The 144179-nt window shown below is 32.1% G+C and overlaps 1 protein-coding gene and 1 non-coding gene across 2 annotated transcripts; one reads left to right on the top strand and one right to left on the bottom strand.

Annotated features, from left to right (window-relative positions):
• Positions 1 to 29218: 29218 nt before the first annotated feature.
• Positions 29219 to 29290, top strand: Trnah-gug (transfer RNA histidin (anticodon GUG)). The gene has a single exon. It is a non-coding gene; the product is annotated as a tRNA-His (tRNA).
• A 12175-nt stretch (positions 29291 to 41465) lies between these two features.
• Positions 41466 to 133500, bottom strand: LOC129231252 (zinc transporter ZIP10-like). Its single transcript, XM_054865530.1, has 13 exons — positions 133220 to 133500; positions 105844 to 106185; positions 84560 to 84671; positions 84024 to 84119; positions 83266 to 83729; positions 79967 to 80171; positions 59845 to 60014; positions 56739 to 56882; positions 54563 to 54640; positions 53204 to 53297; positions 51920 to 52072; positions 46931 to 47115; positions 41466 to 44656 (listed from the first exon to the last, which is right to left on the bottom strand). The coding sequence occupies exons 1-13, from the start codon at positions 133433 to 133435 to the stop codon at positions 44537 to 44539; spliced, it is 2379 nt and encodes a 792-aa protein (XP_054721505.1). The 5' UTR covers positions 133436 to 133500; the 3' UTR covers positions 41466 to 44536.
• Positions 133501 to 144179: the final 10679 nt, after the last annotated feature.

Genomic DNA, 144179 nt, shown 5'->3' with positions numbered 1-144179 from the left:
AATGGAATCTGTCCTGAGTGGTAGTCTTCACTTTCGAAAACGAACAGTATTTGTAAATATATATATATATATATATATATATATATATATATATATATATATATAATAATAATAATAATAATAAATAAAATAAAAATCCGAAAGAAAAACGGTTTAGTCCTGGTGGAGAATCGTCATCTTATATATAAGTAGATACTTAATTCATGAATTCTTTCTTCTTCGTTTCAGATGGCACCATCATTTCTGACTAATCCCTATGGAGTGTTGCCTCATCATTTGAGGGGTGCTGGCCACCTCGGTAGTTTAGTTGCTCATCCAGCTGCTCTTTCAGTGGGTAAGTATATTTTCTTATGTGAAATTAGCATCAATCGTTCACTTGAACGATCGCAGATTTTTTTTTTTTTTTTAAATACCACAAGTAAAGAAATATTACATTAAAATCATCATAATACAAAGAAAACTATTTAAGTTTGATGTGAGATATTGATGATATTTATTGAAGAAATAAAAAAAATTGTATGCGCCACCCCAATTAAATTTTCAAAAGTGGGTTACTGGCGAAATTTGAAGGCCCAAAAGATACGATAGGGAAGTTTCTTCACAGCGAATGAACGAAAGTTAACTTGAATCAAGCATAACGCTGTTAAATGACAAAAGAAAATTAAAAGAAATTAAGCTTTCTTTAAAAATGATGTGTTCCAATAAGTATAAATAACATGATTTAATACGATACAGCTTTAATATTTCTCAGAGAAAATGTTTCAATACCTTTTGAGATAAAGTCCGAAATTCAGACTTTGTAAATCAGACAACTCCAGACATTGCAGGAATTTCAGGCAATTCCAAACAACGTCCATAAAGATAAATTGTTCCAAGAGAAAAAATAACTTCTTTGAATTTTGATGAACAGTTTACATACCCGGTAATTCCTCCAAAATAGGTTTTTTGTAACACTTTACCAAAAAGTAAGAAAAATAATTACAGAACAAAATATGCTTCGACTAACAAGACATTTTCTACTTGGTCCATAGGATCATTGATGACGGGAGGCATGAATGTCAAGGATGGTCTTCATGGCCCCATTGGTCCAGGACCCCCTACCTCAATGGCTCCAGAGAAGCAGTTTCCTCTTCACATGTACCTTCCTCAAGCTGCTGCCGGAAGTAGCCTTTCCAGTCACCCACCTATGCCAAGCCGGAAGGACAGCAGTGATTCAGCCCTCAGTGATACAGACAAGAAAGGTGAAACCATCATCACCTGTCAGAGTACGTGATGAAACGTCTCTAACTGGTTACTATGACTACCAAAAAACAAAAACCTCATTTTTAAAAACACCGACAACCATGAAGGTGATATTACGTTTTTCAAAACTATTTCAACTGGTATTGAACATTACGTTAACGTAATATCACGTTCATTGGTTTTAAAATAAAATATTGAAAAATAAAAAACGTCGCTATCTATGAAAATAGTGGACGAGTTATCGTTTGCAAAAAGCGAGGAATTGCATTTGTTTTAGAAATTTTGTAGAAAAATGCACAGAAATTTATGGATTGTAAAAAAAAAAAAAGCTTAAATGTGGAAGATATTTAAATTTCTGGCGAACAGTCATTAATGACAAATGAATCTAATTACTAATTTTATTTTGGCTACGTACTTTACAATAATGTACTTAGCTAAAAAAGTTGTTCTTATGGCTGTAACTAGTCACAGTTTTAATCATTTTACCTGCTGCTTTATCAGGCTAAAATCTCTGTGTTTGAACAGTATTACACATCTATAAATGTGTTTACTTCCCTTTGAGAAGCTGTGAACTTATTTATTTTATCATTTAATTTGATTTCAATATTTCGGGCAATAATGATCGAAAAAAAAGAGGGGGATGGGGGGTGAGGTCTGCTAGAGAAATTTACCATCAATGCTTGAACTATCAGTACTGCTGTACCGCAGCTGTTTTGCTCAAAATTTCTTCCCTTCTCAATTACACAAATGAGTAAATGGTTGATTTTCGATAACTGCCTGAATTCTTTCTAAATGTAAATTTAACGATAAACATTCAAATGGGATAACTCCTATCATCGTAGTTGCTTTATTTCTCGCTGAACAACCAGGTACTACAAAGCTTCTGCGACAGGCGTTGATGGTTTTCTAATTTGGCCCAGTTATCGAAAGTCTCCCAGAAAATTGAAACTATTTATCTAACATCTGAATTTTAATTTTTTCTTTAGGTAAACTTCTTGGTGCCAAAATTATTCGTCAAGCCAAAAAGGAAAGCGACGGAAAACCCCATATCAAGCGACCGATGAATGCTTTCATGGTTTGGGCAAAAGATGAGCGTCGGAAAATACTCAAAGCTTGTCCAGATATGCACAACTCTAATATTTCAAAGATATTAGGTAAGTGCTGTCTCTCAATCTATTATACTTAGTACTTTCTGTGGTTTTTCTGCGTGTAAAAACATTAAAAATCTTGTAATATGTTTTGAAGTACGCGAAAACGCTTAACATTAAAAATAGGTTTGCGTGAAATGATAAGCGGTCTGGAGGGTATATCGTGCAGTTTAGCAGTGGCGTAGGAAAGGGGGTAGACCTCGGATCCGAACTCCTGTCCTGAAGCTCAAAATTAAGCTGCAATAATTAAATTTTGTCCATTCTACTTAGAATTTGTTTTTCGTCATCTAATCAATTTAACGTTTGTAATACTGCGTAAGTAAAATTAAAATCACATTAGCTCTGCTTTAATTGAAGGGCAAGAATTTTGGGTAAGAATGTGATGTGCGTTTTTCAATAGGCCAATTTCCAACTTATAAAAAATATTTGCAGAAATAAAAAATATTTGTAGAATTTTTCAAAAGTATTATGCATTCTATGTTCTGTTATACTAAAACCAGATATGTTTTTCTCCAAATGACATAATCCATTGTCACCGTTGATTTCAATTTTAGTTATGAGATGCAAACGTTTTGATCGAAAAGTCACTCCTTGTGGCTTGTCACATTTGCCCCGAGCTCTTCAATTAACGTTTCCAAGGACACCCACCTTGAGGAATTTCTAACTACGCCACTGCAGTTTAGTACACATCTTTTAACGCAAAATTCTTGCGCCAGGACGAAAAACTTCGGTTCCTTCAGTTTCGTGTTAACGTTTTTCACTGTATATGGTTGCAAATGCAATGCTGATCGATAATATACGACACTCAATCGGAGACTGAAAGGCAGGTAACAAATACAAATATTCCGCAATGACGATATTACGATTACGCAATCTTTTAGATTTTAAGAATAGCTCAAAGCAGTTGTTGAAAACTTGCTACCTGAAGCTATAATACAACGAACCTTTTACAGTAAACTCCCGATTATCGGCAGTCGGATTATCCGCGGTTCTTTTCACATTTTTTTTTCTTTAACTGTCATTAAATGTTTTTTAAATTGTATGCTTTTTTACCTTTGTTTTTACCTTTTACATATATTTTTTTACATTCAATGTTAGTAGATGCAATGTAGCAATGTTTTTAGTTATGCAATGTAGTAATGTTTTTAGCTATAATTTAAATGTATGTGTGAGTGTTTTTCATATTTTTTAGCTATTGTATACAATAGTATCTTGTTTTACCTATTACTCGCATTATCCGCGGTTTTTGATTATCCGCGGCTATGTGCCACCCTATTCCGCGGATAATCGGGAGTTTACTGTATGTAAAATCGTCTTTGTGTAACAAATTTGTGACCTGATTCGCATGCGTAAGTTTCTATCTTTGTGTGCATGTAGCGCGTCAGCATTGAGTTTTCAGCTATGTTCCTGCATGATTCTTCATGTTCCTGATCTACAATAATTGAACAATAGTTCAGGAATCACTATGTATATTTCTGTTAGCGGTACCACGAGTTGCGGTCAGTTTTGGCGATGCATCTTTGTACTTCTGAGTTATATTTCACAAATATACTGTTTCTTGCAGGAGCAAGGTGGAAAGCAATGACAAACTCTGAAAAGCAGCCTTATTATGAAGAACAGTCTCGTCTTAGTCGATTGCACATGGAGAAACATCCAGATTACAGGTATAGGCCGCGTCCGAAGCGGACCTGCATTGTAGATGGAAAGAAACTAAGAATTTCCGAATACAAACAGCTGATGAGAGCTAGACGACAGGAAATGAGAAATATGTGGTAAGATGCTATTTTTTGCACTCTTCCATAAATATAATTAGCGTAAATATGCGTACATAGCTGTTAATTCTGAAATACGTCTTGCCAGTTTTGCGATTTTTCTGAAATGAAATAGGTCTAAAAAATATTGCTGTACATAAAATAAAGCACGTTTCCTGTACGATTAAAGGCAAACTGATTTCTCACCGAAGGGCTACTTTGTTTACATTTTCTACATCAGTAATTCTCTAGTGAGAATACTTTCGTGAGTATCATAAATAATTTAATAAAATACACTAATTTTTCCAGGTTGAACTTAAAAAAAGTCGTTACGGGAGACTGAATTTTTTACTGGCGAAGTTTTTACAGCGGGCAACGTCGCAACGGGAAAGCAGTTTTTAAAATTGTCAATTAATAAACTCAATCATACGCGACGGTGCAAAATACGAGGGATATTCGGAAAGTAAGGAACGTTTTGAAATTAAAAAAAAAAGCTTAAGCAGATTTTTTTTTTTTAAATATACATCTGAAAGAGTGACTAAAAGTACTTTTCTACATAGTCATCATACAAATTGAGGCACTCATCATAGCGGCGAACAAGCTTTGAAATTTTTCCGTCATAGAGTTCGGTCGCCAGCGATCTCAGTTGCTCAGTGACGCGCTCCTTAAGTTCCTCGTCGTCGTCAAAGCACTGTGTTACTAGCCACTTTTTCATTCCTAGAAACAAGTGAAAACCACTAGGTGCAAGATCGCGACTATAGGGCGGATGAGTGAAAATCACTCATCATCAACCTCCCTTCGTCGTGAACGTTAGTTCGACCATATGTAAACTGAATGCACCATTTTCGGACGGAACTTTCATTCATAACGTTGTTTCCGCACACTCCATTCACTTGCCGATAAATTTCTACAAGTGTTAGGTTTTTGCCAACAAAAAGAGAATCATAGACCGCACCTCACAACTCGCCTATTTTTCGATTGCAGCGCACATTTTAAATTTGAATATCGAAAAAATGGGCAACGCACAGATGTTCTCGCTGTGTTGGATGGATGCAGACTGGAATGCCGAGCACGCAGACACAAAAATATACGTGATCAGCGCGCTCCTGGTGGCGTGAGATGGAAACGTTCTTCGCTTTCTGAACACCCCTCGCAGTTATGGGCACCTTATTAACATCAGAACGAATTTTGTTATTTGACGTTTTGAAAAATGAAGTATAGAAGTAAAATTACACCTCTGCTGCTATAAGAAGGGAGGAAAATGCTGGATGCTGAAATCACCATGATATTTAAAAAAAAAAGGAACTATGAAAAACGTTATAAACATTAATAGGCTAATTAAAAACACAATCTAGTATTTACCTACTACCTACGCAAGAAAAATATTATATTACATTTTGTGTCTTTGATCATTATTTATTCGAACTTTAATTTTTTCAGGTACAGAGAAGGTGGTCTTGGTTTACTGGAATCTCCAACATTAGTAAACCCTACAAGTATGGCTCCCTTGCTGTCAGCCAGCGGTAATAATTCCGTAACAACAGCAACTCTCTTAAATTCTCTGTCAACAAAACTCACCGCATCCACAGCCAATGGGCTTTCAGATATGGGGCCATCCGGCTCCGGTCACTCATCGTCATCAACGATGAATCCTACACCGCTGACGTCATTGTCATCGGTGTCCGTGGACAATAACTTGTCACCTGTTTCGGAAGTATCATCGGCAATGGAAACTTAGAAATTGAAAATAGACATTTACTTAAGAAATGCCCAATGCAATGCTTGTATGCTTCATATCTGTACTGAATTTCGTTTGGTTGGACAAATTGAGAAAAGGACCATTTTTAATCGCTGAACGAGTGTTTAGATAACAAGTAAAGTGATTTTTAACGGCAAACGATGAATCTCAACGTTTCGTGCAGTTCTCATCATAGTTCCTTTACGATTGAAAAATGCTGCAGAACAGAGACTCAAACAGAAAGCAGCACCATCTTTCCGTAAAGAGCTATTGTTACACGGTTTTCAGCTCTATGAACATGTGAAAAGAAATTATTCTTGCTGAAAGACTTATGGCTGGACTTAATTCGTTATTCCGTTGAAGAAATAATGAGCAAGAATCTTTCAAACAGAACGAAATAATTATTTTTTATCACATGCTCAATATAGTTGTCATTTACTTCTAGTCTGTGATGTCGAAATGGGGCGAGTAAATATTTTTTTTTTTTTTTTTTTTTGCTTCAAAATGACAAAACTTAGGTGGCTTATTATTATTTTTTTGGCGTAAAGAAATCTTTTGTGTATATTATTGGTTACTCAATTTTTGAAGTGAACATTACCAGTTGCTGTTAGTTTTAGTGTTTTAGCAGCATTTCTTTTTTGATGCAATTATTGATAAATAATTCAATATTTTAAAACTCGAATGGTAAATTTTCATTATTTTGAGATTTGCAGTTTTAATCAGCATTTTTAGTTTCATCCACCATCATCAACTCAGAATATTAAAATTCGACAGATTTTTTTTTTATGTTTAACATTTTTACTATTCATTTTATTTAACATTTTTAAGGGTAGTAATTTTTGCTTTTCCATCATTGTCGTCTTTCGGAATAAAAAGAAGCTTAACCTTCATTCGAGTACAATTTTAGAATCCAATTATATGTTTGAGTTGGTAGAGTTCTTATTTGATTATTTGTTTTTAGAATTAAGTTTTCATCAAAATGAAGTCAAAATTATTATTTTTGATTTTTTTTCCTAACGTTAATTATACATATTTCCTCTTAATTTCATCCTCATTCTTTATCCACATCTTTTGCTCACATTGTTTATAGCAGCGTTTTCGTTATTTATGAAAGCAACTAGTCGCTCTGAACCATTAATCATATATTTTTTATTTTCAATCACATTTAATGAAACTGCATTTTACATAACATTTTTGCTGTAGCACATAATGATGTGACGTGAAACTGTTCTTAAATTCAATTTTCAAAAGCATTTAGGCTATTCTTCTTACGTTTTGTCTAATTTTTGCCTATCTACTTCACATATATTGCTTCAAATGAGTTTTACTGCATTTTATAAATTTCATACGGATATGTTGTTTTATATAACATATTACATAGTTCTTGTTTATCTTCCAATAATTAATTGCTACCGGATTTCTTAATCGAGAATTTAGTCACACAATGATAAGAATTTACTCACCACGTTCACTGAGAAAGCCATTAACGCAAACCCTACGTAAAAACCTGAACTAATATAAACAATTGACTTGAAAACTAAACATTATTAGCAAAAAATATGTATAATAAATATTTTTACGCTATGAAAATAATGTTTTTTTTTTTAATTTTATTGTAAGATATTTAATAATTATTTAAGTTATGAATAAGGAAAGTTATTAGCAGTCAAAAATGCCAAACAATCTCTTATTTTGTATTAACAGAACAATTTTTTCCTTATTTTATACTAATTAATGGGTAACTCAACTGCAAAACATTTTTAATGATATGACATCAGTTGTTAAAGCTGCAAAATTCAACGAACTAATGAAAATAAAAAAAATGCTTTTATTTTAAAATATTTCATGTGCAATGTTTTACAATTCCTGAGGCTGAACTTTCAGTCTGGTAGATACTGTGTTGTATATTAGATGTCTGTATTTGTTTCATAAGATCTTCAATGCTTTCCTGCCACCTGAGCAACACATCTGCTTCCAGAAGATAGGTGGGTGACCACATTTTATACGAAATGAAACAAATATGTATTCCTTGTTTGAAGACGACCTTTCTTGAATAAGAAGGTGCACCAATTATAATCCACGTTTCCAACTGTGTGATCGAACGACGTTTCGAAACTTTGCTCGAGGTATTTTATATTACAGTTTGTTTGAAGACGGCCTTTCTTTAATAAGAAAGTACACCGAATATAATACACATTTCCAACTGTGTGATCGAACGACGTTTCGAAACTTTGCTCGAGGTATTTTATATTACAGCTCCTTCTATAAGGGCTACGTTGTTAGATTTTGATTTGGGACTCGATAATTTTGTTGATTCGCAGTAAATATGATCTAAAGTAAACAAATTTTTGAAATTAAATGGAGAAATTCAATTTCTTGAATGTCGTAAAGCTATTCTGACGACAAATAATAATAAAAATAATTAATTAAAACTGGAAAAGCTAACTATTATTTTCATTCTTATTTGAGGTTAGACTTTGGGTTTAGTAATACACTTATTCCGCATTTATAAAAAGTATGTATACTTTATAATTTCAGAAAAGGTATGTAAAAGATATTTTTATTTATTTTATTTTATTATTATTATTATTTTTTTTTTTTTTGCAATATGAGGGAAAAAACCCCAAGCCCTGAAACAAATAAAGAAATAAATAAAATAAAAATAAACAAAATACTAATAATAATCTCAAATTGGTTTTTGAAAGTATTGTATGTGTTATGAAAGTAGTGATGAATATATTTCAGACAATAAGCTCAAGTGCATCAAGTAAGGTTCGGTTTTCTCTCAAGAAGTCTTATGACTTCAATAGTCAAATAAGATTTTTTTTAAAATTCAAACGTTCGGTCAGCATTCAACATAAAAATAATTAAAAGTTCCCTTAAATGAATGTTTCTAAATATTAACTTTTCCCCAAGCAATAAATAATTCATGAAAGAAATAACATTATTAAACCAGCAATAAAACTCTCGTTTTATATATATATATATATATATATATATATATATATATATATATATATATATATATATATATATATACAAAGTAAAAACTCGGATGTGATCTGACGTTGAGAAAATAATTTAAACGATTCAAAATATTAATTTTAAATGTACGTGGAATTAATTTAATCGTATTAAAAGTTTAAGGATTAGTATTTAATTTGATTAATTTCAAAATTTAAATATTTGAAGTTTATAAATTTATTATAATTACGTTGTGGCCTTCAAAAGTATTTTACTCCTTTATTTAAGAAAGTTATTTTAATAATTTTTTATTGAACTTTACGATAAATCTGAAGAGGATTAGGTGTCATATTGTCACGCTTTTAGTAATTTGTATTTGCACTTAATAGTCATTGAAATTATTTTTTTCAAGAGAAAACTAAAATGAAACGTATAGAATAAAGTGGACTGCAAGTTTCATAATTCAAATTTCGAAATTTCGGTGATAGAAACGCGTAGTCATTACTTTTCAAGCCAGTTATAAATACCGTCAACTTTTTAAACTAATCGATACTTAGAGACCGCAAATCATGAAGTTGATTTGGAAAATATACTTTCATCTCCTTTTCAAAATAAAAATTAAAAAAAAAAAGTTTAATCTACAAGCTATGTTTACTTAATAAAAAAGTATTTGACGTAAACAGTTTTATGAAACACCCACTTGCAAAGTATTTGTAAGAATATTGTTTTGTTAATAAACAAAACCGAAATTTTCGAGTCCCAATACTGCTATGGTTAACTTAAACATGAGTACAAAATTAAATGCAACCAAAGATAACTGCACTTGTTTCTGTTTCAACTATAAATTCAATGTTTGATTATGTTTTCGCAAACTGACCATCTTTATATATATGGGATACAATGTGTTAAGTGTACCTGGATTTTATTCGTTTGAAATCGAATCTATTATTTCTGAAAGAGCGTAAGTCCTACGAGAATCTATTGGACGTACACCCTTTCTGAAATAATCGATTCAATTATGTAAGGAATTTAATATTAAAAAAATTGTAAGAATCGCGACACCTAATTCTTTTTGTGATTCATCCAATTTATAGGCATACATTTTCATGAATTTTTCAGTATGTATGTAACTATTATGTATGTATACTATTGACGTATTTAGCGAAATTTGTTTCTCATGAGCAAAAAATTTGTTTGCTGCACATCAATTATTGATGGACATATTTAGAGTTCCGAATCTTAGTTTCTTTTCTATCTCTTATTGAGGGGGTCATTTAAAAGATACATTCGATATAATTCCAGATATTGATGTTCTTTTAATATTAATATTTTTAAGTTTTCTTTGATTTATAATTTTCTTACAGAACCGTTATATTTTAGCTATGTGCAAATTCAAGTTGTCTGCAGGTAAAATAAGTTGTTCTTTTCAGTTTTTACACATGATTTTAAGCTTTGAAATTTTTTTAGGCGTACTTGAGTAATTTTTAGTTATGAAGTAAGAGATCGTTTTGTGTCGTATTCGTGAGACTGTGGTCATGGCTCAGAATGCGCAGTTGAAATTTTAAGGGGTGTTTTTTCTTTTTTGGGGAGGAGAGGGAGCTCTCAATTTAAGCGTGGTCTTTAGAGGGGTGCGCCCTTGCTCTTCGGGGGTTTTAACATATGTCTACAACTGAGTCAAAAATAAAGGTCAGGTACCGATAACACGTTGTGCTATACATATATGCAACTGAAACATATACTTAATTTTGTGCAATAAATGTAAAATATTTAATGATTATGTAAAAAGATTATTGTATTCAAATACGAATTTATCAAAAGATGTTGTCTCTCTAATTTCTCCTGTTTAACTTGAACCATAGGTTTTGGAGAATCCAATGTGCGGAATTTTCCATGCTAAGGCATTTATTATAAAAATACACTTTCTGTTACTCTATTGTTAATGTGTATAGTTTGTTGTGTATAGTATGTGATAAGTGTGAACAAAACGTCTGCGCCTGCGATTAGCATTTTGGATTGATTCTTTGAACTCAGTGAGAAAAATCATAAACTGCAGTTAAATGTGTTTGCTTAGAAAACGCGATATTTAGCTAGTATCCAGATGAAATCCGAAGCAAAATCTATGTAAAGCACAATATGGAAATATTGACCATTGTAATAAAAAGATCCCAACACTATTTTTTGTGTTATTATTATTTGTGTTTTGAAGTAATTTTTTTTTTCTTTTCTGAACTGTTTTACAGTTTTGTGTCATATATGCGTCGTTCTCCAGAAAGAGTAACTTTTAAACGCAAATATTTTTCAATTTCGATTTTTTTTTTTTTCATTCTTACATGAAAGTGTTACGTACTAGAAGTCACCATAAACAATGGCCCAGCTAAGTTCCAATTATTTTACTTATAAATAAAAAAATTAAAAAAAAATGCCTTGTTCACGGAAATAAAAAAACTTTCAATGTTTAAAAATCCGAGGCCAATTTAATATGGAAGTAGTAATTTTGTTAATTGTGCAAAAAATGAGCTATTTTAATGATTAGGGGGAATATAATACTAAACTCTCTTAATTAAAGTACGGCTTAATTGGTAGCTATCCTTTTAGCTCAAAGTATGTTAAAAATAGCATTTAGTAAATTTGCGAATACACTGGCAATTTATAATTTTGGTAGAATGCCTAATATTGATGTATTTCCTCTCCATAACTTATTTTCACCTCAGAAATAATTACATTGATAAGATTTGTCTCGGAGGTGAGATTCACGGAGGTGATGAATTTTCCATTAATATAGGCCTAATGGATACATTTTTCAAGGAAATATTTTTTATTCTTCGTCGCTACAATCTGCACATGTTAAACATATGAAAACGTGCTCACTTTTTTTTTTACATTAATTTACATCCCTGAAATTCAAGTTCACGGTGGTGAGAGTTCACAATAACCACACTTACTTTTCAAACAAAATCTATCTTCTTGTTTTTCGACAAAAATCTCATAACTTCTTAATGGCTGAAAATAAAAAAAAAGGGGGCTCTCTTGTATCATGGAAAATAAAATGTGATGTCATCACTGCCACGTGTTAATGAGAAATAGCGTTTTGTGTTTAGCTAACGGAGGTGAGAATTTAGTGAGTGACCTGATAACTTATCCTACTAAAACGAAACTTATCCTACTTAAACTACTTAAAACACAGCATTAAACAATTTAATATATTTTAACAATTAGTATTTGAGACACTTGTGAAAGGAATAATAAATAAATAGGTATATACTTTTAATCAAACAAGTTATTAAGCAACATAAATAGCCACACCAGGTGTGTGACATGTCACGGAGGTGAGAATTCACATGTTGTGAACCAAAGATATATTAAAGCAAAAATTATTATTAAAAAATTGTTGCCAGGTTTAAATAGATATATTTTTGATGAAATTAAAAAGCATTGTTAAATGAATTGTTCCTTTAAAGTTCTACAGTAAAAGGCGTGTGACAGAAAAGTTACACTTTTTGAAGAATGACCCATATAGTTGGCAAAGAGTTTGTAAAAAGGGCTACCACGGCTTGGATTCCCCCCCCCCCCCCAAGATCTTAGGTTTTCAATAGATACCTTTGATTATTGGGATTTTGTCCGAAATTTTTAGGTTTTGGTTTTATTCGTGAAAAAGATTACATTAAATCTTAAACAGATGAAATTTTAAATTTCAACTAAAATCTAGTTTTTTTGACTAATTGTAAAAAGTTCCGATGCTGAAAATTTTTAAAAGGTTGCATGGTACAAAAAAAAATATTTTAGAGTCTGGCTGAATATATTTCAGATTGCTCAGCTAATTCACCTATAATATAATTTTCAAGATACCACCAACATTTAAAACATCATTTATAACATAAGCTTTACGCTAGGTTAGAGAGCATAAATAATGTCAGGTATTTCACTGTTTCATTCTTTGGAGAAATATATTGTGCACTTTTAGTAAGTTAAAGGTTTTGGTTGCATTACAGAAGCGTTCCTGCATTGCATTCAAGCTACTCCAGCGAATTTTGCAATCTGTAATACACTTCCTCATTTTTTTTCTACAGCATAATTTTCTGGGATAAAAATTTTAGTGATGATTTTGGAAAACGTTTATAATTTGTATGCATTTTCTCAATTGCAGAACGTATGAAAACTGAAACCTCGGATGAGAATATTGATTAATTGAAGACTAAAAATGGAAAACGCAGTAAGTGTTTACAGGGCATCAAAAATAAGAATCCAGGCGGATTGTGGCACTTACTGCGTTTTTCATTTTTTTTTTTTTTTTTTTTTTTTTTGCATTAGGGACTTGGACCTTTCAAGATAGTGACCTTCAAAAACCTTCAATGGCACTTACTGCGTTCTCCATCGCACGGGCGCTAACACTGGCTCCACCGGCGGACCCTAACAACGTTATTTTAACTACTTTTAGGGGGATAGACACATAAATAGTTTACCACAGTGAAATGCTTTGCATTTACTTCACTTTGACGAAAAAAAACCCCAAATTTCTTTTTTTTTTTGGAACCCAATGCGTTTGGCACTTTAATGCGTTCAGCCTTCAATTCGCAGAACAATATACTATATTTTTTTGTTATTATATTAAATCCACAGTTATCATATGAGAAAAGAAGTTTTTCTTGGCTCTTTTTGAATATATGTGCGGAAAGGAATTCAAACCTCAGATGATGCTTCTGAAACTATTCGATTTATTGGCTACAGAATTTGGAGAAAGTTTTTGTGGAAAACATTTGAGGGATTTTGTTCTCAATCCCGCTGAAAATCGGAAAGGGCGATAAAAAGACGTTCACCGTAGCATGCGGCATGTAAATTCACGTAATTAAACTCATGAAAACGCATGCAGCGAAAGCACATGCAAAAGCTCCTCTTTCCCTACGTTGAAGACGAAATGGAAAATGAAAACGAATGAGTATAAACTTAGCAATAGCGTTAGCCAGTATAATGTTTTTCAACATTATGCTCTATAATTCCGTAAAAATCATTTGAAAGACTCTTAGGGGATTTGCTTTTCTAGTTTCCTTAGAGGCGCACGTAACGGAAATGAAATTTGGAATCGATGAAAATTTCACTACTGACGTAAAAATGAGTTACAGTGAACTCCCGATTAATCAGCGGAATTGGGTGGCAGAAGTGTCGCGGATTAAAAAAAAATCGCGGATGATTCACACAAAAGGCTAAAATGAAGGACTAATAAAGTAGAAATTGTTCTTCCTCAAAAACTTGGCTGCATTGTTGCATAGCTTTTTCTACAAACGGTGAAAATCTGCACAGAACAGTAAAAATGTTTTGCATTTTTGCACAACAGAACTAACATTAAAAAGGAAGAAGAGTATGTACCGATGGAAGAAAACGCAATAAATAAATAACTAGTCGACCCGTGCGGGACTCCGCACTGTGCTTCGAATCGTTTCATAAGGCATTTCGCTCTTTAAAAATGTTAAAGGAAGAACATTATGAAGAAGAACCGAAAAAAAGCGAGCGCAGAAGAGAAGGCATGTAATTTAAAGACATCAGTAACAAAACCTCGTTAAATGCAACGTTGTGATAATTTGATCATCGCTCACCTTTTGGTTGTACGTATTTTCAATGCAAACATAAATATCATTAAAAGTGTGGCTGAGTAGTGACTCGTGAAAAAGCAATAATTGTGCATGTGAAAAAACATGTTGTGGCAAATACAGTCCTGCCCATGTGAGCATCTGACGGGAAAAAAAGAAATGTTAAAGAGATATTTATTGGCACGGATTCGAATTGGCGCCATTCTGATTAACAGCCCGACACCCCAACAAACCTAGCAATTGCGCCTTCCTTTTCGAAAGCTATTCATTGAAGGAATGCGTAGTAAAAAACAGCCAAAAAGCATTTTGCCAAAAAAATAATAATAATAATAATAAGATCATGCTTCTATGTTTTGTCATTAACCAGCATGATACGATTTAAAATTATTCCTTAAAGCATGGAATTTGATTAAAGAATGACGAAGATCTCACGTAGCTATTGAAACAAACATTCTAGAGAAGTAATAAATTAGATTGAAAATAAGTGTTTTTATCTTTGAATATTGAACTATTTCACAAAAAGGTTGCTCTAACCGTTACGGCTTAAATGCCCGCACATGTTTCTCTTTTAATCGAACACTTAAAATTAAAACGAAAACCAGTTGAACTGAGTCCGTTTTTTAAGTGTAATTTTTCGAACGTAGACAAAATGTATTTTTTTTCAGCAGAAAGCAGAGGAGCAGAAAATGATTTCTTGCTAATGAAGTTGATAATAATTTTAATGTTTTATATCGTATTCGCGCGAATAAAAAATTAAAGGTTTAATGGGTGAAACTCGTTTCAATTTGGCGTAGTATTTTTTCATTTGTACAAAAGGTCGAACACTACTATTAGAAAAGTCTACATTTCAGCATACAATGAAAATGTTTTTCTCCACAAAAAGGATTCCCTTGAGGTTAATCTAATTTTCTTTTATTGCTTACATTATGCTTAGAGGTCTGGACAGAGTCAAAGCTTTAAAAAGAGGAAGAACACCCTTCGATTAACAGTAAACTTATCTGAATGATAACTGTAGCCTGCATAAAGGAGTCGAAACACCAAGTAGCATTCCCACTGCATTTATTTTATTACGTGTGTATGTTATGAGTACATGTAATGCGTAATACTAATGTAAATTTGATATTATGTCGGGCAGCCCAAGCTTGCCCGAAGTTCAGATAGTTCATAGTCGAACGCTCCACCGAAAAAAACTTATCAATTTAACTGAACAACTAAGTCCAGTGCTTTTAAGCTTTATTAAAATATGAACACACACACACACACACAGGCTATTTTTTTCCGAAAGCGAAGTAAAAAATTGGAAAACTGTATTAGAACTTTGCTTAAAAAAATGCATAAGAACTACAGGCTGCATCAAGGTTTTGAAACAGCAAGGGGCGTTTCCGAAAACTTGAGTTTTCGACCGTAAGTCTATTTTTCGTCATTAGCCAGCGTGATAAGTTTTGAAATGAGAGAGGAATAATATATAAGATAAGATATTGAAGAGAAATGTTTTTATTTTTGAAATTGTTTACAATTTGTTACCGCAGGTTGCTTGAACCGTTATAACTTAGATGGCAGCACGTGTTCATCATTTAACAGCACAGTTAAAATACAAAATAAATTGAACTATGCTCTTTTTTAAGCGTAGCTTTTCGAATGTAGTAAAAATGTGATAAGCTATTTGTGTTTTTGCAAAAAGAAGAAAAAAATTATATTTTACCCTTCAAATTGAGGTAGTAATTTTTTTATTTGTGCAAAGAGTCACAAACTCATTAGAAGAATATATATTTCAATATACGATTTATTATTTTTTTCTGAACAAAAAAACAATTCTATTGTAGTCTGAAATCTTAAACCTGTTACTTATATTTTCGCTTACATTATGCTTTAATTTTCTCACCAGAGCCAAAGCATAAAAAAAAAAAACTTACAATTCAGAAGTAATTTAGCACAAGGTCACATTAAGTTTCCATAACAGCAAGTAGCGTTTTTCTCTCATTTATTCTATTCCGTCATATTTGTTATTCACTTAATTAAGTGTTCATGTATTGCGCGATATTTCTCTAATTTTTTTGATGCGGATTGCCCGGACGTGGGCCCGAACACTCATTCTCCTGGTTACGAGATGAACGCTCTGCCGATCAAGCTATTCAGCTCTGTCGGTCATAGCGCAAATTGAAGTTATAAGTTGAACCGAAAACCTCATTCTGGTTCTTTAAAAACAGGTTTTTTGGCTGAAAAAAACAATTTTTAGACCGTGGGTCTATTTTTCGTCAGTAGCCAGCACGATAAGCTTTAAAATAAGGTGTAAATCAAAGAAATCGATCAAGACTTGAGAAAAATCTGGCGTAGAAACCAAAAACAGGCTATAGAAATAATATATAAGGATGTAATGCGTGATATTAATGTAAATTTGCTATTATGTCGGACAGCCCGAGCTTGCTCGAAGTACAGATAGTTTATAGGCGAACGCGCTACCGGAAAAAAACGTATCAATTTAACAGAGCAAGTAAGTCAAGTGCTTTTGAGCTTTATTTAAAAAAAAAAAAAACCGTTATGACGTACCGTTATGACTTAGATGGCAGCACGTGTCCATCATTTAACAGCACGGTTAAAATACAAAATAAATTGAACTATGCACTTTTTTAAGCGTGGCTTTTCGAATGTAGTAAAAATGTGATAAGCTGTTTTTTTTTTTTTTTTGCAAGAAGAAGAAAAAATATACATTTTACCCTTCAAATTGAGGTAGTAATTTTTTTATTAGTACAATGAGTCAAAAACTCATTAGAAGAATATATATTTCAATATACGATTTATTATTTTTTCTGAACAAAAAACAATTCTATTGTAGTCTGAAATCTTAAACCTGTTACTTATATTTTCGCTTACATTATGCTTTAATTTACTTACCAGAGCCAAAGCTTAAAAAAAAAAAAAAAAAAGAGAGAAGTAATTTAGCACAAAGTCACATCAAGTTTTCATAACAGCAAGGAGCGTTTCCTTCTCATTTATTGTATTTCCTCATATTTGTTATCCACTTTATTAAGTGTTCGTGTAATGCGCGATATTTCTCTAATTTTTTGATGCAGATTGTCCGGACGTTGGCCCGAACACGCATTCTCCTGGTTACGAGGAGAACGCGCTGCCGATCAAGCTATTCAGCTCTGACGGTCATAGTGCAAGTTAAAGTTATAAGTTTAACCGAAAACCTCATTCTGGTTCTTTAAAACACGTTTTTCGGCTGAAAAAAACAATTTTAAAAACGTGGGTCTATTTTTCGTCAGTAGCCAGCACCATAAGCTTTAAAATAAGGTGTAAATCAAAGAAATCGATCAAGAATTGAGGAAAATCTGGCGTAGAAACCAAAAACAGGCTACAGAAATAATATATAAGGATTGAAAATAAGTGCTTTTATCTTTGAATATTGAACTATTTCACATAGAAGGTTGCTTTATGAGTTACGGCTCAAATGCCCGCACATGTTTCTCTTTTAATCGAACACTTAAAATTCAAAACCAAAACCAGTTGAGCTGAGTCCGTTTTTTAAGTGTAATTTTTCGAACGCAGACAAAATGTTTTTTTTTTTCAGCAGAAAGCAGAGGAGTAGAAAATGATTTCTTGCTAATGAAGTTTATAATAATTTTAAAGCTTTATATCATATTCGCGCGAATAAAAAATTAAAGGTTTACTGGGTGAAACTCGTAGTTTTAATTTGGCGTAGTATTTTTTCATTTGTACAAAATTTCGAACACTGCTATTAGAAACATCTACATTTCAGCACACAATGAATATGTTTTTCTGCACAAAAAGGATTCCCTTTAGGTAAATTTAATACTTTTTTATGCTTACATTATGCTGAGTGGTCTGGATTTAGTCAAAGCTTAAAAAAAAGGAAGAACACTCTTCGGTTAACAGTCAACTTATCCGAATGATAACTGTAGCCTGCGTAAAGGAGTCGAAACACCAAGTAGCATTCCCACTGCATTTATTTTATTACGTTTGTATGTTATGAGTACATGTAATGCGTAATACTAATATAAATTTGATATTCTTTCTGACAGCCCAAACTTGTCCGGAGTTCAGATAGCTTATAGCCGAACGCTCTACCGAAAAAAACTTATCAATTTAACCGAACAACTAAGTCCAGTGCTTTTAAGCTTTATTAAAATATGAGCATACACACAGGCTATTTTTTTTTTTTTTTTTGGCCGAAAGCGACGTACAAAATGGAAAACTACATTAGAACTTTGCTTTTAAAAAATGCATAAGAACTACAGGCAGCATCAAGGTTTTGAAACAGCAAGGGGCGTTTTCAAAAACTTGATTTTTCGACCGTAAGTCTATTTTTCTTCATTAGCCAGCCTCATAAGTTTTAAAATGAGAAGGGAATAACATATAAGATAAGATATTGAAGAAACATTTTTTTATTCTTGAAAATTTTTACAATTTGTTACCGCAGGCTGCTTGAACCGTTATGACTTAGATGGCAGCACGTGTTCATCATTTAACAACACGGTTAAAATAAAAAATAAATTGAACTATGCTCTTTTTTAAGCGTAGCTTTTCGATTGTAGTAAAAATGTGATAAGCTATTTGTTTTTTTTTTTTCGCAAAAAGAAGAAAAAATATATTTTTTACCCTTCAAATTGAGGTAGTAATTTTTTTATTTGTACAAAGAGTCAAAAACTCATTAGAAGAATATATATTTTAATATACGATTTATTTTTTTTTCTGAACAAAAAACAATTCTATTGTAGTCTGAAATCTTAAACCTGTTACTTATAGTTTCGCTTACATTATGCTTTAATTTTCTTACCAGAGTCAAAGCTTAAAAAAAAAAAAAAAAACGTACAATTCCGAAGTAATTTAGCACAAAGTCACTTCAAGTTCTCATATCAGCAAGGAGCGTTTCCTTCTCATTTATTCTATTCCTTCATAGTCGTTATTCACTTAATTAAGTGTTCATGTAATACGCGATATTGCTCTAATTTTTTGTTGCAGATTGTCCGGACGCGGGCCCGAACGCGCATTCTCCTGGTTACGAAGAGAACGCTCTGCCGATCAAGCTATTCAGCTCTGTCGGTCGTAGCGCAAATTAAAGTTATAAGTTTAACCGAAAATCTCATTCTGGTTCTTGAAAACAGGGTTTTCGGCTGAAAAAAACAATTTTTAGACCGTGGGTCTATTTTTCGTCAGTAGCCAGCATCATTAGCTTTAAAATAAGGCGTAAATCAAAGAAATCGATCGAGAATTGAGGAAAATCTGGCGTAGAAACCAAAAACAGGCTACAGAAATAATATATAAGGATTGCTTTTTGCTGCGAAAATACATGTTCCTGATTGTTAATTGACTCGCGGAAAATCCGCTTGCAGATAATCAGAAGTTGACTCTAGTTTTGAACATCGGTTCAAATTAAATCAACATTTTGACTCCAGGTGGGAATTTAATTTTAATCAAAGGACGTCTCTCTTCCAGACGTTACGCCTGAAAGGTTTGCCTTACTCGAGAATTTTCCTACAATTCAACAACCAACAGTTCATTTAATCGAGAAATGTATCGCTACTGAAGTAAAAATCCCATAACCTGTAACCAGATTATTATTCACCGAGCTCAGAACAAGACACTTCTTATTACTAATCATATGAACTGAATTTCGAATGGTCCATTTGACATTCTTCATTACGAAACATGTGAATTATTAACGTGTGAGTGCGAAACATGTGAATGTGACACAATTGAACACTTAAAAAAAAAAAAAAAATACGATAAAGTAATGAAATATTTGGAACTGATGTGATATACCCCACCCTTGGCGACTTTTTCCTGTTGGCGCCAAGAAAGCGTCGCCAAGAAAACGATGTATGACGACATATGTCATACATCGTTCTTAGCGATGCTTTTTTAGCGCCAACAGGAAAAAATCAGATAAAAAAACATGATCAAAGCACTTCAGAACACAATATATATAAAAACAACATAAAAGCACAACAAAAAACATCACGAATATATGCTTCAAAAATGTACAGGGCCGGGGTTTTTTGTAAACATATTAAAATACAATGAAATAAATTATTGTATTAATTACAAGTCGAAATTAATGCATTAATTGTTTTTTCATCATTTCTCAGGGATACGAGCCCTCGGTCTCATAGTACTTTCGTAATGAGTCCTCGGCTCGCCGGCCCTGCCTCGGTCTCATTACGAAAGTACTATGAGACCTCTGGCTCGCCAGGACCTCGCTCCGCTCGGTCCGTTATCCCTCCGACTGTTAATATACATTACAAATGGAGTATGGTCACAATTATGTATATTTATGTATATTATGCATATTCATGTGTATGTACACCCAAGGGTGGCTCCTTCCGTTCAATGTACAATAATGACACAGTTTTAAGTGTGAAATATGCACCATTATTGTGCAGATTTATTAATAAAATTCAGCATTTTTAAGAGTACAACCGAAAGAACTTTTAATTGTTAACATAAAATTCAGTACCTAAAGGAGGCACGTTAATGTCTAAATAATTCGTGGCATCGATAAGAATTAACTTTTAGAACAAAATAACCGAACTATTTTTGTAAAATTAATTAACATACAGTAAAAATAAAGTTAAAAGCTACAAGAACCCCTCAAGGATTTGTAAAAAACAAAGAATTTCCGAAGTGAGAATTTTTATGTGAATTCTAAAATAAAGAACTTACCTTTTTATGGTATAAATCCTCACACTCAGTCCAAAACAAAACATCATCTGACAATGGCGCGTTACAGATACACACCACGTTGGAGTTAACTTTTAATTAACCTTCAAGTTTGAAGAAACTGGCATTTTCTAATGTTTTTCCTTCAAAACACAACTACTGAATCTAAACTAACACAAAATAAGCATTCCTGTAAGGTATATTGCACAAAACAACACGTATCTCTCCTGCGTAAAACCAAGAACCCAAGTAAACAAGTTCGAACAAGTTTGCCTTCGCGTTGCCAACCGCAGGTTAGTTTCACCAGGGATGCCATGCTTAAAAATTTATCGCCTCATTGGCGAGAAAAATATTTCAATTTTGTGCAAAAAATCGGATGTCGCCAAATGGGGGGGGGGGTATATCACATCTGGGTACCAAATATTTTTTTATAAACTCTAAAAAAATTCCATGACACAAAGAAAAGATTATTCAATCAAGAAGACATTTTTAAGCTGAAAAAATTATAATTTTTGAAAATAAAGAAACAAAAAAGAATTTTTTTACGTGTTCCCCCTTTCCCCTACCTGTAGACAGTTTAAGTTAACTTTAAAAGGTTTGATTTCATGGAAAACTAGCGATTAAATAGGGACAAGATTTATCAATTCGAAAAATTGGTATTTATCACATAACTGATGAAAAACCAGATGAAACTTTAGTTCAGTAATGAAAAACAGCGCAAATTGTATTCAGTGAGTTAGAAAAAACTAATGAGGTTAAGAAGTGGAGAGAGAAAATGCTAAAGAAAGGCATTTGTTAACCAGAAGTTTTATTAAACATTTAAACTGTGTAGAACTATAGTAAATGAGATAAACCACCAGCAGCTGAAGCTACCATAGTTGTTGACGCATATGAAGAAAAAATTAATAAGAGAAACATATTCGACTTGGACATTTTTAATTATTCAATAATATCACTTAGATTCATTAAAATAAATGGTAATTGATAGAAAATTAAAAAGGAAGAAATTTTTTAACTGTACTTAAAACCTTAATTTCAGTCATTTTTCAAGAAAGTGGGCTAGTTGGAAAAAAAAAATCCAAGTTTAAGTTTAACAATATTAATCATAGCCGTCATGATAAAGCTTAATCACATATCTAATTAAAATATATATTTTAAGTTATATTAAAAACTATTTTAAATCAAAATTGAGCTTACAGATTTCGAATATAAAATTCTTCTCTAAAAGGAAAAGAACAATATTAAAAAAAGCGCTTAAGATAGACAGAAAAATGGTTTTTATATATTTTCTTGCACGACTTCAATGAACAGCTCTTCCACAAAGAACATACAAATTCGGTGCATCACTATCGTAAAGAAATCCTGTAAAAAACATGTTTTATAGAAGTGATATACAAAGTCGTTCTAACGCAATACTGTGAAGGAGATGAACAGAAGGAATCTCATAGACTTAAGAGTAACTTTCTATGAGATTCCTTCCGTCTCGTCAAAATCAAATTAAGCTATCCTGACAATTTTTGTAGAAATTTAGGCTGAAGAAATTCCACGGAAAGGGGCAGTTAAGAAATACTGTACACAAATGTTCTACAGCAACCCTCAAGGCTGCCACTGACGAGCAAAAAAGCGAGTATTGTGACTATTTTTAGAGTTGCAGACTATGACGACAAAACGACTAATTTGTAAAAACTGCAACTATTTCAGCCTAAAACCGACGAAAGTGAAAAAAGTACGACAAATGTTTTTAAAAAAAAAGGGGGGGGGGAGGCGTAATAAAAAAGCTTCAGCTTAAAGTATCAGCGGCCGAGCTTTCCTAAATTCGAACTCACTCAGGTATGGCAAATTACGCGCAAAAGTCACCAAATGAGGTACTACGGACTTATTTATAGTGCAAGAATAACAGCTCATTTTTTTTTCTTTTTGCGAAGCCAAAAGCTCTATAAAACTACCTTAACGAGAAATTTGGTCGTTCAGTTACAGAAATTACTTGTTACATGTATTACGATCGCTTTACAAAGCGGAGGCAAAGGTTTTTTCACCTCTCTCCACCCTTCCAACATTTTGCAACTGAACACTCCCTCAGATATTTATAATTCAACACCACTGTCTTTAACAGTATAACAAAGGAATATCCTGAAATATTTTGATTTCGAGGAAAAGCCAAGGAAGTTAAGTTTTCTATGACACCATTTAAAATAACATTTTCAGCTTTATTGGAAACATCATTCAATTATTTCTTGAATTTTCTTTCCCATAACATAAAATGATACTGCCTAGTGTAAGCGTTTTTTAGTATAAAACGAGCATAATTTATCATTTTCAAGGAAGCCTCATTCTACGAAATGATTGCAAAAAAAATCGTTTGATCGTTTAAAACATTTCCTATATGTTTGTTTACAATTGAAGATACAGTGAAACCTGTGTAAGTTGACCATTTGCCGTGCACTACTTTAGTGGTCAACTTAAACAGATGGTCAACTTATAGAGGTTGAATCATATGATATAGATCTAATTCTGTGCCTGAAAATAGTGGTCAACTTACAAGGGTGGTCAACTTTACAGGTTTTACTACTATCATTTTAGCTTCAGAAGTATTTGTTCTACTATTAATTTTGTTAAATTGCATTCCAGAAAAAAATCTTCGATTTATGAGAAATATTTTTTATCATTTTCAAAATATATTTATCATGGGGAAAAGGATTTCTACTTAATGTACAGCATAAACTATTTATATGGTCTCAAATGCTATTCTAGTAAATTACATTTAATCTTGAACGCTTCAGTTTTCACTCTGAGATTGTTCTCTCGTAAATCTGAATCGGAAGAACTTTTAAAATCAAGGAACAAAATAATGTGCTATGCACGTGAAAAGGAACATTAAGTCAGGGGTGCCCACCTAGGGGGGGGGGTCATTGCGCAGACTGCGCCATTCACATTTTAGGAGGGTTGTTTTAAGGGGTATTTTCCCTTTTTTGGGAGGAGGGGCTCTTGCCTTTTGGGGGGGGGGGTCTTCGCGATATTTAAGGGGGCGCGCTCTTGCTCTTAAGGGAGGGGCTCCCCTAAATAATCATTAAGCCACTCTAGACTCCTAATTTCAACAACACATTTATCATAAAGAGCTTATTAATCTCTAGAACTGTAAAATGAACTTTTAAGAATTTTTAAAAACAAATTCAAATAGCAAACTAGTCACAACATTTGCTACGAAACCACCCAGATTTGAAACACGAAAATCGGTCAGCGCCCGTTAAAGAAAGATTTTTAGGAATTGTTGTTTTAAATGGATTCCAAAAATTTGAATATATATTTCTATGGTCATAATGTGTTCAATGAAATATGAAATTTAGATAAGAATGTATTGCACACTAATGATTACATTTGAACTCTTAAACATCGCAGTTAATTAGGTTATTGGAAAAGGCATCGTTGCTATTTTTTTCGCATTTAAAAATTCACGTCTTTTCTTCCGTTAAAGACTTAAAAAAAGCAAAACTTGTAGCTTTTTCATCTAACTGAATTTTTAAGTGCTCAAGGGACCATTGATATTGGGGTGATCTTATACATTTTTCTGTTTTAGCCTCTATTATAGAAAAAAAATGTGGGAACTGACGTGATATACCCCACCCTTGGCGACTTTTTCCTGTTGGCGCCAAGAAAGCGTCGCCAAGAAAACGATGTATGACGACATATGTCATACATCGCTCTTAGCGATGCTTTTTTAGCGCCGACAGGAAAAAATCAGATAAAAAAACATGATCAAAGCACTTCAGAACACAATATATATAAAAACAACATAAAAGCACAACAAAAAACATCACGAATATATGCTTCAAAAATGTACAGGGCCTTGGTTTTTTGTAAACATATTAAAATACAATGAAATAAATTATTGTATTAATTACAAGTCGAAATTAATGCATTAATTGTTTTTTCATCATTTCTCCGGGATACGAGCCCTCGGTCTCATAGTACTTTCGTAATGAGACCTCGGCTCGCCGGCCCTGCCTCGGTCTCATTACGAAAGTACTATGAGACCTCTGGCTCGCCAGGACCTCGCTCCCTCCGACTGTTAATATACATTACAGTCGGAGTATGGTCACAATTATGTATATTTATGTATATTATGCATATTCATGTGTATGTACACCCAAGGGTGGCTCCTTCCGTTCAGTGTACAATAATGACACAGTTTTAAGTGTGAAATATGCACCATTATTGTGCAGATTTATTAATAAAATTCAGCATTTTTAAGAGTACAACCGAAAGAACTTTCAATTGTTAACATAAAATTCAGTACCTAAAGGAGACACGTTAATGTCTAAATAATTCGTGGCATCGATAAGAATTAACTTTTAGAACAAAATAACCGAACTATTTTTGTAAAATTAATTAACATACAGTAAAAATAAAGTTAAAAGCTACAAGAACCCCTCAAGGATTTGTAAAAAACAAAGAATTTCCGAAGTGAGAATTTTTATGTGAATTCTAAAATAAAGAACTTACCTTTTTATGGTATAAATCCTCACACTCAGTCCAAAACAAAACATCATCTGACAATGGCGCGTTACAGATACACACCACGTTGGAGTTAACTTTTAATTAACCTTCAAGTTTGAAGAAAATGGCATTTTCTAATGTTTTTACTTCAAAACACAACTACTGAATCTAAACTAACACAAAATAAGCATTCCTGTAAGGTATATTGCACAAAACAACACGTATCTCTCCTGCGTAAAACCAAGAACCCAAGTAAACAAGTTCGAACAAGTTTGCCTTCGCGTTGCCAACCGCAGGTTAGTTTCACCAGGGATGCCATGCTTAAAAATTTATCGCCTCATTGGCGAGAAAAATATTTCAATTTTGTGCAAAAAATCGGATGTCGCCAAATGGGGGGGGGGGGGTATATCACATCTGTACCAAAATGTGTAGCAAAGCGTACGATACGGCGTTCTTAGTTTTGTCAATGTTTTCAAATCTATAATGAATTGCAGTAAGTATAATATCAAATACCAAAAATGAAAATGAAAGGGATTTACTTACTCCTTTCTGCCAGGCTTCAAAAGGTCCCGAAGTAGAGACACCAACATTATCATTACAATTTTGAACACACACAAAAAAAAAAAAAAAAAACACACAGCACAACAATTCAATACAAATACAACATACGTTCCCTTATCGTCAACACACACCCACAGACAAACTTTTTTAGTCTGTTGCCAATGAAAAATTTAAATTTCAATGAGTAGTCAGTCGCAGGTGTATACTGCACTATTTTTTTAATATAAAAATTGAATATTTATTGCGAATTTTTTCTTTAGAACATATTTTACCCACATAAAGAGTTTTATAATTGTTTGTGCATGGGAAATATTAAAAAAAAAAAAAAATCATGGAATCAAATAAATGGAGACTTAAAACTTTAAAAAGCAGTTTATCATTTTGAGGACAGATACGACATTTGTGCCTCACACAACAGCAAACCTTTACACGGCAGTACAGCGAATCAAGGAAAAAAAAATATTATAAGAAAATATAGGGACTCCAGGGCCGAGCGGAGAAAAGCGCTTGCTCCGACAGCTGCCTGTAAAAGGAGGTCGTGAGTTCGAATCCAACCGGCACCGCGAGTGCTAGTTCCTTAATTAATGATATTTCTTGCGTATTGATCCGGAATCAAGGCGCTTTGTTTGCAGTTCTCGAATGTATGTCAAGTTGTTCATCTTCTTGAAGTGAAAAGAATAGTTCTTTTAGTAAAAGAAAATATAAATCGGCTGTAATGCCCCGACATATCTGACAAAACACTCTAAGTTATGATTTAGAAAAGGTTTTTTCTAGTAATAATAAAACCAAGGTCCAACAAAAATTGTAAAATATTAAGCACCAGAGAAAATATTTTGGCGCCCGACAAATTATTTCTCAGAGTTCGCAGGAAAATTCAGTATAACATGGTGATGGTGCAGATTGAGTCATTTAAATTTTTTGGAGCATTAGGGGGAATTTTGAAGGTGAGTTTTTTCCGTAACTTTTGAGGGTGTGTGCCATCGTTCTACGGGAATGAGCACCCCTGTTTTCTGAAATCCAATGCATACATTTCATACATACAAACATAAAATTATCATGCAAATAGATTTCTATGATTTTATATAAAAAATTGAAGTATGTATTAACAGCGTTCCATTCGTTATTTGTTTATTGAAAAAAAAAAACCTTTTTAAGCTTCTTATACAAAGGAATGGCTCCACACTGATTTCTTTCCTTTTTACAGTAGTAAAACATCTGAAACAGTGTGAGACGTTGATGAATAACTTTTTAAAACTTTTCTATTTAACTAACAACAAATATTTAATACTGTGAACGTGTGAGCACTTCGTCGCCCCCCTTACTTCAACCTTCGGCATCCAGAGCGGCACCCGCTTTTGGAATCCCTGGATTAGAGCCAAGTTCTTCAATCTGGGTACGGCGGGAGAAGTCAAATCATTTGCTTGGCAAAAGCTGAGGCAAAGAATCCAAGTCACGTGACTCAACAACGACGAATGGTTGACACGTTTTGCGTGAAACTAGCGAAAGAAACCTAATTTCGTCCAATGATTTGCTTTAAAATCTATCACGTGGCATGGGATCTTTACTTTACGAATGAAAGTCTTCATTCTATCTCTTCTCGTGTCCTGGAACTTTGTGATAGCGGTTCCTTAATAAGCATTATTTGCCAAATCAAAGACTCAAAATTTTAGTGAAATTTGAATTTTTATTAGAGATTGAATTTTTCAAGGTTTGAAAAATTAGGTATAGATGAATATTTTATGGATAGAATAAAAATTTTCCAGATGCAAAAACACTGCAGTGAAAAATAATCTCAGTATTAAAAAAAAATATTCTTATTAATTTGTTACAATTTAAAATATTGCTGCATTTGTTTATTGACCACAGAATATATTTTAAAGAAAAAAACCCACCACCTACTTTTCCATTCATTATCTTTCTAAGACGTTTGTATTATGACAAAATAAAAATGCAACAATAGCAAATTTTGTTTCCTTCAGTAGGGATACAGTTTTAAAATCCTATCTTTTTTTCTTCGCTTTGATTAAGAAGTTCCTCAAAGATAACGGCACAGATTGAGCCGTTGAATTTTATAAGAGGAGAGGGGGGAGGTATTTTTCTCGCTTTTAGGGGATTCAAGTTCTTGGGAGGGTTTAGTAATGTTGGGGGGGGGGGGGGGGGTCGCTATCACTATTGAGGGAAAGACACTCTCGCTCGAATCTATATCAGTAATTCTACTAATGCGAGCATTCCTCATTATGAACACTTTTTAGATTGGTGCTAAAGTACCGCTACCAGCTTAATATCCGTATTCTAGCTACTAGTAGAAGCAGCTTAACGTGAACCATTTGAAGAATATGTTAATCACCAATACTAATTTCGAATAAAATTGCTCTGATTTTATAAGATCAAAAATGAAAAGATGCTCAAAGAACAATTAATGCTATAGATAAATATAAAATTATTTTATCAAATGAATATAGAAGGGTTACAAATTCATTATATTGTTTAAAAGGAAACCTCGTCTCGATTTATTTTTTATTTATTTCAAGACATATTAGATCACAAGCAAAAAGTAAACTAAAATAATTTATTTCGATTCATGTACGGATTTTGATGTACATACCACTTCTGCCTCAGTAAGAATAATATAACAAGGAATTTTTTTTAGAAAAAATAAATATTTAAAAATAACATCGTTCTGATTTTTGAACTTCGATATGGAGATCACTTTTGTCTGCTGTTCTAAAAGAAGGAGAGAAATATCGTTTTGTATCTTTCTTTTTCAGGCGTACCCAAATAATTTAAGATTTGTTCATTCAAATTATTGGATTAGTCATCTGTTATAATAAAACGGCATTTCCCTTTCCCTCCCTTTCGGTTAACTTAATTATATGAACTCTCAATTTAACAGCTTGATAAATTTTATAATAAAAAAATATTTAGTGCTGCCATCTGGGAACAAACATGTGAAACTGACGAAAAGAACTGAATTTCACGGTTGAGTGACACACCCTTTCTTAAGGAAAGTAGAGCAACAATTGATTTCTCAAGATAAGTAACAGACAATAAATCATCGCCGTGATCGTATAGTGGTTAGTACATTGCGTTGTGGCCGCAATAACCCAGGTTCGAATCCTGGTCACGGCACATTATGTTTTTAACTGCTGCAAATCGGAACAGCCAAATTAATTGCTTCATAGTTTAAGTGATATCATTATAATAAATATTTACAGTCCAGATTGTACGATGAAATACACACTAATGTATGCGTTTTGCTAAAGTTTAATAAATTTATGAAATATACCTAATTTAGTAAGACGCAGTTTTCAATTTAGAAATATTTTTAACGTTTTCTCAGCAACATAGGCATTTGAAAAAGCTTTAAGTTGATCATTAATTGTGGCGAAACAAAATAAAAAGGATTTATACTTCCAAAGTATTTCTAAAGAAATTCTCTTTTACTTTATTGTATTTTGTGTGTCTCCAAAACATCTACATGACACTGACTGACTATGAGATACCATTACACGTTTTAGCGAAGTCCGTTACAGCGAAATCATATCTTTCGCCAAGACTGATGCTTCCCAACTGAAACTATACAGTAGGGTGGTTCAAAAAAAAAACTTTTTTTCAGCTAGAGTCCAGGACACCCAATATTTTTTTAGACTTACTAACAGTATTATGCTGTAAAAGTTTTAGCTTCTTACTCAAATTTTAAGACGGTGTCAATGACCCCTCAATTTAAAATTAGCCGTAGTATAGAAAATCACAAATTTAGAAACATTTAATTTTCCCAGCTGTTTTTCTGCAAATGATTATTTTATTGCAATGTATATGCATAATACTCGTGTAATATAATATGTAGCGTTGCTTTTTCCTTTCAATGTAGTTTTTTACCCCCCCCCCTCCTCCCCATACTGATGAAGTTTGGGGGAGGGGGTTGAGCGCCCTCTTTCAGTTGAAATAGGAAGCTAAAATTCTTCCAGTAAATTGCTATCCGCAAGTCAGAAAACATTGAGGGGTGTCCTGGTATCTAGGAGAAAGTTTTTTTTACATGTAGTTTTGAACCACCCTACTATACTGGAAAAATGCCAACAATCGTAGTATTGATAAAACAAAATTTCGTTGCAGTTACTTATATTCTGGATAAAACTACCGAAGTCATTTGGACTTGAAAGGGAACTATTGTGAGAAACTGGGGCTTATTTCCAACAGGGTTGTCCAAGAGGAGAGGGGGGGGGGCAGAATATGCAAATGAAATATTAAGCGAGAAGAGTGATTTCAGAGTTTTTTGAGCTCATTTTAGGGGGTTCTCGTTCTTGTAGGGTTGCGTTTGTAGCATTTGAGAGGGGTGCACCATTGCCTTTCGGGGGATGGGCAAAGTTTCTTTGTAAATGTAACAGGGTGCGTCAAAGAAGCAACAGGATTCTGTGCTGTTACAAAGAAGACTGCAGTCCAGTAGCGTACATTGACTTCAATGCGCCCCCCCTAACAATTTTTTAAAAAATAACTTTAATATAGTGTTTTTTTTTTTTTTTTTTTTTGAGCGTGCGCCACCTCACCTCTTGCACAACGCAACCCCCCGTGCCGCCACTGCTGCAGTCATCTTGAAGAACAAAAGTGATGCAAATTTTCCTTTTTATTTTATTTTTATAACTAACGGTTTTTGATTGTTTCTTTAGCAAACATTTGCTATTTACTAAGTCATTAATTCTGAAGTCTGAATAGCATACATCGCTATTTGTAACACCTATATTTTGACTTTTTTATCTCAGCATGGTGAAACTTGCGTACATGAACAATATTGAAATCACTGTCTTTTAAAATTGAATTCATATAAATACAAAGAGAATCCTGCATCTCCTAGACCTAGAGTTTGACACTTTCAAATAGGGAAGTATTCGATTTTCTAATTTTATTTTTATATGATAGAGTAACATACATGAACATCATCTGCGAAAAAAATTTTACGATACGACTAATACTTTTTTTTTAAATAATTTTTTTAAGTTCACGCGCGAGTGACGTCATTTGCTTGTTCACGAAATCAGTCCTTTGACTGACGTCGCTGCCGCGCTGCGAGGCGGCGGGGTTGGACAAAGAAGTGCTTGGCGATCTTTGGGGGAAGGCGCGGGAAAACAAGAGCCTTCTAACAGCGCGCATAAAAGGGTAGTGAAAATCCTTTGCTGGTCTGTAGGGTTTAATGCAGCGATTGTTTTTAATCTGATTTTCTTTGTCATGGCTAGTAGAATCAATTACAAGTATTGCTTCTTTCCTGGATGCGTATCTAAATCTAAAAAAACTCCTTACAAGCGATTTGTTATTGTTCCGTCCCAGCAGGATATTCGAAAGAAGTGTTTTCACGTGTGTTTATTAATTAAAATTTGAAAATATTTCACTGCATTTTAATTAAAAACTATGTCAAGTGAGAAATACAGTTTGAAATATATGTTCACAACCGTTCATAAATAAATATTTAATAAGCATATGAGATATTTTAAAAAAAATGCAAGTAAAACAAAGGAATTTAAACCCTGCACAATAAACATAAATAGAAAGTAATAGATGCATTACTATTAGCATTTTAATAACAATGCAAAAACTATTGATACTTTCTTTTTAATATTCAAACTATCTTCAAATTTTAACTAATACAAATTGATAATTTAAAAATACATTTCCAGTTTATCACCTAGTAGCGTCTCTATATTTACAAGACCTTTCTCACATGCGAAAAGGTACTTATTTTATGAAATTAACACCATTTTCAAATTTATTATTTTTATCAAAAGTGAAAAAAAAAATTTTTCCTTTTTTTGCTAAGTTGCACAAAAACTCAAATATAATAAACATGTATTAATGGATTTAAAACAATTTTCCACAAAAAAAAAAAAAAAAAAAAAAAAAAAAAAAAAAGCAGATCAACTTTTATTGCCAACAAAGCGAAAAATTTTCATGTGAAAACTGCTCTAAAACTTAGTACTGGAATCACTTGCAGTAGGGTTGTTACAAAATGCGGGCCTCATTAAAAGCCGCCAAGTAAGAACTGGGATAGCGCTCTTACATTGTAATTTATATATTCAGATAAAAAAAACCATCGACATACAAATGGAAATGATCAATCTTGATAAGGGAAACTAATGCGAATAATATGAACTGCAAACATAGACGGATATGTACGTACAATTTTAAAGAATAACAATGGTGAAACTTTGTTGTTTCACTCCCGTACTTCTAGGATATTAAATCTCTCGTCCTTTCGAAAAATGTCAAACACCATGAATGACGTTACTTGAGGAAGGTTATTAGATTGACCTTTCGTGAATCCTAACTCCATGATCAAAAAAATGCTGATTAAATGCTTTTAGAAAGCGGAAAAAGACAGTGCTGTTCACCTCCTGGTAGGCGCAACACGGCATGGAAATGGAGCTCCGATCGGAACAGGGAAATGACGTCAGCTGCTGACGTTTTAAGCCACACCTCTTTTTTGCGCATCGCTCTTTAAAAAATTCATAAAAAATCAATCGTTGGTTTTAAAAATCCGGCCATGGTGAATTTTTGTGTTTTGTAAGCCTGTCAACAATGTGCAATAGTTAATATAGGAATATTTGATAGGTTGATACTTCCCTATTCAAAGGATTTTGATGTTTTTGTTGGCATCAAGTATTCAAGGAACGCTATATTGTTTTATACGAAATAAGTACAATAAAAATTAATTCTGCAAGTATCACAGAGTTTCTACAATTCTTCAATAATACTAATTTTATTCTTCAAATGAAATTGAAAAATGAATAAATAAAATACAAGAGTTACACATTTTTTCAACAAAACAACAACAATTTTTTGGTGGAAAAGTTGTAAAACATTTCGGACGGGTTTTGAATCCTAAAAACTCACCCCTTTTATACCGCCCTAACACAAGGTTCTTAAAATATTGGCGTATTGTTTTCAATTGATAAATTTTTTTTTAACTTTCAAAATTAATTCCTTCATTGCTGTTAAGTGCATTGTATGACATCATGCAATTTTCTGCCATCAATTGCAGAGGAAGAATTCGGGACTGCGATTTCGCGATTTCCTCAGCTTCCATGACCGATTCCTCCCCTTTTTGGTACGCCATAACTTTGAAATTAATTATACCCGTAACAATTTTTATATGCTCTCCATAAGCAAGATTTTATAAAAACGGCGAAAATCATTATATTAAAGGATGATTTATACGTACTTTTATATTGTAATGATTCGATTCCTTCAGCTTTGATATTAAAAAGCGGTTGATTTTATAATCCAGTGATTTTGTAAGAGTCGTTTACTGTACCGATGGACGATAAACTAAAGCATAAAAGATTTTTTCTTTACTTTTGCTTAATAGATGGCAGCACATAACAAATTACTGTTCTCGGACGAAAGGATGTCATCAACAATGACTTACTTTTATAAGAGTGAAGTAGTTTCGAAATCGAGTTTCAAAATAAAACCTTTTCAAAAATTTCGGATCAAGTCGTATGGTTCTCAATATATCCGTAGAGTTTTGAAAGTTCATTTTTGTCGAAAACAGGGCACCAAGAAGGATACAACGAATGGAAATGAAATTTAGTAAACACTAGTGTGCGAAATTAAGAGAATTTTCAGATTTGATCAGTTATCTCCTGAAGTATGGAACCAATTTTAATGAAATTTGGCATGTACATATATTGATACAATACAAAACAAATAACTATCCAACATTCAAAATACACATGCATGATCATGAACAACGAAACAGTGGTTTCAAAATTGAATAAGAAAATGGGTTAGTAGGGGGAATGGTCCTTTCTAACAGATACTATACAGACCTTGGAGCATGATTCCACACTTTAAATGAAGCAGCTTTATGAGTTTCTGGGGGCAATTGGTGTTACTCTCTCAACAACGCTGCTCTCAGGCCATAAATTGTCCTCGGAGGAGGGTAGCGAGTGCACATTACTTTTCCAAGAACGTCCCAGACATGCTCTATAGGGTTGAAATCTGGAGATCTATTTGGCCAATCCATTCGGCGAATACCCTATTATTCCATAAATTCATCGACGAAAACAGCTCTATGTGGTCTCGCGTTATCGTTCACTAAAATGAACTCGGAGCACACAGCACCGTCTGAAGAGCAATTTTAATCTGAATATTTTAAAAGCAAAAAAAAGTTTACCCTCGCAAAATTTTAAGTCATCAACATTTTCTGACTTTCATCTGAAAACGTATAATTAACGACGACGTATGTATTAATTAGTGTGAAAAATCTCAAATTTTGAACTTGAATTTAGACCTTAAGAATTTAGTCATTCAGACACCGATTAAACTTAGAAAGTTGTCGACTAAAAGAAAAAAAAATGGTGTAGTCACGGGGAAAAAAGAAGAAACTCTTAATTATTCGGCTATTATACGTTCTAGGAAGGAAAGAGATATGTCTGAAGTCATGTATTAAAGTCTTATTTAAAACTACCAAATGAAATTTTTACAAGGGACCAATCCAAAAGACGGCAAGGCTTCTCATTTTCGCATTGACTCCAAAATATCAATACACTTCCATTAAATTATTTACAATACATTCCTTGTGTTAGCTTTGAGAGCTATCGCGAATTAATTACATGTGCTTAATGTTTCTATTAACTCTGAAGTAATAAATGGAAATATTGTAAGTACGTTATATGAATCACGGGAAATCAAACTCTAAAAAGGAAAAGATATAAATTCTCCCCTACCTCATGAAAATTTAGCGCATACGAGGCAAGCAAATTGTCAAATGGGGGAAAATTTCTTTGGCGCCTTTAAGTAAAATGGCATTTAAAACTATATTTTGACACTTTTTTTACTTCCTTTTACAAAAAAGGAAGTATTGTATTCGCGAAAAAATTTTCACTCAAAAATCGCCCTTCATTTCCATTTTGCTCACCCCCAAATGAATGTTGAGTTTTTTTTTCGATTCGACCCCATGCGGAAAAGTGCCTAAGAATGTATAGACACGCGAAATATCCATTTTGACCATCACCGAGGTAATTACAACGACTTTTCTCGTGACGTCTGTATGTATGTGCGTATGTGCGTATGTGCGTATGTATCTCGCATAACTCAAAAATGGTATGTCCTAGAAAGTTGAAATTTGGTACATAGACTCGTAGTGGGGTCTAGTTGTGCACCTCCCCTTTTGGTTGCTTTCGGATGTTCCTAAGGGGGTCTTTTGCACCTTTTTGGGGGGGAAATCATTGTTAATTTCGATGTAAACTCAAGTGGCGTTATAATTTGTCGGACACTTGGCGATATATCGCCAGTCTTTTGGTCGCCAAGTTTTGTCGCCAACTTGGCGACAAATTTGGCGGAGTTTTTTTTTTTTTTTTGGTTTCAATTTGGCCATTGTTGGTGATATTTAGAGAATAAATATTGAATCACATTAAAATAGCGAATAATGGGGAAATGACATTAAATTGGAGTAAAAGGAAGTCATGTGATGCACACATCAGCTCGTTTTCTGTATATAGTGTGAAATCTCACAACAAACATGCTTAATTTGAGAGCAAAATTTTACTTTATTTTACCTTAAAAAATTTTAGAAATGGACATTAAGAATTCAGTAAAATGACCAATAGAAAATACCAGACATGGACACGATGTCGCTGAATGCTAGATAAATAAATTATTTGACACAAGAAGGTTTCCTCTAGTTATTTCAGTACCCAAATTTGAATATTTCAAATTGAATATCGACACGTTCAATCCTGCGTGTAAAAAATGTCCGGTATAAACCATATTTACGCCCTGTTTCCTATGCGTCGTAATATTTCTATATCCTGTTCTGAATTTTTTTGCTCGAAATTCAAATGCGTTTTCATTCAAAAAGTGTTTTCTTAATATTTTTTGCGAAAAAAAAGGGAAGTGAAAATATTAACCGTTGTTTATCGATATCGGGAAGGGAAACTTTGCGGTCTTGTTTCTGGGTCAGTCTGTCTGGGTCAAAATTTTCTCGGAGTAACTTTCAACAGAACACTTTTCTGGTAAGGGGCACAATCAAAGAAGGGTTTTACTAAGACCGGGCATTTAGGGAAGTCAGAGGGGGTCAACTGCCCCACTGGCTTTAGAAAATTAATGTATTTAGATGTAAGCGGGAGTGGTTTTTGCTGTTTTTGGTATATTTACATTAAGTTATACACTTTGTCCATCCTCCCCATTCCCTTGAAAAGTTCGAAATGATGGACCTGAGCTAACCCCCTGAGAATTCTTGATTTAAGGCGAAATTGGCAACTATATCGCGATATATGAAGAACAGACGTTCCAAAAGAGCTTTATCACAAGCCTGACATTTTTCAATGTAGTAAATATAATATTGATTCTCTAAAATGGTACACGAATACGTAGCAAATGAATTTTTTAAACTCATTTTAATTAAAATAACAGGATTTTTCTGCAATTTCAGCAGAAATATTCATAATAATTTTGCTATCGATCTTAAAATATTAGAATAAGCAGCTTTTGGTCAACTAGTTTAGGATTAAATTTTATTAGATTGGGCTGACAATGGATTAAATCCTTCTTGTGCGGTAATACTACTAAAGATAATTTAAAAATATTAAACTACTCTAATAAACGAAAATGAAAAAGAAAACTACTCATTCTTACAGTAAACAAGCTATAAACACACTGTTTTACATCAAAAACGAACATATCCAAAATAAAATTGGCAATTTAGGTCTGATAAAATTGATGAAAAATTCCTAGATTTATGCCAATAATCACTTGTTATCCTACCAAAACATCGTGAAAAATTCTAACAGCTAGTGTTTGCTCGCAAAACGTTTTTCTCGTTTTGCCAAAAAAATATACAACTGGATATAATCGGTTTTGAAAGTAAATTCTCATTTAGTCTCCCCCCCCCCTTTCGTGTTTCAGAAAGGGTTTCGTTTCAGGCAATCAGGAGGGGGGGGGGGGTCGTGCTCTTGAGTTAAAATATTGAAATGTGAGGTTAAATTAGCGTAAAATATAAAAAGGTAGGGGATAGAGCCCCCTCACCATTACACTACTGATTTTAATCGGCTCATAAAGATTAAAATTACTTTCTACGGAACACATTTAGAACTTTTTATCCAGAAAACCAAAAGTTCGCAAAATCATTTTTTGCTTTGAACTTGGGGAAAGAAACTACACGTGCTCTGACTAGTATATTCTTTATTTTACTTCCATAATACTTAACAAAAGCTATGAACACAAACAGTATTGAAATCTTTCAAATTTAACGTTTGGGCCAAACTGTTAACTAAGCCTATGAAACCCAAAGTATTTCACCAGATAAAAAGGATTTGAAACAGATGATATCGTTTATGATCAGGAAATTTTTTTGTAATGTACGAACATTATTTTGAGTTTACACTTTAGCTTTTATTATTTTCCCTTAGTTTTATTTTTATCAGTAATGTTGTTTTAATACTAGCTACAGAAATTTGATTTTGAATTAATACCGGAGTTTTACAAAGACGGTTCCTTCAATCATTCAGTTAAAATGAGGATGAGAAATGATGAAAAAATAACGAATGAATAAATTTGCAACCAAAAGCATGTGGTAATGCACGTAATGAAGTCAATATTGTTTTATCATTAAAGGTGTTAAATATATTTGTTTTCATACAGTTCAAACTGCAAACAATTCTAAAAAAGCGAATATTTTACTAAGAATTGGAAATGTGTACTCTTTTATTCGAACAGCGAGTATAAGTTGGATACTAAAAAGATTTATTGCAAAGATTTGTTACTGTTTTGTCACTAAAATGAACGGGAAACGTCAGATGAGCGCCATGCTTTGTGTTTAACTTATAATGCATACAATATTCAGATCAAAGCTTTTAAATTCAGGTTTATTCAGCCAGTTTCCGAGTTCCCGAGTTTTCAAAGCAACATGATTTCCGTTACTATTGCAACAGAAGGTGCGCAGTATCTTTGTTTAAACAAAGGTGGCTTAAATTAATTAACTCGTATTGTACAGTTGCGATTTTATGAGATGCATCATAAAACTCATGAAACATCTGTATCTTTATAAACGATAGAACACAGTGTTATACAAATAAGTTTTATATGTTTCTGTAATTCTTTATCACTCTTTGAAATGAATTATTACAAAGTAATGTTTAGAGCAAGCGTTCAGTTTGAAATTTGAAACGAATCCTTTTTTAAAAGTAAATCGTTCAATTAATATGGCAATTATATATCACTAGTAGACCCGTGCGGAACTCCGCACTATGCTTCGAATCGTTTCATTAGGCATTTCGCTTTTTAAAAATTTCAAAGGAAGAACATTATGAAGAAGAAACGAAAAAAAAGTAAGCGCAGTTGAACTGAGTCCGTTTTTTAAGTGTAATTTTTCGAACGTAGACAAAATGTTTTTTTTTTTCAGCAGAAAGCAGAGGAGTAGAAAATGATTTCTTGCTAATGAAGTTGATAATAATTTTCATGCTTTATATCGTATTTGCGCGAATAAAAAATTAAAGGTTTACTGGGTGAAACTCGTAGTTTTAATTTGGCGCAGTATTTTTTCATTTGTACAAAAGGTTGAACACTGCTATTAGAAACATCTACATTTCAGCATACAATGAAAATGTTTTTCTGCACAAAAAGGATTTCCTATAGGTAAATCTAATATTTTTTATGCTTATATTATGCTGAGTGATCTGGATGTAGTCAGAGCTTAAAAAAAGGGAAGATCACCCTTCGATTAACAGTCAACTTATCTGAATAATAACTGTAACTTGCATAAAGGTGTAGAAACACCAAGTAGCATTCCCACTGCATTTATTTTATTACGTTTGCATGTTATGAGTACATGTAATGCGTAATACTAATATACATTTGATATTATTTCGGACAGCCCAAGCTTGCCCGAAGTTCAGATAGTTTATAGTCGAACGCTCTACCGAAAAAAACTTATCAATTTACCCAAACAACTAATTCCAGTGCTTTTAAGCTTTATTAAAATATGAACACACACACACACACAGGCTTTTTTTTTGCCGAAAGCGACGTAAAAAATTGGAAAACTGCATTAGAACTTTGCAAAAAAAAAAAAAAAAAAATTCATAAGAACCACAGGCTGCATCAAGGTTTTCAAACAGCAAGGTGCGTTTCCGAAAACTTGATTTTTCGACCGTAAGTCTATTTTTCGTCATTAGTCAGCCTGATAAGTTTTAAAATGAGAAGGGAATAATTTATAAGATAAGATATTGAAGAGAAATGTTTTTATTTTTGAAAATTTTTACAATTCCTTACCGCAGGCTGCTTGAACCGTTATAACTTAGATGGCAGCACGCGTTCATCATTTAACAGCACGGTTAAAATACAAAATAAATTGAAGTATGCTCTATTTTAAGCGTAGCTTTTCGAATGTAGTAAAAATGTGATAAGCTTTTTTTTTTTTTTTTGCAAAAAGAAGAAAAAATATATATTTTACCCTTCAAATTGAGGTAGTAATTTTTTTATTTGTACAAAGAGTCAAAAACTCATTAGAAGAATATATATTTCAATATACGATTTATTATTTTTTTCTGAACAAAAAATAATTCTATATTGTAGTCTGAAATCTTAAACCTGTTACTTATATTTTCGCTTACATTATGCTTTAATTTTCTTACCAGAGCCAAAGCTTTAAAAAAGAAAAAAAAACGTACAATTCCGAAGTAATTTAGCACAAACCACTGAATGTTTTCATATCAGCAAGGAGCATTTCCTTCTCATTTATTCCATTCCCTCATAGTTGTTATTCATTTAATTCAGTGTTTATGTAATGCGCGATATTTCTCTAATTTTTTTGTTGCAGATTGTCCGGACGTGGGCCCGAACACGTAATCTCCTGGTTACGAAGAGAACGCTCTGCCGATCAAGCTATCAGCTCTGTCGGTCCTAGCGCAAATTAAAGTTATAAGTTTGACGAAAACCTTATTCTGGTTCTTTAAAACAGGTTTTTCGGCTAAAAGAAACAATTTTTAGACCTTGGGTCTATTTTTCGTCAGTAGCCAGCACCATAAGCTATAAAATTAGCCGTAAATCAATGAAATCGATCAAGAATTGAGGGAAATTTGGCGTAGAAACCAAAAACAGGCTACAGAAATAATATATAAGGATTATTTCGATACCCACTACTATATTTTATGCTTTTTTTATAAATCATTTATTTTAAAAGTGAAGATAGCACTCCTTTTCAGGTAACTTTATAGTTTACTATGAAAATTTAGTTTTCAATTTCAAAACTTTATTTCTGACAAATTTTGATTTCAGATTTATTGATACGTGATATTTTTATATAGGTTGGTAGAAACCACGGCTTCTTCAAGGCTGTATGATAACTTTTGCTGCTTATGATAGCAAAAGCTTTAAAATAATTATTTTTGAAAAACTTTGGCACTTAAAAGCGTATCCGGCAAACTGGATACCGTTTGGTGCCAGTATTAGTAATGATTACATTAGAAACATTTCTCTGTTCCCCCTAAAAATATAAAATTGTGAGTTTCTGATAGCAAGCTGTACCACTGAGTTAAGGAAAGTAAAAAAAAAAATTAAACAAGATCGTTAACTGCAGTCTCTGTTATTTATGCTCAACAAAGTGTCATATGTCCGAAAAAAAAATCCAGGCCTAAGCCAGGGGTGCTCACGGGGGGGGGGGGTTGAGTCATGGCGCAGACTGCACCATTGAAAATTTTAGGGAGGGTGTTTTGAGGGATATTTTTCCCTCTTGGTTTTTTTTGAAGGGGAGTCGTCGCGTTTTTTAGGGGTAGGGGTGCGCCCTTGCTCTTAGAGCGGGTGGGCACCCTTGCCTAAGCATCCAGCTCCTGGCATCAATTTGTATTTTTATATCTTGAATTCAAATTATGTTTTTTGCAACCACGAATTGCGAACCCAACTAATTGGGTTTCTTGTTTCCACAAATGGCTCCTACCGCAATTATAATTGCGAAAAACATAATTTGAATACAAGATGTCAAAATTCAAATTAATGACAGGGGCTAGATGCTAAATGTTGTGTGGTGGATGATGGATGCTTTTTTTGTTTGAAAAGGTTTGTGTCAAGTCGAGAGGGTCGGGAAGAAATAAAATCGATTATGGGAGACATGGACATCACCTCCCAGGAGGAGCTCGGAGGCCGGCGGAGCTCAAAAGTGACTCGAAAGGTACTTCAATTAAGCGAGGACAAGTAGCAATGCGTAATTGCTCACAAAAAAACTGCTTTGCGAGCTAAATGCAAGTCGTTTTAATTACTCTATTTAAAACTTCAAATGCTTGAAAAATAAGGATGTAATGAATGCAACAACAAGCACACAACTCAAACCTTTATTGTTTCAAAAATACATATATAAGTTCTTATATATTGGAATGTAAAGAAAGAGATCAGGTTTAAAATACACTTTTAAAACCTTTTTTCACAGCTGCTTATAAAGAAGAACCAGTAATTTGAGGATAATTTTGAGCTCTTTTTCATTGTTGATTAATTTTGTGTTCTAGTGATTTTAAGCTGTTTTAATACCTCTTCAGAGCTAAAAATCACATTTTAGCCATAAAAAGTCAGGGTTTTGATAATAATTTCATTGAAATTACTCTTGATGCTCCTACTTTTTAAAAATATTTTATTCAAAATATAAGCTATGACAGTAAAAACAGAAGGTGGCTACAACACGTTTCTAGTAAGAAGCAAATGAGGGAGAGGCAGGGGAGGTGAGCATTTTCTTTGTTAGCGTTTCGAAGGTGATATGAGTGTTTTTATGGTAGCTTCGGTATCCTAAAGATACATAATTAATGTTTAGGTCATGCTTATGAATCTTAAGCCATCAGAATCTGGTTTTCTCTTATGAACAGCTGAAGTCTATATTTCAAAATAAGCCATGATAAAAGTTTTATTCAAAAATACATTTTTTGACATTTAAAATGTTGCGGTGGTAAAAGAACCACAACCAATTCAACTAATGTAATACTTTCAAACATAACTGCAGATCCAAGAAGAAACAACCCAAAAGTATGTAAAAAAAGAAAGAAAAACATGAAAGAATAAATCTACATAGTCTAAATTTGATACTAGTAGTTAATAACAAAAACGTAATGTAATTATGTGTGGGTAAGAATAAGCTTTTATCTCAGACAATGCACTTCAAAGATAATTTTCTTGGCATGATAGCGTGCCATATGAAAAATAATTAGTTATTTGGGGTAGAAAAAATTAAAAAAAGTATGAGCGCACATGCTTAATAGTAACAAATTAAGAAGAGTTTACAAATTGATCTAGTAATTAAAAAAATAGTTTTAAGTATACAGGAATAAGTTACACAGATTAAAGTTAAACAGGAGAAAAAAGAATATTTAAGAATGTGTTTAGAAGTAATTTAAAGGTTTTAAAAAGGGAAAAATTCTTTTGTAGGGTGTATGAAACTAATTTTGCTTCTTATGCTCATGCAAAATTCATGGCCTCAAAAATTAGTAAATAAAAAATGTATGCATAATAACGTATAGGGGTTAGTGACAATTGTTTGCTACACTAACTGAGACAAATTAATTGACGGACTTTGTGCGCAAGTAGATCAAAATTATTTTGCGCTTTCAGAGTCTTTTTTAAACGTACATTAGTAAAAGAAATTGCAAGAATAAAAAAAGATACAAAACAATTTATTATACTACACACTAACGAAATAAGAAATATATCAAGAAGCTCAAAGTAAAATCTTGGAGCAAATAAAATTAACTTTTAAAAAATATTAACGGCACTGAACGTTTGAACGTAATATTTAGATTTTGAACTTTAATTCAGCATGAACGAAATAAGATGATATTAAGAACACAATGCACAAATGGGCTACAGGAAAGAAACATAAAAGTAAATTATTGGATCAAAAACTCATATTTTTAGGAACTGCACATAAAAATCATTAACAATTCACAAAGTCAAATATTATCACAGATGTTTAATGAAATTTGATTCCAAAAATCAATTTTAAGTACATGATTTTAAATAAATATACTTGAATACATTTAAAAATATTGGACGGATTCATTCAGAAATATAAAGTAAAAAGTAAAACATAAATAAATAAGAAATAAAAAAACAATGGGAAAATAAAGAGTTGCACGCATAGCATTCTAGTTATAACCAAACGGAGATTTTCATTTTGCTTCGAAAACCTTAAAAGAATTTTAAAACATTGTGAAAAAGAGACCATTAGCTTTATTTCTGCCATTTATTTATTTAGAGAAATAAAAATGTTTAAAGCATGATTTTGAAAAAATAATCCGTGCCAAATGACACTATTAAATGACAAATTTAAGCAGTTGCAATTAAATCAATACAACTGCAATACATTCCAAAAAAGATAACTTATATTTTATTGTAAATTTTTATGAAATATATTCCTTTGTTTGAAAACTGCATCATAATAGTCGCACATGTAGCACCAAGCGAAAAAAAGTCATGTCTAATATTAACGCTTTGATTCTAAATGAAAAAAATGCAAATGAAATTTTGGAATGTACAGTGTGGACATACAGGCAAAAATGTACTTGTATAAGCTACTAGCAGATGCGGAAATGTTGGCATTATTATGTGCTATGACGGCAGGGTGGCTGAATTGAAATATTTTTAAAAATATTTTTCTTGTGCATATGGCGCTAACAATCCGGGAAGCAAAATTAAAATGGCAACTTGGTTCGATTAATTTGGACACGATAGCAAAAATGTACTTATAAATATTACTATCTGATGCTAAAATGATACCATTTTCATATTCTTGGAATATTTGAAAGCGCCACTTCTGACCTAATTTTCTTTTTCTTTGACGCAAACAACTAAGACAAATAATTCTAGAGGTGAGGTTACTTTGAAAAAGTCCGAAAAATGTGTAGTATATTAAGATTAATCTCATATAGTTAATATTTTTACTTTTATTTTTATGTACTTTCAATATTTCTGGAGGTCTCACAACATATGGTTTATAAAATAATTTTATAGCTATTGTTCTCAAAACGGAAAAAGAAGCCATCTGGAAAGAAACGCAAAATAAAATAAATAAATTGAAAAAAAATAAATAAAAATAAAACAATAATGCTTTTAAGATTAAAAAATGTCCAAATGTCTTTACAAATTAGTAAAAATAACTAGATTTGTGTATGAAAACACATGGTCTCACGAGAATACTATACATTCGTATTAAAGTTAATATATATATATATATATATGTAAATGCTGCCGTTACAAAGGAAACCTTCAGAGTCGCAAAAATCGCTATAAAATTCAATAATTATATAAAGGTGAATATATTATTAAGTAAAAAGATAAAAGATATACATGTTCAGAATACTGTCAAAGAAATATCAAGAATAGTGTATATGGACATCTTTAAGGATTCCTCATCTATATTGAATTTTCAAAAATAGTGATGCAGACCATCAGAACAATACCGACGACGATTCCGATCTGTTTTAAAATAAACTTTAACCACTTCTTATTAATTGGAGCTTTCAATTCGGGAAGCTGTGTAAAAAGAATGCACATATTTTACCCATGAAATCATTAAAAATAAATAAATAGTAATAATAAAAATAGTAAGGATTAGCTATATGAGATAGTGAAAAGTAAAGGGATGAAAGTGGCAAAATTAAAAATTTGGAGATAACCAGTACAAATGGTAGGTCAACTCCTCCTCTGTCTTGGGGCAAGATATAGTACTAGTAGTCTTGGTAGGTGCTGCTATATAGCATGATTTAGAAAAAAAAATCAATGAAAGCCTACCTAAGATCTTATCTTTAAATGCGTTTTTATCAAAACTTGAAAATGTGTCCATTTACATCCCTTTGCTTCTCACTACCTCGTATGATTTCTAAAAATAGCAGTAAAATTTTTCGCAATCGAAACTGAAATAGGAAACTTCCAAAGAAGCAAAAATGGAACCTTTCAAGAGATGGTAAAAATACTTGCATATGATTTCAATTCTACTCCAGCTCTACATATTTTTTTTTTTTTTTTTAACGAAAGAACGTTCATAACATTTCCAAAATAAAGGAAATAAATTAAAATAACATTGGAATGAGGAGATCAACCTTCCAAATATAATTTAAAAATATAGTTTTCAAAACAGATTTCAGTTTTCTACACTCACCATTCAACAACGCTCGCGAAAAAAAGTCAATAATAAGATGCGAAAGGATTTATCCAAAGGATTTGCAAAATAAAATAAACAAGTATATAAAAATAAAAAAAAACATTAACACGACAAAAATAAATAAATAAATAAATAAAATAAAAAATAAAACAAAATAAAATAAAAATCAATAAGAGAAGAAAAAATTTATCATCTGCAAAAAAAAAAAAAAAAAAGTACAGAAAGCAAAAATAAACACACTTTTTGTGTGCGAACAAGGCCGACTGTAATACTGTTGGCTGTCTGTTTAACAACGCTCTATTTAACGATTTCCTCTATTTAAAACGCCTTTTCACGGCCCTGATGCTTCACTGTAATTTTAAAAAGCATTCTATTTAAAGACGTTTTTTTTTTGTGGTCTCTTGAAAGTCGTTAAACAGAGAGTCTACTGTATTTGTTTCCAGTGTTTCTTTCGATCAATAGTTTAGCTTTCATAAACTTTATTGGTTACACCGTAATAGGTCACGTGACTTGCGATCTACTAATCTCGAAGTCAAGAGAGTAAGAAACTTCAATGCATGACAAAGTGAAATCAATAAGCCTTCTTAATTACTCAGTAAAAATAACAAAATTAAAATTTCAAAAAATAGTTCGGAATTAAACTTTGAATTATTTACATTAACCAGTTGATCTGAGGGAAGCATTCGCGCTCCACAGATGGAATTTAAAAACCTGGTTTTTAACTATTATTATTATTTTAATTCCAGAAATGTGACTAGTTCGTTTATTTAAATCTGACAGAGGTGAAAAATCTTTAAAAATGTTTTACGTTTGATATGGTGTGAGCAAGTTATGATAGAAGACAGTCAGAAAATGGAGGGAGGGGGTTGTCCCATCTTGTTAAAACCCGAACGAACACTAAGTGTCACTCTCCGGACCTAACCCCAAGCGGTTTTTGTATGTGGTAACATCAAAGATCGTGTGTTCACACCCTTAGGAAAACTTGGTTTACATTTGCGCCGAAGGCTCACAACTGCATTTGCTAATATTGATCGAAAATGTTACAGCGAGGGAAACAAGACTTAGACTACTTGCCATCTGCCGCATCACAAAAGGTTCATATTTGAGGCAGTGATTGAATTGATGTTTCAATGCCAGAGGCAATTGAGGCAGTGAGAAGCAAAGGGATGTAAGTGGCAAAATTAAAAACTTGGAGATAGCCAGTACACATGGTAGGTGAACCTCTCCTCTGTCCTGGGGCAAGAGATGGTACTAGTAGCCCAGGTAGTTGCTGCTATACGGCATGATTTGGAAAAATATTTTAATGAAAGCCTACCTAGGATGTTATTTTTAAACGCGTTTTACTCAAAACATGAAAGTGTCCACTTACGTCCCTTTGCTTCTCACTGCCTCATATAGAAAATTTTCGAAACAAAACTTGTAATGTTTCTTTCAATAAGTCTTCCAAATCGCGGAGGAGTTGGTGGCGCACCATGTACAACAATAGAGAAAATACTAAACACATACACATTTAAGGATAATACAAAAAAGATTGCGAGCAATTTTCTTCATAAAACTGCTATAATTAAGAGGAATAATTAAAGCGAAGAATCCCTAAACTAATGACAAACTGAGAAGAAATGAGAAAAGAAGGTGTTTTGGCTTACCATCTCACCCATTGAGACATACAAGAAAAGTGCACCAGTGACAAGTTGCAACCAAACACGCCAAGCTTCATCGGACATCAGTTCGCCGATGATCATACCTCCGTATCCCGTGATTCCAGAAATGAAATTGACGATTAAGGCTTTTTTGAAAGGTAATCCAGCTTGTGTCAGCATGACAAAATCCGCTAAAAAAGTAACACTGGCTTAAATTTTTCGAAAACAGGAAGCTAAAAGAGAGAAGTAACTCAGATTTTTAAATCTCTTAAAATATAACTACTCAAAATATCATGCATTTTTATGCTGCTACATGTTCTCATCTGAAAATGAAATGAAAATCAAAATATTTGATTTCCATATAATTGTAAAATACAAGAGGTTTATAAAAATATTGTATTGATAAAAAAAGCTTCAGCTTTTAAAATAATTTCTTTTATATTTTAATCTTTATCTCAAAAAGTTTTCTCATGACTTAAATAGGGAAAAGACTCCATATTTCTCCCCCGTGCTCAATTTCGCCCGCCTCAAGTTTACTTGGTTCAACAGTAGGGGACACTACCGGAGATATTGTTTGTTGGTTGCGGTCAAGAAGTACGAGCATTTGAAGCAACACTTCATAAATAAATAGCATTTTAGACATTTCCTACATATAAAACAGTATAAAGAACTGTACTTCAAATGTAAAGAAAGGTGATACTTTTTAGCACCTCTGATCTAAAACTGCATAGGTTTTAGGGTTCCTTTTGATGACATTCAAAATGCAATTTCTGAATGTCTTAACACACATTGGCAGCGGACCTGGAATCTTGAAACACTAAATAAATTACATTCGATCCAACCGTCAGATAAAGGTTTCAAATCATTACAACTTACCAGAAGAGAACAAGTTTTATTAACTCGTCTTCGCATCGGTCATACCAGGTTCACCCATAAATACCTCTTATGCCGTGAACCAGCTCCAACTTGTATTAAATGTAACGTCAACCAGACACTGTTGCATATTTTATGCAACAGCCCAAATTTTAAACATATACGTTTTATGTATTTTAATAATTTTAACCCATCTTTGAAGGAGTTGCTGGGGGAACCACCCCATCTCAATTTGTACTCCTTCCTCCGTGATATTGGTTTCTCTTTTTTAATTTAGTGTTCGTTACGTCATTATGTGATTTCGTCCTTTCCATATTTTGCAAGACATTGTTTCGTCCATTTTTTCGTTATCTTCTATTTGTTTAAATGTTTTTAACGTTTATATGTTTTTTCGGCCCTCCTTTTTTAATACCAGTACTTGAAGTTTTATGCTTTTTACTTCAAAATATGCTTACTTCTACTTACTTGACTTGATTCTTGAATGAAAAATAAATTGTATATAATAAAAAATCGTTTGGCGCAGTATAGACTTCAAGGGCTCTTGCGCCATAAAAATCAAATCAACCAACCAACAACGAACTAAAACTGCATAAAACTAAATGGAGCGCGTATACAGAACAAAAATACAATATAATAGCACCTTAGAGTGAGCAAGGAAACATTTGAAAATAATTACAACCCTAATTTGTCGAGAAGCGATGCAAAAAAGTGTTTTACAGAGATTTTAACATCGACTACTTTAAGATGATCCAATTACTAGCAAAATATCGCCAAACCAAAACAAAATTCGAAAAACTATTTTTTTGCAACAAAAACTTGGCGACGTATCATAAATTGATAGCCAAATTATAATGTCACTGAAGTCTGCATTAAAATTAACACCAATTTTCCTCCTAAAAGGTTCCTTTTTGACCAATCCGAATTCAACCAAAAGAGAAGGTGCATAACTAGACCCCACTTAGAGTCTACATGCAAAATTTCAACCTTCTGTCGCTTACCGTTTCTGAGTTATGCGAGAGACAGACGCACGTACAGACGTCACAAGAAAACACGTGATAATTAACTCTGGGATCGTCAAAATGAATGTCTACATCTGCACGTGCGGACTACTTTGCCGCGGGCAAGTAAAGGACAATAACTGTAAATTTTTTCTTTTATTTTTTCGCATTTTCGTCATCCGTTGTGCATTAGCTTTATTGTACAGGCTTGCTTATTTGATTACCGCACGAAAATAGCGAAAAAACTATGACAACAAAACAATTCATTTCTACAGATACTGCCGTTTACCTGCCACCTGCCCAGGGCAATACTCAACATTCATTCGGACATGAGTAAAAATGAAAATTTAGGCCGAAATTTGAGGGTCAATTTTTTCGCTATTACACTTCTTTACTATGCAAAAGAAACTATGTGAACATGTGGCAATTCTAGCTATGTGAAGTAAAGTAGAATATTTCTGAAAAAAAAGAAAAAAACTTGATTCAAATTTTAAAAAGTCAATTGAAGAATACTGATTCCATTAAAATTTGTCTATGCTTCATCCATTAGAGAAAAAAGAAATATCCTGCTTTTGCACAGTTAGTTATTTGAACTTTAAAAAGAATTCAGAAATCCGAGTCAAATGCTGAACCTTGCGTAGTACAAGAATCCAATGTGATGTTTCAAAGTGGCAATATAACCTTGAAATATTTCATCGTTGCTTTAAACGTTTTATAAAATGTAGCAATGATATTTGATTGCTTGGTGGTTTCGGAATCGATGAACAAAAAAAGTACGTGAATTATTAACACGTAAATTGAAAGTTTCATTTCACAGCTGTAATCAATATTGACTCGCCTTCTGGCCTAGGAACTTGAGTATTTTTTAAGAATAAGTAGGTAGGGTTGACGGATCAGTGAATGAACAATTCGTAATTTGATTGAAAAAAAAAAACTATGGTTTCAGAAGGTTTTCTTGGATGAATTAGCAGCAGGCTATTCCTTTTATAAAACTCAAAAAAGGAAATGGCTATTAAAGTTTGTTTCTGTTCTCTTACTGGGTTTCTGCATTTTGTTGTTGTGTGACAAGTGCAAACGGTATGGAAGAAAAAAAAAAGAAAGTGTTTTCACTTCAACTCCCTCCTCCCTCTAAAAAAACCAAGGCAGAACCAAAAAAGTTCCAGTTTTTTTTTTTTTTTTTAATTTTAATACGAGTAATTAAAAGTATGAGGTAAAAACATCGCATTTTAAATGCTACAGTTTTTAACGATTTTACGAATTACTGTACATAAAACAATGGTAAATGCTCATATACTGATCGGACTACCCTGTTATACGTCTGGAAAAGTGGTTTCCAGCAGATTTATTGATCAAAATTGAAGAAATTTCACCTCCGTTCATTTAATGCTATGCGTTCATTAAATGAAAGGAGGTAACATTTTGGAAGTAGAATACGTGACGCGGAATATAGCACACTTCAGCATTGTTGGCGCTACGTGGAAGAGTAAAACATTTAAATTCGTATGAAATGGGGCGGGGAAATACACAGTGGGCATGAGGAAGTTGGTGCGAATTTTCGTTTGAATTTATTTCTTATTTTAAGCAAACAACGACTGACACTTCACGAAAAAAAAAAAACAAAAAAACTTGTTTCACTAATGTTTGATCACAGCAACTTATGCTTATCTTGTTTTCATCCGGTTTTGAATCGGACTCATCCAAGACTGAGCGCCAACAATTCTCAGCTGCATTGTACGTTCCTTTCAGCTTTCATCCAACAATTTGTCCACCCACGTCACGATATAAATTTCTTGAACGAAATGCAAAATTACTTTTTAAAAAAAGATGTAATTTTTTCTATCCTCGCCTATACTGCCGTAGGCAAGTAAACGGCAGTATCTGCAGAAATGAGTTTTGGAGACATTTGGAGAAATGTGTGCTGGATTCAATACTAACAATAGGAAAATGTTGTTATTAGACGCTTTTTTGGCGCCTTTTTTTTTTTTTTCAACGGAAAACAAAAAAGCAAGCTTGTACAACTAAGCTAACGTACAATAGATGTCAAAAATACAAAAAAATAAAAAAATGCAGTTACTGCCCAAGGCAGTATAGATTTCCTTCGGCAAGGTAATTTTGTCTCAGGCACCACCTGTCCGCTTCTGTACCCTCTCTAATATATTGTACAGAGGCACTCAAATTCCAATTGCCCAGGGTCAACGAAAGATCTAGTGTTATCTTATACATCCGACTGAAACAGGGAATTGTTTTTAGCAGAGAAAAATGTGAGTAAACTAACATCACTTAGTAGTAGTTTATAATTTGCGGTAATTTGCTTCGTTTGTCTAATTTCGACATTATTTACTTAAAAAGTTAACAGAACCTAATTTATAGTATCATTGCATTTTGAAAAAAGTTGCAATAGTTTGTCGATCAGATTTGAAGGATTTTTACCCTTTGCTTCATGATTATATTTTGCTGAGCAAAAAGTAATTTTATTCTTTTACAAAACTGTACATAAATAAAAACAAAACATTATTGAATTGATCAAGTTTTTGGTAATTTCAAGAAAACTGTGGTTTAGTTATGATGTATTTCAATAATATTTTCTTTACTCTCAGCCTGTCAAGCAAGCGTAAAAATACTCTTATTTCTTGAAAATATCTCTGTTTCAAGCTCCTCGAATAGTCATGTGTTGTTCGACTACCAATGAAATGGAATGGTGACCATCCGGTCTATAGGCTTAAATGGACGCATCTATTAGTTTCCGGGGATGCCAATTTGCAGAATTCGAAGAAGAAATGGATCAAAAAGAACGAGTCACGCGCATCAAAATCCTGATGACATTTTCCTTTCCCTTCTGCGGATTTCATTCCGGTAGAATCACCTTAACTAACCACTTGCCCATTTTCCTCCACTGACGTGGTCGGACAGAACCTTGGAACAAGGTACATAATCATGTGGTGTAAGAATACTCAGTAGCATAAAAAATACTCCGAGTTCGAACCCGAATATCTATAAAAAAAATACTTTAAGCAATCTTTTATGTTGATTTCAAAAAACAAAACAAAATAAGGTAAAACGTAACCCTCGGCGACACGATTCACCTACCTATTTTGCTGTATACTATGAGTAAATAGTCACATACCCATTTCGTGAGGAATTTCATGAAACAGAACTGCAACACTGCTAAGTAGACCATCTTTTTCTGACGTGGCAAATGCAACAGAAATGGCAGCTCCATCAACAAAATTATGGATCGTATCCGCAGCGATTATAACTAGGGCACTCGTAGTAAAACCTAAAGAAAACAAGTTTTGTAATCATTGTGAATACACTGTAGTACCAGCAATCATTTTTATTCTAGTGAATATTTCATGAAGTAACGCACTTCCAGATTCATTTAAAAACAGCAAATCTTTCGTCGCTTTAGAAAATTTTACAGCATTTGGTCCATTAATATATCAGCTAATATTTTGATTTTATTTCTCAATTTTATGTTCAAATTGGCACTTGTTCCATAAAGACAAGGGTATAAATCTAACTATATTATAGTATATAAAAACCAAATGAAGGTGTTGCAGTAGGCACTGAAACTGAGATCAGTTCAAGCAACGTCATCATAGGTCACGTGAAGGTCAGGGATTCGTCGTTACGGCGATAGTGAATTTTTTGGTTTTGAGGGTCAATTAACAATATCCAATAGTCAAAATATGAACATTTAGGGCTCTTGCTTCTGGGTGGGGGGGGGGTCTTCGCGATATTTAGGGGGGTGAGCCCTTGCTCTTATGGGGGTGGCCATCCCTGGGCCGGCTAGAACTGAATCTGGGATCTTTGCTGGCCAGTCAGATTATTAGAGCTTATTTTATGTGCCATAATAAACTAAATGATATCATATATGCATTAAAACATAGATTTAAATTAATCTTATGCTCATATGTTTCACGGTAAGGGGTGCAGCGTACGTAACTTTCCGCTTACGGTATATTGCGTGTAGTTCCGTCTGCCGTTCCGTGGAATTGGTGAGAGACAGCTAGCAGAGTCGGTAGTGCTCTAGTAATGTTATAATAACTTGTTTTGTGGTTAAGCAGTTCTAGACTTTAATTTAGTTATTTTTACTATTAATATTTGTTTTAAAATTAAATAGAGTGAATAACTGTTATCGCAAAAAGGTGAGGAATCTGGCAATTTTATTTTGTTGTTCACCCGCTTTATGGGACGTGTCATTATTGAAATTCCTTAAAATAATTTTCAGCAGTACTTATCAACCCAAAAGGAAAAGAAACAGGGAGCGAGACTTATAAAAACGTAAAATAAATTTTTCGCCTGTAAACTAAGGCGCTATAAAGACCTTTAAAAAATAATAAATTATACTCGAAGCTTACTAAATGCTTCAGCAAACAAACATTTCAGTAAAGATAAGTGCACTCACCACAAAAGACCTCAGCAGAATCGAACATCTTTTTCGTTTTTTGCTCCTTCTTTTCTTTTTCGATATCATCAGTGATTGATTGATTGCTGGAAACCTAAGACGAAAAGTTTCATAAATAAAGTTAAATATTCAGCACATGATTGCGCTTAAAACTGAAAATGTAGTCCATTGAAAACTAAGGTCTTCATGAATATATTGATATGCGAATTGAATATCCTCGAAAGGAGGGGGGGGGGGGATTTTGGAACGAGTGGCGTGTGATGAAAATTGCAAGCTTAAAGCATTTGCTAAGATGATAATTTTTAACCCTGATGACATTGTAAGAAAAGAGGATTTTAGACGCGTCCTTTTCATAACTCACGGGGTTACATAAAAGTAGTAATACTAAAACCAATTACTAAATACCACGAGTAAATCATTGCTTGAGGAAAAAACTTTGAAAATACAAAGTAAAAAGAGTTTTTTCAGTCGGTGCTCGAATTTGCCAACGAACAAATTTCGTCACACGCCAATCGTTCCACCGCCATTGGTGTTTTTTCAATACGCTGATCAGTTTACCTCAAAAAAGTGGGTATTGTCTTTTGAAAATTTTGATTTTCGTTCACTGTACCTCAACCTTGATCACTGTGTAGTTTAAAATCATCATAATCTCGAGCGTATTCCTTCAAAAAACCATATCTAAAATTTTAGCTCAATTGCTTCAGCTGTTTGGCCGCTAGGGCTACATAGGTACATAGGGTAAGTTACTTATTGACTCCTTTGATTATATTATTAAATATTATATTCAGAATTGGTATTTAATAGTGATGTTTCAGCATTTAGTCATTATTCTTGCACCTATGGTCTTTAGATTCGAGTCCCGCGGCGGCTCACATAACGTCATATCTGTTTGGAGTCGATGGGCTTGACGAGAAATTAAAGATATCGCTAAATGGCAACAATTTGGGTTTATGTGTCATTGTTGCATGCAACCATCACGATTAAGGTCACGTGACGTCTGTGATGACGTCATACACACAACACAGCAATCAAAGGTGACTGTTAGGTGAGTATTACATACAGTCATACATACAGTCGAGTTTTAATTGAAAAGATTTAAGTGGTTAATTACTGGCGAAATTTCCTTTTGTAACTACCATTGAAAATAATTTGAAAAACAGTAACTAAAACAGCAAAATGATTAGCAATCGTTAATCTTGATAGTTTTATCGACACGTAGAAAAATTTTAAATTTTTTTCCCGTGAAATTAAGTCGAACTTATAGAAACTTCCACTAAATGATCAACTGCTGGCGAATCACCCTATGTGAGATTCGAACATTTCAAGCAGCTTGCATTTGATGTATTTTTCCCAACTTACCATACTTTCGTCAGATGTAGACTTGACATTTTTCAGAGCAATGCTGTCCACTGCTTCATGGCTATGTCCATGACCAGGCTAAAAATTAATTGAAACAAATGAGTTTATGTTTTGCATCACGAATTGTTTAGTTATTGCTACTGTCAACAATTACAAATTGTTTATATTTGTGTAAAACAACCGTATTTTGTTTTACACAAAACTAATAACAGTTCACGACATGTTGCGTTCTAAAAATTTTCAACGGTTCCCGGGGGTTGTGCTTGGTAAAAATGACAGAGCTTCTAGCGGAATTCAGTCTTCCCTCGACGCAACTGGCACTTTGTTCTTCTATATACGTATAAAAAGTATTCCCACAACGTTTTTGCCCGTTGGTAAAGGTTGAAAGAAGTCGCACATGGTGATCTTCTAGGAGTATTTAAAACCAGCCTCTTTCGGCAATCGTTGATCGTGTTAAAAATATCAAGAAGTCGCCTGCTGCTTAGCGTCCAGCAGAATAATAAATAAAAAATTGAAAAAAAAATTAAAGTACTCAAAATGTATCTGCAAATGTACTATTAGTGAATTGCTTAAAATCCGAAAGAAAAAAAAATTGAGCTGAAAAAAAAATATAAAAAAAACCCTAAAAGGGGGAACACCCTTATAATATGAACATTTTTTGTGTCAAATTCGATCGCAATTGATACTACAGGTTCTTCCGGTCATCGCGAAAGGGCAAACATCCACACAAAACACACACACAGAAAGCACGAAACTGATATCTTGCCTTGTATGTACAAAAAATTATTTTGGAAGGATAATTGTAAAATTCAGAAAATTTAACACAAAAGTTTTATCAAATGCTAGAAATTTAAATCTCTTAATTTAAGCGATGTTAATGACTTTAATCGAAGTTCAGTCTTTAAAAAGTAAACGCAGCAAGGAAAACTTTAAAGTATGATTGTTTAACGTGCCAAAGTTTGGCAAAGAGAAGGTTGACAATTTTGTTTTCTGGTATGCATGTTTTTTCCTGTAACGTTCACAATGTGAGAACTTTAAAAAAAATGGCATTATCCAACATCGCTCTTTGACTGAAATCACTTTCAGCTATCAGAAATTTCAGTCAGGGCTGCTTCTCAAGCATATATACAGGTGTGTGGATCTCGTTACAATACCGTCGGTTTACACCAAACCGAGTTTTAGTGCTCGATCAAACTTCTCATGTTAAGAAATATCGTCAGCTCCGCAATAAATCAATCATAACGAGCTTCTGTTTGTTACGTAACACACGTGAAAAAAAAGAAGGAAAAAATAAATAAACTGCTCGAAATGATACATGCTTTCGGATAACGTTACACCTACGACTGAACAAAAACTGCAAAAGCTGTTGCTTAAATAAGTTTTTTACTTTGTAAAAAATATAAGGATAAAAAAATAAAGCTACAGAAAAAATAGCAGTAACAAACTAATACTTTAACCACTTAATGCATTTGTCCGCGCCTGAGACGGGCAAATTTCTTCATGACCGTGTTGCACACGGGTGAACTTGAATCTCGCGTTATTTTATTTCTAATGCCCGTCTATGATCCGTTTTAGAAAAGAAAGGTAGACTAGATAAGAAACGTATTTACCATAGCTGGCACTACAATGTAGATTTTTTTTTGTGCAAGCCACGTATTGGATTTTGACCATACATTGATGAACAGTAGATGTTTTAGATTTTTTTTGTCACAAACCAGTTGTTTGGTATGGAAAAGGCAAAATATATAGGTTTTTATTGCGTTAAGTATCACAAAAATAAACAATTAGCCATAATCTTTGTTACTATGTGTGTTTGTAGAAAAAGTTATCTGGCAATGAGAGACTTAGACGACTTTGAGTATGGCAATTTATGAGAAAGTAGAAGCAATGAAAGTCATGACTTTAACCCTCTCCCAAGTTCCTCCTACAACTACTGAAATTGCAAAAAATAACTTACAGGTTACCTAAACATTCATTTTCTGCCAAAGAGAAACCTTGATCATTTTTTACCAGTTGTTAAAAAAAAAAAAAAAAAAAAAAAAAAAAAAAAAAAAACTCTTACTTTTAAGGATTAAAGCTAAAAATTCATGCACAAATATTACAAAAAATAAATAAATAAATAAATAAAAATAAATAAATAAAAAATAAATAAATAAATAAAAGCGACACAACTTGCCTTTTTAAATATTCCATTGAAAATAGCTTGAAGTAGGTAAATTATATACACAGCTACAGCTAGTGTTAGCTGCTTTATTGTGTATTTTGGAACTTCAAAAGAATCTTCAGATTCACCTTCTCTATGCACGTGTAAACCTAAATACTGTTAGAAAACTTATTATTAGAACATATTTATTGTTTAACACACACAGGGTGTTCCCGTTTAACCTGCAAGACCTCTATTTTCGCAGCCATTAGTCTAAGATGCATATTTCCAATTGTGAAAATGTTCAAAATCAGATGCAGAGTTAAGATATTGAAAGTTTGAAGCATTAAAGAAAATGAGTCAAAAAATACAAAATTTAACTTTTTATTCGGGCCCTAGGTCACTTATTTTCAGGAAAATAATCTCCATTGAAAGATGTAACTAACACACACACACAAAAAAAAAAAAAAAAAAAAAAAAAAAAAAAAAAACTTGACGTTTGTGTGATCAAAACTCAAGTGGATATTCCAGTACAAAGTTTTAAGGGACCATGTAACGGATGAGATTAAAATTATCGCACTTTTAGAAGAATAAATGGTTTTCAAAGTAAAAAAAACAAAAGTATTTATATTCATTGATATCGAAAATAAAAGTAAAGTTTATGCCATGATACGCACAAGCACACTACAAAAGCTCGCTCAATTTGAAAACAACACTCTATTGTCACATATAATTTTAAACCCTTGTTAACCGCTAAATTTCCCCCTAAGAGATGTAATTGACGGCAAGTGTAAAGTGGTGTAAGTCACGAAACGCTGCGTTTCATATCTCGGTGAACATTGGTCATTCTAATTTCAAACTTTTTGTGTTAGAATATTTTTCTGAATGGAGATTATCTCCCTTAGTTAGGGGACCTAGGGCCCGTATAAAAAGTTGAATTTCTTATTTTTTCTCTAACATTTTTTTTTACGCTTCAAACTTTCAATAGCTTAAATCTGCATCTGATTTTGAACATTTTTGCGATTGGAAGTATGCATCTAGGACTAACGGTAGCGGAAATAGAGGTCTTGCAGGTTAAACAGGAACACCCTGTATATTTGAACACACACACACACACACACAAAAAGTTACTCCTTGAACGCAAAAATGAAATTATAGGAAACTGAATTTATTTTTAAATTATTTTTTCTGTCCAGGATCGATAGAGATATCAGCAGATTCTGAAACAGTTCTTGGTCTCATTCTTTTAAAGCTTTAAATACTGAATATAAATTAAGATATATACCATTAAACTTATCTTCATATGCGTATTTCTTTGTCTTGACGGACATTGGGACAGTTACGGGCTAAAAGTGAGGTTAGAAAAAAATTTGGTGTGATATCGAGAAGTTGTCAACACCTGGTATTGAACCTGTCTAAAATTATACTTGCAATGCTCCACTCCTTTTCCCTTTCACAGGGATTCTTTTAATCGTTGTTTTAAAGTATTAGCAATGAACCAGCCTTTTGGGCAGTGTAAACGGATTCACAGTGCTCCACAGCTCAATTCTAAATCATAAATAAGCACCTTATAATAATAAACAATTTAGAAAGTAGAGCGAAGAAATGAGGTTTTTCAAGAATATTTTTCTTCATACTTTCCAGTGATCAGATATGTTTCATAGACGAGTCATTGCACGCACAGTTAAAAAACAAAGGTGGGGGGAGATAATAAAGTGAATTAAATGCTACAGTTACTGATTACCGACTCTCCGTCTACCTTAATTGAAACTATTATTTGAATACACAAACACATTTTTTTTATTATTATTATTTTTTTTTTGCAGATTTTCCCAAAATTTTAAATAAAAAGAAAAAATTTGTAACATCATTTGTCTGAGCAAAATACTTCAGCGATAAAATCAGATATGGCTTTTTTTTTAATCAAGGGAGGCTTCTAACTTAAAAGTAAAATAAGCAAAACGCACGGAAAAAAATAAATAAATAAATAAATAAATAAAGTGCTTAATTATTCTACAAAAAATTTCAAACCAAATAATATTGAATAATGACCTTACTTAAAGTGCTAAACTTAGTAACAAACCAGATAGCACCTGATAGGAAATCTTTCCACAAGAAATCTTGTAACACATGATCGAAGTTACTTAGTTCGGAACTAATTTCGCAATACGTTTCATCAGATAAGTGAAGAACAAAAATCACTCATCCAATTTATAATAGCGTGTTGCGTGAAAAGCGTTTGACCGATTGAATAACAGTAGTTTACTGGAAATTCAAGATCACCCGCAGTTTTAATCATGGGGCCACGCGAAAGCGTATTATTAGAAAGAAAACATATTACATATCCTTTAAGAAATAGGGCGTTAAAATAAGGGTAGTTTGAAAAAGAGTAAGATGCATGTCAATGTTTCGGCTTAGTCCTGGAGCGCTCTAAAAGCGTGAAGAGTATATATACTATCGTGGCGTCACAATGGGGGGGGGGGGAGACCGAGGGGGTGGTTCGCCCCGGGTGTAACCCGTCTGGGGGTATCACCCAATCACCCAAAGTGGAAATTGCAATTTTTTGAAACATATAAACACTTGAATTCAGAATATTTTCCCCAATATTTTAAATAACCCAGAACCTCTTCAACCCCAAACAATCTCTAGACCTAAGGTAGTTTAGAATGCCTTTTAAGATTATGAATTAGAAAATTTTCCCAGGGTGAGCTCTCGGAATTATCACTTCTCCTCCCAGTAACTTCACCGAAGTTTGTCTAAAACTGCGTTTTAAGAAAAACAATTTCAAAAAATTTTTGGCGGACTTCCCCGAAGATCCTTTTTCTAAACATACTTGGAGATAGTATAAATTTTATGTTTTCTATAAAACAACAGAAACTGTTTTTTCTTTTTTTTTTGCGTTGGTTTGTAAAAAAAAAAAAAAAAAAAAAAAGGAAAAGGGGGGGGAGGCAGCAAATTACTGCCCCGGGTGTTACCCATGTTAGGTATATCCCATATATATATATATATATATATATATATATATATACCAGATATCATCTTCAATAATATTCGTGAAATCTAAGCGACAGTTAAAAGAGGTAGGTATTCTTCAAATATTGAATTTATAACATCAAAGTTTCTGAAAGAAATAAAGTACCTGAGGCATGATATGAATCAGCACATCTCCAAGCATAGTTGAAAATGCTAGTCCGAGGAAAAAATCCGACACATAGTCGTACAATGGTTTATTTAGAATGGGTATCATGAAGGCTCCTATTAAACTTAATAGAGTGATGACGGTAATAGCTCCAAACGCAAGTAGCGTGCCTAAATAAATGAAATAAATCATTATTATTTCACTTCTGCAAAAGTTAAAACAACAGCATGAAAGAATATAAACGGCAAATGTTATATTATTTTTTCAAGTAAACCTATAATATTTAAGTAACATGACTTTTTTTTTTTGCTGTCACAGTGAAAATAGATGGTTCACAGTTCTGAATGCATTATGATTCCTCAAAACTTTTATGAATTATTTCTTTTTGTTACATCATAAAAGTAATAAGAATATTATGACTGGTGGGTCATTCCATGTTAACTGGTGTCACTGTCCCTATAAATACGTACATGATTTATGTTTCTGAAGCGTTTTCATTAAGACATTTAAATGACACATGCAAAATTTTGCTTTACAAATCTCATCTGCATTTTGAGTTCTCATGTAAACATGCAAAATTATGGAAACATCTAAGATTTAATGCGTGATATCATGCAAGCAAGATTCTTCACAATCCAGAATACATTATGATTTTCAAAACTCACTAAAATAATGTGCATTATTTTGCCTGATGTACTTAAAAAACCATAAAAAAAATCAAGTTTTGAAAATTTGATTTTTACTATGTCCATCCATCCACGTCCCTATTAACTGGTCAAAACTGTTGCAGATTTATGAAAGTTATTCAGCACTGCTAAAATAACTGTCCAATTTGTACAATATAACTGTATCATGTGCTTTTATTGTAGGATTTGTAGGACTATAGGCGCTATTTGTTGGTCATAAATTAAAATATAAAATATTGTAGTATTAAAATCAATACCAGTCCAACGTGCCTCGTGGTTAAACGAGCCCCGATTGCCTCTATACTACAGCTCCAATTGAGAAAACATACATTCTCTCCAGAACAGATTTTCAGTTGCTACCGAAATTACAAAATTATATTTTTATCTACAAAATCAATAATTATAAGTCATTTATGACTGGTCTTTTTTTAATGATACTATATATACATATATAATATCATTAAGACTATATATATATATATATACATAGTATACATATAATCTTTCAAAATGTAGGTCTGGCTCTAACATCTGTCCTAGAGCTTTACATTTATTTTCTTCACAAAATCAACAAGAAACAGTAAAATTCTTTCTCAGTTGATTTTTATTTTGGATGCTGATAAAAAGCACTTTCCAAAATTAAAAAAAAATCATAGCAAATAACCAATATCAACTGAGTGTCATAAATTACGATTGCGTATAAAGTGAACAGTTATTAGAAGGAATTATGTAGCTCATATCGAATGAGACAGATATTCCCGAAATGAATAAATAAGATAATACATATAGATAAATCATTAAAATAAATAAATATAGATAAATCAATAAAATGAATAAATACTAGTTCGTGATATTTAAAGTATAAGTTACGTTCCTAAAAATATTTTTGGGGGAGTGAAATGTTAGCATATTTCGCAATCAAACGAGGAATGAAAATTGTAATTAGCATACTGTCCAGTTTACCAACTAAAACCTTAAACAATTAAATTACAGCAGCGATAATTGAGGAAATACAATGAGTTTAAAATGTGATTAGCTCACGAGTTTCTTTGTTGGTGGGTAGCAGTTGACATTAACTTCTAACTAACGTTCTTCATCTAACTAACGCTTTCAAATCTTCACTCACATACTATGTTCGTAAATGGTTTAGCTTCTTAAATGGTTTATATATATAAAAAAAAGAGAGTTTGATCACTCAGGCCTTGCACAGTAACCCTCGTTTTACGCGGGGTTACGTTTCACGGAAATACCGCGTAAATTAAGACTTAATTGTAGCGTTAAAATAGTGGTTAGGTTCCATAAATAAAAAAATGCTGCATTCTAGTGATATACAGAAAAATTATAATAAGATTAATGTGTACTGATTCGGGAACATATGCCCAACGTATATAAAGAAAACATAAATTAACTTAGTGTAAATAAAAAAGACCTGGTTAGGATATTCTTTTGGCAGTCATTAATTATTTCTCTCTGTAGGTTCTTTGGTAGACCATAGCAGTTCTTTTTGGGGCTTTAACGCTTCCAGAATCATTCGTATCTAGGGACTGCAATACCGGACCAAACATGCAATACCGGTACTCGGTATTTTTTTTTAAACTTGATATCGGAACACCGGTATTAGAAATTTCTCAAAAAAAAAAAAAAAAAAAGACCGAAAATAATGGTAGGGAACGTTATGAATATTCAATTATCACTTAAGTCTGGAACTCATTTTAGAGAACAAATTTCCTGCAGTTGAAAATGCTCTTAATTCACGTAGGTTCTGATAACAAAATGCGCGATACACCTCCTCTAAGTCCTTCATCTAATAAATACTGAAAGAGACCAAAAAAAAAAAATCGGATCATTTTTGGATAAATCTTTTGTGCGTGTGTTTTGTATTGCGAGCATTATTATTATTGATTTTAACTTATAGCAAGTTGTAATGATGATGTTAATGTTAGACAAGTATCGTTTAGAGACGATTCTTTTTCAATATTAACATCATCTTCAACGATTTCCTCTTGGATCAGGATAGGTTTATGTTTGCTTTTTATTAACTCTTTGTTTCTAAATTTACGATGAACATATAATTAAATTTGATCTTAGTTTCTTTTATTCGTTTTCGTTTCACAACTTTTCACAGTTATAGTTATGTAAATATCTGAAAATATGTGTTAGTTGATTATGCCTTACCTCTATGCACATTTTTAAAACACCATATGATTTTTAAATACTATCTTGCCTTGGTTAAATAGCGAGACAGGACAAAAAAAAAAAAACAATACAGGTGACAACAAATTACCATTTGTTATACTAACAAGAAAGGTTTTTTTTTGAAATTCAGTACAGCGAGACAAATATTCAAATAAAGATATATCTTAAAGGATTTCTGCAATTATGGCTGGGATAAATTATTCATTGGACAAATAAATTCACATTTACATCTGATCAGGGATCTGTCCAGGATTTTTCACAGGGTCCGTTTTTTGTGAAAAATTAAAATAATTTTGTGAAAAATGAATTAATTTTGTGAAAAATCAAATTATTTCGCAAAAAAAAAAAAAAAAAAAATGCTAAAACGAAATTTTAGAATTTAGAGATGGCACAAACTGCATCAATTAAACTTAAAGTTAAGTGTTTTCCTCTTCTATGTCGAGAATATCATTCTGGAGTGTTTTTTATATCGTTCTGGACATTTAGTGAGGGGGGGGGGGCATCGCTCTCTTAAGTATCAACATTTATCTACCATTCTACATTATGTTAAATTATACTAGAAACATTTCTGTACAGTATTTAAAATATTTGTAACAAAAAAAAAATAAATAAATAAAATTCAGACAAGGGTCAGCATTTTTAACTTTTTGACCCAAGACACTCTTAAAAAGCACATAATTTCGCTTAAAACTTATAAATTTCGTGATTTTTACAAAAATAAAAAGATATTTTAATTGTTTACCTCTTGACAAAGCGTAATAAACATCAAAAATTCGAAAAATTGGAATCCCATAGCAGATGCAAAGAGATCGCAATTCTTAAAGTGAAGGGATCAAAAGCATAAAAACGGCTTGTAAAAGAAACATTTTTGATAAAATTATTTTAAAATTGCAGTTTAGAGTCCTATCATAAACATTTCATTAATATCTGTGGACACAGTTGAAGCAAAAAATAAAAAATAAACCATCTATATTTATCCTCATAAAAGATATTGGAATTTTGCTTTAAAAACTTGAAATGAGAGTTCTAACAAAAATAAAAAGACTTTTCACTTATTTGCATCCTAATAAAGCGAAGTTAGTTTGAAAAAAGAACAAAATATAATTATCATATCGGATGTTAAAAGATTGCGTTTTTCAAAAGGTAGACATCTAAAGAACAAAAAAAAAAAAAGGTAATTAAAAGAGTTTATTTAAAGTTGTTAATCATCCTTGTTAGCATCGAAAAATCAAAACTCATATAATTTTCTCCCAAAATAACAGTTAAACATAGCACCGCACCTTAAAAACACAAATATTGACAAGCTGGTAAAATGATGAGAATTTTTTCTAATCAATTCATTATAAAGGTTCAACGCCAGACTCTAAGTGATGATAATTTTGAGGTTGGTAACCCTATCTGAAGCGATCCATATTTTTCCCCCACCCTTACTATCCCTTTGCAGTTTTAAGTTCATTTCGCAGGCATATATTATTGTTTATTAAATCATGAGTGGGGAGAAAAGTGCTTACCAACGCCTTTTCAGAAAAGCTTACAACAACACCGCTGCTAATTAGCTGTGATAAAATAAACAACAAGCATTATATTTATTTGGCAGTAGCAATTATTTATCCTTTGCAGGAGCATCGCAGGAGTGCCATTTTTTTTTTTTTTTGCAAAATTAGGCGATTTTGTATAAGCTGATCCCTCTAATTTGACTTCAGAAAAGGTTCCAAAAATTATCGGTTTGGTTTATACACAGAAATATGCGTTATTTTGCTTTCACATTTGCTCTTTCAATAAACAATTTGTGAAAGATCCGATCTTGTTTATCAGAATTTTGTGAAGGGTCCGTTTTGGTTGATCGAGATTTTGTGAAAGGTCCGTTTTGGTTGATTGGAATTTTGTGAAGGGTCCGTTAACGGACCCAAACATCCTCTGGCCAGACCCCTGCTGATAATAGCTATCAAAAAAGGAAAAGTAAGTGATCAGTGAAATGGAAAACTATAAAACATGGTGCACATAAAAATGGACGAAATTGTGATTCACCATCTATTAACTAAAATATAATTTTGAAATCTTTCTGCTACTTTTATTTAATGATATTCTATTGGTTTGTGCTTTTAGAGCCACATTTTTACATCAATAGATTGATTTTGGTACTGTATCATGGAAAAAGAAATGTGCATTTAAAGTTAAAGTAGATATCTTAAAAACTTAATTAAAAACTCTTTGATTAAAACTATTTATAATTTTTAGCCAATACCGAAAATATCGGCATTTTACTTCAGCAAAAACCGGTATTACGAAATTACAAAATAGCTCGAAATATCGACTTTCTGTATACCAGTATTGCAGACACTACTCGTGTTTCTTCAATGATAAGATCATTCTTGACTAACAAATCAGAAAGATCATTTGCCTTTGTTAAGGAATGGCTCAAATTTTCAGGGTGAAAGCTTTTGATTGTGTGTCATCGATGTCGGTATCCTCGTTGGTTTCGCTTTCCTTTGTCACTTCTGAAAGTTCTTCTCCCAGTGGGCTCTGATTTGTGTGAGTTTAATAACTTTACTTCTGGAAAGAGTTCTGGAACTAATCGCAAAAAAATGTCGTCAGTAGCCCAAACTCGCTTATTAGCACTCCAAAATGTAGTTTATTATGGGTTATCTGCAATATCAGGAAATTGGATTTTGAAAGAGGGGGAAATTTTATTTGTTTGCAATTCCACATTCGCGTAAAATCAAAATTTATCCGCGTAAAATAAAATAAAGGTGTCAATGCTTAAACCGCGTATAATCAAATCCGCGTAAAATAAACCCGCGTAAAACGAGGGTCTATTGTACCAATATTCCATGAAAGATTAAGTGATAATTTAAATTGAAGTATTATAATATATTTTAGATAACGTGGTTCGGCATCATATATTCAATGCAATTAAAATATTCTGCTCTGAATATGACAAGATTGTTTACCAAAAGCTGACCTATTTTTGGACAAAATTTCTTAACAATTCAAGACAAGAAATTCTTTTTCAGTCTTCAATTCCTTAAAATAATGAGCTTCATTTCAGTTGTAAACAATTCGCGGATATTACTGAGTTATTTTCCACTTTTCAACCGCTATTCAAATTCACCTTGCTAGGTAATGACAATGACCCGTTAAAAAGGTTTTATTTCACTCTAGGGGAAAGGCTGTTTAAATATTCCGTTCACGTTCCTATTGTTGAAACTGTTAAGTTTGTTGTTCCGCATAGTGATAAGTATGTAACGCATACTTGATTAATTGAATGCTGTTATTTCGTTCATCAAACTGCATCAATTCAGGAAGAAGAAATACGATGTGCAGGGTTTTGTTACCTTTTTTTTTAATGAACTTCATTAAAAGGGCTATTATGCAACTAACATGAAAAACGTGAAATTAGGATAACTTAATATCATTTCTGTGACTCTTATAAATTATTCTCCCTTAGTCATAAATAAAGGTGAATGATAATAATAATAAGAAGAAGAAATAGAAATGCAAAAGCAAAATTATTCCGCAGTAAAGTTAAAAAATAAACTGCGCATAAAATAAATAGTAAATAAAATATTAAAAAAAAATATTAAATTAAAAATTAAATTTCAATGAATGAAATAAAGTAAAAATTTGACAAAAGGTATTGAGGGCGAATTAAATAACTAAAAAACAATGATAATAATGATAAAAATAAATTTTAAAAACAACACACAATAAAATTTCACGCACAAACACATATTCAAAATTATAATTACCATAAAACGAAAATCATAAAAAATATTATAAGAAGTTACTTAGAAGTAAATGCTAATTTATAATGTCTCAATAAAATAAAAATCAACATCGTAAACAATTTCCAAAAAAGCAATACTCTAGCGTATTTGAGTCCTATGTAGTATTTTGTAAATGTTTATTGCGGATGAAATATATTCTGGTGTTATTCTTTATTTAATTCTAGTTCATGCATTCGGTGCTGCATGGTTTTTAATTCAACAAGTTAATCTAAACTGTACGAAAATGTAATGCAGAAAAAATCTAAATGATATAAACTCAAAAGTACATCATTTCATAGAGAAAAGATAGTTTATATTCCCTTTAAGTATTATAAACTAAAAAAATGAATTTTTAAATGTTAATAAAAATGCAAACTACAACTATTTAGCTGTAAAAGCACATTATCTGAACTGACTTAGTTAATACTTTCAAATAAGTTAATCATTAACCACACACAGTATCCCTTAAGATTTTGTTTCCCAAACATCTAAGAAAATAACGCGAACTACACGAAAACCAGTAAAACCGAAAAGCAAAAAACTCATACAATTTATTCGTGTTTCGAGATCTTTCGTGCCTAAAAAAAATGGTCTCCGAGAATTACTATCCACTATAATATTAAAATCTGTTCGCGTCCGTCTGTCTGTCTGTCTGAAGATCGATCTTCCCGAGAACCACTGCGAATCGGGAGTCAAACGAAATACCGATCAATTCGAAATTTTCCAAAGAAAACAATAAGACCAATCTCATAATTGTACGACTTTAATTAGCGGAGATATTAATTAAAACGTTAATTAACATTACATTATTCAAGAATTCTTATTTCTTTCCTGTTGCCATTTTGCATATGGGTGAGCAAATAAAATTCTAAAAATTGTTTTAAAAAAGATTTTTTTGGCTGCTGTCCAAATCTTAAAACAACGTTTCCATCTAGAATTTCATTTTAAATTAGTTTAAAATTGGTTGCTCTATTCCGACATTTATCGTCTGTCCTTTCTTATTTTTTCACATTCAACGTTCTTAACTCTTTTCAGGATATGAAAAATGTTTCTTTAGTAATGTTTATTGATTGTAGTGTAAGTTTATCATTCACCGGCCTCATATTTTGGTACACTTAGGATGTGCGACTAATTATGTTTATTTTGTTGGACTTTTTACCGTCACATGGGTGAGTTTTCGAATTGTAATAAATCTCTTTTTCCTTCTTGTTTCGATTTTTGCAATACAGTTTGTATCGTTAAAAGAACACGTTAAATTAAGATTGTTTGGATTTCTTTAAGTGAAACAGAGTTGAACAAAAAAGATCGTTTTTAAGGATTTTAACTAAAGCTTAATTGGAATCTGATGACTTGATATTAAATTAATGCTTATTGGTATTTAATAAGTCTTGGTGCTTTAGTTTCACGTAATCAACAGAAAAGTGTGTGTCATTTTATGTAAAAAGCTGATTGTAATTGTACATAAATATTTGAGATATATTCTACCAGATTTAATTCAGTTTAAAATGAGCACATATTATAGTTGAGAATGCATACATTTTCATCTTTTGTGCTAATTGAAAATATTCATAACTTGTATTATTGATAAATATGATTAACGTTAAAGAGATTTTTGCCAAAAATATACTCTACTGCTGTTTTGCGAACCTTGCATTACGCGTAATTATTTACTCCTTAGCGCTTTAGAAACTGATGTCAGAATAATACAAAAACATCAATTAAACAGCTCTTTCATTTTTTAAATAGCCCGTGCAACGCCGGGCACGCAGGCTAGTCCACTATAATATTAAAATCTGTTCGCGTCTGTCTGTCTGTCTGTCTGAAGATCTATCTTCTCTAGAACCACTTCGAATCGGGAATCAAACGAGATACCGTTCAATTCAAAATTTTCCAAAGAAAACAATAGGACCAATCTCGTAATTGTGCGACTTTAATTAGCAGAGATATTAATTAAAACGTTAATTAATATAACGTTATTAAGGAATTTTTATTTCTTTCCTGTTGCCATTTTGCATATGCGCGAGCAAGTAAAATTCTAATAATTGTTTTAAAAGAGATTTTTTGGCTGCTGTCCAAATCTTAAAACAACTTTTCCATCTAGAATTTCATTTTAAATTAGTTTAAAATTGGTTGCCCTATTCTGACAAAGCCTTTATTTTATCGTCTGTCCTTTTTTTTAACCGACTTCAAAAAGGAGGCGGTTATCAGTTCATACCGTATGTATGTTTTTTTTTTTTGTTTGTCCACTCATAGCGTCTCACCTAGTGAACCGATTTTGATGATTCTTTTTTTAATGGATAGGGGATGGCTCAACTTAGGTCCCATTACTTTGTTTGACCATATTTGTTCTTTAGAAAAAAAGTTATGGGCAAAAAACAGTAAATTTTATGCAATTAAAATGATATTGTAGCGAAGTTCGCACTTTTCATCCATGGATAACGGTGGCTCAGTGGTAGAATTCTCGCTTCCCACACGAGCGACCCGGGTTCAAATCCCGACTAGGACAATGTGAATTTTACTAAAATTTCGTTTCTACTGTTTCCCGTATTTTCTCGAATGTTCTATTAATTTCTGTATCTTTCCAAGTCTGGAAAGTTCCAGCACTTTCTCAAGTATTCGCTTCATTTGGCTTTCACATTGTCTTCGCGATGTTCATCTACGTGACAATATGAAACTCATTGTTATAAAAGTTTGGTGCCATATAACAGTAACATTAATAGTAATTGTAATGATAATTTTGAATAAATGCTTTTCTAAAGCAATACAGTGATATAGAACCGAACTTATAACTAGGTAACTTCTTACTTTTACTGAAATATCTACATTTACACTAAAAAGAATGAAATAAAAAAATTTTGAAAAAAAAATAGAACCGACTTCAAAATTGCTCTAAAAAGTGAAAAATAATTTTGTTCTTTAAACACCATCGATAATACTTTTAAACATAATTTTTGAAGTTGGCGCAAAAACAAAACGTAAAATCCATTGTAACCATGCTTCGTTCATCTTTTTATCAAAAAATCATCCAAAGTTAGGCTCGGCCACTAGAGGGCGCCTGTGATGCAGGGAGTGTTTTTTGCTGCTAATTTGATAAGTGTTTTTTTACTATAATTTTTCATTATTACTGTCTAGTTTTAGGTTTTTTACTTCACTTTATCATGTAATTTAGTTTTATTGTGTTTTGGGGGCTCATTTTTGCTGTTATTGTATTCTTGAAGTGTTTTTGCATTTTTTGGAGCTAAGCCTAACATGTGGTGATCTCCTGGTTTTTGATCTTGTGTGCTTTATTGGGTGTAGCAACTCTGTTTATTTACTGCTGTTTTTAGTATTTATTCTGTGTTTTTTTTGCATTTTTATCTTACTGTTTTGCCTTTTGGAACATATTCACTGAGTAGAAATGGGTGTTATATGCATTATGAAAGAGGTAAAGAGTGGGAAGGGGGACAGGTGGATCTCTTGTGATCTATGTCATATGTTCTGCCTGTATAAGGGGGAAAATGAGTCTGTTTTTGAAGAGGATTATATTTGCACTAAATGTGCTGAACTCTCAGACTTAAGACTTAAGATGCTAGTTTTGGAAGCCCAGTTAGCATTAGGGTGTAAGCCAGTTGTAGAGGGTATAAATGTTCCAGAGATTCAGGGGGAAGTTTCAAATGAGGAGTTAGATTGGGAAACTAAGGGTGTAATTTTGGGGGACTCTATGGTAAGGGAGGTGGGTAACACAGTTGGGAGAGTAAAGCGTAAGGTGGCTAGGTGTTGTTTACCAGGGGCTCGGGTAAAAGACGTTAATATGGTTGCTGAAAAGAAGGGAGTATTGAATAAGGAGGACATGGTTACTTTGTGGGTGGGAACAAATGATGTAGGCCACAGTAAAAATGAGGAGTTTTCTAGGGAATGGGAATCCCTGTTGGATAAAGCAACCAGCTTTTCGACAAATGTCCAAGTGGTTGGTTTGCTTCCCAGGTATGGAGTGCATAGGAGCTGGCTAAATCAACGTGCGAGGTGTATGAACTTGCTACTGAAGTCAATTTGCGAAAAGCGCAGTATCAGGTTCATTGATGTATGGAGTCATTGTAAACGGGATTGGATTGCTAGGGATGGCCTGCATCTGAGCTCTACAGGGGTCAAAATGGTTAGTGGATTAATTTTAAGGGCTTTGGAGTCAAAAAACTAAGTTGGAATGGGGGGTATGGTTCAAGCACCAGGTATCGAGAGAATGATATGTTTTTGGGTATTGCTAGAAATGGAAATAAAGTGACAAACAAGAGTAGTAATGTTAACAATTGTAATTTAGGAAATTTCAGGGTGTTAAATAAAAGCAACTTAGGCATGCTTAAAGTTTTCTATACCAATGCTCGCAGTATTAGGAACAAGATGGATGAATTGAAAAGCATAGTTATGGATGAGAAGTTGGATGTTATCGGAATTACAGAGACATGGGCTACCGAATCTGATGCAGAGTTATTACATATTGCTGGGTATAATTTATTCAGACAGGATAGAGTAGGTAAAAGAGGTGGTGGGGTTTTATTTTATGTTAGAGACAATTTTATTTGCAATGAATTGGTCATAAATGATAAGCCTACTGATATTGATATGGTTTGGCTGGAGTTGATGAGCAGTAAGGGCATAAAGCTACGCTTTGGAAACATTTATAGACCACCTAATTCAAACCAGGGACAAGATGAACAGATGTACCGTATTATTAGTGACATGTCCAGTAAGGGATCCGTTATCATAATGGGGGATTTCAATTTTCCGGGTATTGATTGGAATAATTTTTATCCTGGTAATGGCAAAGAAGAGGAATTTTTAAAAGTAATTGGTGACTGTTTCTTAGATCAAGTTGTAACTCAGGGAACTCGAGAGGAGGCCATTTTGGATCTAGTTTTTTGTGACATAGGTAGTTTTGTTCAGGGGTTGAGTGTAGGGGAGCATATTGGAGATAGTGATCATAACAGCATTAGGTTCCGGGTTAAATTTGAAGTGTGCAAAGATGATAATTTTAGGTTTGTGCCCAATTTCAGAAACACCGATTTTGTTGCACTTAGGCAGAGCTTGAAAGAGGTTTTTTCGTCAGGGTTGGAAAATAGCGACGTAGATCAGCAGTGGACGGAATTTAAGGATAAACTTGCTAAAACCGTTGGGGACTATGTTCCATTTAGGAGAAAAGGTGTTAGTACCAAAATTTGGCCCATGTGGTTCTCCAGGGAGACTAAAGAAGCTCTTAATTATAAGCAAGCCACTTTTCGTAAGTTTAAAGAAACTGGTCAGAGTGCGGAAAGGCTCCAGTATGGTAAGGCAAGGCGAAATTTTAAGTATTTGGTACGGATTCAGAAAAGGGAATTGGAGCAAAGGCTGGCAGATGACATTGATGGGAACCCTAAGAGGTTTTTTGCTTACGCTAATTCTGGGAAAGCTCGAAACAGTCAAATTGGGCCTTTGGTTGATGAGCATGGAAATTTAATCCAAAACGATAGGGATATTGCAAATGTTCTAAATAACTTTTTTTCCAGTGTGTTTAACGATAACTGTATCTCAACAGCTGACACTAACAAGACACAAGCTATTATACAGCTTGAGGATTTTGTATTTTCCAGGGAGGAGGTTTTATTTCATTTGAAAAAGATTAAAGCAACTAAAGCTCCGGGACCAGATAATATTTATCCAAAAATTTTAGTTGAATGTGCAGAGGAATTAGTGGATGTTATTTTGAATATTTTCAATGCTTCTTATAACTCGGGGACGGTGCCAGAGGACTGGAAGCTGGCTAACATAATGCCACTCTTCAAGAAGGGGTCTAAAGGTATTGCTGGGAATTATAGACCTGTAAGTTTGACTTCGGTGATTTGTAAGATTTTCGAAACTTTGATCAAAATTAAGATCATGATGTTCTTAGAGACTAATAGTCTGTTGACTAGTTTGCAGTATGGTTTCAGGAAAGGTAAATCCTGTACTACTAATTTATTGCATTTCTACGACAAGGTTACCTCAGCTTTAGATAACAAAAAATGTGTGGATGTTGTTTATATTGATTTTCAAAAAGCTTTTGACAAGGTACCGCATGTTGCTCTTCTCAGCAAGTTAGCTGACATTGGAATAGGAGGAAAAACTTTACTTTGGGTTAGAAATTGGCTTACTGGTAGGAAGCAAAGAGTAGTTGTGAGAGGAAATCATTCTAATTGGAGTGATGTTTTAAGTGGGGTTCCTCAGGGATCAGTTTTAGGGCCTCTTTTGTTTATTATATTTATGAATGACATCAATGATAATATTTCTGGAAGCATGAATTGTTTTGCTGACGATGTAAAAGTTATGGGGATTGTCGAAAATGAAGAACAAGTAAAACAGCTGCAAGAGGATTTAGATCATATTACTAAGTGGGCAGATAAATGGGGTATGGCAGTTAATGTAGGGAAATGTCAAGTGCTACACTTAGGTCATGGAAATAAGCGTATGAGATATCGTTTACAGGGTTCAGTCATAAATCAGGCAGAAAATGTTATGGATCTGGGTGTCTTTATAAATCAGGACTTCAAGTTTACTCAACAGTGCAGTATTGCTAGTAACAAAGCCAACAAAATGCTTGGGTTCATCAATAGATCTATTTCAAACAAATCTAAGAAAGTTCTTCTGCCTTTATATAGGAGTTTAGTAAGACCTCATTTGGAGTATGCTGTTCAGTTTTGGTCGCCTTATCTGAAGAAAGATATTTTTGTATTGGAAAGGGTTCAAAGAAGGGTAACTAAATTAGTAAGGGGACTCTCAGATTTAGATTATGATACCAGACTTAATAGGCTTAACATGTATAGCCTGGAGCAAAGGAGAGTCAGAGGGGACATGATTCAGTTATTTAAATTTATCAAAATGAAAGATGTAAATGGATTAAATTTTTGCGGGGAAAGCAGGACAAGGGGTCATTGTTTTAAGTTATTTAAATCTCAGGCTAACTTGGAAATCAGGAAAAACTACTACTTTAGCAGGGTCGTGGGCACTTGGAATAGCTTACCGGAAGAGGTGGTAATGAGCAAGGGAGTGGATAGCTTTAAGAGGGCCATTGATCTTCATTGGGGACTAATTAATTGACTAGGACCAGCCTAGCTGGGCCCAGTGCCTGTTGCTGGTCGTCACATTTGTATTTGTATTTGTATTTGTATTTGAAACATTTATATCGTTACTCAAATATGCTGTCATCCATGCGTAAGGCATGTGGTAGTGAAGAAACTGGACCTGGTAAAATTTATACTTGTAGTTGAGTTATGGCTGTGAATGATTTTATCGATCGTTTTTGCGCCAACTTCAAAAATTATGTTTAAAAGTATTATCGATGGTGTTTAAAGAACAAAATTATTTTTCACTTTTTAGAGCAATTTTGAAGTCGGTTCTATTTTTTTTTCAAAATTTTTTTATATTTTTTACATTCAACGTTCTTAACTCTTTTCAGCATATGAAAGTTGTTTCTTTAGCTATGTTTATTGATTGTAGTGTAAGTTTATTATTCACCGACCTCATATTTTGGTACATTTAGGATGTGCGATTAATTATGTTTATTTTGTTGGACTTTTTCCGTCACATGGGTGAGTTTTCGAATTGTAATAACTCTCTTTTTCCTTCCTGTTTCTATTTTTGAAATACAGTTTGTATCGTTAAAAGAACATGTTAAATTAAGATTATTTGAATTTCTTTAAGTGAAACAGAATTGAACAAAAATATTGTTTTTAAGGATTTTAACTAAAGCTTAATTCGAATCTGATGACTTGGTATTAAATTAATGCTAATTGGTATTTATTAAGTCTTGGTGCTTTAGTTTCACGTAAGCAACCAAAAGGTATGTGTCATTTTATGTAAAAAGCTGATCGTAATTGTACATACAAATGTTTAAGATATAGTCTATCAGATTTAATTCAGTTTAAAGTGAGCACAGATTATAATTGATAATGCATGTATTTTTATCTTTTGTGCTAATTGAAAATACGCATAACTTGCATTATCGATAACTGGGATTAAGTTTAAAGAGATTTTTGCCAAAAATATGCTCTACTGGTGTTTTGCAAACCTTGCATTACGCGTATTTATTTACTCCTTAGCGCTTTAGAAACTGATGTCAGAGTAATGCAAAAACATCAATTGGACATCTCTTTCGTTTTTTACATAGCCCGTGCAACGCTGGGCACGCAGCTAGTATTGTTATTAATATTTAATTTTTAGAACAAGCTTTTCATTATATTTAATGATTCACATTATTTTTTAAAATATTATCTATGAAATTTAATTGACTATAAGAATATTTTAAATTAATATCCTTTTCACGTTTATATTACGGAATTACTTGATTGCTTTCGACGAAATTACCAAGCGTTGGAGTTTGTTTTTGTAGAAGGGTCATTCCATGTCAAGTGATCCAAAGTTTTTTTCCTCACCTTTTCGTATTTTTTTGAAATTTGGCTCATCGATTGTACCCTTTGATTTAATCAAAAGTCCAAATTTTTAGATTTTTATCTCTATTATTTTTTTATTTATGACACTTTGATTTTTCGAAAAACCCTCTTTTTTTCATGGATGCTTGAACGTAAAATGGACGATAACTCAGCACCAAATATAGATAGAAAGATTTGGTAAAAAGCATTTTAAAGTACATTAGTTGCTGTTTAATGGGATATGCAACATGACTAATTTCAAAAAAATTTAATTTTTAAAAAATGAAATTTAAATTTTAAATTTAAATTTCTCAAAAAAGGTATACTGACTTTTTTTTTTAATTCTCAAAAATTTTTGTATATTTTATCTTCATTTGTGCAAAGTTTCAAGTTGGGATCTCAATGGGATCATATTTTTATGAATTTTTAAATAAAATTTGACTTATGAAATAATGACATTTTTCAGATTCTAACTAGTTAAAAATGGGGTTCTCTCACTAGGGATGGTCTAGTAAGTAGTAATTGATCCTAATTATGCTTGAAATGAGCTGACGTGAATTTGTAAATTGGCAAGCACCCCCCCCCCCCCGCACCACCACTTTTTTTTTTCAAAACTATTTTCAAAATGTAAAAAATAAATAAATGAATAAAAAACTAAAATAAATAGTAAACTTATTAAAAATTGGTAAATGTTCTTCTTTAAAGTAAGAAAAAGACCCCCCTCCCCCGGGCCACCACTTTTATTATTTTTTTAATATGGAGTTCTTTTACTGGGGATGGTCTAGTCTAGTAAGTAGTAATTAATCATGACTATGCTTGAAATGAACTGACATGACTTTGTACATTAGTACCCCCCCCCCTCCGCCAAACAACCACTTTATCTTTTTTTTTCAAAACTGTATTTTAAAAAAAAGCCGGCACGTAAGAGTTATAACCATAATAAACTGGGACGCACGCTGCTAAACATCAGTAGTGACTAAAGCTTATAAATGGGGGGGGGGGGGTCATAAAAACTAAAAGTCAGAAAAACTGAAGAGAACCACTCATTTGCAGCTTTATTTTCTTTCGGAAAGTGGGACGGTAGGGGGAGGGGGGGGGGGGCAATCTGGAATGAAACATAACAACATAGAAGGTTATGCTCAAATTAGCAAAATTTGTTTGATCTATAACTGCTTTTAATATATGTATAAATAGATCTCGCTGCATTGCTCTCGTTTACAAGTGAAATTAAAAGAAAACTAGCATTAAAGAAAAGAAAAAACAGCTGCACTCCAAATGTTGTAGAAAGACAGTTTTATGCGGACAAACATTGACCTGATACTTAGATTTATTTTTAGTTTAGTGTAAAAAGAATGAAACAACACGGGGGGAAACACTCCTATTTTGCTGTGACCTTGGGGCAAACTATTTCTTTCCTCCATCCAAAATTGAAAGTTGGTGCAGGGGTAAGGGACGAAATGAATCATAACTTTCCTAATCAGATAGTGAAATAATCAAGTGCACTTTGTGAAGTTATTCATTTTGGTTTTTTATTCATTTATTTATTTTTTACATTTTGAAAATAGTTTTGAAAAAAAATAAGTAAAAGTGGTTGTGCGGGGGGGGGGGGGGTGCTTGCCAATTTACAAATTCACGTCAGCTCATTTCAAGCATAATTATGATCAATTACTACTTACTAGACCATCCCCAGTGAGAGAACCCCATTTTGAACTAATTAGAATCTGAAAAATGTCATTATTTCATAAGTCAAATTTTATTTAAAAATTCATAAAAATATGATCCCATTGAGATCCCAACTTGAAACTTTGCACAAATGAAGATAAAATATACAAAAGTTTTTGAGAATTTTTTAAAAAAATTCATTATACCTTTTTTGAGAAATTTAAATTTAAAATTTAAATTTCATTTTTTAAAAATTAAATTTTTTTTGAAATTAGTCATGTTGCATATCCCATTAAACAGCAACTAATGTACTTTTAAATGCTTTTTACCAAGTCTTTCTATCTATATTTGGTGCTGAGTTATTGTCCATTTTATGTTCAAGCATCCATGAAAAAAAGCGGGTTTTTCGAAAAATCAAAGTGTCATAAATAAAAAAATAATAGAGATAAAAATCTAAAAATTTGGACTTTTGATTACCTCAAAGGGTACAATCGATGAGCCAAATTTCAAAGAAATACAAAAAGGTGAGGGAAACAATTTCCCAAATTTTGGATTACTTGACATGGAATTACCCACAAGCATCTCTCCAAATTGTTTAAAGTGTCATACAGACTGAGAAATTACATCTTGGCCAGTGTTTTATGCGCTTTAAAGTTGGATAAAAATTGAAATGATGCATAAACTCATTTCTACATGTAACAGCAATTCCCAAGATTTTAAATTTCGATAACGCTAAACCACAAACCAGTTCGGTCACTAATCTTTGCAGTTTGGAGAGAAGAGATGTGTCCCTACCATATTCACCAGGACTGGTACCATAATTACCATTTGCTTCGTTCCTAGCAAAACGCTTTGAATGGTTGAACCATCACTGTTGACGAAATTGTTTAATTGTTCTTGTTTCTGTTTTAGACGAGGAAGTTAAAAGCCCTAATATACCTAAATATGTATCCCGTTTAGTTTAAAACACATTTTAATCCTTATAGAAAAATTTTAATATGAAAGTAAAAATGCTTTTTCGAAATTTTAGAGTTTGTCGCTTGATTGATTTTTGAAATTAAAGGTTCAATTGAATATGCTTACAAATGACTTACAACTATTAGTTCAGTTCCAAATTAGTCCTAAAAAATTATTTTAAGAAAAACTGTTACAAAATGAACTCAAATAGGCGCTTACCCCGTACGACTCTTGCACACGTAGATTCGTTGCTTTTTTATCACATGGTTTAAGAATAAAAATAAAAGGGTTGGAAGAGGCCATAGCAAAAAGCAATTGCAAGAAAGAAGATACAAACGTTGATTGAGAAGTTTGAAATATTTTAGTCTTTGAGTGACACTGATAGCTGCTGAAATATAACTTGACTATCATCTATATTATTTCTCAAAGATTTTTTGAGCAATCACGATTGCTTATTGTTCTCACTTGACTGTTTTTGATGTTACGCTGATTTTATTTTCCCACCAGCACCCTCTGCCAGCACCACAGTCGCGTCGACCGGCCTCACGATGCTGCTCCTCTTGCGAAACCCGTCTCCAGGTTGCGTCCATATCCTACACACACACGCATACACACTCATGCCTGCGCACAGACACAAACACACACTCCTACACACACACACACACAAACACACACTCATGCCTGCACACAGACACAAACACATATGTCTACATACACACACATGAACGCCTACACACACGCGCGTGTACACACACAACACTGCATACACAACACGCATACACATGCATACATACACACATATACACGCACCCACATACATGCGCCTACACAAACACACACGCGCATTCATACACATTTGCTCGTGATTGCGAAAAACATAATGTGAATTCAAGATGCCAAAAATTCAAATTAATATATATATATATATATATATATATATATATATATATTGTGACAACACCATAACTTTCTCAATAATTCATCAACTTGATATGTAAAGCATCAATTAAAAAAATTTCCACCGCTCTCGGCGATAAACAGACATCTCACATTATGATGGTTTTTCGAGAAAGAAGTTTTATTCTGTTTTTTAAACATATTTTTCACTAAGCATTGCTTTAATATACAGAGCCTCACGAGTGAAGCCGTGCAACTCAGTTCGTTACAGAGTCTTGCTGAAAACGCGGAGATCGTGGGTTCGATTCCACTATGAGGTTTGTTATTTCTAAATGACTTTATAGCCTCCGGCTATTTGATCCAAATTTCCGAGAATATATAATTCAAGCCCATTGCAGGATTTTGAATCATAGTTGTACTGATGCATTAAAGCCAGAAATGAAAACGCTTATTTTTGCATGGTAAACGCAGTATCACAAATATTTTTTTAGGGTGTTTGTTTTTTTTTTTTTGGGGGGGGGTCTTTTCTTCTTTATAAAACCACAAAAAATAAGTCATCATTTGGTTTTATTTTTCACCGCTATTGCTATAAAATAAACCAAGCAGTTCACTTTGTTTTTTTTGTAAAATTACTGTCAAAAAAAATCGGACTTCGAATTACCGCAGTCAAGATTGGAATGTTTCGAACGAGTCAGCTAATAAAGATTATTTTTCCTATTAATGCAAGAAAAAAAAAAAAAAAACAACAACAAACAAACAAATCTTGAAAAGTTATTCTTAATGGTACTTCTCTCAGCCTACAAGAAAACAACAACCAACGTCGCTTTGTTTCGAGATAAAAAATATTAGATGATCTAGTTTCAGTGGCCATAAATTGGAATTACAACAAAGCAAAGAGAAAAAAATAAGGTGAAAATAGCAAACGTGAAACAAGAAAGAAAAACTTCGTTACAATGAATACAAAAAAAAAGAAAAGTCATTAGACTCTGGTTTTGTAAGGAAATAAAAGAAATAAATACGAAAAGGTGACACAGAGCATAAAATGTCACACTTGGATCCATTCATATAATACTAAATTCAGTTCAGACATCAAACAAGTCTTTTGGTGCCATTAAGCTGAAAAAATTAGTTGTTCATTCATGGAGTCAAGGTTATTTGATGAGTAATATTTTTACGCCTCCAAAACGTATTTTCCTCAAAACCTTTTTATTTTCTTTTTATAGAGAAACTTTTACACCCTATAAAACTCTACGTGTGCAGTGACATAGTTGAGCTATGCAGTTAAGAGACCTTGCTGTGTCGCCAGGAAGTTTTTCATGTATTTCAGAAAATATAAACGTCAATGAAAAGATGAAATAAAAATCATAAAAAAATGAGGTTAAATTTAAAAATAAGCATTTTAACAACAAATATAATATTTCACTTTCCGAAAAAATACGAAGCTTAAAAAATTCAACTGCAAAGCTGTTTTTGAAAAAATATACAACAAAAATATTTTCATGTATAGAACTTTACCAATTTACAAAAAGAAAACATAACTTACGGAAAGATTTCTTGCTAGGTGTTACAGACACTGTCGAGTTCTCGGAAGTTAAGTTTTGGGCTGGTTTTGGATTTTCAGCTCTAAATTTACACACGCCACTGACGGCCTGCTGAACCAAAGCGGGACACATTTGCAGAAAATCATCAGATGTAATAACGTCTTTATTTGTTAGAAATTTTTGAACTAGCTCCTCTGGCGACAAACACTGAAATAAAAAACATTCTTAGCAAGTATATGGATAAAACTTTAAAAATAAATATAATTCTAACAAAGATAATAAAATTGGGTAACGTTAAGCTTTTATATTATTTAATGAAAATAGAATTCTAGTTTTCGGCTAAAATATTCTTAATTATATCAACTTGAAAAATGATTTTTCATTACCATAATTAAATGATAGAAGTATCATTCACATCAATAGCTCCAATAGAAAATTACAAAAATATACATGATTTTTGAACTCGTACGTAAATATGCTCGTGATAATAGTACACGTATTAGTTATTTAGATTTAAAGAAAAAAAAATAAATGTTGCAAATACGGCAAAAAAAAATGTAAATAGAGTTTTACTCAGTAGCGTAACTACGGGGTCTAGCGCCCCTCGCGAACGAAAGAAATTCCACCCGCCTCCAGGGTCGCCCACATAGGAATTCACCAGAGGTCATTGTGACCTCCAGAATTTTTTTTTTTTTGGAACATTTTGAGAAATTGATTCGACAAATAGGAGGTAGCATTGTAATTTTTTTCGAATTTTCTATTTTAGAATTGTTTACAATGATGCTCAATGTTCCTTCTCAGTAGATGTTATGTATGTGTATGTAAATGTATGCACCCCTTTTAGCTCTTTTTCTTGTGAGGTTTTTTTAAAAGCATTTTTCAAATTCTTTGATAAAAAAAAATTCTTTTAATTTTTTTTTAAAATCAGTCAAAATGCCGCCCCCTGGCTGCTGCGCCCATGGCAAGAGCCACTCCTGCCAACTCCTAGTTACGCTACTGGTTTTACTGTAACCAGCACTAACACAGTAGTTTTTCCATCAAAACAATACTACAGTATTTTAAAAGACAACTATTTTTCTTAATTTCAGTAATATAAATAATAGCAAAGCACTACTATTAGAAGGCCGCACTTTATGCTAAATCAATATTATAGCGAAATTTTCTATTTTTCCAGAGAATTGCAACGGCACGAATTTTGTAGCTTATAATACACGCTAATTCATTTGTTTCATTTGTGCAGATATGCAAAGAAATTTTTGGGTCGTTATCACTAAAGCGCAGTTCCGCGAGCAATTTATTTTAACATTATACCCCTCCGTACATATATGTACAGTTATACTAATTTCACACAGACCATGAAAGCCACAAATAACCGTGTTGTCTCTTTTGCTATAGGGTGATCAATGACTTTACATCTAAAGTGACAGCCTTCCTGTCTTTTTTCGGCCACAATGCAATATCAATAAACCTGTCCTCTGGGTGAAAACATATTTTAATTCAATGCAACAAATTATGGTCCTCTAGGGGAAAATAGTTTCCATTTCAACCAACAAATTATGGACCTCTAGAAGAACATAGTTTCCATTTCAACCAACAAATTATGAACCATTAGGAGAAAATAGTTTCCATTTCAACTAACAAATTATGAACCTCTAGGAGAAAATAGTTTCCATTTCAATCAAAAAATTATGGTCTTCTATCAGAAAATAGTTTTCAATGAAATCAACAAATCATGTTCCTCTGGATTTTTTTTTTTTTTTTTTGCAGTCAATAAATCATGGTCATATGCATGAAAGTATATTTTAATGATGGAATAAATGTCAACCAATGAGTAAGCACGAACGTGTTAGGTAAACAATATGAAATCAAAGACCTGAACATGTATTAGAAAGTAGTCATTCTTTTAAAATCAAGGCAATTTCTACTGGTTCATAAAACAACACCATTCCTATTTCTTTGTTTACGATATTGTTAAACAGTTGAATCCCTTGTAAGAGTTGACGATTTTCTTTTTCTAGTTTTTGATGTAGAAACTCAAGCGAGGACAAACGGAATGCTTAAAATCTGTAATTCGCTTCGGTCTACTGCATTTGCTCGAGATTCTCGTTTTAGCCTTCTTTGAAAGAGAAATTTACGATTCAATGTCATTTCATTAGCTCAGCTTATTTAAGATACTTGTAAAGAAAGTAGTGAATGGGTAATTTTATCTTCTGAAAAGTAGAAGGAAAGACATTTGTACATTATATGCGTGGAACTAAATTTAGTTTCCGTAAAAAGTACTTCATTTTTCTATATTTTTAGCACTTATTATTGTGCACATTACGAATATTTGAGCTTGATGAATTTCTGAGAAGCAAGAATTAAAAATTAGCATCCATTGTGAAATCTGAAATCCACAGTGTACTACACAGTTCATAGTAAAACAAACATTTTTAAAATTATATTTAGAACTTTTTTTTCTGTGCATCAAAAATATTTTATTTGTAACGACATAAGAAAAAAAATTATGCATATGCAATTGGAAGAAACGTCTACAATAGCTTCTTTTTTAAAATTAGATTTGCAGCAATTTTTTTAAAAGTTTCTCCATTTTACCTATCATCATAGTAAAACCTTAGAGCAGGAATTAGTAAAAGGAGAGAACTATCCAACCATTGGCTAAGCAAAATCTTTGTCAAAGAGCTCAAGTCACGTGACTCAAAAACGACGAATGGTTGACACGTTTTGCGTGAAACTAGCGAAGGAAACCTCATTTCTTCCAATGGTTTTCTTTAAAATTTATTACGTGACTTGGGGGTTTTTCCTTCACGAATGAAAGTCTTCACTCCTTCCATTTTATCTCTTCTCAATGAGTAAAACCAACAAAGCATTCGCTGCATCCTCAAAATCAGTAGAGAAAGAGACAGAGAACAGAAAAGGCATTTTTTTACAAAAATATAAATGCATACTCAAAGCATTCTCACCAGGACATTGTCTATGGGAAAAAATATTGCAAACTTTACGCGGAGTAAATACAAAAATAAATATATCGTTTCGCCACTAGCAAAAGTTTACAAAAATTATTTCCCTCGTGTACCAAAAATTTAAAAATTACTCGTACATGCAATGAACTTTTCAGGTAACTATCGATAATCTCGTGCAAAAACAAAACTTTTCGTGTCTGTTATCATGAAAAAGCATATCGTGCACGTTTTCAAAATGATTCAAATTAAAACGTTATTCTTAATTACATAAAATAAAAAGAAAGCAACAAAATTTATTGCACATAATAGATCTAATTAACTAATGTACTCAAACTTACTTCGTTGGCCAAATTCTTGTGTTCAGGCTCTTCCCGGACTATTGGTGTATGTCTGGTTCTACGACTACTTCCTGTTCTTTGCCCATTCTCAACAACCTCAAAGCTTCCTCCCATTGGAACTGTGCTTTCGCCATTTTGTTCCTTTAAATATAAATTTTTGTCTTGAGTGTTCGTGTTTGTGCTAGTTTTGCCCGTCACAATCTTAACATCAGTTTTCTCATATTCATTGCTAGGTTGAAGTGCTTCGTATAAGTCTTTATCTCCTTTTGTGTGAACACTTCCAGAATTTGTCCCAGTGGCAAAATACTCTGAGGTGTCATTCTTTTCTTCTGTTGGGAGAGGCATCGGTGTCGTTCTTGATAGATGTTTCCATGCAGATTTGTTACAAAAACTTAAATTCATTTCATGGTCAAGATGTTGACTTGGTCTTTGCATTTGTAAATCATCCAATAGCTTAGCAAAACCTAGAATACAATAAACTTCTAAGTAAAACACTTTTTTAGGTATTACACGGTACACAAATTTTGTGTGTGTGCTTTCACAATTTTTTTTACGAATTCATTGTGCGGTAAAAGTTTGAGCGTGTGATGGTTTGTACATTTGTATTAAACTTACGTAGTCCAGATGTCAATGTGATTACTTGGTAGGACACATTATTTTTTTAAAGTCCGTAACATATGAGTGAATTGGTAATATATTTGCACACAAAACGTATCTTTCGGACTTCATATAAGTTTTATAAGAAAAAATATAATCACCTGTCATAGTTAATATACGATTGCAATTTTCACCATAGTGTAAGAAGATGTCATCAAGGAAGTCAGATGCAGAATCTTCAACGTCAATACATTCTCCTATTAAAAAGAGACATTTCAAATGAAAAGTTTTACTTATTGCTTATACGACATTTAATACTCTACCAATAAATTTTTTTAGTTCATCTTAAATATTTTTGCAAATAATACATACGCATCACGATGTACGTTACTCAAGGTTGGAAGAAGTATAATATTTCAGATGTTTAAATTAACATATTCCAGTATTTATCGTGTGTATTGATATAAATTACTGATATGGTTTTGCAGTTACGCTAAATAACTGTAAAAAATAATTCAAAATTTCCAGGAAACGTATGGAAGTTTTTTGCTTTGATACATATAACTCTTTACATCAAAGAATTGTGAAAAAATTTCTTCGTATATTTACTTATTTAGAGATTTTTAAAAAATCTTTTAAAAATATATACTTATTTTTTTTTTCAAGTATGATTCAATTTAGTGTATTTCCCACTTACCGTAAAGAATGGTCCTTAAAATTCTCATCGAGATTAATACTTCTTTGGGAAGCATAAGAGGATTATGTTCCCTTTCTTCAACACCTTCCAAAATCTTTTCCGCATTTACACACTAGAAAAGAAAAAAAAAATGTGTGAATTATTTGCATTACATGAATAATAAATTAAGCAAACAATACAATTAAGTGAATAAGACAAAGCAATTTACAATGTAGCTAAAAATACAATTTCGTGGTACTGAATTTTTATTTATATTTATTTCTTTTGAAAATTTTGTAACTGCGGGAAACGGTAGTAAACTCTACAATGGTGTGATCAAATGCTACAAAAATAAAATCGCAACTTTGAACATTTCTTCTGACTCTTTGTTTTCTTTTCTGCTATTGTAAGTTTGAGTTATATGTGTTGTATTATGTATGTATGTATGTTACGGTAAAAGGCCTAACTCTGCTAAATGTTGACATTCGCCAGTGATAGTCAACATTAACATAGCCCAGACATCGGCGAAAGATAAAATATTCAGGGGCGTATTTGAGTTTGAAACAACCTTAGGCTCTTGAAACCGGCCAATCTCTCAGTTATGGAATCCCTCACAAATATATATAAATTATTAGATCAATTCCTTAAACGAAAACTAAAAACTCTTACGTTTAATTTGATCAGTCATTCAATATTAATACTAAGATTATACAATATGAATTGTAAATAATGAAAAATTAGTTAATGCAAGCTTTTAAATTTTTGGACGTTTGAACTTGAGGCAAATAAGTTGATCATATCAATTTTACATTTAGGTTACTTTGCATTGAAGGTAAAACGAACAAATCGAAGGATGTTAGTGATACACTAAATACTGCAAAGATTTCCCAAATTTAAGCCACGAATCAAGAAAAATGCAACAGGATGATAACTGGCAAAGATAAATTCTGGTATGATCAGATTTTCACATTTTATCGAGATTAGTTTCCAGAAATTTACTTTTAAGGGACCAGTAGAAATTGTAGAAACTTTCTGATTATACTGTTGATATTTAAGAAACAATCAAAACTCGAAAGAAATTTAAAAAAAAGCTCAATTTTTTGAAAGAGAAGCATAGATTTTATTTTTCGAATTTTAGATAAGGTATAAAAAAAGGTTCCTCTGCAAGAGTGCCGCCCTGAGCAACAAGTTCTTATGTAACTACTGTACTGGGCAGGGGTGTCCGGAACTTAAATTTTTTGTTAGGGGAAATTCTCAATTTGAAGAATGAAACTTCCAATTTTACGGAATAATAAAACACGATCATGAACATATAGTACATTCCTACATCTAAGAAGAAAACATATTATAGGAATGAAAAAAATAAAAAACCGTAACTCTGCGCTAGTACCTTCCATTTTGCCGAATCGTCAAACAAAATGTGTCATATAAAGAATCATTTTTTGGGAGGCCGCAGTAATCTTCCGTGTCCTCCCATCGGGGTGCCCCTAGCCTAGTACTGATGTGACTTTTAACCCGCGAATAAACGAAGTAAATCTTCTTGTAACGGAGAAATAAGTTCCAATTTCACATTAATTTTCTTCAACAGATGGCGCGACGATTTATATTATTTAAGGACTTTTTCTTGGTGACAAAACTTCCACAGTTTTCTCATTTTTCCTTTCTTGTGTTTGCGAAGACTGTCATACATTTTCCCTTTCCGATGCATCGTCGTCTGCAACGCGAACAATAAAACGAAAAGAGACTCAGCAATGAATCCAAATTGATGTATTATAATTTATGTATTGTGTATATTATTCGCATCTCAAATAATAACTTTGAAAAGACAATAACATAACAATAAATTTCTTTAATTTGAATCAGGTAAAAAATAACAGGAAATGCGAAATTCATGACTTAAGGTGTTTATTAACTTTCCACATGAGAAATAAAACTAGTCAAAACCAAGTAATTCACATTTGTAGACCTGCCGAAGAGGAAACTGTAAGAACACCAAACTTTAAAAAACAACTTTTTCACAGTATCATTTTTTCAACAATGATGGTGTCTACAATAAAAGATTTTGATAAAAGGCGGCTTCACTCTCGATTTAAATGTTTTTAAGATAAATAATTTGTCCATACAAGGTGACTACCAATGGGCTGAATGTATCCACTCGTTGTTAATGCGTATAATTAAATTTATTACTAATGCGTCCCGAACTGCTAAAACATTTCATAAGAATCGAAACAAAACGTAAAATTCAGCAGGAAATCTTTGCCGAGTCACAATATTACTATAATACCTATTAATTTGCCTCACAACAAAACATAAAACGCTCAACATGACATTTAAACAAATTCTGTGAATCGCAAGCTTCAGTTTGTAATCAGATCCGAGGAGATTCTCCGGTATTTCGTAGAATATTGCATTAAGTCAATTTAAAAACAAACATTGAAGCCTTACGTTTCAGAATTCCAGATCGAATTAGCAAAGTAGAAAACGAAATATTTGATGTTGCATCCCAAATTGATAATATAGCGAATAACATTTCATAACAATCGAAACAAAACGTAAAATTCAGCAGGGAATCTTTGCAATATTACTATAATACTTAGAAGTTTTGCCTCAGAGCAATGCATAAAATGCTCAACATGACATTTAAACAAATTCTTTGAAGCGTATGCTTTAGTTTGTAATCAGATCCGATGAGATCCTCTGGTATTTCGTTAAATATTGCATAAAATCAATGTAAAAACAAACATTGAAGTCTTACGTTTCTGAACTCCAGATCAAATTAGAATAGTTGAAAGCGAGATATATTTGATGTTGCAATTAAAACCGCAAAAGCGGATCACGACACTTACGCCTTGGCACAAATACAAAAAGTTGTTCCGATTTAGGTGTTATGAATTTATTTTAGTTTTGTAGTTTGAGTGGGAAAATCCACCATAACTACACTTGAAGTAATGTGCGCGACATGAAAAATTCACTGCACGCAAATGAAAAATTTCGAGCCCACACAAAAACTAAACTTTTGTAAAAGAAATTAACAGGTTCTGTAGCATATTTCTCTTTTTGTGCACAAAAAAAAAAAAAAAAAAAAAAAAAAAAAAATCGAGTGCGAAGAAGAAAAAATTAATAAAATATTTATCCATTTTATGGAAATAAAATAACACATTGTAATGAGTTTTTTTAATATAATAAAATGCAAGAGGGAAAAACAGAATAAATTTCCCATTTGACTTGAAAATGACCATTTTTTTCATACAAATTTATACTAAGAATTAAGCAGAATGTTTTCATTATCATTGTATTTTATTATCAGATTGAAAAAATAATAGTAGGGGAATGTGGGGAAAAGTGAAATATGTAAGATGACTTAGCTTTTTTAAGATGAAAAAAAATTAGTAATTTGTCTTGAAAATTACAGTACATAAAGAAAGAACAATTTATTTTATACTAAAACTAGCAATTAAATATAATTTTTTCACTTTAACAGCAAATTTAGTTATGTACATAAAAAAAGAACAATGTATTTTGTACTAAAACTAGCATTTAAGTATTATTTTTCATTTATATTCTTGGCAGTAAATTTGTTTAAAAAATAATAAAGGGAAAATTTACACTTTTTTTCATAGGCAAACTGAAAAATGAAATTTTTTTGTAATGAAATATTTTCAATTCGATTGTAAAACATATTTTTGATCAAATGAATGTTTAAATAAAAGGATGAATAAATATACGAAAAATAACGAAACAATCAACTAATAAATGACATAATTAATTAATATATGAGGGAAAATAAATGATTGAATATGATAGTGAATGAATACAAAAAGTGCATGAATGAATAAATAAGTGAATTATTGAATGAAGGAATGGAAATAAATTTATTAATAGATGAATATGTGATTTAGCAAGTGATGGAATGAGTAAACGAAATGAACCATTTTTCACTTTGCCCCATCCACTTCGCCCTGTGTGCACTTGACTAATTTCACCAAATATTTGAAGTACAAATGTGCTTTATATTAACTAAACAAATACTGCACCGAGTATTAGTATGTCTCAATTAATATTTAAAATGTTAATAAAAAGAACTTTATCATTTGAATATAACAAAAATAACGTTCGACTAACAACAAATATTACAATTTAAGTACCAATTTTTGAAAATTGCTTGTATTATCAATTGCTTTGATCTCCAGAGGGTTTTTTTTTTCTGTCTGGAATAGACTACATAGTTTAAAATATTATCAGATAGATGGCACTAAAGCAGAATAAATATTTCACTATTTCACTTTGCCCCGCTATTTCACTTTGTCCCACATTCCCCTACTTGTTTTTAGAAAACATAATATGACTAAACGCTCTCTTATTTTTTCCTCATCTTTTTCAAAAATTATTCTTGGGGATACATGATGCTTTCACGTTCTAACCACCGTTTTTAACTTCATAAGTTGCAACTATTTTTAAGCTTTACATTGTTACTTTAAACTATATTTACTCATGATAAAATAGTTTGCCTGCGGCGAAGACCGTTTAAGCCATTTTCCTGAATTAGCCTGAAATTTTGCATCAAATTAGTTTGGAGGACGGGAGGTGCATCTCAAAGCATTTTCTCTAAAATTCAATTTTGTGCTTATTTTAAATTTAATTCAAACCAGGAAATGGCATAAAATTGTTATTTATATGCGAAGGAGCGACAGTATCATTACGAAATTAGGATCGATACCGCTATAAAATCAGTAAAAAATACCCGTCAAAATTTTTCTCTTAGAAAGTCACTTTGCCCCGAAACTCGAAGAACTAAATTAACTGAAAAGGAGTACAACACACAGATAGTATACAATTAGAGGGCGTGCTTCTTTATCCAGAAGGCAGAAATTGTCTGTCAACATGAAGAGAAAGTAGTGATCAAATGGGGGGGGGGGGGGTGTCTATGTTTGACATTTTCCCGACACATCATGATGATGTTAAAGCACATGTTTACCTAAGTTTTCCCGCTTTAGGCAGTTGTGCTCGCCGAGAAGTAGTGGTCAAAATCGCTTTTATGCGAGCAGCCCAAATTAAGTTATTGAAACTTAGTGCGAGATAATTAAAGTGAAAAAAATATTTGATTTGAAAAACGATTTTTTTGAAATATTTTAAGAAATAAATTTTGTCCAAGTTTTAATGTAAATGCACAATTGGTAACTAAAATTACTATGTTACTGTTAAGCGAGCGCTATTACAAGATTTTTTTAATATTAGTGTTAAATTACGAGAAATGTATCATTTTGTTGTTTTAGCTATGATATACTTTTTCCACTTCTAAAACTTTTGCAAAGTTATTGCCGGTTTCTATTAACAACAAATTTTCGCCTTTTTTGTGATGCTTTTATATTTTTAATGAATTATTACAGGCTTGGTTTCTGATTTTTTATTAATTAAGTTGAATTTCAAATATTGTTTTATTACCGAAGACTTTTTACGAATTTTAATTCGATAAATATAAGAGAGCTTCATTTGAAACTCATAAATATTCAAGATTTACTTCTTTTGGCCCGATGATAGATACAAGTACCACGATAAAAGTTTAACTTAATACGGAAATAAAGTCGCGGACAGTGATGTGATAGATTGGCTAACATTAGGCGACATGGTGATATTTAGCAAAATCTAAGGCCGAAAATGATGTACCGAATCAAATGATGCGCGTACATGAGTATATGCAACTATTTATTTTATTATTTTTATTTTCTTTTACTTTTTGTCGAATAAATACATTAATAAAATTGTTTACCTTCTTATACGCTTATCAACTATTCATTATAGATCGTAAAATTCACATAACAAACGTTTAGCAACGTGAATGTAAATAAAGGCGAAGCAACGGGTGTCTTAATTTTCTTCTACGAGCAACGCCGAGCGGGTGTCGATAGTACTTTATACAGTCAATAATTTAAGAACAATTTTCCTTTTTATTCTGATGAATGCTCTAGAAAAGTGAAAAGATAAATTGTATTTAATACTTGCACTAAGCGTCGGTTATCCATTCTGCTTTTTAATTAATCTTTTTTTTTTTTTTTGTTCGTAGAAAAGTTAGAATTAGTTACTATTTGGGTGTGAAGTTATTATTAGTAACAATCAGAAAGCAAGAACTTGTTGTGAAATAGCTTATTGAAACCATAGCTGTCGAAGAAGGCGATGCGGCTGAATATGTGGCTAATAAGATGGAAATCCAATAGGCGATGGCAGAGAATATTTTTTTTTTCGCCGGATAGAAGGCAAAAATTTTGTTTTGGAAACAAACTAATGTTTCAAAACGTTTTTGGACTTTTTTTTTAATGGAATTCATATTTTAAAAAAAAATAAGTTAACAGAAATCTAGAATGAATGGCAAATTGAAACTGTTCAAAATGAAAAATAAAATTACAACGTCCTATTATTTCGGTATTAGGAGTTTTATACGAAAGCAGGGAAATAAATCATTTGTCACACTGATTAGTTACTTTTTCCAGACTATTTAGGCAAAATATTGGTAATAGACAATGAAGAAAATAGAAGAAATACCAAATTAAAATTTTCGATTAGGTAAACCTATCTTTTTAAGTAAAAAAAAACTTCGCGAACTCAAATTAGTTTAATCATAATAATTAAGTTGTATTCTGCTCTAATTGGTACTCGTATTCTGAAAAACGAATCACGATACGTTATCGTAAGTTATAATTATAGTTAAAAGGTCGAGATTTATAAAAACAGTGAAAACTGAACTTTTAACGTTATTTACCCATGGTTTTTTTTGTTGGTAAGAGCTAGGTTACATTTATTACCCTTCCTGACAACTTTCGTGCATGCTCTTAATATTTTTTTTTTTACAAGCAAAGCTTCAGTGGCTATTAAAGCTTATTTCTGCTAATGTACGCAATATATAGATACGTGTCTTTGTCATTCAATCACAGGATTATTATTATTTTTTTTTTTTTGTAAGTTGCATAGCTTATTCACAATAAATAAATAAATAAACAAATAAAATTAATAAAAATAAATACATAAATAAACGAAAGAGAAAATCATTAACGTTATTCGCATTTTAAGAAGTTGTTGAATTATTCATAATGATAGTGATGAGAGTGATTCATGAATTTATGAGTGGTGAGTTTCTACAAGAAGGTTGACATTAGTTATACATTTCAGGAATATATGAAAATTTTTTTCTGACATAAGCACTGTAAATTATGTTATATTAAGTCCCTTAAATGTTAGTAAGTGAAATATTAAATTTTGAACCAATTTTCTCGGTTTTTTTTTCGCAATGTCATGAGGCTTCTAAAAGGGTCACATTGTTGATTTCTGAAGTGAATGAAATAGTAAACATTTTGAGCTGAAATTTAGGATATAGACATTAAAAGTTGTTGCACTTCTCATTTCATTGAAATACGTTGATTTAGGAGTACATCATATACAATACAAAATGAATTCACGACAAGGATACTTTGAAACATCAATTTCATAATTGATAACGTAAATTAAATTAAAAAAAACCTTTTTCTTTTGTATTGATTTCAAGTTTTCTCTTTATAGTAAATAAAAGTAAGGTTTCAAAGAAATTCTGGAGAGAAGTCTGTCGCAGACGTGCGTTCAAGACACCCCATAACACCTACAGTCTTGAAATTTTGTACAAAATTACTTTGAATCCCGGGGATGTTCACCTGGGGTTTTATTTTTAAAATTCGAATTAGTTTTTTGTAATTAATTTTTTAAGCTCAAATTTCGCGTAAATAGCCTATTTTTGCCTATTGAAGGGGTGAAACATAACTTGCACATATTAATATTACATATCGTTGGAAAGGGTAGAATTTTCCGCTTTCTACGCAATTTGTTTCAATGCTCTAACTTAAATACGGCGGGAGTTATATGCGTTTTTAGCTCGAACTTTTTAAGTCTTAACTAAAATCTAGACACTACTTTCTGCATTAAGTCTATCAGAAAAAAGTGAAGGAATCGTCCCACATTTTTCTTTTTGACACCGCTGGAAATATCGGCTTTTTTAACTTCAGATCTAACTCGCCAATGGTCGAAAAACTGAGCTTCTATCTCCAAAGGAAAAAAGTTACAAGTCGTTAAAAATAAAGTTTGAATAATTTCATCTCCATCAAAATTATTCCATGTTTTATTTGGCGTTGCCATAGTTACGTCTTTTCTATTCACATGTTTCTTCTTTCCTATTCACAAACTTTAAGGGTTTCTATTTTAACGGAAAATCTTAGGCTCAACTCAATTCAAGCCCTGAGATAAAGAGCAAAATATATTACTTGAGACCACGAACATGAAAGCGGCTTTTCAATCGTACAAAACTACAGTTATGCAATGTTCAGGAGCCCGTTAGCCCTTACGGCTCTGCAAGTGGGCACAAGTTATTTTGAAACCCGAGGAAGGAGTGCTTTTTGATCCAAAAGGGGCTAGCTCATAATGCGTTTTTAATCTGTTTCTAATTGACGATTTAAATCTTTGCGAATCAAATAAGATTGGGAAGCAATCTTCGGGGGTTGGTGAGCGTTAGCGAGCAGGGGGCAGATCCCCCTAGTGTTATAAAAAGAAACAAGGTGTAGCAAGTTTAGTTTATATTTAAAAAAATGTTTAAATGTTGAAAATGGAGTTTTCACAGTTGATTAATGAATAGCGAGTAAAATCAAATGACAATTAGTTCATAAAGTCAGATTACTAAAAGAATGATTTTAGGCCTAAAATTATAAAAAAAGTAAATAAATTAATAAGTGAGTTGGCGTGTTGAATGTTGAGTTAGAGCATATCCTTCAAAAAAAAAATTTTGTACAACCATTTGCATTAATTTTTTTTCTGATCCAGTGACACAAATGTGTCACCGATGTAAACAGGAAATTGCATTAAAGAAGAATTGATCGCTTTGTTTTCCATAGACTTTACTAGTAAAATTATATTACTAATCAATAGTGGTCATGAGTTTTAGAGGCTAAAGATGGGAAGATAGAAATTTAATCTCGTAATGAGGAAAAATAATAGTATGAGTATTTGGAGAGCGTATTGTGTTATATAACAGCGTAATAACGGTAGTCTGTAGAAAGGACACGGTCTGGTTATTACGAAAAGCACCAAGAGACGCGTGATCGCGTGATTTGCCTCCGAAAAGCTAGTTCCATTTGCAATGCAAATAATTTAGTTAGCTTCTGCTGATGAAAAATTTAAATTTTTAACCATATCGTTTTTGAAAAAAAAAAACAATATCAACGCTTTATCTACAGTTTAAGGTTATTTTTCTTTTAATACACATATTTTTTTCACTATTGTCGGTAGGAGGTGGACAATACTGAATTTACTCCAAATCAAATTTTATGACTGCAATATAGACTTTCATATCTCAAAAAACTTGAATGCAAAAAACCAACTGCATATTAGATCTTAAAACTAAAAAGAAAAAAAGAAGAATACGTTGGTTTTTTCTGCTTCTGGGGAAAGCGGCGAATTACATGGAATAAATAGTATTTCAACTTTTATCACTTTACATTGTTAAAGAGTCCCTGAAAGAGTTAAGCTTTCGTTCATTTGGAGGCCTAAATCGGCAATGAGAGAAAGAGAACGAAGTCTGTCACGTAATAACAGGCGATGACGAGGTTTAAATCTTAAAAGAAAAGAAAGGACGAAGGTTGATTTCAGAAAGGTAAAAATGACATTAATTTCCATTAAAAGAAAGAAAAAAATCCAGTGCTTCAAGTAAGGCAACAGACAAGTTTAGTTGCTGAATCTAGTTTATGATGAAATTTGTTTTTGAAATTAAAATGATATTGAAGTTTAGTTTGTAACAGGGACAATAACGCTATATACGTATCTACGAGAGAAAGAAGGATCTTCGTTTCTAAATGAAGAAAGTTAGGTCCTAAATGAAGAATTTTTTTCATGTCGAAATCAGGTGTGATGCTGTTAAAGGGTCTAAAATAAGACGAAGATTAATTTCTGTAGATAAAGAAAGCTCTTTCTAAGTAGGCAGAAAAATTTTACTCCTTTCAAAAAGGAAAAAAGTTGACTCCTAAAATGAAGCCATGATAAAAACAACTAGTTATGGGCATGATTGAAGTTTTTTTAAAATATAGTTTGGATACAAACGTTGCAGCTCTAGTTCATGGAAAAAACTAATACTGACGGTATTAGAACTCAGAAACTGCGCTTTTACAGCTGTAATATTTTCATTAATCTTCAATTATGATGAATATATATATTTAAAAATAAATTGGAATACACTGGTTCGACCAGTTATAATCCAGCTCGGTTAGTTATGTCATCCTTTAAACTAGTAAAGGTCACACTAGTTAATATTGACAATACAAGGCAAGTCTGTCCATAACTAGTCATTTACCCTTTCTATCAACAAGAAATAAGGATTAGGGAAAACTTTGGCTCTTAAAATTATGGATGATAATGCTGAGTTTCTAAAAGAAAGTGAAAATGTTGCATAGTTTCCATGTAAAGAAAGAAGAAAAACACTTCATAAAATGAGGAGATGATAAATCATGTTCTTTAAGAGTACACGATAGCGATATTTTAGATCATAATAAAAGAACGGTAGCGTTATTTAGTTTCAGAAGAAGGCAAACTTTAGTAACAAAATAGCTTCACAGAGAATCAAAATAAAGTTTCATTTCGGATACAGAAAGTAAAGTTAAATAACGCTCCCTTGAGGAAGACAAAACTTGAAGTTTAAAAGGCAAATTGTACTGTCATTTATTTTGGAGTTGGTTCCAACGAAATCAAAAAGGAAAAACAATTCGAAAAGTTGATCTATAATGAATATCAATAATTATTTAAGAAATGTATTCATAATGTGGTTGATTCTACTTGAAATAGCCGGAGTAAATGATTAGAACAGCCAATTTATTGAGATAGACATTCTAAAATTTTTTTAATGTCACTATCAAGATCGTACGGAGCATGATGAGCTTAAAACACTATCGGTCAATCAGTGACTCATGTTTTTCTTAGCTATATCTTACTCGGGGTCCAGTAAACCATAGAGCAGATCAATCACGTTGCTGATCTTAAGATCACCATAATTTTCACTCCTTTATTACCGATCTTAATCACAAAATAAGAAAGTTAATAATTTATGAATTTAAATCACGTACAAAACTTTCTTCACTTATGATAGATCATTCTGGATGACATTTAAGCATTCATTTGCCTAAGTCTAGCCGAACCTTCATGTTTCAAAGCCGTCCACAAACTGACCTTGACCGTGAACTGAATGACTTGACGACGATTTGCCCTTGGAGTGAACTCCCATGTGCTTCAGAGGTGACTGGACTTAAACTCGACACAGTTGAATCAATAGGTCGAGTCATTTCTGCCATGACAGATGCTAGCTTACTTTTTTAGTAATTTGAGCATCGGTCAGATGGGCGTGAATGCTAATTAAGAGCTCACTGATATCTTGGAATTTGCTGCAAGCAATATGAATGCTATCTGATAAACATGAGATGGCGGGTAATTGCATATTAAGTGGTAGGTTTTACGTTTCAAGACAGGTATGCTTGAAATTGGTTGTTTAAAGATAAGTGATAATGACTTGAATTCTATATCCCTCAGTGCGGAATAAATGACATTATAGTATATAATTTCTTACTACTTAAAAAATTAATTCAGGGTTGTCAAACATTTACAGAACTTTAAATAAACCTACATTTTCAAAACATCTGAATCAAATGAGTCGATAAGAAAATGATTTAATTGAATTATGTCACACGTTTTGTTTACTACTCCCTCCGGTTTAAATTTGCTGCATTTGACTACTTTTGTACTGATTATTGATACTGATGGTTTTATGATTTAGTTTGAACATTTTCTGGACATTTCAGGGTGTTAGATTAAACTGTAAAAAACAATCACAGACGCTCCTGAGAAATAATGGACAGCTACCGTGCCTAAATTCTGCCAGTGACATATATGGCTAAAATACGAGAAAGCTTCCCACTAAAAGTTTATAACCTTCCTGAAATTAACTTAGAATCTCCCTAAAGAATCTAAAAACGTTCACAATAAAAAGCCTATCATGTTTATATAAAAAAAACAGGAACATTCCAAGAAAATTTACATATGTTTGCAGCAATAGCTGGGCACCATCCTGATGTATCAGGAAAGCTTCTATTGTGGCCGAAGCTAATGATGAATTGCAAGTAAATATCTAACAGATAAGTTGTCTGCAATTTTGACATAGCTACAGTATATAGAAACAGCATTTCGTCTCTTTGGAGCCTCAATCAATCGGGACGGGCCATAATTTAGACGATGGTGAAACACTTAATAAAAACGCTGAGCAGATTTTCAACCTGGTAGTTACACATATTTTTCAGAACAGTGAGATGTCAGCATTCATGCAACTGGTAGCGATTCAGGAAACATTTTTGAAAAGACACTTGATTTTCACAGAAACCCATGATTTTCACGAGAGAAACCCCATTTGTACTGTGTAAACCCGAACTGAAACCCGAAATTGTACTGTGACGTTCCAGAATTTGTTTACAATGTAACATTAAACAACATTAACACCTTACCAAGAATTTCCTTCTTCCTTCCTTAAATCAGTATGAAATTACTTTCAAAAATAATGAGTTCGCACACTCTTAAGCTGCGTCCCGTTTTGAACGGACACTACGATTAGTATGCCATAAAGAGATGAGTTTTCTATCAAATAAATTCCCAATTTATAAACTAGAAGATAGTTTTATTCGAGTACCTAGTGGAAGAATTCTTATAAATAGAGGCGCTGCAGAAAAGGGAAAACCCTATATTTTTGAAACTAATCAGGTTCTGATTTGAGGAGGGAAGGAGAGAATGTTTGATAATTTAAAAAGTTGTTTATTAATAGCAAATACCCTGAACTCACCGAAAAAAGCTTAAAATCATTAGTTTCAATAAGTAGTACAAAAATATTTAAATGTAACAACTAGTTTAGTAAAAATTTTCGACCTAAATGTAGCGACTAATTTACGAAGAAGGGAGTAATGTTTAATTAGTATGGTAACTTTTGTGCTCAAATTATTTCAAGTCTTTTAAGATCATTAAAAACTCAAACTAATTATGTAAGTTCGTCACCTCGCGCTGTTTTTATAAACTTTAAATAAAATTTAAGATTAAGAATTTCAAATTTTGTGCAGTCATGGAGAGGTGGCACTAGTGCAACATTTCAATGCCTTTAAATGACGAGTGAAAGAAATTTTAAGTTCTGCTAGGTGGCGTACTTAATAGTGTCTCAGTAAATGCGCTCTCACGTGGGTTTGAGAGCGCATAAGATTACAACAGAATATAGAAGAACATGATGGGATCCTGACTGAATAGCGACATAATATTTTTGAGAAGTTATATTAACCACTATTTTGGAAGAAATTGTTATTAGCAATGTGGAGCCGTTTCTTGATGACCTCTGTACATAATTAAGTGTGTGGAGTAAAAACTGATGCCCTCTTGAATTTAGGATGAAACTTTTTAAGTCAAAAATACTTCAACTGAAGGAAGTATTAAAATGCAAAATACAACGCATTAAATCTACAAATAGGACTTAGCGCAAGTTTTATTAATGACGGATCTGTCAAAATAAGGAACAGAACAGCTGCTTTACTCTGCGGCTTAAAAAGTAGCAAAAACTGTAGCATATGCTCTTAGGGTAGTTTCCTATTATCGTAACCAGGCCAGACATTACGTAATTCACAAAGTTTTAAAGCTTCAAAAAGAAAAACAACTTAGCATGTTTTTATATTTACAGCACTTATGCTATCATATTTATCTCAATAAACGCATTGCCTTTCTGGTATCTGTGAAATTGCAAAAAAAAAAAAAGGCTGAGAAAAATCTGGTAGTGATGGTACCTAAGTTCCCTTCTCTATTTAAAATTTTCTCTGCGGCAATAAACGCGTAACATGTTTTACAGCTTTGTCGAAGCACAGCTGAGGAATAAGCGTAATTCACCTGTAATTTATCGTCATTCCTTTTTCATAATTATTTGCTTATTTTTACATGCATCTGGAGTAATCCTTTATCCATCCAACATTGAACTACTTTCTTGTTGTGATTTACGGCTTCATTGTTAGAGAAACTATTTCTAGAATTCACTCTATTCAAGGCAACACTGAAATATTTATTTTACATGAAGTGAAAGGTTTTAAATTTTAGTGAGTTATGTTATTGACAGAGATGTATTTCTCTGAGTGTTTATATGTGTCCATGTCCAATAGAACAAAAGATTACAATGTCTAAGAGTTTACATTATGCATGACATTTGTTTTCTAAATAAGCGATTTCCATTGCAGCTTTCAGATTAAATTGGAAAATATTACTCATATGACAGTACTAATCTCCTTGATACAGTTGGGTTCTTTATTAAAATTTGAGTTACAATCTAAGGAAGTTGGCAATATTTATTTTTGGGTTTTAATGAATGCATACTAAGTTAGAAATAGGGCAAGATTTACTGTTCGGGGATGAGCGGTCAATTTACGATTTAAAATGCTGGGATGCAGATAACTCAACTTCCTTTAGTTTTTTCAATATTTAATTTTAAGTTCATACATTTTCTTTAAAATTCATAATTATTTTAAAAAATAATGAAAATTGTACATTTCAAAATTAGCAACTTTTCTTCCATTGATTATTAGCAAAAATAAACTTTAAATAATTTTCTAATTTTCTTCATTTAGCAAAATAAAAGTGGCTTTTCGCTGATATTTTAGACAACTTTTAATGCAATTTATAACATTTAAAAAACATAAATAATTCATCTAATTTGTTTAAAAATCGTTAAATGTTTTATAAGAAAATGTTTGATAAGATGTTTTATGACGAATAATGCTAGGTGCATGGTGTGATTTTGTGTTCTTTATTACGCAACTAAAAGATGGAAAAAGAAAAAGACAGAAAAAAGGAAAAATAAAGAAAGTTAAAAATCAAACCAAAAACCTTTCTGTTGAACAAAATCACGAGGGGAAAAAAATCAGTCATTCGCAAATTATGCTTTTAGTTGGTAAAAATTTGAAGGTGCTTTCTTAACTTAGCAATCTTTCAGAAAAATTACTCTATAATCAAAATCAAATACAGTTTCACTAAAAGAAATATATTTATTTACAGCTATATACTTTACATTGCAAATATCACTATCACTTTAATAAAGTTTTGATATTTTCCTGGGCAGAATGTCATGTGTGGTATTTAAGGCGAAACAAAATAATTTTCTTTCAATACGCTTTTAACTCAATCTTTACTATTTAATACTTGTACAATCCATATATAGTATAATTTCTATAAATCGTTTCTACAAAAAAAAAAAAAAACTATTAAAAAAAATAAATAAAATAATAAATTATGACATCAAACACTTACGTAACATGGAAAGGAACTGCTGCTTAAAAATCATTTTGAGCTATCGCAATAAAATCCTACTTGTAAAAATGAACACACCCTTCAATGTACTTTGCATTAAGAAACACAAAACCAAAATCTGGGTTTAGTTTTTGGATAAGAATTCAGAAGAGGGGAAAGGGGGAACCTCAAGAAAGAACTATATATTGAGCTAATAAAAATTAATATTTTAATTTTTAAAACTTAATTTTTATTGCTCGACACTTATTTATTTAATTGATATTTATTTCATCATTGATAAGTATCCTACACATTGTTTTTAAACAGAGACGTACTAAAATCTGACACAGGTACGACACGAAATCTTTTAAAGACAAGAAACAATGACATCTTTTATGCGTTCTTCTTGAGAAGGATTCTTTGAAATATGTCCCTTTCAAGACACCTGTTAGCAATAAACCGCTGCTATCCGACAAACTTTATAAATCATTAATTTAGCAGTGAACATTTACCAAGCATTTTGATACCCTCAATGTTTCTTAGTGTCCTTATTTCCTTTTAACTCAATTTATTGTTAAAATTAACGAACTTAAAAGCAACAAATAGTTTAGTAAAATTTTATAAGAGAAAATAATTTAATTAAATTTTAAAAAATACATAATGTGCAAAAAATAAGTAATAACATATAATTCATAAAAGTAACAAAGGGAGCTCAAATAATCCCAAATTTGATAAGTATAACTAATTATGATAAAATGCTAGGAAAAGGTTATGTATACACGAATCATTTTGAAATTAGAACTCTCATTTCAGAATCCACATTGGACGTAGATGTTAACATTTAAAATAGCTAGAATATTAAACAAGTATTTTGTAATTGATTTGGAAAATAGTCAAATATTTTTCTAGCAATCATTTCCATCTACGGCAAGCAATCAAGTTTTAATTCCTTTCTCAGCAACGGCATTACATTACAAGTATTTTGTAACTGATTTGGAAAATAATCAAATTTTTTTAGCAATCATTTCCATCTACGGCAAGCACTCTCAAGTTTTAATTCCTTTTTCTGCAACGGCATTAGTTCAGCTGCAAAAATTCCAATTCATCCAAGCACCTTTTAAAAAGTGTTGCTTATTGTAGCAATAAATTATTTTTAGCAATCAATTGTACTTTGGCAAGCCTTTGAAGTTTGAAATTAGGTTGTAGCATCAGCACTTGATGTAGTCGTAAAAACTCCAAATCCTTAAATCAACTTTTATTTCTAAGATAAAGAAAGAAAGAGTAACATTGCCTTATCAGCTTTGCAAAATGTGTTTTGTTTTCTTGTCTTCTCCCACAAGTGATCTGAAGGCGAATGTCCTTTACTTACTTTTGAAGTCTTTTTTTTTTTACTTACGACTCTAAACACGTTTTGAGTTCAAGAACTTCCCATTCGTCAAATCTAAATTTGCATTTCCTTAGAGCTCTTTGATTTCCTTTCTCTTGAAAGTTTCTTTTTTTATGTATACCGTGAAAGAAGTTCAAATTCAACTCTGTAACTTCTAATTTTCATTTCATTTTTGGGATTCAATCATCTTGCCTCTACCTGAACAGATAGATTTAAATCAGTTATATAAATCGCATCAAAGTTTTACGTAAATGGTCCAAGGAATTTGTGAAGAATAAACTTAACGATAGCACGCGAAGAGAAAGAAAAAAAATTCGTATTTGAAACAAAACAAATAATAACAAGAAATATTTTTTACAAATTAAAGAATAAATTCTTCTGTATAAACATACACATTTAAAAAAAATTGTTGAATTTGAGAGCTATATAATCAGAGCATAATTTAAATTCCGTACAATTTATTATAATGAAAAGCGAATATTTAGTATATTCAATGAGCAACAGATGACGCCAGTTTTTACTAACTCATTCAGAAGCTTCTAGCCTTTTAGTAATTTCAGTAAAAATGGATTTTATATTTTCACTAAAATATTGACACAGCGTGAATGAAAAAGTTTAGTTACCGTTTTTTTTTTCTCTGCAATAAATTCATGATAGAGGTTTTTTTTGTAAGGTGTTAGAAACAAAATTTAAAAAACGAATGCAAACATTTAATGTTTATGTATTTTAATCTCATAGAAAATAACTAACAAATAAAATAAAAAATCTCCTGTTTTTTTTACTTGATTAAAATATTAATTAAAAATGATTACAAGTATAATTTCTTCTGAAAATAATGCATTTCTAATGAAAATAATTATATTTTTGTTTCACTGACGAAAGCATTTTTAATTATAAATGCGTGTTTTATTCATTCAAAATTATTTGATCAAAAATTGAGCATAACTCAAACTGAACGTGATGCAAAAATCCATAAAATGTTTTTTTTTAAAATCAATTTATCAAAATCCATATAACATTTTAAATTAAAAAAAAAAAAAAAAAAAACTGGATAAACTCATGACAGTTAAGCTAGAAGAATATGAAAATGAAAGCAGGCATAATTAATAAGGAAAATTTCTATTATGAAAGTGTGTGTGTGTGTGTTTTATTGTTTGGTTTTCTTGGAAATGCTATGCGTGTGATTATTATTGCTCTTTCGTACTGCCTAATTCAACTTAGGATTTCTCTACCATTTACTTCTAATATTAAATCTTTACCTGCTGAAAGCTAAGTTTAAAGTGAAGTTTGAACACTGTTGGATAATTCATATCTCGGTTGTTTTCTGTTTTCAAGCATAACTACAGCTGATGACTAAACGATTGCTTTAAAATAAATAAATAAATAAACTTTAAAAAAAAAAAAAGATGATATTAATATTTTTTTCTAATTTCAATAGTAAATTGATTCTGTGGGGTCAAATCAATTTGTCAAGCAGTTTTTTTTAAATAAAGAAAATGTGGGAATTGAAAAAGTTCGAATAAAAAATTTATTTTTTTTTACATCTTTGCATTGTTTCAAATGATTTAATATTCCTGAGCAATTGGGAGTTTAGTATAAAATTAAATATCTGATCCTTTGTTGAATTTTGATAAATATTTTTTTTTAACATAAACTTAAATAAATAAATTCATTAATAAAGATTAAAAACTAGGAATGTTGTTATTGAAAAAAATATAACCCCTGATCCAACCACATACAAATTTTTGTGTTACATGAAAACATTTCCAAAAACAGAAATCAAAACTCTTACTAAGGAAAAAAAAGGGAATAAAAAACGCATCGGAAAAATTATGAAGGAAAAACACATTTAAAGCTCATATTGTTACAAAACCTGGGGTACCAACACCCTAAAGCCTAAAAACAAGGACACACCGCCTCCAATACCACGAAGACCCCTCAAAAGGAAAATATCCCTTAAAACACCCCCTAAAAGTTTCAATGGCACAGTCTGCGCCATAACGCTCCCCTCCCCCCAAGGTATGCACTCCTGAAAAAACCCTAAATAATAATAATTGCAGGGTTCTGCAATCTTGCGGGAGGGGCGGGGGAGATTATAATTTATACAGTGAAGGACTGTTTCGACTCAATGTAATTAATTTTCGTGACTACAAATATTATAGTTTTGCACATGATCGTTTATACAAAGGACAAGTAATTTGATCTATCAATCGATGTCACATTACAAATATTAACTAGGCGCTAAATGACTTAAAAGTAATGTAATGAAGCTTTAAAAAGAACGCCGAGAGCAAAAAGACGATATTTCAGGAGTAAAAGTTTAAATTAATAACATTCAACTTGGAAATCACCTTTAAGCAAAAACATTTTAAATTTAATTTTAATACTGAAAAACTGACCATCCTTTTTCGGGCTATTACATTTTTGACTGCCGTAGCATAAAAGCTATCTTAAAATAATTTGAGTCCAGGTCCATCGAGAAATTGTTTCTTTTTTTTTTTTTTTGAACTTTTTCTTGCCATTGTAGCTTTAAATTAAAGATGAACCTGATTCTTCATACAAAATAACACAACGTAAAAGATAATATATATACGTTTGAATGTATTTGAGTGTTGTTTTAAAGAACACATTTGACATCAAAACATTAACAGAGGAAAAATGTTATGGAAGAAAAAACTAATTGTTTTCTTATTTTTGATTGATTTGTGATTTACAGGATTAGTAATTAAAGAAATGACTAATGCTTCCCTTCTTTCTTTTTCCAATTATTTTTGTTTATTTTTGACGAAAACTATTCCAGACAATGATGGATGACTTTACTTTGCGGTTTACTTCAGGTTTCTTGGAAGCAATCCTCATGTGCATAAAAAGTATCTAGTTATAATAACTGGGTGGCAGCTAGGTTGAGTGATGTGTTAAAGTAGATTGCTCGAGGGATATTCTATACTCAGAACACGAGAATAAATCTATCTCATAAAAAAAGAGTGAAATATGTAGTAAAAGAAAAATTAAATTATATTGGAAAGAATGTTGAGTTATTAGCCTTAGAAATAAAGCCAAGCAGCATTGAATAGCTTAACTTTGCTTGAGAGGAACACTTGCTACATTTGATAATTCATTCTGAGATTACAGGGATTGGATCAAAGGTTTAAAAAAATACGATGTTATGTGAGCTCAAAATGGTTCAAATTCTAAAAAGTTAAAACTTGCAGCTCAAGTGATTTGATATATTTCCTAAGTACATTTAAATCTACATGTTTTTAGAGATGATGTGCCAATTTTTTTACTTAAGCCCGAAGATAATAGACAGGAGGTTTTAAGTTATAGAAAAACTTATGTATCAAAATATGATTTATCAAAATCAATTACCTTGCAATGTAAAAATTTAGAGGATAATGTAGCTATTTACTTTTAAGGAGATAAATTGAAAATTATGTTAGCTTATTCTGAACTATGCAACGAAATTCACAACAGTGTTACGAAACGGAGACAGAAAACGTTGAGATAATATGCTAAAAATTCATAAAGTTTGGATTCTTTTGTTTTAGTCACATACCTAAAGGATTTTGCAAAAATTTAACATAAAAATTACATGTCATCACTAGACTTCATCGTTGCTTTACAAGATTTATACACACACACGCACACCCACTACAAACCTGTAGTGTAACGAAACTTAACTTAAAAAGAATATTGTTGGTCTCTGTATAAGATGAAAAACATATTGCGTACCATTTGTTTCGGAGTCTTAAAACTACTTCGCCTTGTAACACTAGTACTCGCGGCACAATATATTTTACAATTTATGCATCCCAACATTCACTGTAAAAAAAATCCGAAAAGTCACTGATTGCTTCTGGGTAATGTTTCGGGATTTTACACTGTGGTGAAAAACATTTTTAGCTACCAGGGTAAAAATATATCAGGCTTTTTTATTAGGTGTTTCTCTTCTTTAGCTTAGTTACGGGCCCTCCGAATTGACTGAGCTCCAATCAAGGGCGAAATGCAGTCTCCGGATAGAGTAGTTTTGGAAGAATTGCTTGCAATGCCGTCTCAGCTTCGGTCATATTTGCTTTAGAAGCTCTTCAAGTAAATCAGAGAAGTGTCAAAATACCCTTATATATAATTATATGTAAGTTTTCTCTGAAGGTTTCGGAGTTAGTCCAACACCATGGTTGGCTTTGATTGCGAATGTTTCTGATTTTCTTCAGAAAGATCCCAGGTTAATTTCAGAAAGGTTACTAACTTATAGCAGGAAACTTTCCTGGTTTTTGTCAGATTTGTCACTTGAAAGAAATTGGGTACATTATCTGCCAATTATTTTCCAGGAACGTTTCAATTTTTTTTCTCCCTTTTTTTGTGTTGTAAATCTCTCATTTGTTTATGGCACAAAGGCAAACACAACTGATTTAGTTTACCAGCAGCACAAAGGCAAACACAACTTGTATCGTTTGCCAGCAGCATAACGGCAAATGTTTACAACTTATATCGAAAGACTTTATACATTATACAAATTACTAAAAGAGTACAACAATCGCATCAGTATAAACTTAAAAGATTTTATGAAGATACTTACCTTTCTATTCGGAAGAGGTTCATACACGTACTTCACTTGTCTTAACATTTTCTCAACGGCAATTTCATCAGTTATCGTATCATTCTTCTCGTTCAAAAATTGAGCAGAGACTTTTGTCCAGCAATCGTTATAAATTTGGCAATCTCCAATATATCCCAGAAGAATAGTATTATTATTACAAGTGTTTTCATGTCTAAGGAAATAGTTCAAAATAATGACGCTAACAAAAGCTAATTGCTCTTTCTTGCGAAATTGCTCCGTTGGTTGGTTCAAAACTTCTGTACTAGTGGAGTCATTGTAACGTCCTTTTACGATTTTCAGGATATTGCCAAAGGAGAGACACTGAAATAGAGAACAAATCAAAATTACTTTCATGTAGAATTATCTAAAATGTGTTTTATGTAATGGTTGAAAGAGACGATGACAGAACAAAAATAAAACGCAACACGAATTATTATCTAAATTATGTTCAACATTATAATCCGGTCGAAAACAGACTATAAATGGTGAATGGATTTAAGTAACCAAATAACCAAAAATACGTGTATCATTGCTAAATACGAGATAAAAGACAGGATTAATTTTTAAAAAAGAATGAACAACTTCTAGAAAGTTGTTTACACCAAATATAAAGAGATATCAAAGAGCAGAAAAAAAAAATCGAAATCGATCTAAAATTTTGAATAACTAAAACGGATACCAAAATATAGAGCATAATACCTTTAAATGATGTTCCTTCACTTCCAGTTTAAAACAGATTTTTGATTAAAAATTAGCTCTGAACTGTTCAGAATTCTAATGGAATTCTAATTTAATTGTTTCGAGGTTTCGCTAATTACGACTTTCAATCATAGTGATTTTGTCAACAACATTAAACTCATCATGAATGCACTAAAAAATTTAATATATATATATATATGTATTCAGCGTGTTCCGCTTTAACTTGCAAGACCTTTATTTTCGCAACCGTTAGTAATTAGATGTATATTTCCAATCGCAAAAATGTTCAAAATCAGATCCAGAGTTAATATATTGAAAGTTTGAAGCAAAAATAAAAACGAGTCAAAAAATACAAAATGTAACTTTTTATACGGGCCCTAGGTCCCCTAACTAATGTTCAGAGAAATAATCTCCATTGAAAACTATCACTGACACAAAAAATTGACATTTGTGCGACCAAAACTCAAGGAAATATTCCACTTTAAAGTTTTAAGAGACCATACAGAAGATGAGCTTGGAATTTATCGCCCTTTCAGAGTAATGACATCTCGTCAAAGAAAGAAAAACAAAGTATTTATATTTTTTATTTCCATTCAAAAACAAATGGAAATGTTATGCCGTGATGCGAAAAACACACTACAAAACCTCGAACAATTTGAAAACCACACTGTATTCACATATATAATTTTAAACACTTGTTAACCGCTATATTTTCCCCCAAAAGGTGTTATTGACAACCAGTGAAAAGTAATATGTCACAAGATTCTGCGTTTCATATCTCGGTGGATATTGGTCGTACTAATTTAATTTTTTTGTTTAGGAATTGTTCTTCAATGGAGATTATTTCTCTAAATATAAGTTAGGGGACTTGGGACCCGTATAAAAAGTTAAATTTTGTATTTTTGACTTATTTTTATTTTTTCTTCAATCTTTCAATATCTTTACTCTGCAACTGATTTTGAACATTTTTGCAATTGGAAGTATGCATCTAGGACTAACGGTTGCGAAAATAAAGGTCTTGCAGGTTAAAACGGAACACCCTGTATATATGTAATATATCTTTTGCTTTTTTTTTTAAAACAATAAAATAAATTTCATTCATTGAGCTGGTTTTGATACTAAACGCCTGAAATGAGTTTTTAATGCAATTTTACCAACATTTTGTCAAGGAAATTTTATTTTAGAGCTTGATCTCAATGCATGCATTATTTGATTTCTCGAAAAATGATAATTTATTTTATTCTGTTATTTTTGAATAACTGACAGAAATCTTCAAATTAATACATAAAAAACTAAACAGTAATTAACTATAAATACTTTTAATTACATTGTATTTGCATCAAAAGTAGAAGGCAGAGATGTTTTTAGTGCCTCCACGAGAGTATTTCACGCATTAAAAATAGGAAATACTCATCAAAAATTCAACGCGTATTTTCACACTTTGTATTTTAGGTAAAAATTTATCACATTTTAAAATGAAAAAAAAAAAAAAAGTAAAAAAAAGCAATTGGAATTCTTAAAAACATACATTACTTTTTTAAATACAAAATATCACATATTCTAAATAAGAAAACTTGAAATTGTAGGAACACTTCTCATCCTTCCCTGCCATCTTCCATTTCATCTTTAGAAAGTTTTCTCATGGAATTGATCATTACTATGGTATTCACTGATTTCGTATATTTCACTCCTATTTCGTATATTTCACTCTTAAAAGTGTCAAGGAGTATTTTAACGCCGTGAAAGAAAGATACAACAGAAGCTATATATCACTGATTTTAAGTATAACAAGATTAAGCAAAGCATAAAATCGGATTTTTACTTCGCTAAATAAAGTTCAAGAGCACCAGTATGTGGCACGATAATCGAAAAAGTTTCAAACTTAAGAAAAGTTTTCAAACTTAAGAAAAAAAATGTTGCATGCGTAAAATTATTTTCTTAAACAAACGAGTACTTTTATAGAGGCGTAAGAAAGTACATGCCAGAGATTATTGTTTTTAGATTTTTAAATTCCAAGTTTATCTGGATTTTAGAAAACAAAAATGCTAAATTACAAAACTGTATAGGCAAGCTGGCAGTTGAAACATATACCGGAAGCAGCTGTTACTTGCAAGGGGTTGAATAATACTATAAGAGTGTTCTTAATTGTGATCAATTGACTAGGACAAACCTAGCCAATCAAGGGCGAAATACAGTTTCTGGATATTCTAGCTTTGAAGGAATTGCGTGCAATACCGTCTTAGCTCCGTCCATGTTTGCTTTAGGAGCTTTCCCTGTAAATCAGGAAGGTGCCAAGCTATTACTTTGTAGGGGAAAAGGGGGCTCATTTGAACACGGGGCACACGTGAACATGGTATCTTTTACTAAGATCATTTCAAGCAAAAAATCTGGAAAAATTCTCAATTTAGGACAGTACCGGTTGTACCTCTTGGACAAACATTTAGAGCAATGAGCCATTTTATGTTTCTGTGGAGGCAACTTCTTTGTTTTAGCAGGTGTTAGAAACAATTTTATCACTGTCTTCTTCACGTGATAACATTTTTAAAACTAACTGCTAATCTAAATCTAAGTATTACGAAACATTGTATGAACATTCAAGTAAATTTATGACAATGTTTAAATTCTTTTATTCAATTGAAAATTCCCCTTTTTTTGCGAACTAGCTGTAAAGTATACGACGGGGCACTTGTGAACACAACATCTAGGGGTACAAGTGAACAGTTCCCATAGCTGCTCTCCGTAATATTATTCTTACTGTAGGATATTGTTAAAAAATGCGTAAATATTTATAATTATTATTTCCTATAATGAGTTTGTAAATTTATTGTTAATTGTTATTAATTTTTTAAACATAAATAAATAAATATTTAATTTTTTTATTTTTAAATTTTTTTGTTACTAAATATTTTATCAATAATTTAGTGTTGTATAATACTTACAGAAAATAAAAAGACAAAAAATATTTTCATTTAATTGAAAATTGAAGTTCAAAATCATTTAAAAATACATTATCAAATATTGTATGAAGCTTAAAAGCAAAATATGTATAGAATAACCCTTACATATTCAATATTTCTTTTTATTATGTAATCATATAAGTTTTTGTCTAATCTATTCAGTGATCAGAACAGGCTACGAGACTTCAGAATTTGACAGTGAGCAGTTATATATTCGGTTAAAATATTTTCTTAGTGGAACAATAACTGTAGAATTTAAACTGACGCTGTATAGGTTACAAACCCTTCAACGTATTTGTTATTTAGGTATATGTTTCATATTGAAGAATTTTCCTTTAAAATATGATGCTTCTCCTGCATTTTTTACCCGTGTTCATATGTGCCCCAGGCCTGTTCACATGTGCCCCCCCCCCCCCCTCTAAGGGCAGATGTGAAGAACTGCAGATGTTTTTTAAAAATACCATAAGTAAAGAAATATTTTTTAAAAACCACCAAAAAATCCATGACACAAAAATAACTGTATTCAACCATGGAGACACTTTTGCGTTGTGGAATTGATAATATTTTTTAAAAAATAGAGAAATGAAAAAAAAATGTTCACATGTGCCCCTTTTTCCCCTACATGTTTTAGTTTTCACTGAAGACTCCTAACTTAGTCCAGAAACATAACTAGCTTTGATTGAAATATTTCCGAATTTTTCAGAAAGATTCAAGGTTAATTTCAGGATGGTTACTAACTTTTTACTGGAAACTTTCCTGGTATTTTGCCAGATATGTTATTGGCAGAAATTAGGCTCATTAGCTTCCCATTCTTTTCCAGGAACGTTTCGAAATTTGTTTTACAGTGTACTACGGGTCGTCACTTTGAAATTTGTATTTGATTAACTGCCACATTTCATGTGTGCCTTAATAGTATGTTAAATGCAAATAGTACTCAAATAAAAAGGAGTGGTTCGATTCTTTTCTCAGGTCTGTATAATGATAACAAGCGTTAAATACACAACCCTATTCCAGAAACCAAATGAGCTGAGTTATTTGTTCCGCAATACGAATATTAGACTCTAATGTTAAAACTTTAATGTATAAAACATGAGAAATAAATTAAAGCCAATTGTATCTTCGGCACAGAGTTTCTTTAATGTTAACAATAGAAAAAAAATCTTTCGATATTTTCAAGGCAAAATTTCCATAATCACCCATAACCGTCAGCACCCAAAAATGTTGATGAAATCACTTCTTACGACTAATACTTTTAACAAAGTGGGCGTAGTCATAGTTAAAAAATCTTTTCCGTTTACGTCATGAAGTTGAAATCTATTGTAATTGATTGTCTTTATATTTATACATAAGTATATTCAGTTCGTTTTGAATTTTCACATGCTAAACGTGATTTGTCACAGCACGATAAAGTAATATCGCGTATTTTCAAAGAGGTATTGAGTCAGAGATCACTCAGGAAAGTAGTTTGTGTTTGCCATTGATAAACACGTGCTGAAGATTTCTACTATGAAAACCAATTTACAACTGTTCATATAAAATCAATGAAACTGGAGAGATTCTCTGTGGTTCTGTTGTAGAAACTTTGCTTCGTATACCAGAGGTTGTGGGTTCCATTCCCACCTGTGTCCTGGTTGTTATTTCTTCCTCTGTGAGTTATAAATATTTCTTGCGCTGTCTTGTATGTGAATAAAATAAAGGTGTCCAATCTTTTAAGGTAATGGCACCTAATTTCTCCTTAGTTTCTGCTAAACCAGGGACACGTCAACAACAACAATGAAATTGCAACATTTAAATGCACTTTGGTATTAAATGTCCTTTTTTATGAGTAATGTTATTTACTCTCTCGTGCATAAATTACAACACGTATAAATCTTGGTTCGTATGCTGTATAATGTTCAGTATGTCCAAAACCAACATTAAGTCTAGTTCATCAAATGGCTACGGATTTATGTAACAATTTAAATTAATTTCGGCTCGATTTATGCAAGAATCTTCCCGATGACTCTCATGACTGGAAATTTTGACTAAACTTTTATTTAAGCGATTTTCTTGGCACTCTTCCTGTCATTTGATCAAAATTGATAAGACCGCAGATTCACGCGTGAGTCGAGAAATCATTTTGATCAATTATTTTAAAGAAATTTTAAACTTGTATTTCGTAGCTTGTCGGTCGAGACGAAAAAAATTTTAGAAAAAATTACAAAAAAAAAAAAAAAAAAACCCACCAAAAGTGTTTATTTTTTGGTACTGCGTAGTCTGTTTATTATAGGAAAAGGTAATATGGGTAGTAACGTCATTGGGGTTATTTTAACTGGATGAAAGAAACATATCAAACGTTCTTGCAAGTGATAGCCTCTTCAAAGGTCTAAGAGGCTGCTTTCTATGTTCAAGTCAAACAGGAGAGAACTAGAAAATTCCAGGCCGACAACTAGTAAAATGCTATTTTTATGTCACAACTGAAGATTTATTTTTCCTTGCTTATTAAGACTTTGTTTTAATTCTCATTCAGTGTAACACTTTTTAATCTTAACTGATTTTTAAAAATCATGATATTTGGGTTGAATTAAATAACTGTAGGGACATAAAATAACTTCATAAAATATATTATTAAGTTTTCTCAACCTACTGAACATTTTAACGTACATATTAGTTCAAAAATTCTGTGAATTTCGATTTTATACCGCAATTAAAAGTTGCCTTTGCACAGCCTGTTTAATAATGATTTGCAAATTATTTTTTACCAGCAGCAAAGTTGTAGTTAGTAAAACTCTCCCTTTAAATTAGCACTGCTTGTCTATCAGCGAAATCCTTGCAAATATTAGGGGGAGATGGGGCATGTTGATCTGCATTTTTTTACTTTTCATTTTTTATGTCATCAAAACATTTATTGAGCTTTTAGATTTTTTACAAAAATTTTCACTAAACATTTCTCATCATCTCAGATTTTTTTGAAAATATTAAATTGATTAACTTTTTTATATTAATTCTTTAACAGAACCTTGTAAAGTGGACAAACGGGCCCCACGTGCGGGGTACGTTAGTCCGCTTAGCGGGGCACGTTGGACCGCATTACGAAAACAACTTCTATTACAATTTAAGTGATAAATATTATTCAATACTGTAACTAATTTTCTTTTGGGTGTAGAATGAAAAACATCAAGTTTTAATATCAATATAGCATATTAAATTGATAAACCATCTTTAACTAAAAACAGCAATAAGCATTCACGAGTAGTTCGCAATTATTTTTAAAGATCAAAAGAAAAATTTGTTATTTAATATTCACGAGAAATTTAATGCAGATTAAAGTTAACACAAATATATGTTAAATGATATCTGGGAATATAAAAGTTCGACTTTCTGAGCAGACACAGTGTTCTGAAAGAATAAGTCATCAGTCACTTTTATGTACAGTTACATCAATATTTTCTGGGGGAAAAAAACTTTTTTTTTCTTCATTGCATCGCATGAAACAATACCAAAAAAAAAAAAAAAATTCCTGTTAAAAAAATACCATATATTTCAAAGAAAAAGTACAATAAAATTGACATCTTTAAGTTAGGATATCTTTGTGTTCTAAAATCAAATTTCGAGAAGGAAATTAGATAATCCTAAGTAATAGTCTACCTTCAATCAATTATTTGTTTTATTTTCTTTCTATGTAGAATGCTTGTTTGGCCAAAAATTATGTTTACTACAGGAACTTTATTATAGCATACATTATACATTTTATTTTTGCAAAACAATGGCCTGCAAAAATTTAGAAGAATATTTGAAAAGATAAATTGCTGAAAAGTGCAAATATGAAATAATTATTTTGGTAAAATTAATTTAGTATAAGTTTTGTTAGATAATTATGAAATATACCTCCACCCCCCCCCCCCCAAAGTTTTTATTATTTTTTTCCCAAACATCTATAACATGAAATGAATGCATAATAAACAACCACTTAGAGTATTGTATTGTAATTGTTGAGATTTAAGAGAACGAAAAAGGTTTAAATTGCTTGGGGTAGGTTGGTCCGGTCCTACGTACCACCACGTTTTTGATCTGAAAAAATGATCTCATATTTTTTTTCCTTCTGACAAAAAAATAAAAAACTGCAGATAATTGTGAACTAAACAAACTTACTTTACGAAAGGAGTTAATTTTTTTTTCTGAAATTTTAACGAAACCCATTTTTAAAAAAGTTTCAATTTTCTGAAAACTACTCTGCACTACTAAAATAACACTTTCTGGAATAAAATTTGCTGAATATAACAGTACAACGTGATTTCATTATAGGATTTGTAGGACCATAGGCGCTATTTGTTAGTCCTAAAGTAAGTAAAAAATATTAATAGTATTAAAATAATTGAGACCGGTCCAATGTACCCCATCTCCCCCCATTAGGGTGGATCGAAAAAAATGAAATTTCGAATCTTAATTTGGAATACCCACCAAAAGCTGTGCATGTGTAAGAACAATACACATGTAAAATATTATCAAGTTTGAACAACTCCTTAAGGGTCCTACCAAGGCTTGAATTTCTCCAAAAATAGGAAAAAAGGTAAATTTTTCAAAATTTTTATGAAAATAATAAGGTTCAAAATTTTTGTTCTAATACCATGAAAATGTTTCCTTTAAACACGCTTTTCATGCATCTTCAAAATTATTTACATTTTTTGCAGTATTAGGTTCGCACACAAGTTCGTAAAATGTCGTGAAATTTCCAAAAACTGACTTTTTTCAAACTTTTTTGCACATTGCAATATTTTTTCTTTTAAAGTCCAATTTTTTTTTTGCAATTACTGTGCAGAATGCAGTTTTAAATGGAAATGAAATTACACTTTGTTATATTAACAGCCCAGCACCTGCGACAAGGAGCGTAATTGCTTCAAACTGGACCAGTGGTAAATTGTCGCACCTTTCGCAGGACCAATTTACCTATTGGTCCTGCGAAAATTCACATGGACCAGCAGTTTCACCATCAAGTAATGTGAACAGGTGACGCAAAGGCTGCTCGTATGCAGTTCGCAGATTAACCATGGGACAGGATGTCCAATTTTATTCTCTATGGCCGCAATCGCACCGTTCTTTTTTCTGGTATTCGTGGTCGTGCCATCACAGCCAAAAGCTAAAAGACCCTTAAGGTTTAAATAAATTTTCAGTTTAAAAATCACATTGCTGTCGCAACATGTTTTCCCGTTCCAGTAGTTGGCGTCACAGGACCCAAATAAAGAGAATTGTATTTTTTCAACCATGGATTCCTCGCTTATGGTTCTTCTGTGGTATCTGTCTCCAACCATTTCTTTTTGTCATAGTTTTGTCTTTCAGCTATCGAAAAATGTACTTTTCAAACCCTTTCACTTCTAGTTTACCAGGTTTTGAAGAGAAGCACGTACTTCGTCTGTGACTCCAGTGACACTTTTGTCGCTGTCTTCGAATTTTATTCCTATCAACGACTTTAGAGCGATAATTATTTGACACAGTACCAAAATCCTGTAATGTTTCTGAATCAATTGCTGCAACACATCGCACATCTGTCGGAAATGCCGTACTGGTAGCACACTCTTGATAGCGTTGGCAGAGAAAGCCTCATTTGTTCCACTTTTGAAGTGACATCAACACCAAAAAATGTTGATGGCTCTGTTGGCAAGAGTATAGCCGTAGCAAATTTTTCTTCTTCTGAAATGGAAACAAAACTTTGCTGTTCCTCATCAGTGTTATTACAGCATCTCGTTACGTAAGTGAAAATCTGAAAAAATCATTGATCCTGTCATTCAACGAAATGCCCTTTTTTTGCCACCCTGAAAGTATTCTCTTAACAGTGATCACTAATGAATAAAGTACATCAGAGAACTGGCTTTGCGAAGATTTTGAAGGCCAGACAAGTGGCTTCTGTTCATGAAGAAATAAGAGAATTCTATAATTCAAGGATTAACTTTAATGCATCAGACTACTTTGATGTTATCAACCGGCAAGTATGTGCAATAACAGCCACCCCTTCTCCTATTTTAGCTGGCATATCAAATGAAAGTCTTCAACAATAGATTGAAAACACCAACGCCAATTTTGCGTTCGTTTAGTTCCCCTGTCACACTCAGGTGGTGGAACGCTGTGCTAATATGGTGACAGAAGCTTCTTTGTTTGTGATTAGTCAATCGGCAAGAGATGTCTTCATAAGAGCAAAAATCAAATCTCAAAGTATCATGTCATCGTTTGAATCAAAAAATGATTTCAAAGAGGTTTCATAAATGGATGTGACGAACTGACTATTTTCTGTGGCTTTAACTAACTGATATTTTTCAAGTCCCTCATTTTGTGAAATATTGATGCTTATATGTCAGAGCGACTGTGTGTGAATAAAAATACATTCTTTGTAACCAATGCACTTCTCTCTATTCTTTTTAGTTAATACAACTAAATCATTTGATAGTTTACTTCTAATGTAAAATGAATAATAAATTTATACTTAATACATGTGGCTCGGCAGATGGAAAATGTAGAATGGAACTCGAAATGCAGCCACCTGTCTTTAGTGGATGCTAAGCTGTTAATGTAATCAAGTTTAACTTCACTTCCGTTTAAAACTTCATTCTGTATAAGCGTTGTAAAAAAGAAAACTGGACTTGAAAAGAAGAAATATTGCAATGTGCAAAAAATTTAAAAAAAAAAAGCCAGTTTTTGGTTAATTTCGCGAAACTTATCGGCTTATGTGCGATTTTAATGGTGCAAAGACTGTAAATAATTGTGAAGATACATGAAAAGAGTGTTCAAAGAAAGTATTTTAACCGTATTATAACAAAAATTTTAAACACTAGTATTTTCATAAAAATTTTGGAAAATTGACCTTTTTTTCTATTTTTGGAGAAATTCAAGACTTGGTAGGACCCTCAAAGAGTTGTTCAAACTTGATAATATTTCACATGTGTGTTGTACTTACACATGCACAGTTTTTGGCAGGTATTCCAAATTAAGATTCAAAATTTCGTTTTTTTCGATCCACCCTACCCCCCATGTCTCACTGTTAATCTTTATGGCACACATGGAATACTGTCTCATTATGTAAAAGCATCAGTGCTGCGGATTGGAAGGGAGATCAACTCCGACTTCGAGACCTGTAATTTTTAAACCTCCGACTCCGGCTGCCGACTCTGACGCCCTTATTACCAGTCTTCAAAACTTCAAAGAGTATTTTCACGCTTTGTATTTCAAAGAAAAATTTAACTTTGTAGAAAATGAGAAATGAAAATGGAATTTTAAAAATATTACATTCGAATGCTTTAATTTTAAATACGAATGAGGGAGTGAGAAGCAAAGGGATGCAAGTGGCAAAATTAAAAATTTGAAGATAAGCAGTACAAATGGTAGGTGAACCCCTCCGTCTTGGGGCAAGGTATAGTACTAGTAGCCCTGGTACTAGTACTATATCTTGCAGTTTGAGGTGATGCTGTACAGCATGATTTAGAAAAAAAAATTCAATGAAAGTCTACCTAGGACGTAATCTTTAAACGCGTTTTACTCAAAACTTGAAAATGTCCAATTACATCCCTTTGCTTCTCACTGCTTCAAATGTCAAGCAGCCTAAACGTTAAAAATAAAAATAATATACATTTAATCTATTAAACTTCAGTTTTTTATGGAATTGATCACTATAACTCAACTGTTTACGCATATTTCACTCCTCCAAAATGACATTCACTCCTCTAAAATATGCCAAGAAGCGATTTTAAGCCTGGTAAAGAAAACCTTAGTTAAATCTCTGGCTCGTGTGATAAAATAAAAGAAGCAATAAAATTCTCGAAAAATATTGTAACATTGACGAGAAAAATATATTCAAAAATAACCAGTGAGTTTACGAGCTTCAGCATTGCTCTTCAAACTTTCACCACTGAGATATTAACCATAATTAAGAAATTGAACATAAACACCAACGATTAAGATATTGATGAATTGATACAATATCATTAGTGACCTTCAAACGATGAATTAATTTATAAGCTATTAATCAAATGGAAAATGAAGACACATTGATAAGATATTAACAGCTACGGATAGTGAAATAGCTAAAACGCGGATATCTCGTTGTAAAGAACAATGAATACGGACATTAAAGAATTCTTCAGAAATAAAAGTGAATAATATTTTATTTTAACTGTTAAGAATAAGCTTTTAAAAATACAATATTCGGGCAAACAAAGAATTTTTAATTAATATAAATAAGTATTTCAAAAAAAAAAGGTAACAAACATGGAGTTCTTAGAATGAAGAAAAACAATTATGAATGAAAAGAGACTTCAGCCTGCACATTGCGTTTGCCTACAAAAAAAAAAGATTTTTAGCACGTCACACACTGTGGATTCCGAGAATAACAGTAATTTTCCTTAAAGACGAAGCGCAATAAAAACCAAACGTTTTCCTCATTTGATAATGTGAAATAGCCCAAGAAATAATTTTCTCTATTCTTTGTTTTCACCGCTATTGCAATTTGAGGTAACTAAAAACTTTATGCCAAAACAATTCTATTTTATTTCTTTCTTACTCTTCTTATTTATTCGATTATTTAAATTTCACGAATCATGCACATTTTCATGCTTACGTCAAATTACTTATTGGTAAAATATGTTTACTAAAATCGACTTAAGATCACATGTATAAGCGAGTTTTAGTTTTTTTTTTTTTTTTTAGAACAGTTTTTACCAGCCAGAAATACCAGCTGCAATGAATTAACAGGAGAAACTATGCTTAATCCTACTCCGACTTCTTTCACAACTTGTGACAAGTTACGACCATGTCTGCGGCGTTGGAGGAAAAATAACTAACAAAGAATCTTTTACCCCAAAAACAATTAGACTCTGAAGTCCTGATTATGACGAATCAAACTTTGGATATTTATGTTAAAAAAGGTTATTCTATAGGCATTTAAACTGGCCAATAACCAGGTTGTCTGACAAACTATCTAAACATTTTAGTAGACCCGTTAACACATCAAAAACGTGCCACAACGTTTCGAGAAGCTGAAATCTGGTCAATGAAATTCAAACCCACACCTGATGCAATCAAGTTCGTCGAAATAGTGGTAATGAAAATAGCTCCTTTTCCCTAGTTTCAAATCCACTTACTTTAGAATTGTAGGTGTCACTAATCTTAACCGCAAAAAAAGAAGCTTACAAGAATTTTTCAAAAAATGAGCGATCGGCGCTGAAGCTGTCTGTATCACAACTTGCTTTACAACTTGCAAAACAATGGATTTTCTTAATATTCGTATGACACTTTCCCTCCAACATTCTACCTTTCAGCTTGATATGCGTCTGCGTACAGTAGGATGTGACCAGTTTTTCCGAAGTTGGGGATCTATCGGACACCCTCGAAACTCCGCGGATCTATTTCAGGTCGCCTATGTCAAAAGCAGCTTTCCCAACAATTAGAGCGCATGATGCTGCTTGCGAGCAAATTTCACTACTTTAAATAACAATTTAAGAAATAAGTAAAATAAAAACTGCGCTGATTGAAGACTTTTTAGGAGAACAATATATTCATACGAAAAATATTACTGTTATAAGATATTGCTCCTCTCGCAATTATCATAGAGTTTCTTCAACTATCTATCACAAACTATTTACGTCTTATATGAATTCTGAGATAAAAATTTCTACACCGAAAACGTATACAGATACTGGTTTTGAAAATTAAGTGGCTGCGCTCAAGTAGAGTCTACAACGGGGATGTCAAAAGAAAGAGGATTCAATTTTAAAATTTAACCACCAAGAAAATGTGCTGTAGGTATTTTTAAAGGAGAAATACTTTATGAGGAAAGTATGCAGTATCAGTTACGTTATTGTTACGTTTTATACATTTTCCACAATAATGAATCTACAAACAAATCCTAATAAAAAGTATGGTTCAGTTAAAAAAAAAACTTGATTCGTTTTTTTTTTCTCTTTTAATGCTGCCTAAATAAGTTTTAAAAAGTAAGCCACTCGTAAATAAAAAGTTTTTGAGAGTAGTCGATAGCGTAATGACCAGTGGGATAGTGTAATGACTATAATTTCTTTCTGGAGCTGCTTTTGATTATGTGTCCAAAAATCCCAGAAGGAGGGGGAGCTCTCGTTGCACTGATGGTACCAGCAAAAAATAATTTATCAATTAAAAAAGATACTGTTTCACAACATTTTACAAAATTAAAATATTTACAGAAATTTTGCACAACGTTGTTACTAAAATTAGAAATATGAAAACAAATACTATAAACAACTACATTTTTCATTATTATATAAATACATCGATGTATTTTGTGCTTTTATGCTATGGTAAATATGATGAGAAGTGTAACTCGAAGACCGAGAACAAAATAATGACATTTCACCTTCATTTTATTACTATCTTTTTTGAAAATATTTTAATTACAATATTATATGCTTAATAGATATTTCTATTCCTTCGTGTGACTATCTTGAGTAAAACACATCATGAAATTATGAAAATAAATACTTTCATGAAAGATATAGATTAGAACTTAAACATTCAAAATATTAAGAAAATAAGCAAAAGATTTTGGAACCGCTGATACTTGAAAGCAGTTGTGATTGCAATGGGATTTGAAAAAACCCTGCTCTCTTACGTACTTTTCTTTTTCTCTTCAACAACTAGTGTTTTTCCAATACGATGTTGCAACGTCGATTTAAGAAAAATCGTTATTGTATATTTCGATTATTTCTGATATTATTTTGCTTTGGTGTTAATGCTTTTTGCTCTTAGAATTCAACTTCTTCAATTTCAACAGGTCTTATTACAACACCACTGAAAATGTTTTTTTTAGTGTTTCATAGCTATATTTTTTCCTTACCAGAAAGCAGGAATAGTGTTTTTTAATTTTAATTACTTAATTTTTTTTAATTAAACCGACGTGTCGTTGTCGTTATGTCGCCCGATAAGGGGTGATTGATGCGTTAAAAGTAATGCAGTCTTTATTGGGCAAACGAAGTTGAAATAAAAAATGATGCCAAACACCAAACAAATTTATAAAATAGCTAAATGTTGCATCTCTTTTTTCGCCATGCATGGGCTTACGCACTTTTAAACGACATTACTAATCACATGGTTTGAATCAATTTTCAAAAATGTTCATTGGAGTCGAATTAGTCTTTTCTTTTTTTTGTGCGGAGAAATATCAGAATTTTTAAATAGAAAAAATCATTACTTGAAATAATAATCCGGAACGAAGCTCCGAGCAGAAAAGTTCCGGCACCGTTACATCCTTGAGTGGGTAGGGGCATTTCATGCAGAAAAATAAATAAATTAGCTCTTTGATCTATACAAGAACCACCCTTAAAATGTCCATTATGTTAACCAGCTAAAAATATCAATTATTAAAGCAATGGCTGCATAGATTCTTTCTTTCATTATTTTTATTTGAGTTTTTCTACTTTATATTACATCCCCCTTATAAAAAAATCAAACATAGTTCCTCAGTTTGAAAATTTTCTTCAAATACAAAGGAGAAAATAATTAAAAAGTCCATTAATATGATTATAACTTACAACATGATTAATGGCAAGCTTTATTTTATCGAAGTCACTCAAACTGAACAGATCTAACGTTTTATGCAGATCAAAAGTTGCTGCATCAAATTAAGAGCTCAATTTTGTATCGTTTTACTTCTAGGCTTTCTTTACCGAACGCTCTCGTTGAAACTCGATCACAACGTTGCTGCTTTTTTTTTATTTATTTTATTAAGTTTATTTTATTGACTCGTTAAATGTTTACGTAATATAGTATATTTACATTACAAAACAGTTTCCCAGAAACTGAAAAAACTTTCAAGCTAACCCAACTACTTTTAGTTTTTTTTTTCCTTTAAGTTTTTGGTCGAAAATTATTATTATTTTCATTATTTTTATAACAGTTATTATTTTTTAAATTCCCATTTTGTATGGGTTTCAGTGTGCTGCTTTTGAAGAGCTTTTAAGAGATCCACTTAAAAAATTGTCGAAAGCGCTACTTTTAAAACAAAACAATTTTTGTTTATACAAAACTTTCATTTAATTATAAGTATTTTGAGTAAAAACATTGTCCATAAAACAACATTACGACAAATCAAAATGTATATCTTTTTTTTTTCTGTGTGACTTATACGTGCCTTTTACGTCCACATTAAGAGAAATTGAGTTGGATTACCACGTACAGTTTAAGTGCATTATGTTTTTCTAGTGTAATGCGTGCAAAATGTATTTCCTCTTTTGAAACAGAGTTAGAGGTGAAAAGGTTAAGGATGTCCCTTCCATTTTATATATACTTTTACCGCGATTAAGAACCCATGCATGGGAAAAGCCATACATCAATAGTGGTTTTCTTTGTCTATTCTAAGAAAACAGTTGAAATATCGTAAAACTCAAGAAAAGATTTATTTTCCTATTTATTATAGGTGGGGGCGTCAGTCACCCTATTGAAAAATAAAATAAAATAAAACAAATCCGGAATCAAGGGGGAAGAAATGAAACTATTTCTTTGCAATGATAATGCTTTTTTTTCTATTTTGATTCCTTTCTTTGTTTCGTTTTCCATCCTTTTTTTTTTTTTTTTTTTGTCAACACATAAAGAGGAAGTTTTAAGTGAGAAATATGCGAATTGACTTACGATAGATAATCAAGCGCATTTTAAAGTCTGAGACTTAACTTTCTAACAAGTGTAGAAAATATATTGAACTGGTTAAATATTTCGTAAGAATGATCTACTCGTATACAACGATGACAGAGAAGATAGAAAATTCTCTCCTAAGAAAGACGAAATCTCATTTGTTTCACAAAACGTTTCTTCTCATTTTAAGGAAAATTTACTAAAGGTACAATGAAGTTATAACATACGGATCAGATTCAGCTAAAGAAGAATAAATGATGAAAACATTATTCGCTTGGGTAAGAAAGTATTAAAAGTTATGAAACAAATATTTAGAGTTCATCACACCCAAAAGTTTTGGAACACGTGCTTCTTGACCTAAGACCGAACAGAACCACTTAATTGGTACGGGTGACCTTTCTTATCGTAAAATTGTTCTGCTCACGGTGCACAACGAAACAAGAACGATCCATCAGTAGAGGGGGGGGGGGGGGAGGGGGATACCTTCGAACACTGTATAAATATTATATATATATATATATATATATATATATATATATGTATGTACTCTTTTACATAAATAGCAACACATTAGTATTGCTCCAATGCAATAAAATTCGCAACGTTTTACTATTTTACGTGTGCAGTGTTGTCGGAAAAAGATTTGCCTTTTTTTTTTGGGGGGGGGGGGAATAAAGTGGTAAAATTTTGATTGGTAAACTTGTACTCCAGTGATTCTAAATGAATTTTTAACATTTTAAGGAAGATTTTAGATTTATCTTATAAGCTTTGTTTTGTTAAATTTCTTAAGCTTATTTAAGTAAATTGTTTTAGTGCTTAACTTAGTATAATGGAGCACCTTTGAAGTGAACAGTTGGAGCACCATTGAAAAAATAATGTTTATTAGAAAAGACGTATAAATGTATCTAATATACATGTATCTTCTTTTTTTGCACACAAAAGAAAATTATGAAAATGAAAACTGAAGTTTTTTTCCTGATAAAAATATGAACATTGTTTCGATTTGAAATAATTAGCGCAATAGATGAAACGTAACGAATGAAATAATAGTGGCCGGATGGTTTGCCTTAGTTATGGTCACAAATTCGATATCTATTTGAAACAGGGGTTCTAAAGCTTTGAGGCTCTCCCTCCCCCCTCTGAATATTGATGTTAGGTCACGCATACCCGGCCCCACTACCATATTTGGTCAATACAAGCAGTACTACAATCGGAATTTGAAACTGGAAGTGGTTACGATAGCTGAAGCTGGTTAGAAGATGAACATTTATAATTTCGTGCACAAAACTTAATAGCATTAAATGATCTGACTTTGTGACAGCAGGGGTTAGATTGTGGAACAACTATAAGAGAGAAGATGCTGCTTTTACTTTTTACATTGATACATTATCATTAGGCACAATCTTATCGCATGTTGTCACAAAGTCACCCCATTCGACGGTATTACTAAATATAAATTTAATTTGAACCTATTATTAGAATGTATGTAATTAGAGTACTAAATACGAATTTGTTTGAGATAATGTGGTGAAATTGACATGTAATACAAGTCCCTTTCAAAATGCCTCCACCTCCCCGCCCACATTCTAAACCACCCGGTTTAGAAGATAGTAGGAATGTCAAGATTTGGAGAAATTTCTTATTGCATTATCAGAATAAAGTTCCAAGTGTTTTGGTCTATAGACATTAAATTATCCCTTTCAGTTCCACTACATGATAACTTTAATACGTTCTGTAAAGAATTGGGAGTATTTAATTACAATTGAAGAGAACATTAATGAATGTAATAAATAACATTTTTAAAAAAATGAAATATTTGTGCGGATGAACTTGTTACTATTTCTTTCACATGCATTACGTTCGTCTTTTCGCTAGACATTTATATGAAGTTGTTCACAATAAACAACGTTCACAATGTTTCAACAACACCAATTAGTAGGAGTTTGTGTAAAAGTTAATTGGTAGAAAGTACAGACACCCCGGAACGAAAAAATAGCTCAGAAAATTAAAAAATATCAACAAAATTTTCATTATTTTAAGCGAACAGCATCCTCGAAAAAAGTGTGGCAAGTAGAGAGGAACAGCAAAGTTAAAAAAATAAATAAATAAATAAATAAAAAACTTTAAAGATGACTGTTACTAATTCACACATATCTTGTTCATTCATTTGGCTTTTAAAAGTAAACACTAAACTATTATGCAGTAAGATTATATCACATAAATATGCTAATAAACTTTTGTTTACTCACGTTTAAAAAATTATGCGTCTCTTCTGAAAAAGAGAAACGAAAAGAAAACCTGAGACCATTCCACTTTTAATTTGTCTGAAGATAATTGACTGTAAAAAGTACATCTTTAGAACTGGAATGATAATGTATAATGCTCTTCTAATACCCCCCCCCCACGAGGAACAAATAACATACCATGGAAAGTCGTTACTTTGATGTCATATTTAAGGTCATTACAACTATGAATGGGTCATGAGAGCATTTAGAGAGAAGAGTTCACTCGGTCATTCTTTTATGTATGTTACAATGGAGTTTCACTTAATAAGATACTCAGTTTGATGACTTGTGCACCAGACTGCCTTTAATGATGTTTGAGAAAAATCTCTATTATACCCTTTAAATGTAATGTGAAGCTGAAATAAAATTGGACTTTCAGGTATATCGAGGCATTACAACTTTTTACCTTCAGTCTTCGTAGCATCAACGTAAAACTGAAAATTAAAGTTTTTCAAAAATTTATGATCGAGTGAATCAGATTATCTTTGGTCTGAAGTAATCATGTCAGTAGATATTTGGCAACGTTGTTGCAATAATGATTAATGTTTTAATTATATCCTTTCTTGCGTTTGTTAGTTTCATATTTTCTGTTTCATACATTGGACATCAGAAGTTGGTTTTCAACTTTTTTTTTTGTTCTAAATTTTCTTTTTCTGACGGTGTAATTTTAGAATAACTCCTTAGAGAACTTCTTTCATAACTCATAATCTTAAAAAGTTTAACTTTCCGTAAGAAAAAAGACTTAAGTAGACCAATTACTTTTCAACTCTTTTTCTCTCACGCACTCCCATTATGTTTTCTCTATAAAGCCCTCTAACCTTCAAAATCCCTGCACCTACAGTAGGATTATATTTTATCACCTACAACAAAATAAAATAAATCTCTAAAACAGCTTTAAAAAAAAAGAGTCGATTAATGTACCAAATTTTGAGAAGATTTTCATCTGATCTCGCTATTTAGCCCACTAACGGTTTTCAAACAAAAATTCATTTAAATAGCAACAAAAATTATTTTACTTATTATAATTCAAACCCCATGTGCCTCATTGAACATTCAGTACTGCCGTGGGCAGGTAAACTGCAGTAACTGCAAATGTCTTTTTTTTTTTTTTTTTGCATTTTTGTCATCTATTGTACGTTAGCTTTATTGCACAAGCTTGCTTATTGGGTTTCCGCTGAAAAAAAGGCGGGAAATTCCAACATTTCCCTATTGTTAGTATTGAATCCAACACATATTTCTTCAAATATCTCGAAAACTCTTTTCTGCAGATACTGCCATTTTCCTGCCCACGGCAGAGTGCTAATCGTCTGTTATGTTTTTTTGCCTCTGTTTCCCATAATGTCTTGTTTTAATTCTTTTACAAAGAAATAGGACCTTACTAAAAGACTTTTAATGGGCAAAGAAGGGTGTGACTTCCTTCTTTTGCTTATCCATCAGGCAAAAATTAGGAAAACATTACTCAAAAGTTTGAATTATGTCTTGTGAAGCAATGTGGAAGAATTCAAGCACTGTGAAGCTATATTTTTCAGCCGAATAATACACATTTACTAACTTATCTCGTTTTTCTATCGTGATATTTGTTTGAAATTTTAATTATTTATTAGTTGAGAACTTCGTAATTCAGAAGAAAATATGCTAAATATACTTCAAGTTCCCCTTATTTTACAGAAAAGTCCCCTCAATTTTAATTTTTCATTTAATAATGCATTAAAATTATCGCTTTGAAAGATAAGAATAAACATCTGTTCTGTTCATTCAGATACAATTATTTACTTTCCAAAATTATTACTAATTTAAATTCGGTGATCTAAACTAACTACCGCCTTTATGAGTCATTTAAAAGTAATGGTTAGTACCAGCTATCACCGCCCTTGACATCCTTACCGAAAATGCAAATTACTGTGCACTTGCAGGAGGTGCGTCGTTCACTTTTAACTTTTCTAAATTATTTGTATTAAAAATGACTCATTCTCCTTTTCACCTAATTTATATTGAAAGTAAATGTAAGAAATCATTACAAAAGCATAGTAACGGATCCACTCAACCTTACATATTGTAACGAACGGTATATGTCTTCATTTTAAAACAGCTAACTGTTTAAAAACAGTAAAAACGAAAAAACGTTACATTGCACAAATTGATGATTACTGCAGACACGTGCTTCGGGGTTACAAGGAACCCCTTTTTAAATGTAAAATAAATGATCTATGGATGAAAAGATATCAGACAAAAGCCAACCCGGATATCGGATTTCTTTTGTCGGATGCCTTTTCATTCATAAGTTCACTTATTTAGCATTGAAAAATTGGTTCCTTGTAACCCCGAAGCACGTGTCTGCAGTAATCTACAATTTATGCAATTTAACTTTGCTTGTTCTTCTTTACCTTTCAAGCACAAAGGTGTTGATTCAACTTTACCTTACCGTTTGTTTTCACTGTTTCTTGAATCTCGACCGATAAACTGATGTAACAATGAGGATAGTTCCTTTGTGAAGCTTTTCGTTCTAATGTTCTAAAAGCAATTGAATTCATTATTTAGGCTAATTAAACATTCTGAATTCATTTTTGTCAAAAATGTTGCATTTAAATAGTTTTGAAATGAGTGACCATTTTAATGTGCATATCCAATATAATTAAATTTATTACGTATTATTAGGATTAATATATTATTTATTACCTAAGAGTGAAATATACAAAAACAAGGAAGAACAGAACAGTGATCAATTCTATCAAAGGATGAAACGAAAGATGGCAGGGAAAGAAGACGTGCACTACTTTGACTTTACGTCAAACCTTTACAATGTTTGACACACTATTTAAAAAAGTAACAAAACATTCAATCGTAATATTTTTTAATTTTCAATAACTCACCTCCCTCCCCGCCCCCTTACTTCTGTAACATTTTTATTTGAAGTACAATGCGTAAAAATAAGCCTGACTAAAATTTTGATGGGTATTTATGATTTTTAATGCTTGGAATACGCTTGTAGACGCGTTAAAAACCGTTGCCTAAAAGTTGATTTTATTTTAACAATATATTTACATCAGGGTTGCCGCTAAGTATTACCAAACCCGGATCCAAAGGGAACATAATTTTTTGCAGACCTGGGTCCCAAAAAGAAAAATGGGGCACAAAAATTTTAAAGGGACAAGTATTTTTTTTTTACGATATAACTGAATTAAATATGACACTGTTGGTTTGAATTTGAAAGTTATATTTATTTGTAATAATTTCGGAAGTCAAATTTACGAGTTCCGCGAGACATGAAGCCTTTGATTTCTTGCTTCGTTTCTTCACTTTTGAACCCTTTGATACGCTATAGCAGAGTTTCTTAACCTTTTTTGGGCCCCGGACCGGTAAAATTTCGCGGATCTTTTTTTTTTTCTTCTCTTCTTTAATAATAATAAAAAAACCTCACTTAGATGTTTTACGATTACTCATTATTATTCACTATGATTTACTTCAAACTGATATATAACTAGGGTTTTTTTTTTTTTTTTTTAACGTGAAAATAGACATTTACGTTCTTTAGAGGAGTGAAATTCATTTTGTAGGCATGAAAGAGACAAAAACAGTGGAGGGGGGGGGGGAGGCATAATAGTGATCAAATCCATAAGTAAACTAATTTTCTGAAGACGAAATGGAAGGCAGCAGGGAAAGAAGAGATGCGTACAATTTTGAGTTTTAACATTTAGATTGTTTGACCATTTTGCCTTTACAAAAGTTAATCAAATTTTAAAACTTAACAATTTAGAAATTTCAATAGTTTCTTCCTCCATTTTCCGAGATGTGTGACATACACTTGGTTGATGCTTTAAAAATATCTCCGTTTAAAGTAATATTTAAACGCAAAATTAAGACGCAACCGTACTTATGATCAATAAGCAGAGTTTAATTTGCAAGGGAACTCACAGGAGCTTAGCTCCCGCCTTTCTTTTCAACAAACGAATTTCACTAATAAGGGGTCGTCCACAAATGTCACACTTTGATAGGGATTCGTGCAATTGGGAGTTTGTGACAAGGGGAAGGGAGGGGCTGAAAAAAGTGTGACATTACACATTTTTTTAATAACTTGTTTATGGTTATATAGCACGACATGAGACGATGGGAGGAGAGGGAGTAAGAGTTGACACTTTGTGACAAATGGGGGAGGGTGTCAGGTATGTTGAAAAAAAATATGTGTGACATTTTTGGACAACCCCTTAAGCAGCATGCAGCGGAGCTCATCAATATTCCTCTCTGGTACACAAGCAGCACAGCAATTCTGAAACTAATGAATAGTCATTTTCTCCCCGTTCTTTTCTCGCAGAAATGCTCACACGTGGAACGTAAATAGGTGCATAAAAGACACTAATACTTTCTGTCACCGAAAGTTAGACACTCAATAGTTTTCTTAGTTAGAGTTAGAGAATAGCGACGAAGAATAGAAAAGAAAACTGGAACAATGTTCTGCCCAAAGACGGATACAGGGGGAGGGTCATGGGAATCACGACCCCTCCTAAATTGTTGACAACATTATCCATCATTATTGTATGCAATCCTAATTTAACACTTGCATACAAGATAGATGGACGTGGAATATCATGAAAATATATTATTACACATTGTATTCAAATACTTTATAAAAGTAATGTATGATTTTCATAACATTTTTAATTTATTAATCATTTGTTTATGTAAATATTTGAGATAATACTTCCTTTCGTTGCTTTTGAAATTAATAATAAAGTTGATGTCCTACTAAGTTCCTTACTCATGGCCAATTTGGAGAATTTTATTCACACCCAAACAGTTCCAGAAATTTTTCGTATAAAGAAAAAAACTCTTATATTTTTTCAGCATAATCGCCCCTCCCTCCCCAAATACTAGCCTATATCCGCCTATTGGTTCTGCAACTGCTTTTTTTCCCTTTGAAAGTATTTCTCTTTTCGCATAATATTAGTTTCATCTATGTGTTTCGTTTTAACGTCAAGCACTCATTGTTTTTAGTTTCTTACATACTACTTGAACAACCATAACTGTTAAATTAATGAAATTTTCAGTAAACAGTTGTCCGCTTGCAGCACTGAAGTACGCTATGAGATGAAATCAAACGTTCCGGTATTAAAACTTCTACGGGTGCATTCTCCCATACAGAGCCTAATTTCTATGAGAACTGAGCTCAGTAGCTATTTTGTTTTGTTTTTTCTTAATATGAATTCAGACTATTTACGCTTGAAGTTAGCACGCATTCTGAAGAATATAGGGCTCCCACGCTTTTTCTGTTAAAAATTAAGCACTGTTTATAAGTAAAAAAAATTCTATAAGAACATCACAGAACAATGGCAAACCTAATGGAAAAATGTATTAGTTAAAAAGAAGCGGAATGTAACAAGTGATTAATGTGGGCACACTCCAGTGTTGCCGATCTAAAATACCAAAATTGTGGGTTTTAGACAGTAAAATTATGTCATCAGTAAAAAATATCGCATAAAACTTTATCCTTAATTGAGGCGGTACGAAGCGAAGAAATGTAAGTGCCAAAAAATAAATTAATAAAATTAAAACAATAAAAAATAGAGGTAACCATTACAGATGGTAGAAGAACATGTCCTCTGTTTGAGGGCAAGACGATAGATAGTACCCGCAGAATCCACGGTAGCTGCTGTTATACAGCATTACTTATATATATATATATATATATATATATACGTATGTTACATTAGTTTGAACTTTGAGGTCATGGATCAAAATTTTGTTTTTCGCAATCACGAATTGCGACAGGGCCCTATTTGTTGGTTTTACTGTTTCTAGTAATGGCTTTTATAGCAATCATAATTTGAACTCAAGACGTCAAAATTCAAATGAATGCCTGGGACTATATGCTGGATATTATGTTCTGGATGCTGGTTGTAGTGTGCTGGATACTGTTTTCGTGTAAAACAGATTGTGCAAAGTCGAGAAAGTCGTTTATACATCATTTGTTTCCGAAGCACATGGACGCCACCGCAAAGGGGAAGGGACATGGTCGCAGAGGCCTGTGGACCAGAGGACATTCAAGCCACCCCCGAGAAGGAAGGACATATTCGTGGAAGCCCGTGGACCAGAGGACATGGGCGTCACTACAAAGGAGGATGGACTGTTCGAGGAGGCCCGTGAACCAGAGGACATGGACGCCAGAGGAGGGACATACTCGTGGAGGCCCGTGCACCAGAGGAATTTGCATTATAAGCATGGGAAAATAGAATTAAAGAACGCTAACTACTGTCAAGTGAAATCAATCGTGATATATATTATATATCAATCGTCAATAAGCAATCGTGATTGCTCCAAAAAAAAAAATCAATGAAATAAAAATTCAAATGCTTACCTCGGACCTGAGCTTAAACCGCATGGTACACAAAACTGGAAAATAACCCACTTCCATCCCTTTTGCCCCTAACGCATCAACTCTTTTGATTCTGAAACCTTTTCAACGCTAAAAGTAAAAGTCAGAAAAAACCGGTTAAGTTTCCGCAAACCGGTGCCGATCCGCCGGACAAGCGCTAGAGAGTACTTTCGTTAAAGCACGTTTTACAAACTTTGTTTGTATAAAACACATTATTTGCATACTTTCATTCTGCGTTTTTTTTTTTTTTCGAAACTGAAATTTTCCGAGTGTACCTTGTGAGTCCATTTCAAATAATTCCAAACTATAATAATTTTTACCATTGCAAGTTTCTTTTTATAAATATTTATAACAAAAAGTTCAATTTAAAGCTCTAAGTTGTGAAAATTCAAATTCCGGACACACACATAATGTATATCGTAGGGTGGATGCTATAAGTAGATAACTACAATGCAGTCTTTTTATACTGCATCCATTAAAATCAACAAATTACGATTTTCGGGTAATGTAAAGACTTAAATTTTATTAAACTACCATTTTTAAATTTTACTTAACTAGAGGCATTTTCGCAGTTCGTACAAAATTTTCAACATTCTTTTTTTTCTATATTTGCAGTTATCTGTTTGTATTACGCAGTCGACAATATAGCATATCACATAATAGTCCTTGTCCTAATACAAATGCATCAAATAAAATAAAATGTGTCATCGAACAAAAATAGAAATAGTGCGTAGAAAATAAAGTTACTCCGCATATACATGGGTTAGAGACCTCTAAATTGGTATTATTTTCAATAATGTTTCACGACAACTGCGTCTCTGCAACTACGTAATATTAATAATGCGTTGTACGTTTACTAAAATATGAAATTTTTAGTAATAATGCTAGAGATTTTAAAATATTTACTGAAGACATCTTATTTCTTGATTTTTTTTTATCGCTGAGCACAAAATATTGCTGATTGAACAATTCACTTCAAAAAAATAATTACTTTACTTAGTAGAATAATTTATTCACATTGAAGCTAATGTCGCCCCGTATCAAAATTTATTGCGTTTCAGAAAAGGGATAAAAAACTGATTTTAATTTTCTTTTGAGGAAATACAAAATTAATATTATTGGCATTAATTAACCACCATTTGATCATGCTAGAACACACAATTACAATTAATATACAGAAAATATATTAAAATATACATTGCAGTTAGGTAAAAATTTGCCTCAAAAACATACTGCGTCACTTGATTCTTCTTTTATATACGATTAGCTGATGATTCAAGAAATTTTATATCGGGTAGAAACCTTAGATCAACTATGAAAATATGGCAAATCTTTACTACGTTTTTTTGCATCTAGGTTGGTTTATTTGAACAGTAAAATATTTGGGAAATTACCATGACCATTAATTACAATCAGGGGTAACAAAGTTATTTTAACACGCATTGCAGGCAGAAAAAAATGCCATAAAAACATATACGTCATTTTTTATTTTTCTATACATGATTAGCTGACGATTAACAAAAACTTTCACCGGATGGAAATTCAGAACAATTTTTAATGTACAACAAACTTTGACTACGTCGTTTCTTACAATGTTGATTCATTAATTTGAACAGAAAAATATGTGGGAAATAACAAAAAGAATGAATTACAATCACTATTAAGAAAATTTATTATGAAATGTATTACATTGCAGATAGAAAAATCTGCCTCAAAAACATACAACGTCATTTTGATATTTCATTCATACACCAATAGCTGACGATTATAGAAGTTTTTAACCAGATTGAAATTTCAAAACAATTTTCAAAATATGCCAAATTTTGACTACGTCGAACAGTAAACTATTTGGGAAATTACAATGAGCATTAATATCAATCTGTATAAAAAAAAAAGTTATTTTAACACGTATTGCAGTCAGAAAAAAATTGCCAGAAAACACACTACGTCATTTTGATTGTTCTATACGTGATTAGCTGACGATTAACAAAAATTTTCACCGAACGGAAATTCAGAATTTTTTTGAACATACGACAAATTTTGACTGCATCGTTTCGCACTTACAATATTGATTCATTCATTTGAGCAGCAAAATATTTGGGAAATAACTAATAGCACCAATTACAATCGATATTATGCAAAGCTTTTATAAATGTATTACAGATAGAAAAATTTGCCTCTGAAACATACTACGTCACTTTGATATTTCTTTTACACACAATTAGCTGACAATTATAGAAGTTTTTCACCGGATGGGAACCTTAGGACCATTTTTGAGATACCACAAATTTTGATTACGCGTTCAACAAGTGCGATTTCAGCAGCAGGGTATTTAAACAGCAAAATCTTAAGGAATAAATAAACAAAAGTTATTTTCTCAATTGACGACAAAAAAAAGTCGACTTAAAACAATTATTAACATCACTTACTTCACAATTTTGTCCATTATCCAAATCACCGCAGGTAATCCTTTCAATAATGATATCCCTAATCAATGCGACGTAGTCTTCAACAGAATGGCTCAATTCAACGTTCCCTTGATTTCGGTAAAAATCCAAAATGTCTTGAACATCGATATTAAATTCTGCGGTTATTCCGGACACCGACACAATAAGAGCAAAAACAATAACCGCTCCACGCGACATATTTCCTTATGACACTTCGCTATGACTAGAACCGAAACCTCACGAATTCTTCCGAGAGTTGAAAGCGCTCTGCGTGGTGGATTAAACTGTGGACGAACGGTAGCTTCTTTTTCTACTAGCGCGATACTAGCGCCACGCCTGGTGCGAATCCGGAACTAGACTCTCGGGGAAGAACTGAAAGCGTGACGTTTGGAAGGGAATGCTCTTTCTTCATCAAAAAGCAAACAAAAATCGGGTTTCAAACGCTTGCTTGGAGATGATGAGTGTTATGGCATATAATAACTTCATTCACGTGTGCTGTAATAAAGTTATGAGAGTGCGTAAAAGGATGTTTTCAATGGGAGAAGAAAAGTAGTGTTTTTTCTTCGGTTCCCTCTTTCGTTTGTTCATTAAAATAAAATAATCGCTATTGCATTGAGAATTCTAATAATTTGCCATTTTTCTTTTATTATTTCAAAAAATTCTCCGTTTTTTTTCTGTTTAAAAAGAAGCTTGAACATTGTTTCTATCTTAATTAGAACGAAATATAATTATTTTTGTTGCATGCATTTAACTAATATTATATTTAATTTTAAAACTTTAAACGCGTTTTTCTCCATGATGCAAATTTTCCCGATTTTTTGCATTCATATTCTTATAAGTCAAGAATGGATAAAAATTAAGGAATGAAATTTGGAGCATATCTTTTTCAAACAGTTTACTTTAATTTTCATTCGGTAAATCTGAAAAAAAAAAGTTTACAGCAAAAAATGTGATTTTCTTAGGGGGCTTAGGTGTTTTAAGGAGTATTTTCCTCAGTTATTTGAGGGGCTTCCGATTTGGAAGAGATTTTCGTGGTATTAAGGGGTGGGTGTTCCCTTGCTCTTGGGGAGGGGAGGCACCCTTTCTAATACTACAAAAGATGGAAAAGCTTTCGATGTTCACGTATTATTTTGAAGGAGTATGCTACTAAGCTGAACATGTGCTTTAACCCTTAAGACCCGTTACAATCATCTAAAACTTTTGTTACTTCATTTTTAATAACTTCCAGCAAATAGTTCACTGAATTTGATTTTTCACTTTTGTGACTAACCTGATTCAGATAAAAAGTCAAAGCCAACATTATATATAGCGCAAAGTAAGATAAATGAACCAAAACCGGTCCAGAATATGTTATTTCAAAAGTGATTGCAATACTTCGGTTAAATTTAATTTGACACATGAAATTGACACATGTCAGTAACAAGCGATCCCGATTAAGTAATATCCATTCAAAATATGTTTTGAATTTACAAAAGAAAACTTCATAATAGTTGCAAAACAAGGGGAGTATTAGCATACATCTTTACCAAACACGGCTGCAAAAGGGGAAAAAACATACTCTATTAATTAACATAATTCAACACAATGAAAATGATTAAAGAGTTATTTCTTGCAGCTAGGGATCAGCTCTGAGGAAAGAAGGCTTATAAGTCTGCCTATTCATAAATTTTTCACATTCTGCAGTATGTTTATTTTCTTTTTAAAATGTGCAAAGTTGTTTTGCTTTTATTTATGGTGAAAAATATGTTTTTTATAATTAAGGAAAACATTGCTAGTTGCTTTCTTTTTTACGTCATTTTTAAACTGTCCAAATTTTGCAATTGAGCTCAGTTCAATTGCAAAATTCCTAGGCCCACAATAATTTGGAGCCCCCTGAAGATTCTACAGCGAAATGCAGTGCTTGATTTACAGGTTTGGGGCCCGTCGGAATGCACTTTTCAGGGCCTCTTTGTCTATCAAAGAAATATGTAAATTATTCATCATGTGCATTTGTGAATCCACTTCGGGGCTCCTCATAATTGTGACATGGTAAATTCGTTACTAGCATAATGAATAAAAATTATCTTTTAAGGAAGTGTTTTTCCACTTAAAAAGTCATTTATTTTTTAAAAATGCATGTACTTTTCGAATATGTGTAACGCTATGCATAATTCTTTAAGAAAATAAGGGCCCCTTAAGAAGATGGAACCATAGGCTTGTACGTTTATCAGGCCTTGGGTAAGAGATTTTATAAGTTTTTGCTTATTAGTAATTCTTTTATTTTCCGCATGATGGTTTTTTTCTAATCATTTACAAACATGTTTTCCTTTTATTAAAAGTGGAAAATCTATTTTTTTTTAAATAACAACGAAAGTTATAAGTTGCTTAAGCTATATTTTTACATTACCCAATTTAATTTTAGTACATTTCTTTTTTACCATTCGCTGGAGATTATTACTATTAGCAACTTGATTCTTTAATCACAGATGCTTCCTTGTCTGATGCTTTAAATAAGTTATTCAAAAGAAATATCTTGGTTTTTCTTAAACATTAGTGTTCTTCAATTCGCTTAGACAACGAAATAATTACGTTTGATATCATGCTTAGAAAATCAGGATGAAAAAAATAAAAGTTTTACTGATGATTTTTTCTGTAAAAAAGAGAATTTATACGGAATCGATGTAGCATCTACTGAAACTATGAGCATTTGAAAGAGCTAGTTAAGTGTTAAGTTTTAATGTACTTTTTGACCTTTTGAATGCATTTTTAATTAGCGTTAATGTGTGTTCAGTTATACTTTCTTTTCTTAAAGAAGTTTTGTTTGTGTGCAAAATTTCTGAGGTTCAAAAAATTACGGTTATTTTTTATACACAAGTATTTTTTCTCGCTTTGAACAATATCTAATTTATTCAAATTTACCAATATACAGCTTTAAATTGTGAAATATTTACAGTCTGAGTAAAAACTTTAAGTCCAGTGCACTTTTTTGAGAAATTGGACACACCTTAATCTTAGGATCAAAAAGTCATATGAGTGATAATTATTAACCTTAAATACAAGTAAAAAAGACAAAAAAAAATTAACTGTAAGTGTTTCATTATCAGAAAATATTACTGATCAGTATTTGACCTGAGTAAAATCTTTAAGGCCAACATAGAAAAAAGCATATGAGGACAAAAATTCAAATATTTATAAGCTTGTGTGGGAGTCATTCCTTCAAATTACTTCAAATATTCTTGTTTTCATGAATGAAACTAGTTTTTGACCAAATTTGGGATGTATTTTTTACCATTCATCTTTGATGGTAGATTTCAGTTCCATTGATGAAGTAAAATGTATCTCCTTTGCATAAACTCTTCTTGCTAAGTCACCCAATAAGTTCTCTATTGGGTTAAGATCTGGAGACTTAGTTGGTCATTTCAAAGTTTCAACATTGTTTACTTGGAGCCTATTTCTTGCACAGTTACTCGGATGGATAGATGAATTGTTTTGCTGATATTTTCAATTTTCCCCAGCAATAAATTCAGCATTTGGTAAAAGATGACTTGGGAAGAAATTTTGATATGCTTGTGAGTTCATTTTACATGAAACAAGCGCAACTGAGCACACACCATTGTAAGCAAAATACTCTCAAGTTCTGACAGAGCCTCCATCTAATTGGCGCTTGTAAGATATTTCTTTTTCTTTTCGTAAATCATGCCAATAGTACTTCCGTCCGTTTGGTCCATCCAAACTTCACTTCTTTTCGTTAGAAAAATTTATTTGTATTCATTGGTTATCCCAGGTCATGATTTCCTAGCTAAAGTTGAAACGCTCTATATTGTGCATTTTCAATAAATGATGTTTAAGCAATTTTGCAGCATTCATAAAATTTCCACACCTTCTAATTGTGTTATATATCGTTTTTGACAAACATTTAAACCTATCGTCTGAATAAGTTTCCTGGTTGAGTACTTTTCAGATAATGTAATAATTTCGAAACTCTTCTTCCATGACAAGAGGACAAAGCTTTAAGTTTTCCGGGGTTTTCTTTTTACCCTAATTGTGTTTAAATCAAACAAAAATGTTGACTTCAGTCTTCGATCTTCCTATTTTTTCGCAATATCACGTTTACTTATCCTTGTTGAAGAAAAAGCTTCAATCTGCCCTCTTTCTTGAACAGTTAACCTTTTACCTTACGATATCGTCACAAGTAGGACAAAGACTTTGAAGAAATTAATCACAAAACTGCAAGTTGAAGGGTTTCCACAATCTTGTTAACTGAGGTGACATTTATTACAGTATAAGTACTTGCAGTTTTTTAAAAATGCTAGTGGCCTTAAAGTTTTTACTCAAGCTAAAATGCTAACTTTGAATAAACCATTGCTTTTCTGGTTATTGCATGCTTTACAAATCCTGTCTGTTGCGTTATTTCTTACCAATGAACATTAATAATTAATAATACAATAATATTAAAATCCCTTTAGTTTCATTTTCCTTTTTTCCAAGAAAATTATACTGGCCTTAAAGTTTTTACTCAGACTGTAGTTTCGAAATATTAAAACTTATCACTTGCATCATACGGCAAATAAAATTTCCCCATTCGATTACTGTCATGTCGTACTCAAGGTTGTGCGTTTCTTTTTCTAAGTCTGCAACACGAATGAGCATTGCCATTGCTACACATTCAAGAATTCTCGTATTAATACAATAGATTGTTATTTTCAGACATTATCAATAGTATACGAAGTGTTTAGATGACATAAAGGCGCATCGAAGTTATTTCAGAGTCATTGAGTAACGTAAGACGTAAACATTAAGTTCAGAAGTTTAAAATAATAGTGATTTCTTTCTTTCTTTTTTTTTTTTTTTTGTTTAGGGAGGTTTGAGTTGTATTTTACGAAAATATTTTTACGTTTTTTCTGACCAATAAAGTTCTGTTTAATAATGTTTGGCAGCTAAAAATAATGTTTGGTAACTTTTTGCATTAATATTTTTTATTTAAATTATATATTAATCTTTTTATTTGTGCTTTTTCAAGAGTGTCCAAACTGAGCCAAACCTTCCAACTTGGGGAGCTTTGGCCCCTTATAAGGCGCTCAGAGTTTCAAAATAATAAAAATTATTCTGAAATAATTTCATCTCTAATCAAATGCAAGGTTAAATAATAAAATGATTCATTGATTAAATCTAACAGAGAAGCTGAACCAAAACTTTAAAATATATTTAATTTGAATCAGTAGAGATTATGATGCTTAGAAATGTCACAGTCAAATTTCATTTTCAAAGCAACTCTTGAAAAGGTGGGTGAGAAAAGTAAAAAGCGAGTGAAAATAAGTTTTCTAACAAAATAGAAAAGCAAATTTCAGCTGTGTTTTATCAGAATAATACATAAACAGGAAGTGTTTAATGAATATCTATATTATATTAAAAGACTTTGATTGCAAGTAAAGAGCAAAATATTCAATTTGAACTAAAAACATTTCTATTTAAAACTAAATGAATGATATACAGTTTTAAAAAATCAAATAAAACAAAATGGGGTTGTTTGATCCGGGCCAAACCTCCCAAACTTAGTCAGTATTAATCACTGCGTATCGAAAAAAAAAAAAAAACTATCATCACTGATGCGTTTCCAACTTTAACCCAAAATTCTTCATGTTTTACGTGTCGTCACATTGCCACCCCTTACTTCGTAAGTATTTTACCTTTAATTACATGAGTTCAGAAAATTCTATAAATCTCAAGTTTCTTAACCTTTTAAGCTGCAAATCTTGATTTATTATCTTGTTTATAGCTGCAATTTAAATACTTCGCAGTTGATTTTTGCTTTAATGGATTTTCTCTTCTTGCTAAGAGGCATCAACATAGAAACAATTGAAACCAGCTTGAAGTGTGACATCACGCATTTTTTATAAGGATATGTTTATGAAAAATATCGTGGCATATGATAAAGGGGGGGGGGGGGGGTACGGTGACAAAAAGCGTGACAGTCCCTTAGGGGAGAGTAGGGAGGAACGGATAGTGTCATGGTCTATTTGTTACGTGAAATACGGTATTGTAGTTAGTTAAAACAGAAAACCATATTTTTACACCACAGAAGTAAGGAAAAGTTCTTACTTTCTCAATGATCTTCTGAGTAGTTTTCTTTAGGAAACAAAAATTTTATAAATACATAACAAGCTCAAAGATATAGTATTCGAAAGCTAACAGTAAAGTCAAGCCTAAATACTGCACGCGTTATGTGAGAAGTACTTAAAGAAAAATAAGTACTTCATAGAGAAGAATGGGGCGTATCCCATTCATCATGCATTGATGTTGTTTCCCTTTTTTATTTCCTTTTACAAAAAAGGAAGTAGTGTATTCGCGAAAAAATTTTCACTCAAAATTTGGCCTTAATTTCCATTTTGCTCGTCCCCGAATTAATGTTGAGTTTTTTTTTCACACCCGACCTCACGCGGATAAGTGCCTAAGTACGTATAAACACCCGAAATATCCATTTCGAAATTCCCCGAGTTAATTACAACAACTTTTCTCGTGACGTCCGTATGTACGTATGTATGTATGTGCGTATGTATGTCGCATAACTCAAGAACAGTATGTCCTAGAAAGTTGAAATTTGGTACGTAGACTCCTAGTGGGGTCTAGTTGTGTACCTCCCCTTTTGGTTGCATTCGGATGTTTCTAAAGGGGTCTTTTGCCCCTTTTTGGGGGAAATCATTGGTACTTTCGATGTGTACTCTCGTGGTGTTATAATTTGGCGGATACTTGGCGATATATTGCCAGTCTTTTAGTAGCCAAGTTTTGTCGCCAAGTCGGCGACAATTTTGGCGATCTTTTTCTTTCCTTTTTTTAAAATCTGGTTTCAATTTTGCCACTGGTGGTGATATTTAGAGAATAAACTGAAAATATCACCATCAACTAATAGAGAATTGAATCACATTAAAATTGCCAATAATGGGAAAATGACATTAAAATTGGAGTAAAAGGAAGTCATGTGTTGCACACATCAGCTCGTTTCTCTTATTTTTAAGTTTCTATTTTGCTAACTATGTTAACGATTCAAGTTTTTACTGTCTCTTATTATTGCTCATTAAAAACAATTGTTGCGGGTTCTGCATTGAATTAACAAACTGATTACCTTAAAATATGATGATATTGAAGTTTTAAAACGAAATTTCAAGCTTTGGACACTAGGGAAGGGGGGAGAGGTGGGTACTGTCCTTCAAAAAGAAAGAAAAAAAGACTATAATAATAAAAAAATAAATAAAATAATCGAAATTAAAGGATGAATAACAAATTTTTAGGCTATGTTCGATGACGTTAGGGGCAGAGAGAGGCTTTGAGGGCTCTCCCTGGAAAATTTTCAGCACTGTTAACAACGAACGGACCCTGAGCAAATATTAGGAGTACTTGAGTGAAGAATGTTCAATGCTGAGCAAAAAGAGGTGTTAGATAATTATTAGTAGGAAAAGCGAAAACAACTGTGTTATAGATTCACATGAAGAATGAGGGCGCTTTAAACCTCGTTTTTCTTTGAGGGAGCTAATAAACTTTCAAGGGGGGCTAAGCCCCTCTTTAACTCCTCCCATAAACTACATTAGATCGAAATGGGAGTTCTTTCAATATAAAAATGAACAGCTGTAAACTAAACAATTCAACAGGGATGAATATTTTATTTTCCATGAATAAATTACTAAATACAATAAACTCTCGTTTACGTGAGGATTACGTTCCACGAAAATACCTAGTAAATGAAAACTGCGACTTAACTAGCTAAGACTTAATAGTAGTGTTTAAATAAGGGTTAGGTTCCATAGATGAAAAAAATATTTCATTCTACGGTTAGATAAATGTATATTAAATTTATACCTTAATTATTTCGATAGGTATGCATAACGTGTATAAAGAAAACATAAATGACCTTAAGTGTTTATAAAAAAAAAAAGCTGGTTATGAAAGTCTTTTCGCAAAAATTAATTATTTTTCGCTGCAGTTCTCTTTAAGACATTAACGCATCCATGACATTGTTTCAATGACGGGATCTTCCTTCACTAACAAATCAGAAAAATCATTTGCTGTTTCTTGTCAAAGACTGTCTCAAAACTTTCAATGTGAAAGTTTTTGATTGTGTGTCATCGATGTCGGTACCCTCGGTGGTTCTAAGATTCCAGTGAGCTCTGTGAATTGCGTGAGTTTAATAACTTTATTTCTGAATAGGAGCTCTGGAACGAAAAAAAAAATTCTCCAATGGACCATGCTCGTTTATTAGCACACCAAAATGCAGTTCATTGTATGTTATGTGCAATCTCAAGAGCTTTTACTTTTAAATAGGGCAAAATTTTATCTTTTTGCAATGCCGCATCCGCGTAAAAGAAAATAAAGACGCCAAGTCCTGAACCGCGTATAATCAAATTTTCGTTAAATAAACACGTGTAAAAAGAGGGTCTACTGTATCCACTTTTTGCAATGCATGCATGGTCGAAGTTTATGCATACATAAAAAATTTAAAAAAGAATAAATAGGTAGTGATTCAAATAAATTGAACATAATATGAATGTGGAATTTGCGCAATTAAAACCAAAACGCGTGTACATAAAAAGTGGAACAAATTTTATTTTTATATGTAACAGATAACTCAATCAGCGTAGAAAAAATATTTCAAATGAAGCAGTGAGAAGCAAAGGGATGTAAGTGCCAAAATTAAAAATTTGGGGATAACCAGTACAAATGGTAGGAGAATCTCTCTTCTGCCTTAGGGCAAGAGATAGTACTAATAGCCCTGGTAGGTGCTGCTATACAGCTTGATTTAGAAAAACTTTTCAATGGAAGCCTATCTAGGACCGCAACTTTAAACGCGTTTCACTCAAAATTTCAAAATGTCCACTTGCATTCCTTTGCTTCTCAATGTCTCAAATTATACATGCCATAATTTATGACGAATGTTTTATCATTTGTAGACTGCAGTCCCATCTATCAATCAAAATAATTTCTTCTAAAAAATATTATGATTATGCCTGATAAGATGGTAAGTGTCGTTTTCAGCTGAAATAACGGAGAAATTACGAAGTAGTCGCATTAATGTGCCATTTCTTTCCATTTCGGTGACTTGAATATAAATGCCTAATTTGGCGCTTTCGAAATCATCAAAAGAATGATAATGTGAAAAGGTAATATGGTACGAATATTTTTAATTCGTTTCGTTATTCAAAAATTCAAGAAACTAGATTTAGTTAGATAAAATGTTACTGTTTTACATTATTCTTCCGCTTCCCGGTTTGTGTTTCATTGCAGTTTTGTGAAGAAAGAGAAATATATAATGAAATCAATTAAAACAAATCAAGTTATGGGGAGAAGTTCGTATATTTTTCTCAAAAAGTAAAGTTAATTTAAGGCCATAAATTAGGGCGGGGTGAAAAAAACGAAATTGAGAAACATGTAAAGACTTCTTTAGCTGCCCATTTGATTTTGAGTTTCAAGTAATTAGCTTGATTTTTCACCAAACTGGCAAAAATGGAATGATAAAAATATAATTGCCTCTCATTTGAAACTTTGTGTGTTTGAAATGAAACTCTTGATAAATAAATACTTAATATATAGTTAGTTGAATTACCTAGACGATTGCGAAATTGCTTTCAAACGTGTATTAAGCGCGCTAATTGCACATGCTCTACCAGCGGACTTTCTTATTGCGTTCACTGGTATCAACTGCGTTCTTTGTTCTAGTTGGTTGTCTCTCTCTTTTAAAGTAGTTCATTCAGTTTGAATTATTTCAAACTAAACTAACTGTCTCATAAAGCTCAGTTGACTTTCACAGAATGAGAGGTTGAAACTTCAAAATACTCCCACGAAGTTTTTCAAACAAAAAAAAAAGAAAAGAAAGAAGAAAGACTGAGTAATTTCAAGTTTATAAACGTGGCAGAATCATGATCAGTTAATTAATACGTAAAGTTGGCTCTTTGTTTAACGACGCTCTATTTAACGATTTTCTCTATTTTAAAACGGCTTTTCGCGGTCCCGGATACTCCACTGTTGTTTTAAAAGCATTCTATTTAAGGACGCATTCTACTTAAGGAAGATTTTTTGTGATCCCTTGAAAGTCGTGAAACAGAGAGTCAACTGTATTTCATAAAAAGTCTGATTAAATATAATGTATACTTAAATTTGATTTTGAGTCGAAGATTTATCTCGAATTTCGTAAGAAAAGGAAAAAAATCAAAATAAGCAGATGTCTCATAAGTGCTGGGTCTTGCTTGACTGTATCTGTTTTAAACACTTATTGCTCATAAGAAATGAGAAAAACACATCAGCGCAAGCAATTGAAAAGCATGAAAACAAAGAGATGCTTTACAACAAAGGGAAATTCAGAGTAGAATACGCATAAATTCATTTATAATCTATAATTATCTTTTTTATTCAAATATGGAACCGTTGCTTTTTCTTTACTACCTTACAGTATAATTAGAGAAACTGGTTTTAATGTTGGCAGTTGCTCAATTGTTGATTTGAAAATCTACATGATTACCTTTTTGTAAATTTTTATCGCAATGAAATCTCCTTCTCAAGGAAAAAGAAAGACAATTAAAGCCAAAAACTTAAGATTTATTCTGCTATCATAATTTTATGTCCATCCATTAAGAGTAATTTTGAGCTGATGCAGAAAACTATTCATAAAGTTAAAGTGCAAAACATTATCTTCTTATCCGTACTTTATCCGAAAGAATCACGCAAAACAAAACATTTCTCAAAGGGAAAAGGTTCGCATTTAAACGCGAATATAAAGCTCCTTCCGAAGAACAATGCATCAACAAGTAAAAATCACATTTTTTAAGAAGAATGAGACATTAAAAAACATATTTTGTGTGAGTATTTCTTTAATAAATTTAAAATCAAAAAGATTTTTTTAAAATAACAGTCATTTGAAAAACTACATATGAGGCAGTGAGAAGCAAAGGGATGTAAGTGGCAAAATTAATTTGGAGAT

This window comes from Uloborus diversus, chromosome 10, assembly GCF_026930045.1.
Source record: "Uloborus diversus isolate 005 chromosome 10, Udiv.v.3.1, whole genome shotgun sequence".
NCBI lineage: Eukaryota > Metazoa > Arthropoda > Arachnida > Araneae > Uloboridae > Uloborus > Uloborus diversus.
The sequence above is the reverse complement of the archived record's forward strand: the minus strand, read 5'-3'. Positions and strand labels throughout refer to the sequence as shown.

Bases quoted from the DNA above. Each gene is read 5' to 3' on its own strand.
- LOC129231252 (XM_054865530.1), bottom strand. From the start codon at position 133,435: ATGTCGCGTGGAGCGGTTATTGTTTTTGCTCTTATTGTGTCGGTGTCC. The intron at 84,120-84,559 runs GTAAGTGGGAAA...TCTTTTTAATAG, and splicing joins TTTAAGGACCATTCTTTACG to GAGAATGTATTGACGTTGAA. The intron at 53,298-54,562 runs GTAAGTTGGGAA...TTTTCGTCTTAG, and splicing joins CTACATCTGACGAAAGTATG to GTTTCCAGCAATCAATCAAT.